Source organism: Corvus moneduloides, chromosome 5 (genome assembly GCF_009650955.1).
Source record: "Corvus moneduloides isolate bCorMon1 chromosome 5, bCorMon1.pri, whole genome shotgun sequence".
Taxonomy (NCBI): domain Eukaryota; kingdom Metazoa; phylum Chordata; class Aves; order Passeriformes; family Corvidae; genus Corvus; species Corvus moneduloides.
In genome coordinates this window covers 14257772-14366033 of record NC_045480.1, presented here as the reverse complement: position 1 = coordinate 14366033, position 108262 = coordinate 14257772, and the positions used below count along the sequence as shown (strand labels likewise).

General features: G+C 40.2%; 2 protein-coding genes across 5 annotated transcripts; both read left to right on the top strand.

Annotated features, from left to right (window-relative positions):
• Positions 1–11511: 11511 nt before the first annotated feature.
• On the top strand, positions 11512–14171 carry NKX3-2 (NK3 homeobox 2). Its single transcript, XM_032110480.1, has 2 exons — positions 11512–12078; positions 12543–14171. The coding sequence occupies exons 1-2, from the start codon at positions 11682–11684 to the stop codon at positions 13019–13021; spliced, it is 876 nt and encodes a 291-aa protein (XP_031966371.1). The 5' UTR covers positions 11512–11681; the 3' UTR covers positions 13022–14171.
• A 23864-nt stretch (positions 14172–38035) lies between these two features.
• Positions 38036–99756, top strand: RAB28 (RAB28, member RAS oncogene family). 4 transcript variants are annotated; one of them, XR_004240226.1, is made up of 8 exons: positions 38036–38290; positions 45388–45484; positions 50646–50734; positions 57968–58097; positions 90847–90950; positions 93771–93848; positions 95907–96073; positions 99081–99150. XR_004240226.1 is itself a non-coding variant. In XM_032109327.1 (8 exons), exons 1-7 carry the CDS (start codon positions 38213–38215, stop codon positions 98178–98180), a joined length of 669 nt encoding a protein of 222 aa, XP_031965218.1. In that variant the 5' UTR covers positions 38037–38212; the 3' UTR covers positions 98181–98185; positions 99081–99756. The 4 variants fall into 4 exon arrangements, 2 of the variants coding, with proteins under 2 accessions (XP_031965218.1, XP_031965219.1); XR_004240227.1 differs by lacking the exon at positions 99081–99150 and adding an exon at positions 98088–98154; XM_032109327.1 differs by lacking the exon at positions 95907–96073 and adding an exon at positions 98088–98185 and having other exon boundaries at positions 38037–38290; positions 99081–99756.
• The last annotated feature ends 8506 nt before the right edge of the window (positions 99757–108262 follow it).

Genomic DNA, 108262 nt, shown 5'->3' with positions numbered 1-108262 from the left:
TAGCCTGCTAGCTAAGGCAAGAAAGTTTGTCCCTGGGACTTTGGCTTCTTCTTCTTTTCTTCTGGACTGTTCAGCAACACCAGAACATCACCAGGAAGCCTGACACCTCGGCCCAGGGCACCCCAACTCCAGAGAGAGCAAAGCTACCTCTACAGAAAGGACTCAGGTTTTCTCTACATGAGAGGTTTTATTATTTAACATTATTCATTCTTTTTTTTTTTTTTTTTTTGGTGCCTGCATGCACCCTGCTTGTTAAATAAATAGTTTTTTTCACTTTCCTCTGAGGAATTTCTTTCTGAACCTGGTGGGGGAGGGGCTGCTGAAATCTGCCTTCTATTAGAGGATACATACATTTCAGATGTTTTCCTCTGAATTTGTCTCAAACCAGGACACACATGCACAAAGCTTTGCTGGTACAGACATGTTGTGAGCTCCATTTTTCTTGCACGAACAAAATACAGTCCAGTTACTTCTACGACCTCATGATGGATGTTCATACAGTTCTGTCGTATTTTCAGAACTGGGGAAGTTTTTCTTCTGAAAACAAAACTATGCTCAGTGTGCAAGTGATAAGTACTTAGAGTACAATTGGACATTATTTGCTGTGATGATTGTATACCACAGTGGCAATAACCCAAAATTGAACAATCCATCACGAGTGAACACAAAGACAAGGAGATGCTACCACAGTAAAGGATGTGGGGGTGTTCTGTATTGAGGCACTCTATGAGACAGGGAAGGAAAATTCTTCCATTCCTTCATGGTGGTCTCCCTTTCAAGAGAGTAATATAATGGGGACAGTAGGTACTCCACTTTTCCAAATTCTCCTAATTCTTAAGATTCTTCCACTTGATTTCTTGAGATAATGGGATTGTTCAAAGACACCAGTGAATAGTGGGAGTGCTTCACAGATCTCATTCCTTCACTCCTCTCCCTCTTTTCTCACCTTTCTCAAATTTTCTCAGCATTTATCATGTCTTTTCTTCAGGGAAAAAATGGAAAGTGACTGGCAGCTCTCTGAAAGGAGAAGGAATCAAATTACTTTTTTTTCACTCAAGGGCATCAGTCTTAAACTGTCCATCTGCATCATGTCTTCAATTCTCAGGGACCAGGGGAAAGGAATGGTCTGGAGCCAATGCAACATACCCATTGGACCAATATTTGCTCTGTGCTTGCCCAACAGCTAGAGTATTTTGTCTTGGTCTGGTTGGGATCTAGCAAGGGAGAAAATACTAAAATATAATGATGAAAAACTTCCAACCTATTCCAATAATCTGGCCAGAATCAAAAGTGAGAAGTGAAGATCCCGCTTCTGCTGAGCTCCCATTTGCCAGTAAGGGAGCCAGCCCAGCAGGGCTGATGTCGCACTCGGCTGCTTTTGGCACTTTCCCAGCCTTCTCCTTCTGTAAAATGCACACCTAGAAGGCAGGTGAATAACCTGTCTAATTGCAAAGCAAGGCCAAACTCTGGGTGCTACAGAGAGGGGCGCCCACTCTTCGCTCCCAGCGTCAGACCCTGTGCTTCTGAGCGAGTCACTCAAGAGCCTCTGGGGGCAAATCGTGCAAATCTTCTCTAGAAAAGCAGTTGCTGGGTTGCAATTTGGTTGGAAAAAACTGTTTTCCAGGCACAGAGAGTCCTACAATAGCCACTAGATGGCAACTGGTGCCTGCCAGGTAGCTCAGCAGGCACGGCGCACACAGGCAGGCACAGGCAGGATCCCTTTCCTGCGGCTGGAGCGCCCAGAGCCTGGGGCAGGTTAGGCAAGACCCTCAAGTGCTCGAGAGAGGAACAAGGAGGGCTCGCGTGCGATGGTCCTGGGGCCACCACTCCTGGGTATCCTGAGCCACCCATCCACCAGCTCCTCCTGAGCTTCCCGCTCTGCACAGCACAGGCAGGATTCACCACTTTCAGCAGAAATACCTTTCTTCAACTCCATATCCATGAGAATGCTGTGTAGCATACCATGCATAAGTCCAAACCCACCCAGAGTTTTGTTTCCAGATGCAATATTAAATTCCATATAACATGGGTCTATCTTTATAGGCGCATCAAACTTATTCAGGAACAGTGCATTTAACATTTTTTTTCTCAAGTGTAATGAGTTGGATTTGGTGGTTTAACACAAGCTATTCATTCCATTCCATTCCATTCCACTCTGCTTCCTTGCTTAGGTCCTTCTCATTTCTCTCATTTTTCAGCCCCCTCTTCCTAACACTTTTCCAGTCTAATTCCCACCATCCTCACTTCTCATCCAACCTGTCTTTCACTGCTCAATGTCCATTTGTTCCCATCCATGCACTTCAGTTCTCTCACAGGATCCCTCAGACCTCAGTTCCCCCTTACCCTTGTCCTTATCCTTTCCCTTGTCCTTTCCCTTTCCCTCATCAGTTTGTTGCATACTCTTGAATCACATATATATGTGATCTCTTCCTTTGCCCTTGTCCTCCTTTTAGTTCTTAAAAAGTCCTTTCTTCAGCTCCATTCTTCTCTCCTCTCAGTCTTTTTGCCATGACCAAGAACTTTTGTGGATGAAAAAAGTACATGGATGTACTGACATTGAACCAGGTTAGACTTTACCTAGGGGGCCTTTACCTTATTTGTACTAACCTGTGAGAGTTAATATGATGAGAGAAGTTGTGAAAATATCAAGTAAAGCAATCATAATTCCCTTTTCCTTAGCCATCCTTATTCCTCATTTCTTTCAGTCAACTCTAATGTGACTAGAGTCACCATTCACACTTCCAGGATGCAGCAAGAACTGGGACAGACTCAACATCAAAAAGCAGCTGAGCCAGCAGGTGGGAAAATAAAACCTGTTCTTCAAGGAAATTATTGAACACTCTCTGCCTCTTGGAGAAAATGCACAGGGGATTTTTCAATGTTGGCTGGGGCCCAGATGCTTGGTCATATGACAAAGGATATGTGTCTAAGTGAGCTACAGCCAGCAGCAACCCAATATATTCATAAACTGGTCTTATCATGAGTCTCAGAATCAACACATTTTGAAAAGTTTATTAAATACAAGAGTATGGCGCTGTGATGCTCACAAGTATCACTACCACATGTCCAAAGGGCTGGGGCTATTCAAACAAAACAATGCACAGATCCCTGTCATGACATTGACTTGTCTTTTCAGTTCCTCTGCTGCTAGACTTGCCTCCTCCTCACTGAAAGGATCTCACTGTTTCATTATCCAGGTGTTCTGACATTTAATATATTCTCTGTAAAAGCAGCTGTTACCTTATCCCAAAGCAGGTACCTGAGCTGCCCAGGCCTGCTTCTGAAGTCACCATGTATTAGAAAGTAGCCCCAGGAGCTGTAGTGGTGCACCTGGCTGTATGCAGTGCAAAGAGCAAGGCATTTGGGGTTGGAAGGTGGAAGTTCTTCCCTATCCTCCACAGACAGCAGGATGTCCACTCTTCCCTCCAGTACGCTGCTGCTCTTCCAGAGCTGCCGACAACTCACAGGGATTCAGGGTCAACATGCAGAGGTTTGTTACAGTTCGCTGTCGAGGTCATACTAAAATAGATAAATTAAACCCTATGTAAGAAATATTATTGTACATGAAGGTCCTTTGCCTTTGGGAGATCTTTGTCCCCTGCACAATAACTATGGGTAAAGTCAGAGATATGGATATCCATGACTGATCCATAGACATATATACCATCCATGTTTGGAATTTCTGGTCAGCCAGACCAAATCATCAACAGTACAAAGATCTTGGACTACAACAGCTTTGTTGCTTCTTTTGCAGAAGACTATACTGCAGACATCTTTTTGGAGCTATGAAGCATAACACTTCATTTTATTGAGTTATATTTCCTGATGGGGGAGCATATCTGGTGCAAAACAATCTTTGACAGAGAGGTGTTGCACAAAGTGTACGGTGTGTGAAAGAAATACAGACAAATCTGAAGTCCTCCGGAGATATGAGAGTTGAGAACAACAAAGACTGTGTTTTAATGCTTCCTACAGGCGGCAGTTTACTATGCTCCTGTACAGGGTTGAAATGCTAGGAGTACATGGATAAAAGCATGGCGTTCTTAATCAGCTCTCACAAAATACAGATGATACTATAAAGCACCAAAAGGTCACACCACAGACTACCCACCTTCCAAAGCAGGGAGAGTAGAAAGCTCTCATTTGTCCTGCCAAAAATAACCTCATTGATACTGCAGGATATCACAATTTGCCATCTTGGAAGCATTCCTTCCAGACAGCACTCCTCTACTTCTCCGTTTCACTTGCAAACATATTTCTGCATCCTTTTGTTGTGGAAAACCTGGAGAAATGAAAGGATTTTCTTAGTTTTCCAAGGAATCCATAACTGATGTTTTGTCTACCTACATTTCTGTCCAACTCACATCACAAGAGTTTTCCACTAAGTCACAGAAATCCTTTAGTACTGGTTACTTTTCCAACCATCTTGTTTACACTTGCTCATGTAAGGGGTAGGGTCCAAACTGCTTTTGTCATATTACACGTTTTTATTTGTCATCTGCCACCTTGATGCACCTAAGGCATCAACCTGTCTTAACATTTTTTTTCTGTTAGGTAAATTCCAAAACATGTCTAGAATGAATTCTAGAAATAGCTACTTCTATGACAGGAATACCCAGAGAACCCACTCAGGAGACAACCTATAATTCAGAACATCTAAAATTAGGCAAAAAAAATACTAATGAAGACAGAAATTCTGAGAGAACAGAATTGAGCATCATAAGGACAAGACAGGGTGCTTATTTGTAGTCATCCACAACTGGCACACTCAAAGTCTCTTTCCTCTAAGAAACACTCAGAAAATATGAACAATACCTGTATTGCCTGCAGACAACTTGTGTCATGTTTGGGTTTTGGTTTGTAATTTTCAGGCAGCCAGTTAAATCTGCAGGTTTACTGAACAAAACAGAGTCACTAATTTATTTGTGAAGTTTATGTAAGTATTTGTATTCTCATTGAGAAAGCCAAAAGACTTGGTGATTTAATGTAAAAGCTGTGTTCAGATGAAACATACAGTCACTGTACATACAAAATCATTGCCAGTGGAAACAACTCACACAGTGAACCTGCTAATTGCTCTAACTTCATAATCTCAACGCTGGATCCAAGCTCTCCATGCTCAAACTGCTTGGCTTGGCTGCTCCACCACAGCTTATAGGGCAAGGCCAGCACTGTGAGCTTGCAAGGCAGCTGCAGGGAAGGACTCCTGTCTCACAGCAGGCAGAGTTGGGGGCCTTTTTTCCACCAGACATGTCACAATGCTCTCACAGAGGCAGGGGTCCCTTCAAAGAACCGAGTCTCACATGGAGTGAGACTCTTGGTCTAAACTGCCTGGCTTCCTTCTCTGCTGGGCAGCACGATGGGCATTCCTGGGGACCAGACCCATCACCCAGTGCAACTGCTGGTGCTCTTACACCTCTGATTGCCCTTCAGATGCAGGAAGTCAATCACACAGGCCTGGATCCAAAACAGGACAGATACTCCACAATTCTCATCTCTGCAACACACCATGTTTGAGACACCTGAGTCAGGACAGGAGCTCCTGAGTCAGGTCTGCTCCTCAGAGCAGGATCCCAACAGCAAGAACTGCATGCAGGAGACTGCCCAAAACACACAGCGAAATGCCACATCCTATCTCCATGGTTTAGGCTTCATATTCAGTGTGAGGAGGATGTGAAACAAATGAGTCCTTGATCTCAAATTCTCAAATTCTGAAATCAATGATCTGTGTAAATTTTTAACTGATAAGTTCCAAACACTACCAGGTTCTACCTTTTGTAGGTGTCTACTCCTGATATGAATAATAAAGAGATAGAAATATTAATATAAAATTACTATTGACTTGCTATCAATAAAGAGGTGACTGTCAGACAAAGAGGTAAAATCACTTTAGAAGTGTAAGCAGTGCCAGTATCCTGAGAGGCTCACTTGATTTACCTAAGCATCAGAAGCAATAAAAATATTTAAATGTTACCCCAGTGTAGGTACTTGGTAATGATTTCATTACCAAGTTCCTCCACAATATGTGAACAGTGAGCTCAACTATTTCAAACAAAAATTAGGAAAGTTTATTACTTTCGTATAGGTGGAAGGGCAGTGGTAAAGGAAACCAGGACTTCATGTGATGTTGTATCAAATAAACATCGAATGATTAACCTGTGCTAGAGGTGTTCCTAAAAGTCTAGAGACTTGCACACAGTAAACACATCTACTGTAATATGGTGAATAGTCATTAAAATGTTCTACTAAATTATAAGGAAAAATTCAGAACAAGTAGATACACTGTATGGATGACTCACACATATGACATAAGTATTTCAACCTGTTTCTACTTTAATTTTTCTATCAGGGACTGCAAATAAAACAGATTAGAAGCTAAATATAGGGTCTACAAAAGCCTTAATTAATTACTGTAAGAAGCACCTGGCCATTTGCACATGCTAATTTGGTTTTTGTTAGTAAAACAAACTATTCTTATCCAGGTTGTATTGCTATCCTACAGGTAACTAATCAGAAAATGAGGAATATATAGCCATTTACTTCTTTAGTAGGAAACCTAGCCTAGAAAAAGCAGCATATTTCAAAAGCTGATGGTGCCTGAAGGCAACTGTGGGACAGGACTCTCAGCGTGTACAGAGCTGGTTGCCTCCTGACATTAATCATCAGAGACAACCATGCAGCTTCACTCCTTCCTGGGAGCACAACGTGGTTAGACAACCCATGTGTCTTCTCCTTTTCAAGGTCTTGCAAGGAGGAATAATTCAGGGGAAACTGCCATGCAGTGAAATGAAATGTTGGTAGGTTTATTTTCATGCTTAGTACTCTGCATGCTAAGCTTTCACTTGTTAGCGTAAAGATGAAGCAACAAGAGGGAGATTTGGTTTGGTTTTCCCAGAAACAGCATCTCTGAGCAATAAAACTGGGAGAAATTGTGTCACTGTATATATGCAACCAGCAAGATTCAAGCCTTATTTTCAGTTTGGTTGTAAACTCCTATAGGAGTGTTTTTGTTTGAGCCTCCCAGGCCTGAAGGACGTGAGCTTTTCCCCATATGAGGAATATGAGCAGAGAAGGGGATTGTAAAGCAGCTATTAAAACCTACTGAGCTAATTTGCTAAAAGGTTGTCAAGTTAGTGAGAACAAAGTTCTCATTGTCAGCATTATATTTGCACATATTCGGTTGAATTCTAAAAATCATTCCAATTTTTCTCTTAATTGTAGAAGGTATATTCTTCTCTCACTCAAGTCTGGAAGCATCTTACAGCTGACATCTCAGCAACAACACAGGGTCCTTATGTCAACTGTAAAAAGGAATTTGGAGACTGAATATTGCAGCAGTTACTTGTATGAGGTCCCTCATGAAATACATGGAGAAATCTTGACAGGAATGTGGTTTAGAGATGTACAGCTGTCACCTACTGTGTAGTTACAGCTACATTTTTTGGAAATAAATTGTTATTATTCAAGAAATAGAGTCAAAACCTGTTTAAAAGCAGATGATCTAAGATTTTCCTGCAAAACAAGTGTCCAGGACATGTTTATGTGCCTTTTCTGTGCAGCCAGAGAGCAGCGCAGCTGAGGTAAAAGCCATGAATGAAATCTTCCCCATTACCAACAAGGGATTAAAATTCCTTATAGAAGGAAGTACTGTTTGTACCACTGCCATCTTCCACCTAAGCCCCTGGAAGACCCAGCAGGAGACTCAGCAAGGATTTGCATTGCTCTGAGTATATCGGGAGGCAAATTAGTTCAGGGAGACAGCTTGTATCTAGGGAAAAAAATCACCTCTAATAAGGTATGGCAAAAGTATTACCTACCACCATGCAGGCTCTGGGAGGTGCTGCCAAGAGGGCTGCAGTGTGTGGTAGCCCCTGGCCATGAAACTGCTTGGCCTGCCTCAGAGCTGAGAAGAGCTTGGAAGGCAGAAATGGTACTGTGCTAGCTTGGCTCTGCCCCAGAACTGGCACATGGAGATTACACCACTAATTATTTTCCCATACTGGGCAAATCCTACCCTGAAGGAAAAGTTATAACGTTTCCTTTTCCCAGTGCAATGTACTCCCACTCAGGGGATCATCTGGGTCTTTTTATACAACGTTATGTATTATGTAGAAAGTGTGTGCTCCTTACAAAGACTTTTTTAAGGTTTTGCAGCCGCCTTTCTTCGTGCTTTCACATGTGATAAAAGGGCTTTCATAAGCTGCCTATGAGCAGAACACATCTTTCCCCATTTCATCACCCCACATGTCATATGCAGTGCTTCTGTGAGCGGGCTGCCTCTCACCTGGGAAGTAAAACGGCTCAGGTGGCTGAGAGAAGCCATCTCACACTGCAGCCAGGCAGGCTCCCCTCCAGCTGTCCAGTTCACGCAGTGGTTTGTCACTGGATACCGGGCACCGGGGCTGTGCCTTGGCACCCGTGTCTCCTTGCCCTGACCGCCCCAGCCCCGCTGTCACCACGGCCCCGACGGGCGCCCCGGTAAGTGCGGGGGCCGAGCGCAGCCCCGAGAGGAGCCCCGGGCCGGGCAGTGCGGCCAGGCCGCCTCTAGGTGGGGCAGCCCGGCCGCCGGCAGGGCCAGGAAGGCTCCGCCGCTGGGCAGCGGGAGGGAGAGGGGCAGCGAGCCGGGCTCCCGGGACAGGGAGCCGGGGGCCTTCGGTGGGCGCGGGGAGAGGCAGCTCTCGGCGGGGTTTGGGCTTTCCCCCGCTGCAATGTAATACAAGTCTGTGAAACGGCGGACCCCTGTGTTACGGTATCTTACGGTGTATCAAGGCTTTTGGCCGCTTCAGACGGCGAGTAATGGGAGGTGTGCAGCTCTTGTCAAGGGTGGAGGCAAGGTGGGAATCGTGCCCCCTCAGACATCCCCGTTTCAGGTGCTGTCCTGCCCCTCTACTGCCCTCACCGCTGCGTCCTCATGCCCGCTCCGAGCCTTTTTCAACGAGGAGAGTTTGCGCCCGGTTTCCCCTTCACACTCTGGGAGGGGGCCCTGTGCCCTCCGCAGGCCGCCCACTCCGGTGCTGCCCCGCGGAGCGCGGCCGGGAGCCGGCTGCCAGCCCTTCGCCCGAGCGGCCAGCGCGGTGCACAGCCGGGCCGCCGCTCTCCCCCCATCCATCCCTCCTTCCTTCCCTCCCTCCCACTGCCCGTCTCCTCGGCGGGGTTGGGGGCCGGGCGAGGCGGGACCACCCAGCTGGCCCCCGGCCGCCACGGCCCCGGCCCGCCGGCCCTGCCCGGCCTCCCTCCGCCGCTCCCCTGCGCTTTACCCCCGCTGCCGCTCGCTCTCCTCCCGGCCTCTTCCTCAGGCATTTCCTCCTCCAAACAGAGGTTTTCTGATCGGAAAGAGGGTGCAGAGATCACCCGAGAGGCGGAGGAGAGAAAAAAAAATTAGGAAAGAAAGAAAGAAAAGGAGGGTGTGTGTGTGGGTGTGTGTGTGTGTGTGTGTGTATGATACCTGAGTAACTTGGCAAAGAATTACAGCCACTGTAAACCATCTGCAGGTATTTTCAACAGTTTGGGCACGAAACTCTGTAAATCAGGGTCTTCGTGGGTTGGAAACTCCCTGTGCCAGAGCTCGGAGATCGGCTGCACCGGGGGAGAGGCTCGTCCTCCTCCCCGCCGCTCGCTGGCCCCCGCAGCCTCCCGTTTTGCCTCGCTCTCGGCGCTCTGCCGCACCTGAACAGAGCCCGACAAAAGATACTCCCTGTCCCGGAGCTCCCCGTCTCCGCCGTGCCCCGAGCCGCTTTCTGGCCGTCAACCCAAACCACGACTCCCACGACCCGCACTTCCAGCCTTCCCCCTTGGAAGAGCGGAGCCCTTCCTCTGTGCCCGCGTCTGAGGCCACGCATCTCTTCCGACATCCCAAATTTCATCTCTTGGCTGTTAAGCAGCCTTTAAAATACTCGTACAGGGCACCCTTCCTAGCCCCCCGTGTATCTTCTCGTAAGTGGATTTCTCTCAGCTTCTTTAGATGCTTCTTGTTTACCTCCAGCTCTAAAAAAATCCCCTTTGGATATTTTCTTAGTGTATCGTGACACCGAAGTCTTCGGTGGCAAAGCGATGGCTTTCCTGGGAAATACCTAGGTAAAAGGTGAGTCCAAGCAAGGTCATTAAAACGGTCTGAGTTTGTTCAGAAAGATAAATCCAGTTCTCGCTTAGTCATGCAGAGGTGCTCTCCAGCTTCGTGCTATGTATGAAAGAGAGATTATTTATTTTACTGATTTAGTTTGGGGGTAAGAATTATGATTGAAAACATTTAATTCATGCCAGAGTCGTTGATAATCAATTATCATTGCTTCGTAGTCTACTGCAAACAGACGCTCATCTCTGTGAGATCAAGTAGGGAGGTGTTAGCGGTGGCCATACGCCTGTGGAGAAGCCCGGTAACACCCTGGGAATTTAGTTCATGGAACAAAGCGGGTTTGCGGATATCTTTCTTATATGCTTTGTCTCCTTTTGTTGCCGCGTTCTCCCAGCACCAAACACCCGTGTTCGTGAAGCGCAGGCGTTTCATTTCTCATCTACCTGCTTGATACCCTTGCCGGTATTTTTATTAGCTCCGAGAACGCCAATAATATTTGAAAAATAGAAAAGCATGATGCTGGGGGGCATATTGTTGTTTTGGCAATGAGTCGCGTGTGTACAATTCACGTGCGTGTAATAGTTTCCAAAAGCTTCTTGTGTAGGGCCGTTTTCTTTTAGGCAAAGCATGGTTTAGGGAAAAGAGTTTAATCTGCGAGAAATTGCTTTCCTAATACGGGCTTTAAAAGCCCCATGGACAGAAGACCATACTTAATATGAGCCCGACCATGTTTTTAAACAAACGAAATGGTGAAAAGCACATTTTTCAAATCTGGCCGAGCCTGATTTGCGTTTACCCTGACAGCGCGAGCGGCCGGGGACTTGGGCTCTCACAGCCCCGTACCGGCGCGGCGTCTCGGCCCCCGACAGACTCCAAATAAGCGAGTTCCGAGGCTCTTCCCCAGCAGCACGCAGCGATGCACGCCAGACTGCGGCGTTGGTCCCGTCCCCGCGACTGTTCCCGTCGGGACGGGACCTTTCCCGGCGCCAGGCTGCGGCGCTCTGCTGAGGCGCGGCGAGGGGGGAAACACCCGAAACACCTCCGAACTATGATCCGACACTCTCCAGGTGGAAGCCGCCGCTTTCTGCTATGCAGAGGGACCGTCCCTTCGATGGTCTCCTCGGCCGCGGGCGCTGGGGACGGCGGGGGTGCCCCGCGGGCCGCAAGGGGTTAAGAGGCGGCGCGCCCCGGCGCGCGCCCCGCGGAGCCGCATCGCCCCGCGGCGGGAGCCAATGGGCGGGCGGGGCGCGCGGGGGCTGCCCAATGGGAAGGCGCGGGGCCGGCGCTGTCAGGCGGCCGTGAGGGATGGCAGCGCCGCCGGCAGAAAAAGCGGAGGGCGGGCGGGGGCGGGACAGAGCGGGGCGGAGGCAGCGCCCGCGCCGCCAGGGACCCGCGGCGGCGCCCGGCGCAGCGCGGTGGCCCCGGCGGCCCCGGCCCTATGGGCGGGCGGGCCGGCAGTGGCGCAGAGAGGCTGCTCCCGCTGGCGCCCGCCCTCCCGGCGGCAGAACAGGGCCCGGCACCGGCGCGGCGGCGGCCGGCGATGCGGTCGCCTAGCTGAAGGCGCGGCGCGGTCCGCTGCTCTCCCGCGGGGCTTGCCCGTCGCCGGGCCATGTCCGTCCGCGGCGGCAACGCCCTGACGCCTTTTTCCATCCAAGCCATCCTCAACAAGAAGGAGGAGCGCGCCCGCCACGCGGCGGGGCGGCCGCCGCCCCCGGGGTCGGCCGGCGGCTGGCGGCTGTGCGGCGCCGCCGAGGACCCGCCGCGCGCCTCGCCCGCCGCCCGCGCCCCGGCCCTGCGGACGCCGGCGGGCTGGGACTCGGACTCCGCGCTCAGCGAGGACCCCGAGGGCGAGCGGCGCTCCGAGGAGGAGGGCGCCGGTGGCCGCGCCCGCCCTGCGGAAGCCACGGGCGGGGGGCGGCCGGCGGCGGGGGAGGCGCAGCCACCGGAGGCGGCGGAGCGGGACGCCGCCGGCCTCAGCGACAGCGAGATGTCGGCCGCCGTCTCAGGTAGGGGCGGCCCCGATGGCGGGTTCTCCGCACCCGCGCGAGGAGGGCGGGAATGACCCGGAGGGCTGGGAACTGGAGATGATCGTGGCTTTCCGCCGGCCCCCCAGGGCGACAGTCGCTTGTGCGACAGGCTCGGTTGTGTTGGGGGGAGAAGAAAACCCAAAACGCGTCCCGCGGGGCGAGGGAGGGCGGATCGGGGAGGGCCTTTGGCCAGGCTGAGCCCGCAGCCCGCCAGAGCGCCCGTCGCTTAAAGGAGAGCGAGAAGCCCCGGCTGCGGGCGGCGGCTGTTCCGGCGACGGGGCGGGCAGCGGCTTGGCGGGCTCTCCGCTCGCCCCGTCGCTGCGGACTGGCCGCAGGGAGCGCACCTGGCCGCCTGTGCGCGGGTGCGGGCCCCTCGAGGAGCGGGGATGCCGCTGTCCCGGTTCCTGCCTGCCCTGACCGCCGTGCTCTCGCCCTGCCCGCAGATCGCAGCCCCCCGGAGGAAGAGGACGGAGCGGGCAAGTGCGGCAATCTGCTGCCGGGGGAGGAGGAGGCGGCGGCGGCTCCGAAACCGCGGAAGAAGCGCTCTCGCGCAGCCTTTTCCCACGCGCAGGTCTTCGAGCTGGAGCGGCGCTTCAACCACCAGCGCTACTTGTCGGGGCCCGAGCGGGCCGACCTGGCCGCCTCGCTGAAGCTCACCGAGACGCAGGTGAAGATCTGGTTTCAGAACCGGCGCTACAAGACCAAGCGGCGGCAGATGGCCGCCGACCTCCTGGCCGCCGCCCCCGCCGCCAAGAAGGTGGCCGTCAAGGTGCTGGTGCGCGACGACCAGAGACAATACCACCCCGGCGAGGTGCTGCGGCCGCCCTCGCTGCTCTCCCTTCAGCCATCCTACTACTACCCCTACTACTGCCTTCCCGGGTGGGCTCTGTCCACCTGCGCTGCAGCTGCCGGCACCCAGTGAGAGGCACACATACATACCCCCCCGGCACCGACACCCCCACCATACACACTGGCAGCCAGAAAACCCATCTTCCCTCTGCCACCTCCCCATCCATGAATCCATCCATTCAGCTTCTCAAGTCCAGAGCCCCAGCTGCAGCTCTCAGTGCCTCGGACAGTATTTATTATTATTATTTTATTATTATTTTTATTATTAATATTTTTGGATGGTTCCTCGCCCTCTCCTCTTTCAACGTAGGACTTCTCGGCCACCCCCACCCTGACCCTCACCCTGTCCCCACCCCGCCAGCTGAGGACTCTTGCAATTTGGCACAACTTGTTCATGGTATCCATGTTGTCAGTGTATTTGGTGTAGACTTTTTGTTTGTGTGTTTTATTTTCCTTCGGATCGGTAGAGACTCGATCTTGTGTGGAGAAAAAGAGAGAGAAAACAAAGGAGAGGAAAAAAAAGTACAATCCGCAAAACCAAATGCAGCTCAAAAGAGGAGATCAAGGACTCCCTCAGTGGATTGTAAGGAAGATTATTTTTGTCGTCTGAGTCCTTGGTCTTCCAACTTGTTGCAAACTGAGTGTGCCTTGTATGGTGCTGAATGTAAGGAACCCTCTTTCAGGTCCCCCCTGCTCTTGTTGCCCATGTTATTCCTGTACTCCATGATCCCTGGCAAAGGATAAATATGTCACAAAAGGGTGAGATATATCAAAACTCCTGACTTCTTGTTTTCCTTTTTTTCCTGAGATCTTTCCGTGTTCGGGGAGGGAGGAGTTATGGATTTTTCGCACTTTCCAGATGTATTAAAGTTGTTGTTATTATTTTTATATTCAATGTGAATATTTCTAGTCAGGCTTTTTAAGAAATCGATGTAATGGGAAACTTTAATACCATCAGTGCCTTTTACAGTTCTTCTGCAGAGCTCTCCTCCAGGGGCAGGGATTTCTGATCTGCTCAGCAATGTAATTACAGTCTCTTTCTTCCAAGGTAACTCGTTGCTTTTTTTTCCCCTTCTTTTTTCCCCCCCCTCTATTTCTCTTTTAATGGCACTGTGCACTCAACTAGATTATTTACTACAAATGAATTGTGAATGTTTGTAAGCTACCCGCTGTACTTGTTTTGTTGGTTTTTTTTTAATTTATAAACTTTAGTTTAACACTTACCTCTGCTGCTTGTGTCGTTCATGAGAGAGGACACGGATTTCCCCAGTGATATTTTTTTCCACGCAGCAGACCTCAGGCCGTGGTTCAGACCACATCCCTCCTTTTTCCGCTTGCACAGAGGCAGGTGGTGCGAATCGTGGAGTCTGTCGCAGATCTGGGCCGCCTTGCCTGGCTGTACCGTGCAGCGCCGATGCCCCTTCCCTCAATGGGAGATGGAGGGGGCCCAGGAGCTCTGGCCGGGCGCCTTAATCACTTCTTTGGTAACGCCTGTCCCGGATGGAGCGATCCCCCATCTGCCGGAGAGCCAGGATCGCTGGCTGAATTTACGGCTGCCTGTTGTGGTGAGGATGTGGTGCAGTCGGAGGAGCCACTGGGAGCTCGAACCGCTTTTCCTGGTGCAGGCTGCTGCCCCTCTACCGCGGGCCGTGACAGTTTAAAACCTTGGCGGATCCCGGGAAAAGTGTGTGGGTCGGTGAATTGTTTTCTCTCTGCTGGAGTCTGGCGGGGAGACCGGGGGCGCGGGCTCAGGATTGGGCTGCGAGAGGGGGCTTCGCAGTCCTCGACGAAACTGCCGAGGTTGTCTGTGTCCCGACACAGCCGCGATAGCCGTTTGGGGCAGCCTCCCTCCTTGGACTGAATCTCCTCCAAGCCTCTGCTGCGGGCCCGGGCCCTCGGCACGGTGCTGGCGGCTCAACCCCGTCAGCTGCGGCCCTCGGCAGCACTGCCCGAAGGGGAGGGCAGTCTGCCATGGGGTGGGCAGCTCCACCTGGGGGTCCGGGGCCGGGCAGTGGCGCTCTGTGGGACCTGACCCGGTGGTGGCTGCAGTTGTTTCTCTGCGCCGATGGAGCCCTGGCCGGACCATGCTCACAGGCGGCTGCATTGCCTGGGCGCCGCTGATTCTTCATCACCGCCGGCTTCTTTCCTTTCCCGCTGGTTTTCACACGGGCTTTCGCTGCGGCTCCCGGGCACGGAGTGGCTTGCAGGAAGCCCCTGCTTCCCCATCGCTTCCCGGCCGCTGTGCTTGCCAGCAGCTCCAAGATGCAGCCGGGCTGTTTCCCTGTCAGCCTCTCACTCCGACCCTCCCTTGCTGTCATTTCGCTGTCCCCAGGCTCGGGCACCCCGCAGGTTCGATGTCCCCGGGCTGGCACCCCCAGCAGAACTCGGCGGCAGGGAGAGGGGCGGCAGTGGCTCCCCGTGGGCTGCCCCAGCCCCAGCATGGGCTGGGGACAAGCTCTCTGTTCCCAAAGCCAACAGCTGTCATGACACCGGGGGAAATGCTTTGGGTTTGGTTTTGCTCCACTGGGTGTGTTGGCGGTCCTGTTGCCGAAAGGAGTGTTCCCTTGTAGTGGTCCCTTGGCAGATGCAGGAGGACTGACGTTTATTTGGCCCGATCCCGAAGTGCCTGTCTCTTTCTTCTTTCTTCTTCTTTTTTTTTTTTTTTTTTTTTTGTAACTATTTCCTTCCGACATTCCCAACACTTTCCTTCCTGGGAAAATGAAACTTTTGGATGGCAGAATCTGGGCTCTCGTACACTTCAGGAGGTAAAGATGTGCCACTGCTGCCTCGCAGTTTGCTTTTTTCTCTGCCTGTAGCCCCGTACAAGACATCGAGCCGCTGACTCCCGTCTCAGGTTCGATGGGACAGTTCGCACCAGCGGAGGTTTTGTCCCTGGCGGGGATGGCTTTGGCAAAGCTGGCTATGGTTCCTGTCGGGCTCTCTGTTCGAGGGAGCGGACTATTTCTAAGCCTTAATTTTTTTCCCTGTAGGTCATCGTATTGTATTATTTTGATTCGTGCTTGCTAAAGGATGTAGTGCTCTAGGGAACCTTCTGATATGAAAGGGAAGCGATGGTTATTCGAGATTCCTCAGGTTATAACACCGGGTAACGGACTCAAAGTGTCAAACTATTTTCCTTTTAATCAGGTAAAACTGATGTGCATTTTACTCGAGATAGAAGTTGCTGGAAAAGTTGATCTGAGTAAAGTTGCCCGGAATTTTAGTATTGGTGTTTAATATTGAATATTTATGCATCGACAGTGTCTTCTTTTGACGTTGACAAAATCCGACATTTGAGAAACGTCAGTATTTGATATTGGAAAAATATAATCGATAATTTAACTGGATTTTTTCCGGAATTTGAGGCATTTCTATTCCTATTTTTCTTTATAATTTTGATTTTTGAAATATAAAGCAAACTCTCTGCATCCTTTACCTTTTCTTAATGGCAAAATCCCCAGTAACAGGCGTGTAACTATACCAAGATGAAAGGAATTACTCTGTATTTTCGGCGTTTAAGTTACCAGCAAAACCTGGGCTCTAACATGTTCTCTCCATACAGCCTCAAACACACATTCAGCTCATCAGCACATACACGGCTTCAACGTAAAAATAATCTCCCTAACAATGTGTCCCAATTTCGGCCTCTCTCACAAACCCCGCATCTATACAGGGGCGTGGGAGTCATTTTCCATCTCACCATGGGCAAGCTCTAGTCCTAAAAAAAAATTCTTGCAAAGACAAGAGGGAGAGGGGGGAAATACCGCAGCTACAAGAAATTCGATTGTTGAAATGTAATGTAAATTGTGTATATCTTTGCATATGTCTCCACTGGTGCTTGTGTTTGTGTATTAAACAGTCGCACAGTCGCAGAGTCCAACTCTGCAACCGGGAGGCTGCCTATATTTAGCTACCTCCCGCTCGCTCGCAGGGTAATAAAACAGGAAACCACGTAGATTTGTCCCCCCCTGCGCACATACACACACACGCTAACATACTCAGGTAGAAATCAGCGTCATTTTCCCGGGATGAGGAGAAGCAGCAGAAGATACCGGGGCACAGGCAGCCCCCCCGGCGGTGCAGCACCTGCCCAGCCTCCCAGGGGCTCCCGGGAGCAGGGGCCAAAGGTGTCCGGAGGTTAAGGGCCTCTCCCCGGCAGGCTTTGGCAGGCTTTTTTCCGCTCCAATTCTCCTGTCAGTGCGACGGCGACGCGCCCCGAGGGCAGCCCCGTGCCGGGGCCACAGGGAATCCCGGCCGCCTTTCCAGCGGCTCTCCCGGGTCTGTAGCACCAAACCGCCGGAGCAGCCGCTCCTCTGGGAGGGCTCCTAAGACAAGGACAGGGGTGCTCCTCCGGACGGCCGGAAAGCCAGACCCCGCGGCCTCTGGAGATCCAGGGCACTGCCAAAGTGGCTTCATCTAGCAACCTGGCTTTTCCCGAGGTGATGGGAAAAATAAAGGGCAGGTCTTTTTGTCCCGGCCGCATAATCGGATACATTACTTCTCCCAACCTCTCCGAAAGCCGCAAGAAAGCGGACTGTTCCTTCGCGTTGTCCGCTGCTGCGGGAAACAACATAATTACCCGGGGAGCAAGGATAACGAGGGAGCAAATGACACGCTTCCCAACCGGGTGTCACGGCCGTCAGTGGCAGGACACTGCACCGCTCCGGGACAGCGCTCCCTCCTCCGAAGGCGAGCAGAGACGCCGGTGAGACGGCAGGTTCTGTCCGGGGCCTTCCGGCCCCTCTAGGGCTGCCGCCTGCGGGACCCCCGCCCCGCTCTGCTCCCCGGCAGCCGCATTAACCCGCACCGGGGCGGCTCCGCACCGCGGCTGGCCGGTTCCTTGTCGAGGGACCGCGGGAGAGGGTGGACTCTTACCCGCAGGTGGGGATTGTCCTTTTCCTAGAACGTTTAATATTTGTGGTGTGGGTTTTTTGTTTTGTTTTGGGTTTTGTTCGTTGTTTTTTTTAAGGGAGGGGTGGAGCGGATAGAGAGGGCGAGTTCACGCCCGGGCCGGCCCGGGAGGGGGATGTCGCGCTGCCTGGGGCAGGCCATGGACGAGGGCTGCCCTTCTCCACCCACAGCCGCAGACACCTCCCTGACTGCCTCCTAGGCAGGTCCTACGGCCCACAGAGGAAAATCATGGCAGAGGATAAGGGGTTTGGCTCCTCGGTCCGAGGCCCTTGGGGTGGCTGAAGAACAATCCCCGGCTCTTTCTCCAGGGTTTCCCCAGGCCTGTTGCCCCATTCCGGAGCCGCTAGAGGTGTTAACCATCCCAAGTGATGCTGGCGGTAGTCGGGGTGATCCTTGAAAAAAATTAGAGCGGAGAGTGGTGGCTGCAGAGCTGCAGGTTAAGCCATTCTGGGGTTCTCAGGTGCGCCTGTGGCTTCTTGCCTAAAATCTGACTCGGTAGTAAAGAGGCCACGGCTTGGGCTCCCGAAGGACACTAATGGCAGCTAGCAACACATCCATCCTCTGCTGAAACAGAAACTGAGCCAAGAAGTCTCTCCTCTCCCGCAGCAGTGGCTCGGCTCTGGGAGAGACAGAAAGGGGCGCAGAAGGCGACCCTCAGGGACTACCTTGCTGTCTCCAAAAGGGTGCAGGTAGCCACCAGAACTGGTGAAGGATGTCCTTCCCACCAGCGTAGGGATAAATCTATTAATAATAATAAAAATGTATATAGGTACTTCAAACATTTTTTTCTTTATTAGGAAAAAAAAAAAAGAAGGAAAAAAGAAAAGAAGCGTGGGAGGAAGGCCACACGCAGCCTTTTCATGCACGGCCGACTGACAAGTAAAACAATGCTTCCACACCGAACGAGAATGATAGAAAACCATAAAACGGGTGGAAAGGCAAAGACGGGTCTGATTTTCAGCTTTCCGGGCCTGAAGGGTATCAGCGTGCGAGCAGGGGCGCCGACCGCCGGGAAGAGGGGTGGCTGGGGCCGGCGCTGGGGCGAGCGCTCACGGGACAGGAGCCGCTGTCGGGGGGGCGCGGGTTACGGCGCTGTTTCCTAAATTGCTCTGTGGGGAAAGCAAATCCTGCAGGGGGTGACGGCTCTGAAAAACACCTCTGCCCGCTGCTACAGACACCTATTCTGCCTGTCGGCTCCGGCGGTCTGAGGACCCCGCTCGGCACCGCTGATCCGCTCTCCGTTAAAGTCCGACGGTGAAACCCCCGCTGTTTGTCTCCCGGGTCGGGGTAAATCACTTTGCCCACGGATCTGCGCTGCGCTTAAACTGGCCAAAGAAACGCTTTGTGTCGCAGAGGACTCGAGTGATAATTAGGGATGAAATGCGCGTGGAGAGGACTAATATTATTTTTGGCTTTTGCGGGAATAATACATATTTGCAAACTGTACGAATAAAGCTGGATAGGCTGGAAGGGGAGGGAGGGAAGCGGTTCTGCCGGCTGTCGGCAGAGCTAGGACTCGGTGGCGGAGTTTGTGCCGGGCTTCTTCGCTCAGGAGGGGAAAGCGAGGGACAGGTCGTGTTTGGGACTTTCCTTTTGGCACTCTACTGCGATACTGGGCGGCAGCAGGGGGGTGGCGGGGTGGCGCAGCCCCGAAGACCCCCCCGAGAAGCCGCGGAGACGTTTTCCTCCGTGTCGTGCGCGGATTTACCGAGGTGGCGGCATTGCCAATCTGTTCTGGACGGCGGCACTGACCACATAAGACAAATAGTCTTTACTTAGCTAATATTAGTAACAATAATAATAATAACAACAACAACAACAATAATAATAATGATTCGCGATTCTCTTTATTCAGTTAAAAATGAAAAATGGTGGCAAAGGGGGAACTTCTATGGACACACTACGTTTTCCCACCGACCAGAACAAGAAAAGAACACATGTGCTCATTTGCTAATTCTAAACCCCACTCTGCACGGGTGCAGACTGTGATTTTGTCAAGTAACTCTGAAGGTTCCTTTGATTTGTCTGAAATTTTACTAACTTTCCCGATTAAAAATAAATGTCTGGAAGAAACAGACGGGTTTCTTCGGTCTTCGGCTCTTCTTCAAAGAGCCTTTGCTTTTTGCTGCGTGGATTCGCTGCCACTGGGAAGTTGTGTTTACGTGTCCGTGTCAGGTCATGGCTCGTGGGAACACAATAACATAGTTTTACCCAAAATACCTCCAAAAGATACTGAAATAACCACTTTGTTTTTGCGAACAAATTATTTCACAAAGAAGGAACAGAAACGAAGATGCAAGAAAAAATATCTATTGCAAGCCCTCTGTACGGGGCGAACTTTAAAAGGAAAAGCCCGACATTTTTATCTTAGAAAATAATATATGCAAGATTTGCAACATGGAAGCTACTTGTAAATCGACCTCGCTTCGGGAAGAATGTCATTGTCAGTGGGTGGCAAAGCCCTCGGCCAGGCAGGCACGGCGGGGGCGAGCGGGGGAAAGCGGCTGCGGGCTGGAGAGCGCGGAGGGGCCGGGGCCGCTGCACCCCGCGGGACAGGGGAACGGATCCCCGGACATCCCCTCATGCCAAGGACAGGAGCAGCTACGGAGGATGCAGCGTGTGCCTGGCAGAAGACATATCTCAGAAGCTCTCCCCATCTTTTCTCTCCTGCACCTCCGCGAGGTGCCGGCCGGCTGCTCGGGACAACCTCCCATCGCTGCCGCATCCCGCCCGGTTCTCTGCTTCTTGCCTCCCGCTCCCTGCAAAACCTTCTTTGACCGATCGAGCGCCTGTCCCTTGTCCCCTCGCCGTGAGCAGGGCCATGTAAGCTCGCGGCAGAGCCCTCGTCACCGGCCGCTGCGGACAGCGGAGAGGGAGCGCCCGGCGGCCCGGCCCCGGCAGCGCAGCAGTCCCAGTGCCTCTCCCAGTCCCTGCCAGCGCCCCGCGGGGCTGCTGCCGGCCTCCCGCGGCCCGGCAGGGAGGGTCTTCTCAATGCCAGGCCTGTGTATTTGTAGTTTGATTTCGCACGTCAAGGATAATTTCTTCATACAACTTAATGGACGCGGCTTGACATCCATAATGATCGCTAATCATTCAAATTATTTTTGCTAGCGCCCAGACATGTTCCAGTTGTTGTGATAGATCGCGTTTCACCCATAATGACGGACAATTACCATTTCTAATTCGCCGGCTTTTGACACCTAAATCCACCCACCATATGTGCCTGAAACGAGCGGGGCCCTGATGACATTTGCAGCGAGCCCCTCTCCTCTGAGCGGGGCACCTGGGATGCCGCCCACCCCCCGGCACCCCCGGCCCTTCCCCAGGCCGCCGGAGCTCGGCTGTTCGCCATCGCAAGCCCCCGGACGGCAGCTCGGCGGCCGTGGGTGTCCGTGGGGCGGGCCGGCGGGGGCAGGAGCGAGTCCCACGCGGAGCAGCCGGGCCCTCCTCTCCCCGCCCCGGCGCCCTTCGGGGCAGCCGGGCTGTGCTCGCCCCCGAGGCGCTCATACGCCTCAGAGGAATCCCAGCTGGAAAGCGGCTTGATCCGGCATCCAGGGCCGCCCATGCGGGCTGTTCCCTTCCCGCCTCTCCTATCACCATCGCAGCCAGGAAAACCCGCGTGTATTTATGCTTCGATCCGCCACGACCCATGGCCTTGAACTGTCCTTTGTGGGAGACAGCAAAGCGTGATGGGGAGGTTCAGCTGCAAATAGGGTGCGCAGTGCATTTCCATTGCATCCATCACATTTCCTGGGGTATTTACCTCCGCAGGTCCCCTAGAAATTAGATGCACCCGATGTAAGGTCTCTCCGTGGGACCCGATGCAGCCAATGGAAGCAGAATCGGCAGTTCCGCGCCTCCGTCACAGCCCCAGCGCCGGTCGCCGGACTCGGCCCGGCCGTCGGGGCACCCACTCTCTCTGCGGTCAGATGAGCCCCTGCGCTGGGTCTCGTTTGTCAAAAAGGAAGTGAGAGGATTCACCCTGGGTGATTTCTTTGGGGTTGTTTGGTTTATTTGGTTTTTGTTTGTTTGTTTAGTTGTTTTCGTTTTTGTTTTTGTGAATAAACGAATGAAGCCGCCGTTGTTTGACTTTAATCCCCGCAGGACGGAAGCGCCACTGCAACGTCGATGGCACAACATTCGTGCCCAAGTGCTGCAAGGCAGAAACTTCACTTTTCTATAAAGAGGCAGGCATCGTCTGCTTTTAAAACCCTGAGTATTTCTGCTGCATTAACCTTCGAAGAGTCACATGAAACATTTCCTTCGTCAGGAATAACCGACAGTGGATACCCCAGTCACAGTTGGAAGGACGGGCAGACACGGACAAAGCCAGATCCTGAGCCTGTGCTACTCTCCCCCGCATTGCAATGCTCCCTGACGCAGCCCAATGAGCAGTCAGAGTGACAGAGAAGCCCAGACAGGGTCATGCAGACACGCGTGTTTCCAGTGGGACAGACGGGGCTGGTGATTACCGGGGTGAGGATCACACATCGGAGAACGTCGGGGCATTACCGGGGCCTTCTCAGTACCCTTGGTGGGATGAGTCCCCAGGCTGCTCCCCCCGAGTGCTTCTACAAAACCCACTCACGGACTCGTTTCCCCCCTGGGCACTGACACAGCGGCTCCCGGCCGCGGCGGGGCGAGAGGACGGAGGGACGAGACAGGGATGCGGGCAGGGGACACCGCCGGGCCATGGCCGCTGCTCGGTGTGGTGAGAGGGAACTGTCATCATCGGGAAAGTGCTGAATCCGGCCTGGCCGCCGCCCGGCACTGCCCCGGCCCTGCTGCACCTTCCACCACAGCAAAACGGCCCCGCAAAGGGCAAACACGCCGACCCCCGCTTTGGACAGCTGAGGAGCAGGAAATGGGTTCTCACAGCCTTTTTAACGGAGCAAGTGGAAGGATTTAGCCATCAATATACTTTAAAATAAGGACTAGAGGGATTGCCTGTCTGAGGTTTCTCGGCTCCCGGCGAGGTATTTTGATGAGGAGGTTTATTTCCAGTTAAACTTCCAAGGCACGTCTGAGGTATTTTTGTACTTTCCCCAAGAATTAAACAAAATACTTTCTCAGCCCTCGAATTCAAGGTAAAGATGATGGGAAAAAAATCACCAGCCCAGTACATACTAAAAAAGCCAGAGCGACTGCGTGTCAGCAGGTACCGCCTGACTGCCGGGAGCGGGGCTTCTCGCCCGGGCAAGGCAGGCTGGGCTGAAACGGCCCGTGCTCGGGCGGGGCCCAACACACAGCCGGGGGATCCCGTAGTTCCAAGACTGGGGGTCCGAACTGCATCATGCAAAGGAATAGACCCACATCCCTCACTGGGAGCGGGACTGGGGTTCAGGTGCTCGGTAGTACTGAGGAAGTCATGATGGACACCCCAGTAAGAATCCCTCAAATTCAGCAGAACAGTAATTGCTAATGACCTTCCCTCGCTTTGGGCATACAGGTTTGATTAAAGGGTCTTTAAAGCTTATTTTCCCCTAAAGCTTCTGCCAGGTGTCTGGAATCAGATAGCTCCATTTCAGGCAGCTTCGGTCTGGGGCTTTTGCCACGGTTTAGACCACGTTCGCACCTTCTCCACTCTGGCCTCCACATGCACGCCCTTATTGATTATAATGAGCTTCCTAAAACCAGAAAAAACACCATGGCATTCAAGAACTAGTAAATTAATTTTCCTGTATGTCTTTGACAAAGATTAGCCTCTCACTATGTGTATTGATCTAGAGACTGGTGGTATGTAAATTTGTGAAAAGAAAAAAAAAAGAGAGAGAAAAAAAAGAACCTATGTGTTCATTCTTTGCTAGATAAGGAAAGAAAAGCATTGTTCCAGCGACAGAAGGTTCCTTTTCCTTGATAACTTTGTAAGATACATATTACTTTATGTCTTAACACACCACCTTATCCAGATCTCTGAGATCTGGAGATCTCAGAGAATTGCGTGGAGCAAAACCTATTCTGCAGAGGGTACTGTATCTTTATTCCTTCTGCAGAGTATTTTCTAGGTGTTGTTGGAACAGAAAGGTCTCCTCGCTTCCTAGCAATTGTTCCACAGGGGTATTAAAGAAAGGACAAAGACCTCAGCGCTTCTTGCTTGTCCCCTCTCTCGGGACAGACCGCTGAACCATCCCACAGTCCCCTGCTGGTACGTGGCGTCTGACACTGCCATCTTGTGTTCTACAGTTCCAGCTGTTATTTACGAAACCAGTTTCAACGAAAATGTTTATTTGTGAACATAAAAGGTAGCTGAGACAGTTAAACACATTATTTCAAAGGGAGGTGCCAAGCGCCCGTTTTATTTTAAAGGCTAAATTTCAGCATTTTAGCTTCTAGCTAAAGAGCAAAGTTTAAGCATATTTGAGCCTGTCAGATCTTCATGAAGATGAGCAGGTTTCTCTGTCTCTATCATGGTACAACTCTCAGGTACTCTCAGGTCTCTTCAGTGGTGCTTTTCTTCTAGTTATGTTTACCATTCTCTAGGAAGAAAGTAGTAGAATTTATTTATCCTTTGCAGACACAAACATGAACTTTTTCTGCATATTTTTCTGCATATTTTTACTGCATATTTTCTGCCTTTGCTTCCAATGCTGTAACCTCAGACAAATCGCTGCAGATACACCATGCAGGTTTGGCTTCAATAGCTAAAACTGCATGAGAGAGAAAAGCTAAGGAAAAGCATTCAAATGAGGCAAGGAAAAGACATTTTACCCTATCTTAATAATTTGAACTGATGGGCACAGACATCTGGCCAGTGAGGACAGATGGAGGTGAACTGAAGTTGATATACCTGTTTTATATCCAGTAATAAATGTCAAAACATTTTGGGCAGCTGAAAAGAGAAGAGCAAAATGGCAACAAAATGGGAATCTCTGGAAATGCAGAAGTGCTGTCAAATGGTGCCTTTATTTTTTACTTGTTTTCTCTTACAGAGAAGGTCTAATGGCATGCTAAAGATAATGACCCAAAGTTTATTTTATGCTTCCTGACTTTTTTTTTTAAATGTTATGACCTTGATTACTTAAACATTGTTTTCTTTCTTCATTAAAATAAGTATAGATTGCAAATCACTGTAACCCTTTAAAAGTATTAAAATCATGTAAGAATGATGTCATTAGAGTAAGTGATGAAAACTTTCTGGTCAGGACTTCAAAACATGTCAAATTAATAATGAACAACTTGAGTAAGGTCTTGCAAATAATGTTAATTAAAAATGTCCATGTGCAGTCCCTTTGAGGGCATGTGAATAAATATCTAACAGTTTCTATTGGGGTCTCAGTTCATACTGAAAATGAGGAAGCCTTTATAATTCATAACTATTACAGAATCTTTATGAATGCTCTTTCTCATATTTCCCACTGCAAACCATTAGATAATCTGTTTTTATTATATAGAGCCAAAGATTTGGCTTAATATTTCTGGTTTAGAACAGACCACAGAATTGTGGGGATATTAGCCATCCCATAATTTTTAGGGGTGCCCTAAAGTCACGTACATTTATTCCTGTCTTGAGAGTTTCTTCAAATTACAATCTTTGATCCTTGTTCTTCTAAAAATGTTACCCAAGATACATATAAACCAGAAGTTTCCTACTCTGTGTTTTTTCATTAACCATCTATCTTCTCACCCACTAATGTTGTGAAGTTAAGAGTCTGCATAATTGAGTCTGTAAATTAACAAAAAAAAATCCAAACAGCCAGAGCAACCAAGCTGTAGATGGTATATTGGCCTTAATGTTCTTATATTAACACATTAAGCAAGCAGAAAGGGAGCTTTTCATTATGCCTAGGTTGTTTGAGTTTTTTTTAATGGCAACAAGATGCATTTCTTTCCCTGACCTTCCTTCAAAGTCAAGATATTTTTGGGGCCAAAGATGAACTAAGAGAGATAGGAAAAGTGTGTGATGGAAGGATTATTCTGGGTATCTGAGAAAGACTGTAAGTAGGAAGCAATGAACTGAAGAGTAATTCAAACTGGTGTTCAGTGTTCTAAACTATGAGTTATTCAGCATTTCAAACTGACAGCATGTAAATGTAAATTTTATTAACTGCAAAGCAATAAAATTTTGTAAGTTTCTGTCATTTTGAATTTTAGTGGTTCAGATTGAAGCCTCCAGCTTTTTAAATCACAACTTGTAGGAGCACAGCTCTAAAGCATCCACTACTCTTAAATGTGTGCTTTTCAAAACCTCATTATTGCCTTTGCTCACAAAATATCCTTCTCAGGATCCAGGTCTGCATGTCTCGTGTCAATGATAGGCTGACAGGCTCATGCCCTCTGTTATGTTTACATTGTATATTGTATAAAGTTTTCTGCTCTTCATTCTCACTAGGCAGAAAATAAAACAGGATTAGCAGTGATACCACCCTTCACACCAGCCAGATTTTCTCCTTTGATCTCAAAAAATTTCTTTGCATGTGCAGTGCAAGAGTCTGGCTCAAGGATCCTTGTTTTGCTCTTGAGACAGACATTCCCTGATTCAGGAAAATTAAAACATATTAATGCCTACCAGTTAAAGCTGAGATCTAGCAGGCAATATCTTGGAAAAGTTCTTGCATGACAAAGTTATATCAGTGGAGAACTTTGCTAATATTTTACTGGATAACAAAGCTCAAATAGAAGGCAGTTTTGTATAGGCAAAGGATTACAGGAACTCAGCCAAACAGCTCAGAAATTTATGAGACCAATTTTTCTTTTTTTCAGAAGATTACAACTGCCACTGAAGAACCAAAGTGAAGTGATAGAATTGCACAGCATCCAACAGGTTGTGTTTGCCAGCAGGGATCTAAAATCCAGCCACTTCACTTGATGTGCTCCAGCAGTCACAGATACATACTGTCTGTGTCTGTCTGTCTGTGGGTGTACATTGGTCCATTTAAAAGGAACACTAGCAACTCAAATATCATATTTCCTTTGACAAACATGTATTCTAGTTACAAGTAAGAATAGAAAATCACTTCAAACATTTCAAATTGTGTTGAATGGTGAGAAGGATTAGACACCATATCTAATTCTAAGTCTGAATCTCAATTCTCATAGCAGTCTAGATTTTTTTTTTATAGTATTTCTTTATGTAATAAGCTGAGTAAGCTCTCAATTAATTGAATATATTGTCAAACTGAATATTATTTTGAGTGTGTTATTAACTGGCAAGAATTTTACCTAAGTAAGGTAAAAACAACAGAAACAGATCCATTATAAGATGTTAAAAGTATATGTGTTGGAATTCTCAGGAAACAGAAAATAATACATAATCTTTCACTAGTAATAATTGCATGTTCTCAAAACCTTAATTGCAACCTTAATTTCTTCTTGGTCTACTTGAGTACAGAATTAGATATGCAAATTCTGTCACAGTTTTCGTTCAGTTTTTCCTGGTGTGCTTCTCTTAACTCTCTCTTCCTTAGTATTCTATATTTATCATGTTGCTAATACATCTCTATGGTTTGGCTCGATGTAGATCTGAGATTATCATACCACAAAGCTACTTCATCTCCATCAGAACCACCTACAGTTTTGGCATCAGTAATAGAATTGCCCTCAAGACGTAAAGTTTACTGGGAAGAAATTTATTTGGAAGTACATAAGCTAGTGTTGAGGAAAAACAGTTTGAGTGAGTCACAACTTTTGATACCACATCAGAAGAAAATTGATACAAAGTAGGGGTTTGAAAATCAGTTATCCCAGAGATGTAATTCTACTGCTCAAATTCCCCTATGGAAAATTGGGAGTTAGTTGTGATTTTAGTTTGTCATGTGCAATAAGAAAGACATACAGAAAAACCAGCAGAAATACTAGCTCTTTGTCATTCCAGCTGAGACACATTGACACTGAGAACTTTACTGTGCTAAATGATATAAATAATGCCTAAGAAAGCATGTTTATTAGAGCTACAACAGGTCAGCTAATGAATTGGACTGTGGTGCCCAGCTCCCAGCCAGGACGTCAGCTCTCCAGTTTGCTGGATGTCACAGCGGCTGAAGTAGCTGGAGGGACTTGTATCCAGATTGATTGCTCAAGTCATGGCTCAGGTCGCTGATGAAGATGAGCTCAGGTGAGGCTGTGGTGTGGGTGCACGTTCATTGCTGCCAATGGTGGTAGCAAACCATGGAGGGGGTGTGGATGGTGACATCCTGAACTGCTGCAGCTGCTGGGTCCCAAGCACAGTCAGAGCCCTCTGCCACAGCGGGTACTGACACGCATGCCTGTTGGGCACAGAAGACATTTCAAAGCTGATTAAGATGTTACATTAAACTATTCAGATGGGGATCATTTTCTGGAGAAGCACACTAGGGTGGTTAGTACTTTGCCTTTATTTGCTGACATGGCAATGAAGTGGCACATCTGATAGCTGGCTGGTTGGTTTGTGGAGGAAACACTAGGCTTCATCCTCTCGAGTACTGTATCTTATATAGACTCTAACGACAGGACATAGCTGAGTTGGAAGATACTATATGACACTTCACAGATATTTCACACATACATAATTTTGGACTGGAATAGTTGTCTGCTCAAGAAAATCAGTCTTGGGTGTCTGCAGTCACTGCAAACCTACCTCTCCCATGAAAGTTTCACAGGAAAGTGTACATCAAATAACCCCAGTATGAGCTATACACCTGACTGCATTGTTTGAATATTCACAGCAGCTAAAATCTGTAGTCAGACATGAGGATCTCACTTCCCTAGGTGATGGACACAGGTACAGCCAATAGATCATATTTGTTCCTTAAAAATTGCAAATTGCAATCTAGGGAAAAAGGAAAGCAATTTGCCACAGTCATGGGGCACAAGCAAGGAACAATGAGACAATTTTATACAATATGATAGACAACTGTACTGGATCATCAGTACCTTCCAGCTGCCAAGTACTTATAGATGAGGTTGTGCAGTGGAGAAGCAGAGGAGTAGATGCTCTACAGTGACCAGTACAATAAAGTCTAGGAGTCTAGGGAACTAATTAGCTTTGAGCACTTTGAAAGCATGGTTGGCATGTGCCCCAGTGAACACAGAACTGCGCTGTCATGACTATAATATTTGCAGTTTAATGTTGGAGATAAAAGTATATTTGGAGAGGTCAAAGTAGGAAACTCTGAGCTCTTTTCTTGCCTTTGAGGCTGACAACATATATGACTTTGAGCAGGTCATCTAGACTTGGCAAAAAGGGGATTGCAGTGGGTTTCCAATGTCAAGATTCATTCAACTCATGTGTGTGCGGCTCCTTGGATGAAGATCAATAGTGAATAGTTATTGCTGTGGAAGCTGATCATAAAAGTGTTGAAAGGGATATATTCACTATCATGGGAGGCTTGAAAAAGCATTTGCAATTAAGAATTTATTCAGAAAATTGAGTTTGTCTTCTTCTGAATTGTTCACACAGTCTTCACAGACTGATAGATTATATAATTTATAAAATTATAATTATATAATTTAATATATATTTAATATATATTAAATTATATAATTGTATTTTAATAATTGACATATTTCTGGCTTTAATTGACATATTTCCAGGGGATTTCTTTTGGCATATAGTTCAAAGTTAAAAAGAATGTTAATAAGGACCTCTAGGCAAGTGAAAAATAGGATGCATTGCAACACAGGTTTACTTCATGTGTCATATTAATGTGACAGTTGATTTGCTGAAAGATTTCTTAGACATGGGCAATTTAGACATGGCAGTGTATTGGGTTTGCATGTCCAGGTTTTGGTAGCGGGGGGTGCGGGAGGACATACAGGGGTGGCTTCTCTGACAAGCTGCCAGAATCTTCCCTCATGTCTGACAGAGCCAATACCAGCTGGCTCCAAGATGGACCTGCCACTGGCCATGGTCAAGCCAACAGCAACAGTGGCAGTGCCTCTAGGACTTAAGGAGAAGGGGGAAAAACCTGCACAAGTGCATCTGAAGAACAGAGTGAGAATATGTGAGACAAACAAACATGCAGACACCAAGGTCAGTGAAGAAGGAGGGGAAGGAGCTGCTTCAAGCACCAGAGCAGAGATTTATCCCCCTGCAGCCTGTAGTGCAGACCCTGGAGAGGCAGGTGGTCTGTTGAGGTCCATGGTGGAGCAGAGATCCACCAGCAGCCCCTAGAGGACCCCATGCTGGAGCAGGCAGATCCTCGAAGGAAGCTGTGATCCTTGGAAACCCACGGTGAAGCAGGGAAAGAGTGTGAGGGGTCCTCCCTGAGACAGTGTGTGATGAACTGACCACAGCTCCCATTGCTTATCCTCTTGCACCTCTTGGAGGAAGGAGTTAGAGAATTTATGAGTGAAGATGAGCCTGGGAAAAAAGGGAGGGATGATGGAAAGGTGTTTTAAGTTTTGGGTTTATTTCTTTTTCCTACTCTGATTTGATTGGTAATAAATAAAACTAATTTCCCCAAGTTAAGCTGGTTTTGCCCATGATGGTAGTTGGTGAGAGATTTCTCCCTGCCCGTATCTCAGTCCATGAACCTTTCATTGTATTTTCTCTCCCCTGGGCAGCTGAGGAAAGGGGTGACAGAGTGGCTTTGGTGTGCACCTGACACCCAGCCAAGGTCAACCCACCATAGGTAGATATAAACTATGTGGATTTTCATGAAGAGTAGCTACACATTAAGGCAGAAAAGTGGAAATAAGTAGATAAGGTGAAGATGGGAGACTTAGATAAAGAGAAGATTATAATGGATGTTACTGGAAGAAGTATCAGGTTGCAGGGGGTGGGCTACCTGAGCAGTAAGTTTCAGGTGCAACATCGTGTAATGCATTTCTTAATGAGCTGCCCAAAAAAAGCAGGATCAAGCTGATTAACTGGTAAGAGGATTTTGGGAAGCTACAGCAGAGACTCAAGATACTGAGCCAAGAGAACTGGATAACTGTGGCCTGAAACCCTTGATGTCATACAGCCATATAGAGTGCAAAGTCATGCACTTGGAAACTAGCAACTAAATCTTCAGGGGAAAATGAGACTTAATAGCTAAAAGTTTAAAAGGAGAATGAGATGGCTGTTAGATCTACTGGAAATGTGATTTCTGTGTGATAAAAAGCAAATGCAATTGTTGTGCACAGTAAAAAAAGCTGGGGAAAAGGAGAAGGAAAGTGGACGTTTGAGATTATTGCACTTGTCTTCCCAAATAGGCGTGCTGAGGCTCTGCCTTCCAGGAAGTATCTAAACATCTTCCTGCTGATGGGAATTAATTCCCTTTAAAAAAAAAAATTCATTTGCTTGTGTGTGTAGCTTTGTTTCACTTATTAAACTGTCATTATCTCAACCTTCATCTCTTGATTTTGTCCTTCTGATTCTCTCCTCATTCCTGCTGAGGGAGAATGAGCAAGTGACTGGGTGGGAGCTTCTCTGTCAGGTGGGGTGTTGTGGTTTCACCCCAGCTGGCAACCAAGCCCCATGCAGCTTCTTGCACACTCCACCATCAGCAGGACTGGGGAAAGAATTGTAAGAGTAAACACACAACATAGAAAAAAACCACCAGGCTCTAGAACAAACTTCCAGGAAGAGTGGTGAGGGCAAATGGCTTGCCTACTTTTGTGATGGAACTCGATGGTTTCCTTCAGGAATTCGACAACAGGACACCAGTGATTCAGGTGAGTCCTTCCAAACATGCAGTACATGCTAGAAAACAATTTTGGATTTTCCATGTTGTTATAAAAGGAAAAAGAAAAAAAAGAAAAAAGACTTTGTTTTGAACTGGTAACAGGTCAAGACTGTGAGAAAGACAGCTTTCTCCATTATTCCAACAAGCATTGAGGTTTGGAGACAAGAAACAGGAGTTCCCAGTGATCGTCTGTGTTCATGTGGGAAATTCCAAATTTGCATGACTGTCTCAGTAGAAGTTAGATGTAATTCCTTTATAAAATAATTCTTACTCTGAAGACCCCTTGTCTTTCTGTAACTGTTGTTGTTAGCCTGGCTGTTGCTGGCCTTTATACTCTGAGTTGGATAGTGTGCTTTAGTGAGAAAAAGTGTTTACCACACTGAAAACGTGATGTGGCTTTATTAGTAAATTCAGCTAGTGAAAAGACAAGAGAACTTGTTTGTCCATTCACACAACTGGAGAGTAGGTTTCCAGTGTGTGTTTTTCATGTTAGCTGTGGCTAGAATTACTGATCATGTCTTAAGTACTAGCCAGATGTCAGTGAGCTATTTCTCTTTCCCCAATACAGGCAAAAAGGTAGCGCCTTACACAAATTAAAGTTACTGCTGACATTTCTTTTCTCTCCCCTCCCAAGCACAGACAATGTAGGAGGAGATAGTTTCAGTGGGACCACATACCTTGGTCACTTTTGCCAGAGGGAGGATGCGGTCAGCTTTCTCTTAAACATTTAGCTTGGCCTCCACCGTCTCATGCTCGGTGAACCTCATTGGTTCTGTTTTACTGGGTAGTTTGTGGGGAGCAGCTGGCTAGTGGTTCTTCCCTGTTTTATTAGGGAATGTAGTTCATAAAAGTTGCGGCCTTCAGCTTAACCATATTCCTGTGTGGAAAGTCTTGTTCACTGCAGTGTCTGGGCCACAGACGTTTACATCACTGTAATCAACAGCATTTGAAACAGTTACTCCTTAAGTGACCTTAGGTTAGCAGGATGCAAGATGGAAGAATGCCCTTCCAAAAGCAAGGATTTCCAAGTTGAGTAGGAACTGGTTTTTACATGTATAAAAACAAGTCATTATTTACCATTTCTACTCAGTGGTCCGGCTAGTCAGCCACATTAATCAGAGTTTCACTCAAGGCACAGTCATCAGGCAGTGCAGAAGAAAACACTGGTAAAGACATTAGAGATGATACTGATGAAGAAGAAACAGTTTGGGTTTTATTTGCAAATCTGTAGTGCAATTAAAACCAACAGCTGCTTTCTACTCTGCTCCAGAGATGGGTGGCAAAATCAACATTATAATGGAAGTAAATATGTTTTCTTTTTAAATGCACACTCCACTTTTGTGGCAACAATTTTATTTTTCTTTTCAAGGACACTTTCCTCATTCAAACAAATGTAATGTCAATTTCCACCTTGAAGAAGAGGAGCATCTACAGATCCCAGCTACAGAGACTGGAAACAGAAAAATTGGTATGAATGAAACTCAAAAGAGAATGAGTATTGTTGTATAATCATGGGAAGAAAAAGCAGAACAAAAATTAAAAGAATGTCTTGTATTGGTAACAGAGGACACAGTTCATGTCAATCACTCTGAGAAATGTGTTGTTTCCATCAAGCGCTGTAAGGACAGCACAGATGACTCAGTAGCTAATGACCCTGCATTCCTGAAGAGGATGGCAAAAAGGTTGAAGGCTCTCACACATGCTATTCCTTTTACTCTCAGCGCAGATTCCACCTCATTCAGCTTGATTCATTCTTTTTCTCAGAGCTTGGGAGAAGCATACATCTATTTCCTACGTAGGTAATAATTTTTGGTGCTTTTGTAGATACTTGCATGAAGGGAATGCAACCTTATAGAATGTTCTAAAAAAACCCCTCCCACATTCACAGAGTTCTAGTTTGCATTTGTACAGTTTGCATTTGCAAATACGGTTGACTGTGTATGCCACAGTTGTTTAGTCAGGGCAACTTAAGAACAAGGGGGCAAAGGAACCAAAACTGGAACTGTGCTATTTCTTCTTCAAACTGAAATGAATTACCAAAAATGGTTTTCTAATTACACTGGAACAAAATGACAGGAGAAAAAAAAAACCAGAGTATTTCTGACTGCCAGCTCAAAACGTGAGCAGAAATGAAAAACAATGGCTTGCACTGAAAAAATGTAACCAGGGGTTTGTTGGGGAAAATGTGAAGGAGGCAACTAGTGACATCCAAGAGCAGCACAAAATTCACCGGTGCCAGGAATGAAAGTTCCTTTTGACCCAGATGAGGAGTGAGCTGAGTGCCTCGCTGTGTCTCCTGAGATGGAGGAAGATGTTGCACAGAAGATGTGGACTAAGAAGAGTGAATACTAAAAACTCCCACACTTGTCTCTGACCCTCAGAAATTCCCACAGATTTCCCCTTCCAGCCCTTCTTCCTCACCTACATAAAAGCTCTGACTTCCCCACCACTGCCTGTCTCCTCTCCTAAACATCTCTGGCCCCTCCTGTCACACTCTATTACTTCTGTCTCCCCAAAACTCATTCAGCAGTTGCAGTGACTCCACTTAGGGAGAGTTACCAAGCCTTTAAGTAGTCAAGCCTTTGCAACTAGAACTGAACTGAAACAACTTCAGTGATACCCTGAAGAACTAAAATAAGTAAAAACATTTATTAAACTCACTGCCCAGCTGATAAAGGTGGAAGATATAGTAATGGCATAGAGCAGCAGCAACAAACAATCTTACAGACTCTTCGAAGTCCTCAAGTTAAAGTCTGTGTAACTTAAATATAAGTCTTCTGGGTTTACTTTTCTCAGCAACCTTCCATGGACTCCTGAGAGGGGTTTTCAAATGCCCACAGCTCTACTGATCAAGAACTATTGAAATGAGGGGAATTGAAATGAAGTCACATAGCTGTTTCCTCACTTTTTTTGAAATACAGATATAGAAAACTATCTATACCATTTGTTTCACATATTAAGAAGTCGATTTAACTCAGAAGAAAATGGTCAAGTAAAGTAATAGGCCAAAACTTGACAGAGAATGAGGATGCAATTACTTTCTTGTTTGTAGCCTTAATGAAATATGGGAATTTTAAAATTGTTGTCATCTCAGTTATTATTCCTAATATTCTCAATTACCAGTGGATTAGCAGTGAATTTTCATCATGAAGAAATAATATAAAGTATATAGCAAGTATAATAAAAAACCCAAAAGAGCAACTATCAAAATACAGACAGAATGTCAAATAAAAAATACATATTTATTTAACAATATATATTTATTTTTCACTGAAAAGTGACCCAGATACTTTTCAAAGTAACTGCTCAAGAACTTTTTTCTTAGTATTTTAAAAATGCGTAAGTCTCAAATTATTTGTACACTGCCATCAATGACTCTTTTTTTACAGCAGTGTTCTGTTTATTAATTCCAGTGTTTTTCAACTGTGAAGTATCAAAAAGTTCAAGACTAGCTTCATTTCATCTGTAAAATGCTATCCATATTTAGTTAAGAAGGCAATGACAAAACTAGTTCAATTTGAAAGCCTCCCAGAGGGGATGTGTTGGTAGCAAAAATTTGTATCTCTCTACGTAAAATTACACCACACTCTTAATGCACTTGCTGAACATCGCAAGCAAGATGTGTAAAGATTTGCAGTCAGATTGTTTGCTCTGTTATGCTAGTAAAGTTAAATAATGGTAAACAACACACTTTGGTAGTATTATTGCTGAAGCATTAACTCCACCAGGCAGCTTTTTCTTGTACACTGATCTTTTGTATAATAAAAAAGGATTTTAGTACATCCCCATCATTCATAGACTTATGCAGGGAGGTTTTGGGGGGCTGAGTTGTCCATTTGCATTACTATCTCCTGGGGTAGTTTCCATTCATTTTTCTTCGTAGTCAACAGCAAGCACACGTTTATCCACACCAAGTATTCATTCTATTTCCAAAATCATGCTTTAGTATCTAAGTGCTTATTTAAATAGATCAGATAAACAGGGTCAAGACAAATCTAAGCCCATGAAGATGAAACAGCTTTTTCTATACTGCACGTTCATTTAGATGATGATGCTGATTTTTAATAAGCTTGGGTAATTTGAGAAGGAAAAACTAATATAATTTAAGAAGTAAATTAAATTTTGGGATCTGTATTAGAACACACACATTTCTTTGTCGTATTTCAAATGAAAATACACATAGTCTGGATACCTGGAGCACCTTGCTCTCTCATCATTCTGCTTTTGCACACACAGCTTCTCATCTTGTGGGTTAAATAGAACCTACTTCTCCTCAAGAGCATCAGAAAGCTTTAAATTAATATTTCGTACTTTTTTCTTAATGTGGCTGAGGCAGAATTTCAGAAATATGAGCAGTTCCACCAACATTGGTTTATCAATCAGGTGTCTGCCCTGGAGTGAGAAGTGAAGCTTTTAAATGTCTAATGCCAATTGTACAACTGTTCAGTAGGTCAGAAATCATTAAGGAAAATTTCACGTTTGTCCCTATTGCTCTTCCTTCCAAGAAATGCTGTTCAGCTGAGCCCTGATGCTGATCCTACTGAAGTGCCAAGTTAAGAGAACTTGCAGTACAATTAGGCTAAAAGATGATCTGAAGTGGAAAACAGTTAATGAATGACACGTTTAATTTGATTCAAAGTATGGAGTGACAAAGGTGTGTGTCTCGTTTTCCATTAGAATTTAAAGTACTTTATGGTGTACCACCCCCCCCCTCCTTTTTTTTTTCCCCCAGAATGTCATTGGGAAAGCATTTAGCCTCAATTGTGCAAACACATGAATACATGATTTACAAGGAACTTCTTAATCCTGCTGAGGACTGAGTAAAACAGTGCACTCATAATATTGGAAATTTCAGACATACATTTCATAAAGAAAACCTGAAAGAGACTGAAACAGGTTTGATCTCTATGCAGGCATTATACAAAGTTGTTCTAAAAATTCTTAGCTTGTTATTGAATCCAGTAAAATACGTCAATATTTTAAAGAGTTCCAGCTGCCTCTGTTCAAATTGTCATATAAATGATGACCAAAGAATTGTTGTCACTCAAACTGGAAAAATATGTCAAATAGAGGCTTGCAGAGACTTGGTACTATTGGATATCATTATTAATGACTTTTGAATAGAGTATAGATCTCAGAGTTCCAGATGTAACCAAGTTGGGATGGCTGGTATGCATTTTGGAGGACAAAATTATAAATAAAATTATATTATATTATAAAATTATATATATATAATATTATATAATATTATATGACAAATTATGGAAGTAGCCTGAAACACAGGATTCAAATCAATGGGGAAAAGCAGAAAGCACTACAGTTAAACAGAAATAAAGCTTCAACATTTATGAAATGCCAATAACAAGAGAGGATTCAGAGGATTTTTTAGTAAATCAGGATTGGTATGAGTCAGCAATGTCATACCGTCAGGAAAACAAACATCATACTGGGATATATAAACAGGAGTCTCGTATGTAAGACACATGAAGTAATACTTCCCCTCTACTCAGTATTCCCAGGGCCTCAACAGAAGTACTGTATCCAGTTTTTGGCACAGTACTGCAAGAAAGTGGAGAGAGGCCAAAGGAAAGCAACAAGAATAATCAGAAGTCTAGAAAAGACAACCCAGGGAAAGACTGACTGAAGAGGAGTTGTTTAGTCTATGGGAAAGACGACAGGCCAAAGGGACACTGGCAGTCTTCAAACACGGGGAAGGCTGATGCAAAAGAGGAGTCTATAGCCTGTTCTCCCCGGCCATGGTGCGTGATAAAGTAACAGCCTAAAATTCAGCTACCTCAGCTAGGTTTTCAGCCTACCCTGCCAAGGGCTACCTCGGTAAATTTTCTTACTGATTGCCTATATGGATAGAAAAGTTCTGAGATTGTGTAAGAAAGTGGTGGTGTCCTTAGAACTAGGATTGTTCAGTCTGCAGAAAAGAAGGCTCCAGGGTGACCTTACTGTGGCCTTTCAGTACCTAACGGGGGTATGGGAGCCAGAAAGTGACTTCATACAAGTGCATGTAGAGATAGAACAAGGGGGACTGGCTTTAAACTGAAAGAGGGGAGGGTTAGATTAGATATCAAGAACCAATTCTTCACTGTGAGGGTGGTGAGGCACTGGCACAGGCTGCCCAGAGAAGCTGTGGATGCCCCATCCTCGGCAGTATTCAAGGCCAGGGTGGATGGGGCTTTGAGCAACCTGGGATAGTGGAAGGTGTCCCTGCCCATCGCAGGAGGTTTGGAACGAGATGATCTTTAAGGACCCTCTCAACACAAACCATTCAGCGACTCTACAACGTAGTTGCCACAGCCACACCCAGCGGCTTCCCCGGGCAGTCCCACACGGGGCGGCCCCGTCCCTGCAGCGGGACACCCGGGCCCTAGCCCCGCCCCCCGTTGCTCGGTTACCGCGCCTGGCGTCACTGCGGAGCCCAAGGCACCGCGGCGTGCGGCCGCGAGCCGGGCTGAACCATCTCATCACCCTGAGGGGGCAGAAGTGGGTGTGTCCCGAAGCAGCTGCTGGACTTGTCGCTGTAGCTTCCGCCCGCAATCTACCGCTTTCCCCCCCTTCCCTCAGCGCTGTCGTTGGTTTCGCCCCGCGCGGGCCATAGCGACGGCGGGCGCGCCGAAGATGGCGGCGCTGGTTTCTCCGTCGCTGCCGGCTTCGTGAGCGCGGCGCTCGCTTTTTCCCCTGTCCTGTCCTCGCTCCTGCACCCGGCTCCTCCCGGCTGCTCTCAGCCTCTTATCCTCGCCGGGACCATAGAGATCATGTCGGACTCGGAGGAGGAGGAGAGTCCAGACCGCCAGCTCAAGCTGGTGGTGCTGGGGGACGGCACCACTGGCAAGGTCAGTGTCGGCCCCGCCGGCAGCTCCTCTCCCTCGCCGCGGTGCCCCGAGCCCTTTCCCGGCCTTCCCCTTCACGCTGCCCCTGGCTGCTGCTGAGGAAGGAGCAGCCCGCGGCGGCTTCCAGTCTGTCGCGCAGCCGCTGTCGCGATACCCGGCTGGCTGCTCCCCCTGGGCTCCAGGCCCTGCACGGGAGACGCGGGCTTCCCGCCGGTATCCGCGCCGTGCCCGGCAGCCAGACCCTCTGACGGGGCTTCCGCACCCGAGGAGGCATCGTCAACAAATAGACGTACACGACTGTAATCCAATTTTCTTGAGCCGTAAGAAAAGGAGCGGCGAATAACGTAACTCCTATGGTGCTGACGGAGTTTCCTTCTGATCCCCGTGCGCTGCTGATGGCGCGCTGGAGGCAGGAGTTCCTTGGCTGGAGTCGCTGGAATAGCCCAAAGTCGTTCTCGGTGGCTGCAGTGCCCCGGGCGCGGAGGGCTCGGGCCGGGCTGGAGCACGTGGATTCGCGGCTCCCCTCGAAAGGACGAGCAGGGAAGGTCGCTTAGAAGGGTCTGCAGGTGCCCTTCGTTTCGGATGCAGAGCTACCAACCTCCCGAGCTGGACAGAACAGTTTGCATCTAGCGGAGTTAGTATTCCAGAGTTTGAAAAGGCACTGCTGGGTCCATTTAGTTTTCGTTTGTAACTTTTATGATTTTGTTTTTTTCCCCCTATCTATAATCACCATAATGAAATCCTGTTTATAAAAGTTTATTTTTCAACAATAATCAGACAATAAAACAATCAAACAATAATCCAACAAATTTCTCTTTGTGAAAGAGAAGTTTTGAGAAGGAGAGACCAAAGAAGGCAAAAGAGGGGCTGCTTTCTTAACCATTAAAGTAGTAACTGATCTTAACTATACACTTGAACATATCTATTGTCATATGGAGCCCAAATAATTTTGTGAGATACACTTAAATTTATTGTGTGCTTGAAGTATGCAGTTTTTTTCCTCTGTCGTTTACTTCTGAAATTATAGGGAGAAGAAATTCTGCCTGACTCACAGTTCATATGAAAAGTTTAAATGAATATTTAAATGAACTGCCTTAAATTAATAGGAATAAGCTCTTAGTGAGAGTACATGTGGTTTTGCTCACTTATTCAGAGCTCTGTGAAGAAACAAAACATTTTTTTATGTTTCCAGCAATTCTAAGCCCAGTCTGAAGTGGTATTGTGTTCATCTGAGTCAGTAGATGGGCAATTCCAACCAGCTGTGTGATGAGAGCATAATAAATGCACAGAATTGACAGCTAAAGTGCTGCTTCACTGGTAGCATTTCCCAGGAGTTTTTAATTAAAACTGAAGAGTCCTTTCACTACTGCTGTTGAGCAGCTTGTGGCAAGCCCTCTCGCCAAACGTGGGCTTTCAAGCGTTCTTGAGTTTTGATGTATATTCCTGGTGGTTCCTACCTCTCTCACAGGAGCTGCCACTCACTGCATCTCCTGCTGACTCTAGGAATCTCATGCTTCCAGGGCAGGTTATTGAGCATGAACAGCAGCAATACTCTGGTGGGCTGCTTTTCCTCCTGTCCCCCCTAGATGATGCTGTAATAGAGGCTCCTTCGTGCCATCCCAATGGCCTGGCAGCACACACATGACATAACAGATTTATTGTAAGGTCTTGTAAAAACAGAGAAGCAATTGGGTCATGGAATGGGAAGATAAAATGTACCTAGTGCTATTTCAAGCACCTCAGAAGACTAAATTGTTGAGGTTCCTCTCTTTTGTTGGCTACTTGTTCTGCTTACTTGTTAAAACGTGTATGTCTATGTGTTTTCAACTCTAAATTGCCTGGCTTGCACATCTGGATTGTAGCTGGTCTTTACACACATGCATACTTAAAATCTCTTTTACTGTGCAAGGTGTTAGTTTTTCTCTTCCTCTGTCACTCTGGGATCATGAGACTGGAGGAGTGTAGAAAATGATGGGATATGTCTGGAATACTGTATCTTGTGTTTAGTATGAGGTATTCACATTTGACTTCTGTCTTTTGCCCCCTCTGAAAAAGAAAAAAAAATTGTTGTTGTGGGTCAGGTGGAAACTTGCTTTCTGTTTTCCTCATCTATTGCTTAGAAGCAATGTGACTCTGGTCCTGTGCAAGGATTAGTGGCAGCTTAAAAACAAATCAGTGTCAGTTCAAGCTAAGGGTAGTATTTGTACTTACCCTAGCAAGGAATTACTCTATCTGTGAGGCAAGGCGGGGAGGCTGTGCTTCTAGTCATTTGTTTTGAGGTGATTGAATGGATAATTGGAGACCTAGAATTTTAAGGGTAGCAATAAGCACTGCCAGAGCAAACTCAAGTAGAGAAGAGTAAAAATGGAAGAAAGCATAAGAGAAGTGAGACAGAGCAGAATCTGTAAAACTCTTAGAATAAAATAGAGATGGTAAGGTAATGGTGAACTGTGAAAAAGAAAATTGAGGGAAGCAAGACTGGTTAGTCAGAAGATAATAGAGAATGATTTTAATGAACTAGACAAACTAAGAAAATCTAAAAAGCAATCAGAAGTGGGGACAATGTGAGATGAAAATAAACAGCAATTATTAATAGCAGTTGGCTCTTTGATTTTGTGTATAGGAAGGGCACGTATAGACACAGCAGCCTTACATGTCTAAGTTTTAAATCAGCCCTCTCTTCCTGAGCCGAAATGATTTTCCATTAAAATAAACCAGCATTACTAGTATGGATTGAAAAAAAAATGTTATGATCCAAGTATTTCTACTCTTTTTGTGCACAGATTGGCTTAATACTGAAATATACAAGGATGCTGATTTGAGGTAGAATGCTATGATTTGCTACTGTTGAAAAATGTTTTGGGCCTGTGGAAGCAAATCCTGGAGCTATTCATGGGAAGGGAGGTCCTGAAAAATAGGTGTGCCGAGGTTCTGTTTATTTGCTATCTGTTGTAGCTGGGACTGAAGTGTGGTAGCAGAAACAGCCTACCTTTTCCTTCTGTTAACAATGGATGATGAAAATGAAAGAATGAATGCTCAAGCTGGTATGGGAGTTTGCAGGAGCTAAAACAGGCTGGTATAAAAAGTAGTGTCCTGCTTACTTTAGGGTTTTTTAGGATACCAGATTTTTAAGCATTGTGGCAATTCTGAATTGTCTTGTTACAGTCAGGCTCAAAAACTTCATCGATGGTGACAAAAATATTGTTGTCACTGTTGAGTCTTGCAAATGGAAAATTGAATGAAGTGTGCTGTGCTGATTGGCCCAGCTGCATCAAATAGATCTACGTCAAATGTCAAGAAGTTATGATAATTTTCTCTTTTTCAGTGAACAAAGTTGCATCAGTAGTTAGGAGTGGGATGGAAGGACATCAGCTTGGACAGCTGTGTGTTTTTATGGCAGTTAAAGCATTTCATTATTTAGCCTAGTGTTTGTTTTTATTTTGTTTGTCCTAAAATTTTTGCCACTCGGATAGGACATAACTGAGGGATGGGTGTAGCTGTGCATGGATAATGGCATTGACGTTCTAGAAGGGAGTGAGGGAAGGGATAGAGACGTGGTTTTTTGGAAAGTGGATTTTCAATTAGTGGCTGAAGTTCGTACATTGGTGCAAATTCATGGCTTCAGAACTATGTGCTTGCATCTAATTGAATTTTGGGTTTAGTTTTCTTTCTTCCAACTATGATATTACACTTTATCACTGCTTTCTCAAAACTTTATTCTGTAGGACTTTACTCAAAGAGTTGTCATTAGTGGGGTTTTCTCTACAAGTTTCTGGTTGCCCTGGTGAGTAGTCATTTTCAGAGATGGCTATCATTGCTTGTTCTGTTTGACTTTCAATTTACTTCAATTTATTGATTTTTCAGTTTATTTCATAGATATTGTTTGATTTTTTTCCTATTTACTCATTATGTAGGCCTTTAGGAACAGCATGTCAGCAGTTCATACCAAATTATTGACATTGAAAAACAGAAGTGAGAAACTGTCATGCCTTTCATGTAAGGTTGAATTCCGTCTTTGCTTCTTTCAAAAACACCTTGCCAAATATCCTATTGTAATTTGCGCTTAGAATACTGTATTTTTTTTTTTTTTTACTGCTATCTTGGTTGCTGTACGTTAGCACCCAAAGACGTTTTCTTGTCTGAAAGGAGGGGCTTTTTAACACCAGCCTTCAATAGTGTATTGATATTTAGAATAGGATGTCGACCTTCACTTTGAAGTATTTAAGGCAAGTGTATGAACCTTCCAAACTGATGGAATTTTAGCTGGAAATTCTGCCCTGCAAGCTGGTGTCCTGGTTGTCTTGGTAGAGGGGCAAAGGAACAAGGCCTTTGTGCTATCGTACTGTTCTCTGACCCCAACATTAAGGGGTGGAATTGTATGGAACGCAACCTTTCTAAAAAACAATCACTGATTACTTATTTATTTTTACAACTACAGTTCTACTGAACCATTATTTAACTTCCATTATTTCTTATATAGATTATATTCAACATATCCTCTCAGTTAAAACTGTTGAGCAAAATCTTTTATGGCAAGCATGGCAGTGAACACTTCTGGGATTTGAAGGGAGTATTTGCATTGTAAAGGTACTTGAATATGCATTGACGTAACTTCTTTGTTTATTGTTGTAAAGAAGTTTGGACTGTTGCTCTTAGCATTTTGTGGATAAATGCTTGTTTTGTGAATAAATAGAGGACCCTAGACTGGTAATCCAACACCTTCCTTGAGCTCTAACATTTATTAGGAAAAAATTTAAAAGGGAGTTAGTCAATGATTTTGTGCTATAAATTCCTTTGCATTCAAGAGCACAGTAGAGAAAAACTGTTTAAGTGGACTTTGCCATGCTGTTGATTACTTCCTGCTCTTACAGGTTGGCTGTTAATTGAATGTATATCATTTATTTTTACTAACACCTGTAGAAGTCCTCAGGGAACATTGAGTATAACGGAATGATAAACTAATATTTACTGAGCCTTTAAAACAAGAAGGGAGTGGTTACTTATTTAATGAGGATCTAAATTAGTCTGTTGAAGAATATAGAATTTGATGATATAGTCAAATGATCCTTGTACCTGTACTCTAGGCTCTAGTTACTTTTCCAAAAAGGTACATTTCAAGAAGACTGAATGGTGTATTCATGCAGCCGTCTTGTTCTCATCTACATCTTTAAGGTCATGACAGATTAAAGATAATGTCTTTGTAATCTTGACATGCTAACTGTTGGGATTAAATGAATCAGTTCTACTGACTCTTCAATACTGCAGTCTGAATCTGTATTGAATTTTATTTTGTGTGTGTTGTTAGTATTACTGTCACATAGCTGAAGCACGATTCATCCTGAGGCACGATGAATCTTCTCACGATTCATCCTCTGTGGTCTTCCCCCTTTCCACAGTGATATAAATATATAAGCATACTCATGCTATTTCTAGTTTACTTGCTTTTTTCCCCATTTGTTTATTTATTTTTAATCCTCTTGGGGCTTGAGTTCAGTGAAGTAAATGAAAATGTTGCCATAAGCTGTAACTGACTTATTGGATTGTTTCCTAAACATATCTTCTGATATCATATAATTCATTATATATATGGGAGTGATAGGAATATAAATATGATATAGAAACATGAAAACAGTAAATCTTGTTTTATTTACTTAAAAGGAAATTTAATAGTTGAATAAATGTTTGCCTATTCATACTAGAGCTTTAATGCTGGAGCTCTGGTGATCATGTTTTAATGCAAAAAAAAAGTTTGTACATTCGACATCATTAGCCTAATTTAGATCTTTGTTATAATCTTCTGTTCATAGACCTTGCCTATTCTCATATCTCAGAACTGTTGGCATTATTTTGCTCTTGCATTTTTGACTTAATGTGCTCTTAACAGCAATTTCTGATAACAGTTGGAGTAACTCATCTCTTCAGGTCTTGATGAATGGAAAACTGGCAAGAAAAAGCCCTTCTGGCCCGTTTTGAGTTTTCTCAGACAGTGTAAGGGTTTTGTTAGCCTCTTAGTATTTTTCCTTCTCTAAATAGGTAAATAAATATTTAGATTATTTTTTTCTGTAGTTAATTTGTATTTATATTTACAAATGTCATGTCAACAAGAGATTTTTAAGTGTACACTATTTTGATGTGGGTTGTATTTTATAATTTTTAATATTTAGTGTTAATTTTTTTCACAATACAAATTTCCGTATTATTTATGATTGTACCACTGTTTTCTCCTTTTCTGTTTTGTGGGCTTTTTTGTGTTCTTTCCTTTTCTACTCCCACCCACCTTTTTTTTTTTTAATTTTTGTCTTGAATGGAGACCTTAAATTGCCACAAAATTGTTACTGACAGAATATAAATGCCTTGCTTCAGTAGTTAATCTAGGTTAGTTTTGTATCTTTTTAGCAGTATATAGTAAAAGCTTATTATTATGTCAACAATGTATTGGTTTGCTTTCATAAATCCACAAAATACGATCTGAAGAAATAAGTTTTCAAAGTTCTGCTGAAAGGAATGATTCTTTAAATATGCATTCTTATATGAGTTCAGCTTTTTTTTCTGTGTGCAAGAAAGTACCCTTCCCATCGCAGAGTTCCTGTAATCCCTGATCCTGAAACTGATGTACAGAGGCAGAAATCTTGGCACAGTTAGGAGCCCCCTGCGGGATTCTGCACTGTGCAGATCTCTATTCCCTCCCAGAAAGAGGTCTGGGATCATGGTGTTCTTTACTAGGGGAGGACCCTTGTTTTGGAAATGAATGCTTTTTAAAAGTGCTAAGATCTTCAGGTACAGATAGTGCCACTTACATTTGTGTCAGTTTGAGCATACTAATGATACCTTATGAAAATCTGTGTAACATTTTGTTATAGGACTGTTACAGTATTTTTGAAATCAAAGCAAATAGGCACCTTGCTTCTTTTTGCATAAATTAGTAGCCTTTGCCACCTCCTGTTATTATGTTGAAACTGACTGGAGCACTTGTCAATCCAAGTCCATGAACACTGTTAGCATTCATTGATTTAAAAAGTGCTTAACTGTATTTCATACTTCTGGGTTAACATAAAGTTTATTGCTGTTTAAAATGACAATTTGATACTGTTCTGTTTTAGACATCCTTAGCTACACGTTTTGCTCAAGAAACATTTGGAAAACAGTACAAACAAACCATAGGACTGGACTTCTTCTTGAAAAGGATATTATTGCCAGGTAAGAGAATAAAAACTAACACTGAAAGGTTGGGTGGCAGTAAGACTTGCAGAAACAGATTTGTCAGAGTAATGTGTACTAAATAAGGTTAGTGCAGTGATTTTTATGGCAAAGTAAATTAGGTTGTTCAGAGAATATTTTGTTTGTACATTTTTGCCAGGTGACAAAGAGTTATGCATTTTCAACTTACGTCTCTAAGTAAAGCACTGAATTCAAATAAAAGGAATGCTATCTATATTGATGAATTTTATTATCCCTGCTTGAGTGCACTCACTTTCCATGTGGTTAGTGTAACACACAACAATGAAATGGAACTTTAAACATATTAATTGAAAAAGTATATGTATTTTGAAAGAAATATGTATGTTTTTAAATGAAATACACAATTCATATTTGAGTTGTGTGAGAGAAACATAATGCAGCTATGGACTCACAGTGGTCTAATATGCGAATGCTGTTTTATGCAAGGCAGCATGAAATTGCTGGTATTTAATAGACCACTAAAATTTAGGGTCCCTTGGCACTCATAAAAATACAGTTTGAGCATTCAAGATGTTTCACTTCACGACAGGAAAGAAACTATTTAGATGCCAGTTGCAGCACACTGTGTGGAAAATGCAAAGAAATAATTAAAAAAGAATAATTGCTGGTTAAGTTTGTCTCTGAACAATTGGGGTTTAAAATATGTCTTTTCACTGACTTTTGTGTGCTCATATTCTAAATATGCAAGTATATAATTAAAAACATTTACTTCTGGATTCAGAAATCAGAAGTTAGAAAAAGTATATGTAATTACTAAAAGCTGTAGTGAGATTTGATAAAGTTGATGCAGGTTCTATAGTTCTGTCTTCTCCTTGTGAAGGGTGGGGAGGGAAGCAAACCCAGAAATTAAGCATTTTATCTGTAACCTGAAGTTATTAGAAAATATATGCAGTTCTTTAACTTTTTTTAAAAATATATATTGCAAATAATTTCTTCATTATGTTTATATATTTTCTTAAGTGAAACAGAATAATCTTTTCACACTACTCCTGTATTCACTGTTATGGTTAGGCCATTTTGCTGTACTTTTTTAGTATCTGGTGAGTGATAAAGTACCAAATTCCAGTGCTTATTTCTCCATAAAATCAACAGAATAATTTTTTTATTGTCCTGCTCATACCTCTAAAAATACCAGTGTGCATAATACTTAACAGCAGTACTTGCAAGTGGAATGTGTACACAAATCATGCAGTGTGCATGCTGAGAACTTGTACTTTGCAAATTTTTTTCCAGCTGTTAAGCATACAGAAGCTACTAGTACATTGCTGGGATTCTAAATATTCTTGTTGAGTAGAAAATTTGGAAAATTATCAACTATTGCTTCATTCATTTTTGTTCATAGTTTATTTTGTGTGTGAATTTCATTCATTCATAGTTTATTTTGTAATAAAATCAGAATGCAGGTAAAAATAGCCCCAAAAAGTCTGTACATCTGTTTTCCTCAAAACAGTAGCATTAGTATTCATATTCAGGAAGAAACATTTTTCTGTAGGTTATCATTCTGGTTTTGCCTATGCCTATATATGTGTTTAGGTATATATGGCTCTCTGTTTTATAGGTAAACTGGACTAGTTGTGGGGAGTGAGAGGGAGGGAGGTAGCATTTCTAAATACTGGAATGGGAAACGTTACTTTAGTAAGTGCATTTTTCTAATTTCTTGATTATTTCTGGGTTTGCAGAGCTGCTGTGTTTACTCGAAAGGTTAATTCATACCACTGCACAGAAATTATGTGTGTATCAGTAGGAAAAAAAGACTCAATTTCACTTATTCAGTAGGAGAATTGATGAATAACTATGGTTCAGTAGTTGATTTTTTTCTTCTTCAACATAAACAAAGATTCCAGAAGTTAAAATTATGGGTTTCTAGAATTGCACAGAAGTTTACATTAGGCCACATTGAAATACATTACAACTTATAAAATAAAGTACTGTTTTTCTGGGGTTTTTTTATTTTTTAAGATAAAAGTGGCATTTGTCTCCAGTTGTTTTAGTAACTAATGCAGTTTTGCAGTGAAAATATTAAATACTTTACATTGTAAAATAGAGTTTAATACAAATCAGAAATCCTTTGATAAATTTTGAACAATGTGACTTTCAGTGTTCAACATGAAAAATTCACCTCATGCAGTTTGTTCAAAATACTTTTTTTAAAGTGCAAATCGGTTTCATCATATTTATTGATGCAGAATCTTGTATAGTCTGGATGCAACCATGGTGTAGATTTTAGTGCTTAAATAGTGTATCTGTTAGTCAGAGAGTCTGCTGATAGAGACTCTTAAGAGCCATAGTTGTATACTTTTTGGGAGGTTGTGGGTGCAGTTCAGTAAACAGGATTCTTCTGTTAAAAGGATTTTTTTAAAAGTCATTGGTGTAAAAAGTGGTCAGACTTGTGTTTTTAGTTCCATCTTGACTGTGCAGCGCTTCAAATAAGGTTAACCAGTGCACCAAGTGTCCTCCTGCAGGGTCAGTGCTGCAGCAGCCCAGTGGCTTCAGTTCATACCAGAAGCAGTCTACACACCCGCACTGGGCTGCCTCGTGTATTTCAGCTTTACACTTGTGTGCATTTTCTACAGACAAAAGAGGAGCTGGAGTTTTCTTGTTCCTTATCAGTGTATTGCATGTTATTTTGATGGGATTCTTCAGTTATTTTTATTGGTGTATTAAGACTGTTTCTAAGAACTGTCTTATTATGCTTGTTTTTTTTGTTTTGTTGTATGTTTGTATGTTCCTGTTAAATTGAAAAAATAAAAGATTTCAAACTTTGTGCAGAAAACTTTATGTGCTACTATCAGAGTTGTTAATTAAACACTTGCTAGGTAAATTGCCTGCAGTTTTTCTTTTTGTCAGAATAATCCTAACATCCTTCTTTCTCCCCCAGAATCAATCTGAGCACAAAGCAAATATTACAGAACCTAATTGAAATAAAAGGGAAAATGAAGCATTTTGCACAGGAGATGATCAGTATGAATTTCATAGTTAGTGAGGTCCTAATTAAGGAGGAGTTCACTTTAAATGAACATACCAATCTTTTTTTTCCCCCTGTTTCTTTTTTCTGTTGTTAATGAAGCAGAGTAAATAATTTGTAATAGGAGATATTTTAGTTGGACAGTCATAGTTAGACTATTTAATTTAACTTATTGCACTAAAATTTCTCATGTTATTCCATGCAATTATCCAGATACAAAGCCCAGTATGCTGTGCATACTTACTTCCTTAGGAGGAAAAATCAAGTTGAAATTTTTTAGAGCACTTGAACACAAAATTAGGCATCTGAAAATTATTTTGTTTAAAAGTGATAGTATTTATAAAGGGCTTTTTTTTTTCAGAGTAGCTGACATGAATGACATGTGACTTCCAGTAGAATACATAGGGGTAGAATACTGCAGCATGGTGAGCCTTTGAGCCTGCATGGCTTGTTTACCCACTGAGGATGTATAGTCTTTTCAGACTGTGGGTGCATTAGTTTATCCATGCCAGGTGCTTTATGGAAGACTTTCCTGCATTGTTTGCAATCATTTATGTTCTAAGCTTTTAAAATAATTAACTAATTAATACTTACTATATGTGCTATCAAAACAAATAAGCTTTTTGTTGACTATAAAAGGTTGCCTTTATTGAATTGGAGTGTTTATGATGTGTTTTCTAAGCTCTCCATGAAATCCTCTTACTATTACATAAAACTCAGTGTAGCTTAATAGTACTGTCTCACATTCATCTCTATATTTTTGAGACCAAGGTAGTAGTTTTGGAAATCTGCTCTTTTAACTAGATTAAAGCAAGGTGCATTATAAAAGTAACACCACGAGTAGCATACATTCAGCTGTATAGTTACAATTTGCTGGTTGATTTCACATTTCCATGGAGCACATTCCCTTGTGTAACCAATGCGAGCATGTTAGTTATAAATTTACAGCTCTATGGATCACGTGGTATAAAATCAGATTGTCAACTACATAAAGTGGTTGAAGTAAGAATATGTCTTTCTTAGCAACCCAAAATAATGTGTTAATTTTCACTTGATTTTCAGTTGTTGTGATGTGAAATTTGTTGCATGTTTTTACATCTAGGAGTAAAATTAATAGGCAGTTGTGATTATTTGTGAGTATGTAGAATTGGTATTAACATGTCATGTGAGTTATATGTGGATTAGAAAAAATTTTGTCAGTACTTAATCTTAGAGTTTGGTGCTCCCATGTAATCAGTACCGTTCTGAAAACGGCTCTTACCATGCAAAATGTGAGAAATCATACTTTAATATATTTATATGTATATGGTGACATACCTTTCTGTGTGTATTTTTGATCTGTGAGTTGCTGAGTTGGCTTGCAGAATATGTATGATTTGTAGGATATTAAATACTCTGTATTTTCAGTGATTTTTTTGTTAGTTTTGTTTTTAAAAACCTGCTAACAGTTGCAACATAGCTTAAAAATCATTTAGAGTAGAAAGGAAGGTCTATTCTTGGTGTAGATTCTTCGAAGATGAAATTATGTAAATCATGTCCAATTTAGCTTTGTGCTTTGAAGTGGTGAGTGGAGGAAGTAATCATGGTTTGCACCCTCAACTTAGATGTGTGTCAGTATTTCTATTTTTTTACTCTGTCAAGTGTATAATTCTGTAACTGTATACTACTGTTGGTAGTACTGTTGGTAGCATCACTACCAAAATGAAGTTACCATGAAAATTCTTCTCGCTTCTTGATTGTAAGGAAGATTTGGAGAGGGGCTGAGGAAGGGACACACGGTATGAAATAATGTGGATAAATTGGCATTCATTGTGTTACCTTTCAGTTCCAAGTACCACACTACAGAACGTTCTTTATGAAGTTTTACATGTTTTGTCAGTGGAATATGTTATGTAATTTCTAGTCAGGAGTGTTATACTTTATGCAATTCCAATTATTTTCTGTTAATATTAGATATGTTAATAACTAGCTGTAGTTTTACTGTATGTTAATAGTTTAGCTGGACACAAATGACTTTTTTCCCAAATGATACAATAATTTTTGGTTTGATATTTAATTCCTATTTCTTGTATACTTCTTAAAAGCTATTGTTGTTGAATATATGTGTGTCTAAATTTTCCAAGTTACACTATATCTGTATAATTTTTTTTCCAGGAAATTTGAATATTACTCTTCAAGTTTGGGATGTAGGGGGACAAACGATAGGAGGCAAAATGCTGGATAAATATATTTATGGAGCTCAGGTATAGTATAAATGCTGATAATTGTATCTATAGCCATGATATAAAATTAATTGAATCTTTGTTCTTAAAATTATACATACATATATATGGCTTTTAGGTGGTTGTTTAATAAATCTCAAAAATGTTGAATGTCTGTTCAATCTAAACTTAATTGATATTAATACATTAATTTTGGTGTGTAGCTAATTTTTTAGAGTTGACATAAAAAGCAAAGCAAGAGTGTGCATTTATATAACTGAGTAACTCTCGAGAACAGATGGTTGTTTCCAGGCTTTGTGTCTTGAGTTAAGAAAAGCAATCATAGTAAATAGTAAAGGCTGTTTGGATATCCACATGGTAGATAGAGTGGTTGCTTTCAGAACAGCTGCCTCCTGGGGGGAAAAGGTAGAAGGAGGAAATTAAGAACAATCCTACACCATTAAACTCATGCATGCAACTGGGGTTATAAGAGGGCAAACAAAAGGAGACAACGAGGTAGCTAAATATTTTTGCAGACTCCTATTCAGTGGAAATTAATTTTATCTTCAGGTTAACTAAGCAAGTTAAAGTGGATGGTAGGATTAAGAGCTAAGTATTATAACTGTATCTTGAGTCATTTTGAGATTTAGGAGGATGTATTATATATGCCAAACTTCTTAGCATGAGTAATCCTAAAAGGTACTCTGTTCCTTAATTTGTAGTTTGTAATGAGAACAATAGGCATAACATGTGCTATTAGATAGTGTTATACAACACAGGAATGGCTAGTGAAAGAGACTGGGATTTATTAGTTAATTGGATAAAGACAAACTTGTCAATGTAACATTTTGTCACTTTCAAAAAAATGTCTGAATGTTTTTAGCTGTTGCATCTGTTTTATAACATATTCTTGTTTTTTAAATAAAAAATGATTTGCTGACCTGTTACAGATCTACCAAGCAATAGGAGAAAGTGGCTTCCAAGACAGAGGGAATTTGATTAATCACAAATTGTTGCCATATGCCCAAAGTAAATTTAATGAAGGAAATAAAAGGCTATTAGCTTTGTCTGTATTGAATTTGGTGATAAACTTAGGAGTTTCTTACTAAAAATACCAGGTCAAAAAGTTAATACCAGTGCCCAAAGTGGGTAAACAGTTGATATCAATAACACTAAAGTTTGATTTCTTTTTTCAGTCATTCAGGACACATTAACAAAAAGCTCCTACATCCAATCTCTTTGTCTTTATCTTCCCCCAGTCCTCATTGTAACCTTAATTTTTTTTTAATGTACTAGTGATTTTTCTCTCCCAGTGTTGGCATGTATTGCCAACGTCTGTAAGAGGCTTCTTATAATCAGAATTGACTTCTAACACACTTTTCTATTCGCTTTTTAACAGTGCCTGTTAAGGACACATAAAACTGTCTTTATTTTCATCTATTCATGAAATGCCATGAATAGTTTGGAAAGGCACTGCTTTCAGCTTATTTCTATGCAGAAGCTTATTTCATGTTGAACATCTGCAGCTTTTTATAAGAAAAGGAAAGGCAAAGTAGAACAAGTTTATAAAGGAAAATCCTTTAAAACATGGATAAAATTTCCTGTGAATGGACAACAAAACAGCAAGAAAGTAATTGAGAAGAGATAGCATGGAGTTGGTGAGGGTAAACTGTACACAGCCAACTTGGTTGCTGTCTGTGGTTAGATGGTTAGCTCTGGAGAGGAGAGCAGTGGATGTCATTTATGATCACTTCAGCAGGGCCTTTGGTATAATCTCCCATAATATTGTTACAATATGTAGAGATAACAGGTGGAATGAGTGGACCATAAATTGACTGAAAATCTGAATGGACAGCTGGATTTAAAAGTCTATAGCTCAATGTCTTACTGGTACGTGATTATAAGTTTTATTTTTTAAGGGTTGGTACTGTTGTTGTGTCTTTTACTAATTTTTTAACAATGAAACAAAAAATTGTTTGTAAGTTTATGAATAGCGCCAAATTGGAGAGGAATGATCACTGTGCTGGAGGGTGGGGCTGCTACTGAGAGAGACCATGACCAGCTGAAGGAGTGGACCAACAGAAACCTTGTGAGGTTCAGGTGATGACAGATGCCAAGTCCTGCACCTGGTACAGAATAATCTTGTCCAGCTGGGAATCAGCTGGAGAGTGTGCAGTGAAGGGCCACAAAGTTGATTAATGGTCTGGAGCATCTCTCCTATGAGGAAAGGCTGAGAGAGCTGTAACTGTTCAACCTGGAGAATAGAGGGCTAATCAATATATATACATCCATGCAGGAAGGATGCAAGGAAGACTTTTTTCTGTAATGTCTATTGACAGGACCAGAGCAATGGGCACAAACTGAAACAGAGGGGATTCCTTCTGAACATCCAGAAGCACGTTTTCTACTGTGAGGGTGACTGAGAACTAGCCCAAGGTGACCAGAGGGGTTGTAGAGTCTCCATCCTCAGAGATACTTGAAAGCTGTCTGGACATGGTCACTGCTTGAACAGGAGCGTTGAACCAAATGACTTCTAGAGGTCCTTTCCAGCCTCAGTCATTCTGTGAAATGGCTTTGGAGGAAAAAGGTTTTGGATGGGTGTTTTATTGGGGTAAAAACCAGTTGAATCTGAGTTTGCAATGCACCCTTGCAACAGTAAAAGCTAATTGAATACTGAGCTGTGTTAGTAAGAATGTAGTAGTCAAATCAATGAAAGTGAATATCATGCTGTCTGATATTTTTGAGGCTACGTTTGGAGTACTGTGTTCAGTACTCCAAAATTCAGTCTGTGTTCAGTACTCCAAATTCAGTTTAGGGTTCCCCAGTGCAAGAAAGCCTTTAAAATATTGAAATAATTCGGGTGAAGGTTGCTACAAAGAAAGTGTATGTGGCTATGATGTGTAGCGCTTAGCATATGTGGTGCAGCTGGGATTTTAAACATCTGGTTTATAAAGTACACAAGCTTACAGATAAAGCAGATGATTTGGATCTGTTGCAGAAATTGTGTTCATCTGTGTATTCTTTAAATCTAAATAATTCAAACTACATGGGTGGAATTGTTTGTAACATACCTACAGTATGCATTGTGCCTTTATTCAGTATTTGCAGATGCCCATAACCTTGTTTAGATTTCTGTCTATTCAATCATTGTGAGATTCAGAAATCATAAGTGGCTGAATTCTTGTTTTTGTGCTCAGAAATCTATGTGTATGGTAGGCCTACTTCTAAAATCCTATGGCCAGCTGGAGATAGAAGTTTCGAGAATCTACAGCAATTGAAAAGATTATGGTCCACAGTTCACCTGATCTTGGTTGAAATTTGATCAGGATATCAAGAAGAGTAAGTGGAGCATCCGTCTATACTTCACTGCAAAAATTTGCCACTGGAGGTTTCCTTCTCCCTAATGAGACCTGAATCAATTCTCTAGGATAGATCTTTTTGTTGGGTTATTGCTAAGATGCCATATTTTGATTGAGATCCCCTATTTCTTGTGCCATGTTTAAAAGTAAGAATGGCAGATTTGAGCATGAGAACTTGCATAATTTGCTTGCATGGTTGCAGTTGGAGAAATTGCAATTCACTTGCTGTTGTGAAGCAGTTGCTTTCCCCCTGCCCATTTTTTCTCTGATGTTGATTATTTAGAACAATGTAATTGCTGCATCCCATCTCGGTAGCTGAATTTCAGTCATGGGGCAGAAGAACTCTGCAAGCTGTGGGGAAAAAAGAGCTCTTTGTTCTTTATAAATAAAAGGTGTTAATAATCAACACTGACTGAAAGCTCTTTAAAACTACCACATTTATCTCAGAATTGAGAGATGCTGAGAGTAATTGTGTAGTCCGTTGCCACAGCTGTACTGATAGACAGTAAATCATTCAATTATGGCAACTTAATCACATGTATCTATCTGAGTGACTATGTCCTCAGTATCAGCAAAGACAGCAGTGGTTAAGTATATGTGGACTGTAAGCTGCTTTCATTTGCAAAAAACTGTTTTCATCTGCACATTTCTGCAACAATTAAGTTGCTCTTTACTAAATTAATATTCTGTGACTAGAAAAAATACTCTAGAATTTTGGCCTGACTTATATTATTAATGAAAACTTGAAAGTTAATTTAGTTTCTTGATGCAAAAGTCAGTCATAAGAAGAGGGTAGCTGAGGATAAATAAAGAAGAAAACGTAAGTTTTTAATTATTGTTTTCTCCAGCTTCCTTTTATTGTGACAAGTCTTGACACAAACTTGACATAAACGCCTCTTAAATTTTGATTATCAGTATGAATATATTGCCTGGTTACAACATTTCCATATTAGCAGTTCAGTTTTGAAATAACACTGCTGCTGTTTGCATGGTAAATCTTTCAGAACCACTCCCATATCTTACCTGTAATTGCTGCCCCTACCCACATATTTAGTTTAAATTATCTTTAAAATCTGGCATATGCTACATCATAAATTGGCTTGTTAATAGGAGTACTGAAGACTCTACCTTCTCCAGGGAGCAGCAAATAATTTCTGCAATATTCTCAGTTTCCAGTGACCTATTTTTGAAAATGCTCTATAATTCCAAAACAAAAAGCACTCACATATGCACTAATGTAGGCAAAATGTCTCTCTCTTACTAGAGTGCAATTATGCAAGCAGGGACTATTTGCCACGTTGCTGGAGACTAGAGAATCAGTATGCTGTTCTTGGCATGTTGTCTACCATGTGTTTCAAACCTTTTTCATGGCAGGGAAATACACTACTTTTGTGTAAAAGTGCCAGTGTTAATTTTCCTCCTTAATTCCTCACACATAATAGGGAAACAACAGCTTTTATGCTATTTGGTCTGTACTCCATATACTGTAAGTTTGTGGAAAATATGATGTATTTTTTTGAAAGCAATTATGGGATTTCTCTGTTAAATAAAATAAAGGTAAAATAAATTTTAGCCATGGGGTTACAACCAGTCCTTCATTAATTATCTATGTCATAATAAGTTGCTTGTAGAGTGCTGTTGTGGTGAAAATCTAAGCAGAAAGTGTTCTTTATGACCTGGATGCCATGCTACCTTTTTTGCATCTCTATGATGTTATACCTGCCATCTTTGTTTCTTAAGTGTGGCAAATATTGAAAAGACTAAAAAAATGGTTAATGGAAGAATGTGCTTTAGAAGCAGTGTTTTAGATCACAAAGAAAGGGACGAAAAGGAAGTTAGGTCAGCTTTAGTTACAAACTTTGTTAAATGATTTCTTCCATGGTGAATCCACTGTGAATACCCTTTCATCCAAAGGGGTAGGTAGGCTACAGTTGTCTAGAGGACATGAAGCAGAGTACATTTTGATGAAGAATTAGTTAGAAAGAGTTGGCTAACCTTAAATGCTCACACTTTCTTATTTTTTTTTCATCTAACTTTGATTAGTGCTGAAGATGGTTTAGATAGTCTGCTCTTCTGCAAGCTGGTGAGAGAACTCAGCAGCTGGTGAAAGAAGCATTGCTGTGTGCTCTTTCTCATTTACAACTTTCAGCATTATGGCTGGCTTTTTTTTTTTAACCTGTACCATACCTATCCTTTAGATTGAGTTTCCTCTTTTCCACTGAGCATTTAGTAACACAAATACGACCTTGTTAGAGCAGAACTTAGATTGTGAAAGACAGTTACATATATGCCCAGACATTTGGGTAGTTATAAAAATAGGAGAAATTAACTGAGATTAACTTAGAGATGCAAGATATTAAGGAATAAATTGTACCAAAGTTGGAAGAGTGAAGTGGATGTTTAATATTAGATTTGATTGGTAAAGAAGGAAAGATAGCAAGGGAAAAGTGGGGTGTCATAATTCTTAATTTCCTTGAAGGAACTGATGAAAGCTGTTCCTCAGAAATTAATAGCAACTATGTAAGTATAAGGAAAAAAACTCAAGTTTGCCAAGGAGTTGTTAACATTGGAAGAAAAGAGATAGATTGGTATTGCTGTCATAGGAAAGTAGGAGTTGGAGGAATCTCAGTAGGATCTGTTGCCTTCCTTCAAAGCTATCCATGTGTAATGACTTCCAGCAACCTTCAAAAATTTCCAGGTTGGTAACTGTAATAGATGGTGTATTTCAGAGCTTTGCTATTCTTACAGTCTCCATAGGGATCTTTTTGTTTTTGTTTGTTTGCTTGTTTTTAGTGTGTATCCTTGCTATAATCTTCTTGCATTGAGTTAAACCTGTTGCTACATGTTGTATTGATCACAGATTCCTAAGAAAGTTCAGGGTGGAATGATGTTAGGAGGTGAGTAGTAAAACACTCTCTAAGTAGGGTCAACTGAGAAAAGGAACTAGGCTGCTCAAGGATTTATTGAGTTCCTTCTTGTAAACCTCTAAGGATGGAGACTGAGAACCTCTTTGGTCAACCTGCTTTATTTTCCTCATGGTGAAAAAGCTTTTCCTTAGATATTATTTGAATTTCTCTTATTTCAGCTTATACCCATTGAGTTTTATCCTGCCATGCACTACTGTGAAGAGCCTGGCTCATGGGTATGGGAAGGTTGCTTTTAGGTCCTCCCAGGGCTGCTTCCTCTCCATGCTGAAGAATTCGGGTTTGTTCATCTTTTCCTCATAAAACAAGTGCTCCAGCCTCTGCAGAGCAATCATCATCACTGTCTGCTTTGAGTATTTGTCACCTGTATCTTGGCCCAAAACCTCTGAAATATATGGGACTCCTTTTTTGACTTCTGACCATGTCTTTAGGTTCTCTTTTGAAAGTTTAAAGCTCACCAATATTTCTTATTTATCTTCTACAATACTGAAGGAATGGAATCCGACCTTTATCACCGAAAGATAGCAGAAACATGACAGACAGTTTGCAGAAATGTAAAATTGAACTGCCTTTTTTTTTTTTTTCCTGAACAAGGGAACAATGAAACTGCAACTAATACAAGTTAAAATAAAAGTCCTTCTCCAGTGTAATTATCTTCCTGTTAGTGTGAAATGCTATTTTGGGTTTTTCATAAAGCATATGCAGTTCGTAATATTTCTGATCTAACCAGTTGTGCTCTTCACTGTGTTGCCATTTTTTTCTACCATTGTAGTTTAGTTAACATGAATTTGGAACACATGAAATGCAGGACAAATGCTGTAATAACGTGTATACTATAGAAATTTATAATTCCTTTAACTGACCCTCAAATGATAGGCTGCCATTATTGTTAATGCTCTATTTTATGATAATAATAATTTAGATTCATGCAAATCTTACCATGTTAAATCCTTTTACAATCTGTAACATTTTAAACATGTCTTTTTATTTAGGGTATTCTCTTGGTTTATGATATTACCAATGGCCAGAGTTTTGAAAATTTGGAAGACTGGTATAATGTGGTAAAAAAAGTGAATGAAGAATCAGAAACACAGCCACTTGTGGCCTTGGTTGGAAATAAAAGTAAGTTACTCATATTTACATATTAATTGAAATACTCTGGATGTGGTTTGCTATTAAAGAAACGACATAAGGTATATATATTTAGCAAATGCAGCTAAATACTATCTTGTGTATTTTTGCAGCATACAGATGACATATTTGGGTATACTTCAGGATTCTGGCTCTGCACAGATAGGTTATGGGACTTGCTGCATCATACTTTGCCTAGCCTGCAGCCTCTCTCCCTGTGCTCTCTCCCTCTCTCCCTTGCTTGGAGAGCAGCACACAGGAGTAGAGAGCAACGTCACTCTCCCGTGTTTGAATTTGATAGGGCCCCAGGATATACCTATGGCATGCATCCGGAATGGAGAACTGGGAAGCATTCCTGGATGTAGTAAAAGGTATATTTCGTGATTCTGTGTGTTAAGAGACTGCCGGATTAACTACTGGTAAATGTTTAAAAAACTACACAATGCACTAGGCCTAATACTTAGGAGTTGCTTATCAGACTTTTTTTTATGTTACCTTGTTAACAATCCGGTTTAAACCCAGAAGAGCAAAGAAAATTAAGTCTCTGTATAAACCGGAAAGAACTTTGAAGGTTCAAAATACACTCAAAAATGAGATTAAAACCAAACGAGGTTAGATGTTGGTGCCAAAAATTTGATATATTTTATTTAATAGTAAAAGAGGCAAGGAGAAGGAAAGAGAAAAGAAAGAAACAGAAGTGTGCATGGGGGAGCGGGGGGACAGGGGTTAGGTGGAAGCACATCACCCATCCGAGGGTCCCAATGATGTCTCGTTGCTCCCCTCCATCTGCTCTGCTGGTGGTGAGAGTCCCCCGTCGCTGTGGCCACTCCGCGCCACGCCGCCACACGCCAAAGAGTACAGAGTCCAGTGGAATAATACACCTTTGGGCCAGGTGGGAACAGCTGGGTGCCTCTCCTGTCCCTTGCAACACTATGGGTCTGTTGCATCATCTCTGGTTCAGGGTCTGGGGACACCTTTGGGGGGGAGGGCTTTGATGGGCCATGTCACCCCCTCTGTCCTTCACGTGGATGTGGCTTTTTTCCCAAGTGAAGGGGCCCTCAGCTGGGCTCCTCTGCACAGCAGAGGATGGGCAGTCACTGTGCCTCTCACCAGAGGCTTTTCCGACACACACCCAAAGGCTCTCTCCCTTACCCTTTGGGTCTGTGTGAGCCTGGCAGCTGATAGCCCTGGGGCTGTGGTCTCTACTCCTGAGGTGTTAAGCCTGTGCTTTGTGAATGTCCCCAGCCCTGAGTTATTACTTTATCTTATCTTCATCAGTGAGCAGTCCATGGCCTCTCAGAGCCCCATTCAGGCTGTGGTAGTCTTTTCTGCAGCTTTTGTAATACAGTTTTGAAAGTCCTTCATGTTTAAGTCATAAATTGTAATATTTCAGTCTCTAACATACCTGTATACACATCAGGTGACTTTGTGTTGTTTTGGGGTTTTTTTACCCTCTCCTTTTTGTGATCACATCAGTATGATATAACAGTTTTCTCTGACCCCCAAAATACAAATAATCATCACCTAGTTAATTTCCTAGTTAGATGGATTCCCAGTTCCCCTGTTTCCAAGTAAATCTTATATCTTAATAGAAACATCCTTATTGGCATAACTGATGTCTTGATCCTGGCTCTCTTACCCCCTTTTCTGCTGAAGATGATAAAAGCAACATATAAAAATTTTGGAAACAAAGTGGTAGAAGTTGATTTTTTTTTTTTTCACTTTCCAAGTAATTTGTTTCCACATTACAGTGACCATGTCATGAACAAACCTGAGAAAAGGACCTTATCCAGCAAGTTAGAATTGTTTAAAATCATTTGAAAACAATGTAGAGACAACGCTTTCATTCAGAACCATTAACTGTAGTATTGCTACAGTGATGCTGTAACATTTTATGACATTAATTGGGAAAGACTAATTTCCTGTGAAGAAAACAGAGAAGGTCTTAGAGTTACAATATATATATAGCACTTCTGAAAGTATAACACAGACTGTATTGTACTCTAGCAAACCAGAGTCAATAATACAGATTCTGTTGAAATTCGAATTAAAAATATTTTTCAGTGGTTTCTATTTTGCCCCAGAATTTGACTTCCCAGCTGGAATTCTGTAAATCTTACAAAGTATTTGCAGTAAGATACACTGTAACATAGGATAAAAAATGTTCCTTTGCTGAACTGACACAATAGATGTAGAAAATGATACAGTGGTTTCCATTTTGAGGCATTTTATTTCTGTTGTTTTTCACATATACATGCCTGCAAATCTTTTATATCCAGGCATTTCCTTGGGAGCATATGGAAATAGAGTCTGGTTTCCTAGGTGAATTTTCATATAAAGGCTGACAGTGACTAGTGAAAGGGCTTTAATTTTATGAAAACAGCAGCTGAAGGAACTGTGCTTGCTGCCTTGTTTTCCTTCAGAAGCTGTGTATAAAGAAAAACAGCAAAAATATTGATTTCATGTGATGCTAAGGATGTTTGTTGCTGTTGCACATGTTGAGCATGCAGGGGATACTGTTTACAGAGGGGTTTTTTTTTTGCTTTATTTTTATTTTAGCATGATAAAAGTTAAATTTTAGAAGTGTATTGGTTTTCTAAATTCTGTAGTAGGATAAGAATACCTAAGAAGGCTTCCACCCCAATACTAAAAAATTAGTGGCCTGTGAGAGGAAACTGTAGGCAGGTTCCTGTTGTTACATAAATAGAAAACAAGGTGTTTATATAGAAGCATGGTGTTGACTCTCACGTATTATGAAAAGATAAAACTACTGGTACTAACAAATTATTGAGGAAGAATCTGTTCAACTTCTTTACTTCGTAAGTGATAAGACACTCATATACAATGCAAGAGCAATAATAGGTTAAGAGCCAGGAAAAGCCATTTGATGAATTGATGAACTTACTTGACCTCATGCATCATTCAGGAGAAATACTCCGGCGAGTGGTTTCTGTCTCAGGATTGCACTTGGTTTTTTTGAGCTTTTGCTTTTAGGAAAATATCCAGGTAAGCTCACCGAAAGACTAGAAATGTCAATATCCACAGGCAAGTTATTCTAACACTTAGCTTTCTTTCTGATAAAAGCTTTTAAAAATTGCCAAGTATGCAGTTATTTTCATTCATAGCGACTGGAAAGCTTTGGGCCAGTATTTAGATACCTTGATAAGAATTTGGAAACAGCCTCTGTTTTGAAACTTTGGGCTAAAGTTAGTTCCTTAACTTGGGCTTAGGCTGTCCTTTGTCTGTTTCCTCATACTGATACTGTCTGAAATACATGTGTGTTTCTTCCATTTTGGGGAGATATACCTGGATTCTTTCTATGAATAAAGTTATAGCTTGGAAGAAAGCAAAAATATTTTTCTACACAGTATGATATAGAAAACTGTACACTTGAATTCTATTAAAGGAAAATAATTTCCTTGGGTAATTTTATCATTGAAAGTAAATTATTTAATATATAGCAGATATGGTGCATAATTGTTTACTACTGTTAAGTCATGCAATATTATAGATAATTAATTAGTGGTTTCTAGTATCAATTTGTAGTCATTCTGTTAAATGTTAAGTTTGTGGGGATCTCTTGAGTATTCCATAAAACTTGAAGAAATTGTTCAGTGCTGATTTAAATGAATCAGTGCTTGTTTTCACTGTTCTGGTTTATTGTACATTGCAATAGATTAGCAGCATGAACACAGTAAGCTGCTGTGTCTGTTGAAAACATGATAATTAACTTCAGAGTGGTGTCAATATATTAAAATGTCCTATTATGATTGTAAGAGATTACGAGTTACTCATGAAACATTGGAAAGGTTATTTCTACTTAAAAAGCTCCAATCAGTTGCTGGTCTCTCATCCATCAGAGATTTATTTGAAAACAGTAGAGTGATATGAATTGACATCTAAATTCTGGACCTTCCCACCTCTCTTTTTTATTTTGTTTTTTCTTTTTTTTTTTTGTTTGTTTGTTTTGTTTTGGGGTTTGTTTTTTTTTTTGTTATTCAGTAGTAGCTAAAATGAAGGACTGTCATTGCCCTAATTAATTTTTATTAAATAAAAGTTAATTTATTTAAATAATTTATTAAAAATAATTGGGAGAAGAAGAGCTTCAGAGATGCAGACGTCTGTTGTAAAGCCAGTACTTTATTTAAGGTGGCTGGAATCCTCCTGGGTGCTTAGTTTCAGTTTTCATTCTTTTTTCCTTCCTGTACATTTTTTCTTTTATTTTCATAGCCTTTCCTACATGTTTGGCCAGAGAGAGTAGAAAACTGATTTGAATCAAGATCTTGCCCAGACCTGATTTCTGCACCTATGTTCAATTACCAGTTAGTTCTCTGTCTTTCCACAGGTTTTTGTCGGTGCATTTGGTGAACAACAGAAGGAATTATAAAATTTGATGTAGAACTATTTTTTCCTATTAATTATAAGTCATAAGATCTTAATAATCCTGAACTTTACAGCTGATACTGAATCTTAAACTTGACTTTCCTAGTAACTTACGTTGGGTCATTTTATTCTTATTTAAAATAAAGTATATTTGAAGTGTGCTTATTTCTGTGTTGCTAATACCACTTGAGTTGCACTGCTAATTGGGGAGTAAACCTTAGTGTTAATTTTAACTTGTTTTCAAGTTTCCATGCAATAACTTAAAACTTCTGTAGCTATGTTTCTGTCAAATACTTTGATTTGTATAGTATAAATGAAACTATAGTTATCAAGTGAATAAATTGTGTTTTGTGCACTTAGCATCTTTGCTTAAATTAGTTATTGATAAAGTGCAGTGATCACAATGGATCTTCTAGTCATTAAGTGTGAATTCGAGAGGGTTTACTGTGTTTTGTATGATTGATGTGTTTTCTTCCTTTCTACCTTCACTGTTTGATGTATTTTCTTTTGCACTAATCTATAAGCAGTCTCCTCAAGTGTCATACCAGCATTTTCAGTGGATATATTGTAAACAAAAATTAACCCAGGTTGCATGGGAGCTATACTCATTTTGATTTATAGCTACCAAGATGGTCTTAGGGCGGTGGTTATCTGTAGCTTATATAGGGGGTAGGAATTATCAGGTACCGGTGTATAGTGGCTAGATGAATTATTTCTGTTCTTAGAGATATTAACCAGATCCACTCCTCAATAAAGACTAATAACTCAGATTTTTAAACAGTCTTCATGACAGATGAGGGCACAGAAGAGAATGCATCAACAGTAATTAAGAATGTTGACCGTTTGTTCGTCTTAGCCATGATTAATTGATCTTGGAGTGCTATCTCTGAACAGGAAGTGGTATGCTGTTACATTGTGAAGTTTAAAGGTTACATTTCAGTGTACCCTTTAACTTGCCTTTACATACAACATAAAATGTTTTTGCCTATCTTATCTGAGCACAGAAAGAAACGTATTCCAGCCCAGATACAAATTAATGTTTGGTGTACAGTGTACTAATGTGAATCTGGCTGGTCATGGGACTTGCCCAGTCTGCTTTTAGACTCTGTTGCTGCATTATATACTTAGTCTCCCCAGTTGTACTCAGAAAATTTCTTCATTAATACTCACTTTGATATTCTGGCTTATTAAAATTCAGAGCTATGCATTCATTCTCTTATCCCTCCCAACCTCCCCCGGTTTTCTGTTCTTGCTTGCCGTGGGCTTGCCCTTTTTAGGGCCTTCACTTGTAATTACGACAAGTGTTGAGCATCTAATCCAAAGACCCCCGTTCTTTAGAGTCTTATGCCTGATTAAACTAAAGTTCCTGTATGCCTGACAGCAGGTCTGGTCACTTGAGCCTTACACATGCTCTTGGGATTGGAGGGTAAACTACTTATATGTAGAGACTCCCTTAAAAAGAAAACCTTGTCCTGTGGTACAGTCAATTTACCAACTCATTTGAATAAATGTAGAATGATACCCTGTTTCAAAGTATGTATAGAATGTTTGTCTCAACCAACTTGTAAGATTAATAGAAAATTGCAGTCTTATGGATTTGTTTGTTTCAATGGTCAGGTAACTTTATTAAAAATTACTTTTAACAACAAACTTTAATTAATGGAAGGGAAAACTACCGGCACAAATGATCTTTTATTCACCATAATATTGTATTTCCAACCCAGTGTCTCTATGTGCTCTGTATTACTTTAGCAGTGGGAGCAACGTAGAAACACACAATTTGAGTGAGAAAATTACCTTGCTTGTCTGAGAAAGCATCTGTCTTGCAAGATTTTGATTCTAAATCATGCTTGGCTTAACATTAATAGTGCTGGCTACCATCCGTGCTGAAGAGATCTATTTAATTATGTCTGTTAAATTGCCATGTGGACAAGTCTACTAAACTGTGATTAGTAGAGCTTGAGCCTCAAGTACTGTTCTTTAGAAAGGATCTGAGCTCACAGAACATTATACAGAACAAAAGAGGGAACATGTATTGCTCTTGTGTAGTATTTACCTTGCCATATTCTATTTGCTGTGAAGGGAAAACACCTGGCAGGAAAGATCACAAAGACCTGTGCATATGTATTCCATTCTGGCTCCGGTCTTCATGGGATTTGCTGTGCTAAATGTATCTGTTGCAAGGGGTTGCAAATCAGCCCATGTTTCGAGCCTTCTTCAGAATCCTTCACAAAATGATCTCTTAGGGGGGAAGGCAGTGAACACAGAAGCTGATAAGTAACCTGATTAAAGGCAAATTTTTAGACTTCTGGACTTTCTTACAGTGCTGCAGCCATTATTGAAGCATGTATACAGTGTAGGTTTTGATGGTGGCTCTTAAAAACCGAGTGGCCTCTGCCAGAGTACCCATAAAAAAAAAATAAAAAGACTAGAAAGGTCCTTTCTCTCATGCTGCTGAAAAGATAATTAATAATCCTTATCAAATGCCTGTCTTAAACCAGATAGCATTAGTTAGTAGTGAGCTTGCTTTTTCAATCTGGGGTTCATTACAGGGTTGAAGCTGAACAATATACATGACTTGCACACAGAATATATATTACTGTCATACCACTTGTCTAAGTTTGAGATTTTTTTAGCTAGACAGAGCTCTGATACACCTAAACAGGTGTAGTTCTATGAAAATTAATGAATTTGCATTTATTTGAACTGGGCCAGTTTAGGTATGTGCGAACTATTTGCAGAAGATATTTTCTCATTTGGGTTATACAGTGCTTTAACAAGAAAGTGAGAATAGTTGTGAGCTATTCCAACTAATAAGCAGTTCTTATGCTACACTTTTTTTATTTTAGTGACTATGAATAAACTGGTTTCTTCTTCCTACATGTAAAATCTTGAGGCTGCACTTGAGGTTTTTGTTTTATGCACTTGAGTTTTGCCTGCTATGACTAACCAAGAGCCACAACCAAGTTCAAGGACCTGGTAGACTGTTGTTAGTGTAGCTGGAGCTCAAACATCAGTGTGACAGAAGTGCCAGTAAATAATATATTCTCATTCCCTAACCGTTATGCTTAAATTCAGAAAAATCTGTAGAGGTGTCACCGAAAAATGCAAATAGAGGTAAACTGTTTAAATACAAAGGTTAGAACAGTATATGTATCATATTTTTATAATAATACACAAATGAAATGGTGAGAGATCTCTTACTGTTTCCATGGATTTTGTCTGTAGTTTATTTAGCAATGTAGACATACGTCCAATAAAAAAGATGCTGCATAAACTATAGTCCAGGCTGAATGTGCTTCTGTTTTTGGTTTAGGTAGAAATGTTTTTTCTGGCTGCGTCCTTCATACTTAGGTCTTCTTACAACAAATGGAAAGCCCTTAATTGTACCTAAGGGAATAGTTAATCTACAGTGGACATATGGTGGACAAAAGCTGAGTCTAGTAAATGAAAAAAATTATAAACAGAAAATGTGTGAATGTCTGCACAGTCTGAGAGTCATGGGAGATATTGTGCTGTTGGATTGGAGCTTATTTTAGGTTAATTTGCTATTCTTTTCTATTAGTATATTAATAGAAGTCAGTGGAGCATAATATACATAGTTTTAAATCCCAGTCAAATTCATGTCTGTTTTATTGGATTGAAAAAAATACTTGTTTTTAAAGCAGGACAGAATTTCTTTTTTTTTGCCAGTGGTCCTGCTCCTATCTTTGCCACATGACATAAATGCAGTTTTGATTTCATTAGTGGAGGGAAGCTCTCTGAAATTTTTAAAAGTTACAACTTTTGATTGGGCACAGTTAATCAGTGTTAACCCTGAGCAGCTCTTGGGCCTTATGGATTCAAGCATTATATGTGGTTGCACTGCTCCAGCAAAAGGTTAAGTATTAATGGAAAATGTTCACAGCTCTTTTACTCAAAGAAAACATGTTACTTGTAAGTTTTCTTTTGATTTTACTTTTACAGTTACGTTGAATGTCTTCATTCATTTAGCCATCCATAAAGCAAATATTGTTGCACATGCAGTGGATAATAAGTCTTTTTAGGACTACTTGTGTGGTATGTCACAGATCATTAACTGCAAGTAACCACCTGACTTGAGGGAAGTCTGGAAGCATCATTACAGTGAAGTAAGCTTTTATTTCTGTATCACTGCAGCACATTGATTTGTAGGAATGTCTCCATTAGCTACTGTGGAAATATATTCTCATATATTATTATTGAAGGAAGTTGATGAGAGAGGATAACCAAATTTCGAGTGTGAATAGGGCATTAATATTAGGATTTTGGACAAAATGGGGAAAAAGACAAGCGCTATTGTAGCATTATTTTCTATTTAAAAGCTAGATAAGTCAGTAAACTAACCTTTTTTTAAAGCTTCAGAGTTTCAGAGTCAGACTGATTAATATAGTAACAGTTGTACAGTGTTTATGTGTACTCTGCAACTTCAACTGAAATGCATGTAGTAGTTGAATATATTTAATACCCTATATGGGCAGAAAGTGTGGAAGAGAAATTTATTCCTAATCAGCAGGAAAAACTTAAACTTTTTCTATTTATTTTAGTGAACAAAAAAAAAGAAAACCAACCTCTTATTGGAAGTAAGCAGTTATTATTCCAGTTCAATTTAGAGAATAAGGGATAGTCTGTGCTAATATGGGGAATAATCATAATGGATAACCTTCATTCTCTTAGTGGTATAGTATAAATGATGTGCATGCAGATTTACGAACAAAGAAGAAGAATTATGGGAAATGCATTGTATATATATTTTTTAATTGTGTAATTGTCATGTTTATTGGAGTTTTGCAAGAGAAGTGGAAATTAATGCTACCGTTTCAAGTTTAGTCCACAGTTACAGCTCCATTCCTGAGATGTTGTGGATTTATGATGCCCATTTCAGTACAGGAACATGTGTACTCTGCTAAATGTGTGGCTTTTTTGATAGAGCTTTAAGCATATTAAACACTTACGGTTACGAGTTCTTCATTGTTCCAGTATTTGAGAAGGTATGTCTTGATGAGGTACCAGTTGTGCTGCAGTTTCGTTCTGGTATCTACTTCAGTGTGTTTTATAGATCATTTAAAAAAAAATAAAAAAAGATATTTCACTACTTCTGTGTGTGTAATATGAGACCGTGAAGGTGTTACCATGGGAGTAACTACTAAGCCAGTATGGAACAGATCACTCAGATAAGCCTGGTGGTTAAATGCAGACAGCATTGTTGTTATTGTTGTTATTGTTGTTATTTACACTCTGTGCTTCCAGCCATTGTGATTTGGAGGGTAACTTCAAAAAATGCTTGTTTTCAAGAGAGAGATCTAAGACCCTGTAGCATTAAATTCAGTTAAAAATCAATTAAGATTTACTGAAATGTGTTGGTTAAGGAGGGTGGAGTACAGTCAGGATGAATGGTAAATTAGTAATCTAATTTATTTGTTTAAAATAAGGTCTTAATAGAGGAGGGCTTTATTTTATGTACATTGCACATAGTTTCTGTTTTAAAAATGCTGAGTTCCCTATGAAATTTTCATGATACATTTTTGATTTTTTAAATCTATTTTTTTTCAGAAGTAGTGCTTAAGATAAACATTTCTGTTGTTTACATGGGTGTAAATTTAGAGCACATTTAGTGAGCTCCTCCAAGTTTACTCTGGTGTTTTCATGCTAGCCCCTAGTTTATAATATTCTTTTGGATTACCTTTTTTATCTGTATACTATGAGGGTTTTCTTGGGCTGTTAAGTATTGTCCAATACATTTACCTAATTATGTGTGGTAACAGGAATATATCATACTAGTATAATACTAGTATGTGATGGTAGAATTCATTAAAGTTTTGAAATATATGTACAGAAAGAGCAATAACATTAGCTCTTTCTGACTTTGACTGGAGAACTCAATCATACCTGGGTTATACCATTTAAAAACTGCCATCAGGACCATTGCTTTTTGTTTCAAATGCTAAACAAACAGTAATTTAAAAAAAGCTGCAGACTAAATAGTTGAATGAAACACACAGAATAGTAAAAGGTCTTGAGAAAGGCTTGCTTTGGAAAAATACAGGGATATAGTCAGTATGCATATTGAGAGTAACTTTAAATTGTTGGATTTTGCAACCAAGCTTTTTTTTTGGGGTAGATAATTTAACCTGAAGGCTGGAGAACCCAAGATTTGTACAGATAGCACACCTTTGATACTGTGGACAGAAAGAGAGACACTCAGTTCCTAAAATCTTACTTTATACATTTACAGGAGACTTTGGAAAGTAATTGCTGTAGGCATGCAGAAGGGAGTGGATAGGAGTTGTTGGTCATGCTGTTAAGTTGAACTGTTTCAAAAATATTTTTATGTTCTGCTTATGACACAGAAAATGGTGGCATTTTGGAGTCTACTTCTCAATCCCCCTTCGAAAGCATTATGGAAAATCTTGACATATTTTGTTGTGAAGGTGCCACTGCGATGGCTCAAGGGATGAGCATTTTTTATGCTTCTCTTCCTTCTTCATTCTCCTACAAGCTTTGCTCCTGATGCTATGGGTAGAAAGGCTGGTTTTGTTTTATTTTTCCTGTTATATCTTCCATGTTGTAGGTCTGCCTTCCCCTTAGGTATGATAGGACTTCATGGGAGTAATGCACCATGGATACTGTCCAACTGGCAAATATAAACTTAGGGGAAAATAACAGTGTAAGACAAGCAAAAAACCCCTTCTCACGAGGCACCATACTGATCTTTTTGAATCAAACTGTTTTGTTCTCTTGGTTGGAATTTTTTTTAGGGAGTTAGTTTTATATGGAAAAAGGAATCTTTTTGAGCAGAAAAAGTAATTTTCAGTGCAATAAAAAAGCCCTAGTAGTTCTGACTGATGATTCTGAACTAGTTCAGCTGTAGAGAATTTCCAGAGTTTTTGAGTTTAATTCATTGTTTAATTCTAAGTATACTGTAGTGGTAGTTTATTTTAATAACATTACTCTGTGTACTTGCAGATGCTGGAGAAGAGAAGCCTAGTCTGCTTGTATTGTAATTCTGTGAGGTTGAAAATGGTTCAGTGTTAAGAGTACTGACAGTTCTTTCCCAGTAATATTCAGTAAACACTGCTTTAAAGAAAATTCCTAGAAAGCACTATATAAAGCAGTTCCAAAATATTTTATTTCTTATATTGTCTCAAGCTGCACAGTAGAAGTAAAGGAAACAATATAATGAAAGAATAAAGAGCAGTCATTGTAGAGATCTCTATTGCCAGCTAATATACCTCCTAATTAATAATTTTGCAGTTTTCTTGGGCTGGCTTTTTAAAGTACATGTGTTAAGATGACCTGCTCTGTAACTTACTCTGTAAGTTTTGCAGTTTTATTTTGGGAATGGTGTATACAAAAGTTTATTAGAGAATGGTTGCTAGTGCAGTTGCATGTTTCAGTGGTTGATCACTAGGGCAATAATGCTGGTTTCTGAGCACAGCCAGTACTTTTTCCAGCTGCTTTATAGTGATATCTTGAAGCTTAAAATGTAATCTATATGGGTAAGCCACAAAAGCCACTATATATTAAAGCAGACTCTGACAGTAAATCAAAATTGAACAGCTGGCAACACTACTAAAGTCATAAACTTATTTATTAAAAAAACTAAACAGAAGAATTATATTAAAAAGAGAGGAATATGTTCTACAGACCAGTGGATATAGCTTAAAACCTGGAAAGTGCTGCAGATTAAGGGCCCAATTTATGAACATCTGTTCTGGCAGTTTCTCTGAGATTCTCATGTTCTTTACAATAAAAGTGTGAAACATGTTTTTCCCCCCATACTAATCATGCTTTTCTGCAGTTCATAAAACTTGCATTGAGCCTTATGCAACTGGGCCTGTCTGCTTTACACACTTGCAGAGTAATTACTATTCATGAAAGAGCACTATAGCAACGTCACAATCCCACTGTATACACTTATCCTCACTTGTTCCAAGCAGTCTCATTGCCTTCAAAAGCACTGAAACAAGACTTCAGTTTCCTTCATATTTTCAAGCTTAGAGCATGGCAATGAACTAATAATGGAAGCAGGACACTAGAAAGCAAACTGCTCAGAAAAATATCTTGTATATTGTTTCTCTAAAATTGAAACATACTTACAGATCCACTGTTTTGGTCTTTCACCGTCACCAAAACACTGTTAACTCCCCTTATCTCTTAATTTTGAAGTAAATGATCGTAGAAAGATTATTTTAATTGTGATGTTTACATGGAGTAGTACCCTACTCTTTTGTCATATTGACAGCTTTAAGATTTGATCAGCTTTGAGAAGGAACTGAAGAATCATAAATTTAAAACTGAGTGTCTAGTTCCATTGTCAGTGGTACTGTTTGGCCTTTAATGTCAGTATGACCAAGATTTGTTTCAGAGATTTTAGCCATAAGCCTTGTTTTATAATTAGGCTTGATCTGCACAGCTCAGGTCATAATATTTTGTTCTCTGCCTCTTACTTCATGTCCAGTAATTCAGACTGAACTAGAACAGATCATTTTGAAAGGCCATCAATTTTTCTGAAAAGCAGTACTGACTGCTAACATCCTAAGCTCTGCTGCCATTGGTAAGCAAAGTCAGGTTCTTGACAAAGTCTGTGATTAGGAAACCACCGTGTAGAAAGAACACTGGGAAAACATGCAGTAAAACCACTTTCCTTGTCCTTAACAGATTATATTGCTTTATTGATGGAAATGGTTACTTCTCATTTGAATGCTTTATTTTCATTTGAATTTGATTACTTTCACTCTGTTATGCCTTATTTATTAGGTTGCAAGACCTAAAAAAAAGCTTTTGTAGTTGTTTAACCTGAGGGGGAACATTTCCAGCTAAGAATTCTCAGGACAGGAAAATTTCTGTGTACCTTTGGGAGCTACCTTCTCGTAAGTTTAGGCTCATACTAACTGACAGTAGGGAAAAGAAAGGATTTCTGGTAACCTTTGGACAAAGAAATCTCTTGTAGTAGCAAGGCATTTTCTGTTTCTATGCCAGCCATTTTGGAGCATTTTATAGCATGGATGCATCTCTGTCCTACTGGTAGTGTGTATCCATTTCTGAAGTTACTTGGCCAATTTTTTCTCCAGCTCACTTGTGGAATATTAAGCAACTGTATATTTCAGCAAAATGTATATTGGTCACTGATAGTTCCTTCTGTCTTTTCATTGAGTGATACTCTTATGGTTAGTTTATGTATATTTGTAGTGCTGAGGACAGTACTATTAGGAACTAAATCAAAAAGTGACTTATAATCTTCATCATTATGGAATTTAAGTTTCCTTTCTGCTCTAATACAAAACGTGAATTTTTTCACTCTGAATCATTTTATCTGCAAGTGGTATATGGTATATTAATATCAGTTCTTAAAGCATTAGGGTTTTTTTTGTAGAAGGGTCAGAAACATTTATGCTATATTTGCTATATCATTGTGTTTACCTGTGGTGAGTTTTTATTTTCTACTTTTGATTTCTTAAAGTGCACAAGTGTAATTTATGTGCACCTGCATAAAATGTTTCACCTGTGACTGGGGTTTCATTTGTTCAACTTGATTTGTGCCTTGGATTTAGCAAGGAGCTAACACAACAGAAATCAAGGCTTTGTATCATCAAAGACAATATCCCAGAGGATATTGTCCCAGAGGAAACCCAGGAAGGGATCCAGGTTGCAATATTTTTTATTAGACCTAACTAGAATGTTCTGGATTTCTGGTTTTGATTAGCTCAGATTTTCATATTTATAGTGACCCTCTTGTATGTGGGTGGACAAGGGAGGCAAACAAATGACTGCATCACTGTAATTTTCCATCTGCCTCTCTCTCTTAGGCTCTGCTGTCCAGGCTGGATTACTTGTCTCTCTTCTTCCACTTTTTCATCTTCTTCATACTCTTTACACCTAGTCCCTGGTGCTTGGTGCAAAGGGAATGAATGCTCTTAGTGTTGTTGGCTTTGTTTTCATCCATAGATGACCTGGAAGTGTTGCTTCATCAGCCCAATATAGACACCAAGGTTTTTTTTGTTTGTTTTTGTTTTTTTTTTCTTTTTCTTTTCTTTTTCTTTTTTAATGGTTATGTTTTGAGAAGTGTAGCTTACTTTGCATACTTTTTCACTGTATTAGACATCTTATAGAAGTTCTTTGAATAAACTTGATGGATGAACTACTAAATTCTTTTGGTTTAGGTAGTAGCTCTATTAGTGTACTGAAGAAGATTGCTTTTGGAGCTGTTACCATCTACAGAGTACATAATCCATGTGAATTAATGTGGCATTTCCTTCATAATCCTATGAATTTTCTGCCTTAGAACTCCTTTTATGTTTTTTTTTAAGAGCTTTAGTAGAATAGACCTTTAATATGTGTCGATATCCAGAATTGTTATGTTTTCATAGTGTGCTTTTGTGCTTAACATGTACAAATAGAAATAAACTGTGGCGTTTTTATTCTTTCTGTGGGTTTTTTGTTTGAATTTAGTAACTAGTGCTGTTTATTAAGTAATTAGGCCAAGAAGGCAGAATTTTTATGAGTATACTGGTGCTTAGAAATGGAGACTACTGTCTGGTGACACTTTCAAATGTGGTTAAACCGTTGCCTAGTTGACTGGTAGTTGCTTTAGTACTTTAAAAAGTGCCCCAGGAATGCCTGCTTTCATGTTTCAGTCTCTCAGTACCATTGCAAATGTGACTCCAAATGTTTAATTCTTCCAAGAAACATCTAAATGCAGGGGAAGTTCAATTCTTTTGATAACCAAACCAATAAATATATGGCAATATTAGTGAGCTAGTTCTGACTTGAGTGTCTTGAGTTTCTGAGTTTCTAAATTAATTTGGGAATAACATTGGAACCTGTGAACCCACTTCATTCTGGAATTAATTTTAGGATTGGTCTGAGGGAAAAGCATAGTAGACATCACAATTCTATTATATTTGCAAAATACAATTTATTTTAATTTTGGAAAATGTTTCTGAAGAAACATGGAGTTAACTTCTCTTCAGCTAATAAAATCATTTGAGTGTGGTGTGCACTTAGTGTTGGGAAACTTACTTTGTGTGTTTACTCTACCTCACTTCTTGTTCTGGAATTCTTTTCCCTAGCATCAGCACAGCTGCATCATCCATTTCCACAGTCCTTTTAACCTCCACTTTTAATTAAAAAAAAATTAAATCAGATGCTGTTTAAAGCTTCCCATTTAGTTTTGGGAAAATAAAAGTTCACATCTAGCTTAGACGTGTGTGAACAGCTGTTAAAAGCCACAAGCAAAACGATACTTATAAAAGTGGTGGGGGGAATTTTAAGAGCAAGCTGCCAGTTTGACTGTACTTTTCAATAGCTCTTCACTTTCAGCCAAATGGTTTTAACAATTATTTTCTTTGAAAAAAACCCTTTTTTATAGAACCAGCAGCCCAAGCAGTTAGGCCAGTGGTAATAGGAGGCAAGTTGCCATTTCTCTTTAACTTTTTATGAAATTTTTCTTTGAATCTGAGGAAATTGCTCATTAGAGAGGTTGGAGGGGCTGATGTCCACCCGTGCCCACCCACCATGTAAGTACATCTGTCCCCATTTGATTCTAATGACGGATCTTGTTCGTTGAAATTCCCAAGTTCCAAGACCAAGTGTAGAAGGATAATACTTCCCTTGTGCCGTATTTTGCAGGCATTATAGTCCTGCTCATGATTTAAGTATTTTGAGGTAATCATAGGATTTCTCTTTTTCAGTTGGGGTTACTAAATCTGATTAATCAGTTGGACAGAAACAGGCAGAGAATTTATCAGATGTAGACTATTCCTTGTTCAATCCACCTTCTGAAAGAGAAAAAAATAAAAAGTAATTCCCTCAAGAAAATTTTGTCTTTATTGATGTTGTGGTGGTGGGGCTAGAATATAAAATTCTCTGTGACCTAATAACCATGTAGACATATCTCTGGAATTTGTTTGAACAATTTTCTTTGATCCTCTCCTGGCTGGTCTCTTCCATAAGCGAGACATGGTCACTGCAAAGCCTTCCCAGATGTCTGGTGGTACTTGGAGCAGGTGTGACTTGTCCCACCAAGAGGTTACTTTGTGGTAGGGACACACTGAGTTCACTTAGCTCAAGCTTATTGTGTCAGTGCCTATCCAGAGCATGCATCTGGATGTGGATTTGTCTTCAGACGGTTTGGGAGCATGTCAGGTAGGTGGCTGTAGGCTTTGATTGTTTTGTGTGGCAGCAGAGATGCTATTGAAGTGTTCTCCAAGCTGCGATTTTTTCTTTTTTTTAATTGAGGTTGTTGGGGTTGTTGACTTTTAATCTTAGCAGATTACAGGCTGTCATAACTGGTGCCGTCACTGGTCTTGGTATTTGTTGCTTTGTTACACTTCCAGCTGCTGTGTTGGGGTTTCCACACTTGTGGAAACACCTTCAGTATCACTTTTGCTCCCAATGGTGTGGCCTGTGGTGTGCAGCCAAATGTTTCATGTTCAAAGGTTTGGTGTGGCTTTCATTTAACACATCTGTCTTTGCAATTTTTTTTTTCTTTTTGCAACTTTGCAAGTTGCCCTTGTTTCCTTTTCATAGGCAGCTGGTGAAGATGAGTTGGGTTGCAGTGTAAATTTGTTTAAAGTTACTTGGCCATTGTTCTCCTTATATGTCTGAGTATGTTGTGACTTCATATTATTAGAAAGCAAGAACCCAAAAAGCTTTCTTATCACTTCCAGTTTCTTGGATGTCCCATTTTTATGTTGTTTAGTTTGAATTCCCTACAAATTTCCTACTATCATTTCTGAAATGAAAAGAAGAAACAAGCAGGACAAGCAAAATGCCAAGTGAGTGATTTCCTTCTAACACAGTGTGTATCCCTGGTGCCAAACTGCAAAGCTCTGATAAGACTGGGATTAGAATTTTGAGTATGAATCTCAGAATGATCCTCAAGAATTGGGGAAGATTTAGATGATCCCATTTTACACAGGAAAGCAATTATGACAAGAGGAATGAAAAAGCTTTTATATGAGGAGTTACAAAATAGATTGAGTTCCTTTGCAGTCAGAAAAAAACAAACAGGTGTATAAAACCGTGAAGAAAGGGTAGAGAAAAATTATATGGCATCTTTTCAATACAAACCCGAGGAAATCTCATGCCTTTTTATTAAGCAGCAAGCTTAAAATAAACAGATTAAATTACTTTTTCACATTGTGAACAACTAAATTGTGGAAGTCCTATTCATTGATTGTAGAAGTCAGAAGTGCACATGGCTTCAGAAAGGAACTGCAGAAACTTGTGAAGGGCTGGCCCACCAGTGTCTATAAAACATTTCAGCTGTGTTCCTGGCAACCTGGAGCTGGAGTGTCAGGCTGAGGAACTCAGGCTGCCTCAAAGTGGGGTGTGTATGAAGGAGTGATCACTGTAGTTGTATTGTTATTTTCCTGCCTCAGTACCTGCTGCTGAATGCTCTTTAAGGGAAGTTGCTGGCATGGGCTATACCAGACATTCAACTACTGGATTAAATGAAAATCGTAAATTCACAATCTTGAGCTGTTACAACTCCTTCTCCCCAACTCCAAGCTCCAAAACCCCCTCTAGAACAGTGAACAAAACACCTCCAAACGTCCTTGCAATTTTGACTTCAGTGCCTTAGGTTGTGTAGCTGTATTTGTGTGTATTACTTTGTAGCAGGTTTGTTGGAACAGTGCAGGTGAGAGAATGTGTTCTGTACTCTGGTGGTTGCTCCACAGTCTCATTTATTTTTCAATACAATTGTCTTTGGATAAAGAAATTAAGAAGTCTGGGGGACGAGGAGAAGTACTGAGTATCTCAGTAGTCCCTGGTGATTAATTTTAGGCCCTCAAGGTATTTCTTCAAAGTATCTGCTCTTAACCAGTTCAGCTGTGTGAATCTCACAGACTCTTCTGAAAACCCTATTTCTTGCCTAGACTATGTTAAAGAAATTTGTGATACTGAAAAGCTCTAGAAATCTAGTGTGTTGTTTAATATATTTTTATTAATATGTTTTAAATGGAATTGATGTTGACATAAATTTGTCAAAGAGTAGTCAGTGATGGCCTAAACAAATGTTTAACCATTAACTAAAGTTTCTTTACTATCCTAATTCAGAAAACTTCACCCATGGCAGTTGTGCCTGCAGAAACTCTTAATGTATATTAGAAGAGGAGGAGTGTTCTAAGTCACAAAGAAATTAGATCATCATCAGGGCTGTGCTAAAATTTTAGTAGATGATGCCTTGGGGTTATTTACAAGGGACTTGTTAACTTCTTGATGCATATTCTCCCTTTCTTTTTCAAACCTAGCAAAGGAAGTGCTGCTGATCCTTGAGGACTCCAAATGATAAAAAGTAGAGTGAGTTTGTTTCACTGTTTGAGGATGTGACTGACCAAACAGTCTGGGAAAATATGCTTTCAGCAACTAAGTTCTGCTTAAAGTCAGATGTAGCTGATTTCTCTAATTTCAACAAAAATGGAATGAAACAGAAACTCTTAAAATCACCTTTGGTTTTAGGAAGTTTTAGAAAAAAAGTGTTAAAAAGTTTACAAAAAGAAGTTGCAGCTGAATCCTAACTTACTTGCTTAATATTTTCAAATCAAAATGAATACTGACAAAAACTTACGAGGGTGCATACATGTGTTGAAGTTTAGCTGTTCTCAGTGATGTATTTCTCACAACACAGCCTGGTCTGGTTTTGTGACTGACTTCACCCACTTTCTCTTTTGTCATCTGCAGTCATGGTAGCACTGCACGGTGTGAGTTCTATTCACTGATCCAGCCTCAAATGAACAGAACGAAGAGGAGTTCATTTTTCAATGAACATGTGGATTCCTTTTCTTTTGCAGTGGTACTATCACATGAGAACCTTTGGAAATGTTCAGCCAGTAGTCCAGGAAAAGCCATATCCATCTATTTGATTTGCAATTCCAGTAGCTTAAGCTGCTAAAGAAACTATCATTTTCGTAACTGATTTCCGGCCTGCCTCTTCTGCTGAACCATTACTTTCTTGATGAAAGTCTTTTTGGTGTGAGGTTGGTTTGGTTAATTTTTTTTTTCTGTTTGTGTGTGAGAGAGAAACAGAGGTAATTGCATTGCTTTGCATAGGCAGACAGCTGATTTGCTCTGAAAAGAGTATGGGTCCTGATTTGTAACAAACTGCGTAAAAGTACTTCTCTTATTCCCTTGGTTCCTTTATGCATGTTACCACTTTAAATCTTGGACAAGGTTGTTGATGATTTTTGTTTAGTCCCTTATGGCTAGCCTGATGACTTGGTTCCTTCTGCTCATCTGAGACTGGTTAATACAGTAAAGTTGCAATATTAGTATAATGCATCTTAGTGTGTCCACTATTTGATGTTTTAAATTTGTTTCGGAAAAAGCTTTTGTAGCTTTTCCTCAATATCTGAGTCAATAATAGCTTTCTGTTAATCTAATGAAGTTCTGTTCACATCATGATAGAAATTTATGTCAGTGAGAAATGAGCTGTATGCTCACTCTACTTGGAGGCAAGGACAGTGGGTTTTTTTGCCTGGATGACTAGATTGTGATAATGAAATATGTGAGTTGGCAAATGTGTAAGAGGTTTGTACAGCTCCACTTCTACTGTCTGCTCTGAAGTCATATTGTTAAGTATAAATAGTTTGAATTCAGTTCTTTGTAGTCTTTGAAATGCTGTGGTTCAGTTTAAGAATTAGCTGATAAATTTACTGTCATTGATCTGAATGTGCTTGGGTTTAATTTCTCCTTTTGTACTTAATTGAAGTATGTTATATTTATTTACTAGCCAGCCTTACTTTTCTTTTCTTATAAAAAGTCATTTAATATAAGGTTAAATTGCAGTATTAATTTTTTAACTGCCATTTGAAATCAGTTTGGCTTGGTAATAATTAGTTACAAAAGCTTCCAAATGGAAGAAAAACTGGGCTGCTGTTAACAGGATTTGATGCACATGGAACAGTTAAGCAGTAATAAATTGCCTAGTAACTGAATAATTTCACTCAGATATGTGCCAATCTTGTCTCTACATTGAAAAATTTTGGAAGAAGAACTGATATTAGAAATTGCTTAATGCTGGAGGTTTATTGTAGTAACAGTAATACTAACTTGGCCTGATCTTTGAACATTTAAGGCTTGCTTTTATATCCCAGTGAATGATTTCATGTTCATTTATAATTTTTGTTGTGGGCGAGTTCCCAGAGGGGTATGTAGGAGAAGCACTAAGCGTCTCCAACTCCTTATTACATCTGCTGGAAGCACAAAGGAATCAGGCATGGAAGGGCCCCGGAGTTGACCTGGGCTGGCTCTGGTAGGAGCTAGTAATTCAGAGTATTGGATAAAGCATCACCCTGGAGAGGGTAGCCAAACGTAGCTGTTGGCCTGAAGTCAACAGAAGCATACCTGTGGAAACTGTGTAGATGGATGCAGCAGTAGCCATCAAGAATGCTGGCATGGGTCCTCTGAGAAATTGTTATTTATTAGGTAAATGTTTTTTATAGGAATAAGTTTGGTATTAATAGTTCATTTCCATGGCTTCATGAAATATATTACTCTTAGATATGTTCTATGCATTATTTGGAAAAGACTGTTTTAGGAACGGTTAGGTAAGGATAAGGCTTTTTGCTTGATGTTTTAATATGTCCAGATTTACTATTTTTTGGAAGAAACTACTTGTACAACTGTATGTAGTCTGGAAGGGACTGTATAATGTTTGAATTATAGGCAGAACTGGAAATGGGTTCCAAGATTTTGTAGGGGTTTGGTGGGGAGAGGGCAGATGGAATTAGTTTTGATTTCTGTCTATAGCTACAGACTGCATAATATCTTAATAAGTAGATACCTGCCTTTAATATGAAAAGGTTAGCTTTTCATATGCAGCAATGAGACTGAATTTGTTAACCTGCCAGCCCTTTTCAATGCTGATAAGGAATTCAGCCCTTGCAAGCTCAAGGAGGCTGCAGGTCCACAATCAGTTGGCTTTGGGGTGAAGCATGTTTGCAGTTTGAATTTACCACTGCTGCTCCATGGAAATCGGATCTGAGACTTGATCTGGGTTAAACAGATCGGTCAAAAAGAAAAGGCTATTTTTAACGTGGATCAGCTCACTGAGCTTCGTAAGTTCACGCGAGTTGCATGGCCTCCAAAGTAGGTGAGGAGGGAGTAGTTACACTGTGGTGTGAAGGTGGGAATGAAGAGCCAGGAGTGGGACAGGTGAGATTTTGCAAACTTTGGTGCTGGCATCAGTAAGTCTTGAAACTTGTTGCAGTGGGGATCCACCCCAACAGAAACTGTGACCAGAAAGTCTTGCTTTGACTGCAGGAAGAGACAGATGTGAGTGACTGAAGGCAGGATGCAAGAAATGTTGTATGAGTTTTCATAAAGATCCCAAGACCTTGAGTTTATGAAGTTACAGTGAGCTTTATATTTTATGCCTGTCAATCCAGTAAATCGTGAATTTTAGAATGGTATCATTTAGTAGTCCCCTTAGTATTTAACTGGTGATGATTATACCTTGTCCTGGTATTGATAAATTCAGTGATGATGTAGTAGATACATGAAAATTAGAGAAAATATTTGAAAGAGATGAAGAAAAGCTGATCCACCCATGGCTTGTGGATATATTGGACTAGCACCATCTTCTGAATGTTTAGTACATTGCAACTTTATGTCTTCAATAATGTACTAAAGAACACTTAAAATAATACTCATTCAACTTGGAATTTCAGAAATTGCGTTACTGTATTTTTTTTTTTACACTCTGTTGACCTTATGGAATTGTTAAATTCAACCAAAACAAAGGATATCTCTAGCTGGATTAGTGGGAAAATAGGCTTTTTGTTTTTTACACGTCTTTCACCTCGGTCCTAAAACTTACCTTTAATGATAAAAGGAGGAAATTTATTTTTGAAAAAAGCTATTGAGCCCAGCAATTTGTCACTAGTAGCACAGGTAAATCAATTTAAGCATTTCTTTAAACTTCCAGTAATCCTGATAAAAATAGTTTCATGTTGAATCAGAGAAGAGTTTCTTTTTTTTCTGTCAGCAAGTCAGAAGCAAGCTATTGCTGTATAATTTATAATTTCATTAAACATACCCTTGTCTAATGCCAGTGTTTTAGTGTGCCTGTGGGGACTGGAATTAATCTTCAGGGTGCTGGGCACTGGCGATTATGGTTTGTGTGAACACAGCTTATTGTGCTATGCTATGCTTTCTCAGCATCATTCAGTAAACATTTTCAACTGTGTTCCTGTCCTATGCTGGTCACTGTGCATGCCCAGTGATTTTTATAATTGAATTAATATAGCAAGAAAAGTCCAGCTGGAGTGTGTTCTCCTGTCCTAGGCTTTTTCTCATTTCTCCTTGTCTCTAGGAAATAGCTACTCATAAAGATGTTTGAGACTAAATTAACACCTTTAACTTAACTTAACTTAAATTTCTCATTGGCACAAAGATTAGGAAGCCTGAACACAAGTGTAAAAGAAGATGAAAGATGATTTAGTGCACAAAGCAGTAAATTGATGGTTCAGTGAAAGTCCCTGTGATCTTAGCAAGGCATTAAATTGATCTTTTCATATGTGTTTCATTTTCCGTTTGTAAAAACAAGAATGGTATTTGCCTAATTTACTGGGAAGCAAATTAGTCAGCAAATGATCTATTACTAATTGCAAAGGGCTTGTAAATTGGCACTGGGGCCATGTAAGAATCTGACTGACTGGATAAAAAGCAACAGTGAACAAACTGTCTTCTCTCCAGGAGGAGCTTGTAACCTTAGGATATATTTTTCTGTGGAAAGTAAAAACTAATTAACCAAAGGTTGCAAATTAGAGAACATTAAAGTCTTGTGAGATGATACTTTTGAGAGAGTAGCATTAATTTGCTGAAGCCAGGTTGTTCATTCTCCATACCAGAATTCACAAAAGTGTTTCATGTTCTTTCATTCACAGCCCCACTTGGTTTGTTGCGCTTACCCTAAGGAGGTGTTTCTGTAGGTCTGTACGCTGCAATAAACAGAGATACGTGGTACATTCATCTGTACAGAGGTCTGTGCATGACATCTAAACTCTTTGTGCCTAGATTAATGCCTTCTGAGTTCACTGTCTGCTGCCTTGATAGATCTTCAGTGTACTTAGCCACTAGAGTTGCAGGGTGGGGAGAGGAAAATCAACAATGCCTTTCATCCACATCTCTTGCTTTCTGTGGTCTTATGATAACCTTTTTTAAAAAAAAAAAAAGGAGTAGTTCCAGTTATGTTTTAATCCTAAAATAATATTCAAGGTGACTCAAATTTGTATTAGTTTAATAATATAATCTTTTCTGAATACTTGTTTCCGAGAATGTCACCATTAGGGGTAGGGATAAGTGGTACAGGTACCTAACAGAAGGGATCAGATTCCAGCTGTCAGTGTAGTCTTAGTCTTTTCAGTCAAATGAGAAATGGTTGCAAGAATTTCTGCCAAGAATTTATTAAAAATGAAAATGGGAAATGTCTAGCTGAGAAAAAAATTATTCTTAGTTTCTCTTTAACTGTCTCTTCAAGCTGTATAAGCCAGTCATCTGTCATCCTAGTTTTGAAAAGGAACTTGGGTTTATTGATTTACCTTCGTAAGAAATTTTACTTTTGTATGAAAAGATGCCTGCTGTTGTATTTGCAAAACTTAACATCATTTTAAAAATGACCTGCCATCTACCAGACATTAAAAATGCTTGTTATTAAGCAAGAATCATGTCACACTGTGTCCTCTGCACTTGATGTGCTGAGATGGAGGCATTTGCTTCTGGCTGCTCTTCTTGTTTTCTGTTGAAACCTACTTTAAATCTTGCAAGTGTTAACCTCATTAACCTAAGATGCACAAGAACCACTGTGTTTTAGAGCTTTAGCAAAAATGCTGTAATTGTTTATTGTTTAACAGTATTTGAAAGTCTCATTCAATATGGGATATTTTTATAAAATACTTTCATAAATGCCAATCAGTGAACCTGTCATGGTAAACACATTCTTTTTATTATTTCCCATATTAGAACAAACTGTCAGCCTCATCAATTTGATTTTAATGTGTGAAATATTCTTATTCCAAGAAGCTCAGATTTTGTCTTTGTATGTCATTTTTTGGACAAGAAAGAGGATTCCACATAAGGTTTGTACAAATAAGTGGAGGCTTATATGAGAGGTGTGCATAAAACCAGGTAAACCTCATTCAAAGACATGATGTCTTTTTGTTTTTAAACAGAGGCCTAGGAATTTTCACCTTTCTTTTCCCATATTAGGCATACATTTTCATGTCTTGTATCTGTAGGAATTTGTCTTTTGGAAGGCGCTCAGATCATAGATTTGTCATTTAGAAAGCTATATTTTTCATTATTGTAATTGAGAAGCATATTTGCTGATATTTCTAATTTTTTTGGAGGAGGAAGTGTTACAGTGTTTTGTGTAAATTACAAGGGGTTTTAAGCTATCTTTTTTTTTTTTTTTTTCTTTCTGAAACCAGTAATTTCCTGTTGTATCTGGAAATGTTAAGTGTAGTTTTTTAAGTATTAAAGTGCAGCACCAGCTATTATTCTGCCTTAGCAAGTCTTTTAATACAACATTTGATTTGTTACTATGTCCTCATAGGAAAGCACCAGCAGTAGAGTGTACATGACAGTGAAAAAGTAAACACATGCTTGCAATCAAATTAATGTATTTCATCTGTCTTCAGTTAATAACAATCTGTCATGCTATCTATCTGAGAAGCGGCATAAACAGTTTATTTTGTGTTTGGAATAACTTCCTGGAGGTAGTTAATGTGACACATAGTTTGTCTGACATGAGTATAACCAGATCAACACTCTAGATGTTTTCTTGATAACCTAAAAAAATTACTGAGAAAATCTGTACTGGAACTATATTTATATTTCGTTTTGAGCTTCCTTAAATCAGAGTAGGGGCATGGTTTTCAGGACTTCCATGAAAGAGTTTTCTTTTCTTGGCAGTTATACAATTTTAGTGTGAGAAAAAGATTGAAAGTATTAACAGAAAATTAACTATGAAAACCTGCAGTTTGCACTCTTGACATTTGGGATTGAATATGCGAGAATGTGTGCTGTAGTAATTTAGAAGTACCAAATCAAAACAGATTTTCAAAAAGCTAGCTGATGCACACTCTGGTAGCGCTGCAGACCTGGTACAATTTATTGGCAAATTAATTTATTGTTATTTCTGTATAAATCTGGTTATATTGGATAATAATAACTGGATATTAGGTGTTTTTTTTTTTTATTTACACAGAAAGAACCTTTGTGTCTGGATAGAAAATGAAAGTGCAGTTGCTTGAAGTTCTAAGTAACCTATTGAAATACTCTTTAAAATCTAAGACATAATTAAATAGCTCCATCTTTTAATGGAAAAGCAGTAGGTTGCTGGTAAGCTGTGCAATAAAAAACTAGGGAAGGTTTTTTTTTTGGTTGCCCTTTTTTTTAATTTCACTTTTTTCTTGATGGTAGAATTAGGATTAAAAGCAGGTAATATTGCTTATGGCAGAAGAGGGCTTGAAAGGGGGTTCCTTCTGGCCAGAGCAGTGGGGTATGCTAAGCTATTCTCTGTTGACATGCTATGGAACAGAAGTCTGATAAACTGGGAAGTAAATAATGTTGCCTAGAATGTTGCTCGATGTTCAGCTTGATTTATGGTTTATTTTTTAGAATAGTGGATATTTGGTACCTCTTGGAAAAATCCCTCTTTTAATTCCCTTTTTCATACATGTTTGCTTATGCATGGAGGAAGCAGAACTGTCACGTTCTGGAATTAAACTGACTGTACTTTTTGAGCAGCATGTACTGCATGAAGATAATGCTGTTTAACAGTATTGTCCTCAGTCTACTATGTTTTCAGGTGCTCAAGCTAGCTTTGTTCTTAAGAAATCAGTCAGAAATTATACCAAAAATAGGATGAAAAAGACATTGTCATATACAGACCCCTTTTTTTATGACCCTGGAGTATTTTCAGAAGAGAAAATGTGTACATAATTTTAAGCACATGTAAATCAAATTAATAAATTATTAAAGCATTTTACTTGTCATGTCTGTGTGGGCTAATCGTGATAGCTCATTATTTAAACATTATGTAATTGTATACCTTGTGTGCACAGCTGCAAATACTTTGCAGAAAGATTTGTATTTCATTTTTCACAGCATACTATAAAAGAATATATTTTTGTGTGGTACCGTAGATTAATAAAGATGTTTACTCATAACTTTAAAACTACCCTAAATTATATTGAAATATGAAATAGCTATAATATGTAAGATAACTAAAAAACTAGAGAGTTGTAACTTCATTTATGTGTTACTACTAGTTTTAATGGAAAATACTGTTGTCAATTAAAAAGAAGTTCATTTTAAAGAGAACTGCCCCTTTGCAGTGGAATCCTTTGCAGTTTTTACAATTCAAGGTCTGGAAGCGGAAGATGGTCAGATTTGGGTGGAGAGGCATTCCTTTACTGAAACTCTGAACTATCTCTTTCATGTTTCTTTCCCTACACGTGGTTTAGAAAGTGGATAAGTTATCACTGGTATAATCACTGAAAACAGCTTACAGTTTGCAAACGTAATCTCACGATCCAGGAGAAAGGCCAACAAATTATTAAACAGTCGGACTTGTTTCACATGCATTATACTCAGTTGTCCATACTATCCTCAGCAAGTACTGTCACTAGTTTCTCAGCTGCTTGGAAGTAGCTGTACAAGTTACCTGCTTGTGTTTCTTCCAGAATTACCTGAAAGATTCATGCAAAATGGATGTTTTCCTACTTAAAAAACCCCTGTAGTTTTCCACGGAGCTCTTCTCCAGTGATGTTATGAAAGAAGAGACTGGCAGTCCTATCTCCTTTTCCTGTGGGAAAGGGAGATAAATAAAATGAGTAGCAGCCTTTACATTCTGCACAAATGATGTTCTGTTGTCTTTTTAGAGTATATGCAGTTACTTGCTTATATGGTTTTAAAACCAGGATATTTGTCATTCTTCTGACTGATGATATATATTTTAAAGTACTTCCTGGCTTTGTGTTTGTACCAACTGTATTGGGTAAACTGTTACATGTATTTTATTATTGCCTTAATTTTAAGACAATACAGTTCTGGGATTTGATATCACACTTTATTCCTCGCAGCAAACTCGGGTGAGCTAATTATATTGGTCCTAGCTCCTGGATTTCAGAGAAGCAGGTGAGTTAAAGTAGTGTTTAATGGTGTAGTGGAATGGAAATGACCGTCTGTGCATGGTGGTGCTGTGTGGCTCATTGCAGGCCATTTTTTAACTTATGGAATGATGCAAATATCTAAATAGTGGAAGAGAAACAATTTTGACATTAACTTATTTACCATTAGTGGTTTCAGAGTCTCAAGTCAAAAGCAGCAGAACTATTCAATCAAGATGGAATTGCTGTTGAATGTCTGGGTGTGGGTAGATGGTAAAGCACCCAGTTGTGTTTCATCTGGTACTTTTTAAGGTTTTTCTATTCCCTTGCTACAGTGCAATAAACTAAAATTTCAGTGACTTACTCTCAATTTCTCAAGTAAATTCATATAGAGTTTTGACTTTGAAGAACAATTTATGCTGTCTCAAGTGTTTCCTCACAACTTTTTAATCATAGGATAGATAGCTAGCCTTACAGGATTTAAAACTATGGTTTCCTTTTCCGTTTTGATTTAGCATTGTCCATGAGATTTTCACTGCAAGTAATTGATGTATAATAGCAATTTGAAGGGTACTTAGTGAAAATTCTTTTATAAATCACCTGAAGATGTAACCTAATCTAATCTCTCTGGTTATAACTTAAAATTACTATTTTGTCCTTCTCTTTTTTGAAATGTCACTTGCTCTCCACAGAGATGGCCATGGTGGTGTTTATGTCTTTTCCCTTACCTAAGTTCTGCAGTGTTGTTGTTCTTACCTGTTTTTTTCTTTTTTGCTGTGCTGGTTTTGGCTGGGAGAGAGTTGGTTTTCTTCCAAGAAGTCTTCAGGATAGCTTCAGGAATGCCTTAGAGGGAGTATCCTTGGGATTTCTGTGGGAGTTTGATACTTCTCTCCTAGATTCTGTTTTCTCTTTTCACCTTACTAGATCTCTGTTTAGTCTCACCTATAAATCAAAATGGAACTCCCTGGAATTCATGAGAAGCAAGCATACTTCTTAGTAAGTCTTACCTACTTTTGCTACAGCAGTTGATCTATGCTGGCTCAATCTTTGAGGGGAGATTTTCACTTGGATCTGTTTGCCTTGCTGAGGGTTATGTCTGAATTCCTGAAGTTTCTAATCTGTTTTTTTTGTGTTGGTGTCTTTATGGGATACTTGTACATACCGATGTATATCAACCTGTTAGTTATGGAACAGCAGTTTATCTTGCTATGTGTAATTGAAATGGTTCTTCATAGTAGACAATCTTAAAGATGAATGTTTAGTCTTATTTTAGAGAATCAACAAGATGGGCTCTTGAGAGGATAAGCAAGATGACAATAATTTTTGGAGACTATCTGGCAGCCATGTATTTTTTGTAGTTGTTGCTCGAGGCTTTTAGTGTGTATTTCAGGCATAAAAATGAGCAAAACCGCAAACAGCCTATATTGTGAATGCCTTTTCTTTGAAATGGACTTTGAATATACTTTGGAAGCTGATGAGCCTCCTTTTTCTGTCCTCATCAGGCTAGCCAGGGGAGCAATACTATGACCTATATCTCTCTTTCTTTCCCCCATTGCTCCTGATGTTCCTCTGCTTCTCCTGATACAAGTTTTCATATACTTATATTTAAGTGTTCAATTTAATGCAAGTATGGTCATTCCATTCTAGCCAAGGAATTAGCAATGTACTCTTTTGACATTTTAACTATTGCTTTGGTAATTTATACTTTTAACTGCCCTTTCTGCCTGTTGAACCCATTTTTAAGATGTATAGAATTTTTGAAATGATACATCAAAGAAATACCCTCATGGCCTTCTCCAAAGTTTACACATCTTGGGCTTGCTTTAGCTTTTCATGATCCAAAAACATACTTTAATGTAGATAGGAGAGTTTGTATTCAGGCCCTTGACCAAAAGTACTGGTTTGTAACATTTGTGTGCTGTAGAGAGTCACTGTTTGCAAATAGTTAAATTTCTTTCTACTTTTCTAACTTGTGTCCTATGTCCTTTTGTCTCCTTTATACATCCCACTGTGAATCTCTAGCCATCAGCTTATATTCTACTTGGTAAAAATGAAGCTATTAATTTTGCCCTGCTGTTACCCTCTCTCTCATTCCCTAAAGATGAGGAGGATGACTGTACCATCTGGCACGTAAACGTCACTTTGGGCCTTTCTCTAAATGTTTGTGTTTGATGTGTTGCCAAATTTTCGGATTCCTTCTTTGAGACCTTTGTTAGATATGGCATATCATAGCCATTGACACAGTTAAAATGTTCTCATTTTGTATCTTAATTTCAGTAATTCCTTTTTCTTGGCCATTGCTATGTTATCTAGTCGTTTAGAATATTCTTCAAGATCATTTTCCTGGTTTATAAAATCAAACTGTATTTATGTATCTTATTCACTTTCTTTCTATCCAAAACTTATTTGTCTTTGCCATTAAACTTTTCATGGCTTAAGTGCATTCTTGTATCATCCTTCATCCCAAGATACCTATTCCTGCTGTTAATTGGCTCATCGTATGAGTCCACATTGGCCAGCTGTTAGTTTTCTTTCTATAAAGTCCCTGCATTCCTTATAAACATCTTTTTTAGAAAATCCTTTTTCTCCTCCAAAGCTCTCCTTAAAGTCTTTTTGCTGTGATGTCTAAATAAAAGCTGGGCAAGACTTATCTCCCGGTGTGCTAAGAATTCTGCCTGTTGAGCTGACCAATGTCAGATGTTAAAGAAAAAGGACTGGAGGGTAACTATTCACTGTCTTTAGCTGATCTTCAGTAACTCTGTGATTATGCCCTTGGCCTGTGGGCAATGCAAAGGAATTGGACTTAGGATCATTGCCCTTCATTGAATTCAGACTGCAGTTTTGGGTAGTTAAATATTTATTAACACTTGAAACTCTTTTCTTGTACTAAAACCATGCCCTTTTTCACCAAGAGCTAATGTAACATGAATTAACCTGGCATTTTCTGTGGGCTTTGAATGTGTACATGGACAGTCACCTGGCAGTTCCCTGGCATGACAGTGACTGTACGGTTCAGAGCAGACAGCCTGACATTCAGGAGGTGGAAAGTGACTTGTGACCAGGGAAAAGGGCTGAGAAGTACACAAAGTTTGAAAACATAATTACACCTTGATTTTTTACTTTCAGTCTGTTTGTTTCTATGATCTCATGTGCTTTAATTTCTCCTCTGTAGTAAAGTATGTACTCCACTAACTGTGTGTTATTATTGATGTTTCTTCATAGAAAATAAGAGGCATTTGAGGATATGGTTTCCAATATGTCAGTGGCATTTTCTTCCTGGAAATTAATCAATTTTAGCCTGTTATTTTCTTTGTACACTCTCTATTCTTTCCTTCCTGGGAAAGAGAGTTTGAGAGAGATTGTAACTAGTGAATGTGCCTTTATGTATTTATGTAAACATGTCATGGTATTTTAAAGGAATATAGTGTACATACTGTCTATCTATTTATCTATTTGTATCATAACTGTGTGTAGGTTTTTGGAGTTCAGGTACAGTCAGAGAAATACGAGTGAAATCTGGAGGTGGGGTTAAAGTTCCTGTAAAAGGTCATGAAATGAAAATAAAAAAAAAATGTTTTTATTTTTCCCCAAAGAGTAATCTCACTGTTCTGTTTTCCAAGCTGCACTTAAAGCTAATATGTGAAGCATAAAAATAATAGTTAATAATGAAATGTTTTAGGCAGTATGCTGTATTTTATTCTTAAAGACATTTCAAAAGAGTCTATCTTTTATCTTGGCATTTTTCAGAGAAAAAAATTAAATGCATGAGTTTTTAGCAAAATTTTTATTGACTTCAGGCTTTATTTTATTAAATGTATTTGTTATTCCATTTTTTAATGAAACTTTATTATATAGTGGACATTTAGTATTATGGGAAATCTGTGCTAGAAACGTTAGTGTTAATAGCTTAGTATTTTAGTCCTTCACAAATTAATGCTTGTGGTAACTGGATGATTTTAGGCCTGTTCTTACAAACAAGGCCTTACTGATGTGCAAGGAACAGTAATATGTGTCAAAACCTCCACATTAACCAAGGTAAGCAGTATAAATGGGGTGTAGGAATCCCCTGTTAGACTAAAAATCTCCAAGAGAAAATCTCCAGAGCCTACAAATTAAAGACCTCCAATATCATTTAAAAATAAAGCCTTTTATGTAGTAGTAGAGCATTTTTTCAGCTGATAATCAAATGACACTATTATGCAGGCTTACTAGATTTGCAAATTTACAAGTTTTTACAAGTCAGTTGGGTCCCTTCCTCAGGAAATCAGTTGAAGTTTTTTTTCCTGTATTGACTCAAAGAGCCTGGTTGTCCTTAAATCCTTCTGAATATATTTGCCTTATAATTTGACTGCATTGAGTCAACACCCTTATAGGAACCGTAATGCAATAAAAAAAAGAGAAACTGTTCAATATAGTTTCCAATTACCTTAGGATCAAATTGGAGAGACTGGAATGTACACAATAAAACCTGCACAAGACTTGAGTTCTGTGAGATTTTGGAAGCAACCACTGCTTTGCAACATAAAATACCATTTGAAAGCTTTACTCTGCTTCCAGTGGTTGTAAAGTGATAAAAATGAAAATATGTGTGTGTCTTGAAATGTGCATTTTTCTTTTAAAAATTTTCTGAACCACACCTTTGTGGAATTGAAAGCCTCATATGTAAGTAACTAAGCATCACTGCTCTTACTCGGTTTTTTATTATAGTGAATGTTTTTGCTTTGCCATGTTCTGCAGTAAAATTCTTTATAACTTATTTACATTTTTACTTAAGAAAAATATGTGAATTTAGATGTGCTTGGTGAATTTATTTTGTAAAAGTCTTCAGGTTACACTGGAATCCCCAATATGCATCTTGCTTGCAAACAGAATATGGAATATTAGTTCTGTCTTGTTTTTGTATGTAGCTAGCAGTAGAGTTATTACAAACTCTATTTGAGTGTATCCAGAAATAAATTTGTGCTTTGAGATACGAATTTGTTGCATGGGACCATAAAATTTTAATTGTGGTTTCATTTTAGTTTTGCAAATAAAATTAGTCTGAGGTAATTCATTGCTTTTATTTTAGCAAATGATTATAGAGAGCAAGAAACTTGCATTTGTATACCGCTATAAAGGAAAGTATTACATCTGATGTGTTTTCGATGAATAATTTCTAAGCTGGGTAAAAAAAATGGGCTCTAGTGTAATAATTTTTCATTTCTTCAACTTATTTTTAGTTGACTTGGAGCACATGCGCACAGTGAAAGCTGACAAGCACCAGCGATTTTGTCAGGAAAACAATTTCAGTAGCCATTTTGTGTCAGCCAAGACAGGAGATTCTGTAAGTAAGAAAAAAACCAAACTTGTAGATGTCTGTTTTTTTTTTCAAGATGCAGCAGTTTTGTTATACTTCACATAACAAACCATTGAGAACTCGGAGTGCTGCAGGCCCCTTTTTTGCCTCCCTTAGTTGCATGAAAAGTAGATCTTTGTATGAGTGCATATTATTGTTATTAAATTACAGTGGTTTCTCATCTGATTTTCAGTTTGAGGTACAGATTTTAATGGAAATGGTGTGGCTTATACATCAGCATGAGAACTGAGACCAGCTAAATCTCTGTTTGCTGTCAGCCTGTAGTTAAATATTTATTTCTTCATTCCAGGTGGAGTCCCATCTATAGACCATCAATATAGAAATTTCCAACAATTGGTAAATAATGTGACAAGACCCTGTTGCAATAAAAGTTTTTAATATGAGTCCTGAGCCATGAGAGACATTGCCTCTGCAGGTCCATTGAAATTTGAACATTCTGGCATTTGTAGCAGATGCTTTGCAGAGTGCATTTTTGAACAGTCTTTTGACTCTGAGCTAACTGGGTTATTTGTTTTAGTTGGAAGTGTATGAAAGAAAAGGTTCTTTTTAGTTGACACTACCAGTCAAATTAAATCATATTGTATTGTTTTGCTGGATTTCTGTCACATGCCTAATGAGTTTGTCATTGCCATAAAAGTCTTGTATCTGTCTCCTTAATATTATTGTTGACATGAAAGTTTATTTTTATGTTATTGAACAGCAAGACCTTGTTCAAGTACAGGGAAGTATAGTCCACAAAAGGAATCACTTGTTAAGGTCTTTGATTAAAATTGTGCAGTGAACTGCCTAATTTTGTAAGGTAATAGTTTTTTTCTGTAAAATCTAACAATACTGCTGTTACAAATGCGGTGAGTCCTGATTCTCTTTATAGTTTGTGTTAAATCCCTGGCATATTTTTTTGTTTAAAGTGTGAAAATACAGGCTTTTTATGTTAGAAACAGAAGAAAAAAATCATAATACTGCAGTTAATAAAATGTGCATCTGATAAAATGTATTCTTTTCTCAAGGAGACCACCAAAATCAGTTCATTTCATAATTGATACATTTATCATTGCTAATTATGACAGAATCTTTATTGCAGCTTTTAAATTAAGTCATTAATTACATCAGCGTTCCACTATATATACTGATTTTACTTTTCATAGCTAACTGTTTAAAAACAAAATTAAATCTGAACATACCTAGAAAACATTAACCGGAAATCTTTGCCTAAATATCTACTAAAAAAAGAAGTACTTTCAGTAGTTCATTTTGAATTTCAGTATAAATTTGAATTAGCCCTTTCACTGTTGCTGCACACTCATCTTTCAAAATCTTCATGTACTTTGGTAGTTGTGCAGGAAAGATGGAGTGTTTATCCTAGACAGTGATTTAAGAAGAGGGCATCCGTTGCAACTGTGAATATAGACTACAGGATTCTTACTCAGTTAAATGATTTGTTTTGTTTACATCAGATCTTTTCAACAGACTTGTTTGCAGAAGATGATTTTGTGTACATAGAAAATTCTGAAAGTCTCCTCGGGAGAAAAATTTTCATGGAAGATTTTTATAACTAACTGTGTTACTGTCCATCAGATCACATAACTGAAGCATTGCACTTGTGCTTGATGTTTTTTGCACAGAGTGTCCTCAGGGCAGGTGATGTAGCTCAGAGCACCTGAGAGCTTGGTGTAGGTTAAACTAGGTTTCTGGGCCTCAGAATCTCTGTTGAGTAAGTCCTTTCTTGTTGTGTAGATGTTGGTAGAACAGACCAGTACTAGACCAAGGAATTGAGAGAAAGAGCAATTGTTTTGGAAACTACCGCACTTTGTTGGTTGAGCCACTAATTTATTTCTGCTTTCCATCTCAGGTGGAAGAAGAGATTGTGTAAATAGTATTTTTCTGAATTTTCACTGAAAATGACTGAGAGCATGTACATAGATCTTGTTTTTTGGGGGTGGCAGCTACATGATGAAAACCAATGTTTGTTAGTAATTTAGACTGTGAGTGAACTCAGACAAACCGCCCTGCAGATAAAATACAACATGTAGCCTGGCAATACAGTGTTCAGCAGCAGTGCACACTTAAATCTGCTCCTCTTGAACATCTGTCATGTTCTTTAATCACATTTAAAATGCAGTTTTACCTAAACAGTAAGGTAAGTGGATTGTCTTGAGATAAATTAAAGGAATTATTTAAGACAGCACTGCCACCCAGTATTATGTGTAAAACCATGTCCGAAGTCTAACTGCCAGGCTGCTGCTGCAGGCTGTACAACATCTTGCTTGTTCCTAGATACTTCTATTCAGGATATGTTTTGTAAGATTCTTCAGAACTCTTTCATATTGCTATTTTTTGAACATGTGTAGCAGAGATTTTGGTGATGTCGATGCACAGTTCTGTTGTTCTCAGTTTTGGAAACCTACATCTCTTACTTCACAATACACTGATAATATATTTTTGTGCTAAACATTAGTGAATACCCATATTTATATTTTATAGCACCAAGAGTAGTATTTGAGAGGTGCGTTGTGTAAAAGCTTGTTTAAACTTAGGTCTCTGGAGGCAGAGTAGAAGTGTTGCTTAACAATCCAGCATACTGTTCATTCCTTGTACCATTGTTGAGTTATTTTCCCAAAATTTTAAACAAAATTGAAAGTACCAGATGAGGTTATTTTAAGATCTGTTTTGCACAGGTCATAATCTTGTATATCATTGTTTACAGTTCAAGAATGGTTTGATATATTTGAAAGAACCTCAAGGACGTCTGTTTTTAATCATTTAAATGCAATTTTTTTTTTTCCATAGGTCTTCCTATGTTTTCAGAGAATTGCTGCTGACATACTCGGCATCAAATTAAACAAAGCAGAATTGGAACAATCACAGGTGATTTTCCACAAATACATGGGTGTTTTTAGTATTTTATTTAGTATTAAAAGTTATCTTGTTGCAGATTTATAATTTTTCTTTAAATCAATGTTCATTTATTTTTCTGAAGATAATTATTTAATTTCACAACAGCTTTTTAAAAATATAATAATTTCTTATTTATCCATCATGATCAACTCTCTGAAACAAGAAAAAACATGTTCAAAAATGAAGAAAAACTTTAGTTCTAAGGATGTTTGTTTAAAAATAGCGCTTAAAATGAGTTTAAAAATTAAATATGTATGCATATACAGGTAGCAAGGAAGATATTAATGATAATATATGCATGGGTTTAAACTGAAAAATTTTTCTACAACCCAGTTTTCAGAAACCTCAGAAAAAGAAGATTATACTACTGAGGCAACCCTGTGTAATGACATTTGAGATTACAATTATTTAAATTTACTTAGTGAACCCAAATGTTGCTATTCTAGAGGTGTAATATCCTGGAACTGCTTTTCCCTACCAGTGTTGAACAAGTACCCCAAAATAAGTCAATGAGTTTATTTAAAATAAATGGTAAAACATTTCTTATGTACAGCTTGGTCTCCTGCTTTTTGAAATATACAATAAATATGTAATTTCTGAAAGTGCTTTGCCACAGCAGTGTTTGCAATCTGTGTTGAAGTGGTTAACTAGAAAACTGTATTGCAAACAGTAAAACTGTAAAATATACTTACAGAGCATACTTAACAAGCAGAGTAGTTTCAAAAAGCTGTAATTTACAGGCAGAGAAATACTAAGTGTGTCTTTTCAATGTTCTTTTACTACTAAGGTACCATCCATCTATTACTCTGAGCTTTGTGATTATTTGCATATAAATAATTGAGCACATAGAGTTCTTGAATTTTCCTTTGGTTGTTTAGCTAGCACTGGAATATCAGTCCTAGACCTCTCTATGCTGTGAGTGGTGTTCCATACCTCAGGTGTAAGACTGTAGAAAGGTGTGCAAATACCTTAAATTTAAAAGAGACTGATAATAGGTTTATATGGGAAATTGTATCATTCTAAGGAGAGTGTCTGTTTTTAGGTTGTTACTTTAGAGTAGGAACCTCCACATAGCCCCAACTCAAGAATACATAACTTTCTGTGTCTAAATAATATCAGGTTTAAGTAGGCTTCCTTAAAATTTTTAGGCATTGAGTACTCTAGCTATTGGGCTATAAAATTAGATTGGTGGATAGATGGATGCTGGATAAATGCTATAAATAATCCAGTAAAAACAATAATGTGACTCATCCCTAAAGTATACAAGTGTTGACTTGGATTTAATCTTTAAATAAGGAGTAAAAGCCACTGTAGTTTTTACAAATATGCACTACTTACACACTGCATGATATATTTGAGTTTTCCATATTTTGTGTAATGTGAGATTTCCTCATTTTGAAAACAGCGAAGGTTGTTGCTTGAATCTGTTTGTCAGAGAACATCAGATATGTTCATTCCATCTAGCTGGTAACAAAGTATAAGATTAAATACTGAACTTGTGTAAGATGCCAACAGTCAAATGCTATACGTGTGTTTTTTTTATTGTCTAGTATTGAGAATATGCTTTAAAATTATTTCTAGCACTCGATTTTATGCCTGAAGATCTTATCTTTTGTGTTTAGAGTCAGTTATAATTGTCACAGTCTAGGAAGATCTTAGCAGTGACTCATAGGTGGATAGAAATAAGTAATAGGAATCCCAAACACATTATTTTAACTTGTGTGAATTTGTGGCGTTTGGCTCATGACTTTTAAACTTTGATGACTGGCAGAACTGCAGAAGCTCTTGTGGAAAGTATTTGAGGTTCTCAGCTGCCTTCAAATTAGCAGCACAACTTCTGTTAATTAACTGCAAGAACAAGCCTTAGAAATTGAATTATATTTACTCTGCATTGTTTTAGAAAACAGCTGCAGCAGTTTAAGATATTAATGCAGCCCAAGCTATTTGCTACTGCCCTTTTGTTGGAATGTGTTGCTCTCGCGTCAGAATCAGAAAATGGAAGGTGATCATGTGCTTTGGCCACATCAGGGTGAAGTTGAGCAGCTTAATTTAAACTGCTGCTGAAAGTTGTTTTAAAGAGAAGCTGCCAGACTTTGTGCTGAAGTGGATGAGGTGCAAGTACACGTTACATTCCACCAGCTCTCCTTTGGCAGCAGTGATCTCCAGCAGAGGAATAGGACAGACATTTGGGGGTGGTAAGTTTTTAAACTATCTCAGCTAGAGCGACTAAACCTTGTCTGTTCACACGCTGAGATGACTGTTAATCAAACCTTTATTTGGACAAAACTGTGGTGAAACAAAGAACTAGATTACTCTTCATGCGTGACTGGAAAGTAGAGCATGTTTTTTGAAATGGAACAGTTCCAAAATCAAAAAATTGCCGATTCTGACTTAATTTTAGTCCTCAAAATACTCTCCCTTTTAAATTGCAAGGGTCTGATGAAATTTGAGGAAATAGCTCCTTTACTAATCAAATGTTTTTCTTTCTGTATTTTTTACTTTCAACCGTAGTGTAAAAACTGCATGGGGTACAGCTTTGTTCCTTGGCACTGGCAAGAGCTAGCATTTTTGTAAGTGATGTGTAGTTTTGTCTCTAACTAAACGCCAGTTCAGCAGACCAGTGTGTGTGCGCCAGCTTTGTACAATAAAATGTTTGGCAGATAAGTCAGATCTTGAATACAGAACACCTGGACCAAGAAAGGTTATTTCTCATTATTGACAGTGACTTGAACCATGGCAATGATAACACTTGACATAGAATCTGATGCAGAGGCCCAAGTTTTTAATTACCATGAACTTAATAAAAGAAATGTTGCAATGATATTTTTTTACTCCTATTTGGATGAAATTCCATTAGAAAATGGAAGTAATTTATGATCGTCAGTTTTTTGCTACAGTGTACCTAAGCATAGGTCACTAACCTGCCTGTGTTTACAGGATGGGATTTAGACCAATGTTTGAGAAACAATTAATTGCTTACTGATTGCAAGACTTTTTTTTTTTTTTTTTGTCCCTTAGCTCTAGTCAAAAGATTGGTATGAAGAAACTAGGTCCTGTGAGGTCAGATAACGCTGTTCAATGCTAAAACTCCTACTACTGCCCTACATGGAATTTGGCAACCTTTCTCTTGATAACATCAGGCCAGGAGTCCAGTGAATCATGAGTGTTGTCCACTAGATAAGATAATATGAATGTGATCCATTAAACTCAAGAAGAGTACTTCAGCAGCTAATAAATCCAGGTCCTTTACCAGCCTATTCAATTATCGTTGCTTGCTTGACATACAGGTTTTATTTACAGAGGTAATCTTTTAACATATTCTGTTTATATATTCCTAATCCAGTTTATATATTGTTTCCTTTAAAATGATAGAATTTAATTCTTTATTAATTCTTTTTAACCTTGAAAATGTATTGTAGGAAAGTTGAAGTATTTAAGAAAAAAATATTAAACTGGTTTAGGGTATCTTTCATAGCAGACTTACCTCCTCTGCTGCTTCTTTGCTGAAATTGTTCCATGAGTTTTACTTCCTTTGCATGAACCTTCTATCAACCTTTTATTAATAATGAGAACCCTGTATCCCTTACCTATATTAATAATGAGAAAACTTTTTAACAGTCTTGTTTGTTTGTCTTTAGGGGAAAAATGAGAACCTTTTATTTTTAAATGAAGCAAAGAAAAATCAAAACTTGCAGCATTTTGATGTGAGGTTGTTAATTTGGTCACTGCTTTTGGATTATATATTTAGGTATAGTGTGATAGTTATGTAATGGGAAAGATGCATGCGTACAGCTAATGCATTTGTTACAGGCTGATAATGTAGTATTTAATATTTAAGTATCTTTGACTTAAAGGAGGAATAGGCCATTGTCATCTTTTCTTCCACTGAATTCCCTGCCTTTTTATTCTGTCCCTTCTCTAGCTTTAATACACTTTTGCTGATTGCATGTATGAGCCTTTCACTTTGGTGCTTTGAAAGGGCATGTCCTGGAAGAAGCTCGAGAAGCAGCCCTGGTGCTGCTTTCAGCCAGACGTGTTGCTCTTGTATCAGCCTAAGGCCTGAAAATGCACTTTCATTTTGCTTCTGCATAATCTTGTGTTATCCATTCATTCTTTTCAACTGATTAATCTCTCCATTGTTTTCCTTCTCTTTTCTTTTTACATTCTTCTCCTTGCCCTCTATCCATCATGTTGATACATGGTTAACAGCATGTTGTCAGGGCAGAACTAGTGAAATATCCTGAAGAAGATAACCAGCATCACACTTCCAACTGCCAGAGCAAAGTCTGCTCAATGCAGTAGTTCAGGTATTGATGGAAAACTCGGTTTGTTTCTTTTTTATAAGCTGCGTTGCTTTTACATGAAGTAACAACTGTTAAAGTAAGTTCTATTGAAAGATTGTGTTTTGTATATGTAAGCACTTGCAATACTCAACATGTTATTTTGGAACTCTGTGTACAATTAATTATATAGTGTTTCTAATAATCAGATAGTTGGTAGAAACTTTGAAATGCTTCATGTATTCAGTGCTGTACATTCAAAATATTACAAAGCTGTCTCAGATGGAAATGGATGCAAAATTGTACATTTTCGTCTCCTCATGTAGGAGAGAACATCAGTCTTATCAAATGTTTTGTAAATAGAACGGGTAATATCTGTTAGATCTGTATTGGAGAATAAATATAGTATGCTTTTTATGTTAATGTAATCTTTAGCCAGTATGCCTATCAAAGCTTTTTAAAAATATGGCTGTATTTAAAATTTGCTTTGAATTCTGTCCATGTTTTCTGATGAAATGCTTGTAGTAAAGACAAAAAGGCAAACTTAGGTACAATTTCCAGTTACAATTTAGGCAGCTATTCTTAAAGAATGAATGGCACAACTTTTGCAAATAAATTTTGCTTTATTACTCTCATACAGAACAATTTTCATGGAAGTAGAACTGTGTTCACTGCTTTAGCAAGAAAGTCTTATTCCTTTTGTAGTGTTGTGAAAACTACCAAGGCACTTGTTTCTCCTTAGTATGAATAAACTGAAAATTACAATCAGAATTAGCGCCTGATAAAGCTTCCTGTAAGGTAGTGGAAAAAAACCTGGCTTGTTTGTTGTCTTTCCCTTCATATTTCAGTAAAAATCTGTTGAATGCTTTGCCAGCATGAAGGTTGTATTTTTTGATTGTTACTGTGTTTTCTTTTATGACAGAGGGTGGTGAAGGCAGATATTGTCAACTACAGTCAGGAGCCTGTGACAAGAAGCGTTAATCCTCCCAGAAGCTCAATGTGTGCGGTTCAATGACCACGCTGCTCTTCTCTGGTTTGATACCTGTGCAGTCCTCCTGCCTTGACACAGGCTCGGGGATTACCAGGAACTTTAACAGGGACCACCGCAACAATGCAATTAGAGGTTTCGGAAACATGTTGCACCCTTGTCCATTAAGAAGCAGCAGGCAGTTGTCTGACTGGCTGAAATTCAAATATGTGTGAGACCACACATTTGAAAAATTAAGGTCTATATTCTTTTAAATTATATTTAAATAAAACTGTATAACTGTGTTTATGTTTTCTCCTGTCTATTTGACTGATACCAGAACAAAAATGGATGAGGAAGCCCTGCATTCAAAATGCTTTTAAAGACATCATCATGGAAGTGTATTTTGCCAAAGCATTTTAAATTTTTTTTTCTCCAGTTATTTGAACTAACACTCAGAAAAATGTTACTTGGAAAAGCTGTTGCTGGAATAATTTTAAACATATAATATATTTTATCTAGGGATAATTTTGAAAGTGTTCCATTAATATATATAGTTAGCACAAAATGTATAAATTGTATCCAGTGAGAAACAGTGCTTGAAATAAAGCTGTTATTATAAAATACCTTTTCTGATGTCTCAAGTTGTCTCCATGGATGCTCTGAAAAATGCTAGTGGTTTTGTGTATTTTTATTACCACATCAGCATTACTTCTTGCAGTAAAAGATAGGCTTATATATCTTTATGAATATGGATGAATCTCAGTCAGCAGTTTGGTCTGTAAATGATGAGTGATATATTCAACATGCATTAGAAACTGTTGATAGATCAATTTGCATCAGTCACTTTAAATAACTAACAGAATGACTTTTGGCCTGGTACTCTTCTTTCTAGTTGAGAGTAAATGACAAAAATCAGTCTGCTCTGTGAACTTCACACTTCTTCCCTGTTCCTTTTCTAGCTGTGCACACAGTTCTCTGCTGGCACATTTGAAACAGAAAGGTAAGGAGAGAAAAAAAATTAAGCTGTCTCAATTCCAAACTAGAAATCTTTTCATGTTTAAACTCCAGAATGTGCTTTCTTATCACCATGAGGAAGCATTTGGAGATTCAGAAAGTAATGAGGCTCTGAGGGAAGCTTGTATATCACAAGTGAAAATCATGAGGTTCTTCAAGTGAATGTTACTATTAAACTGTTCAAGCAAGTGCTTACTAGTTGGAGCAATTAAACAATTAGTAATTTAATAAAGTAGCTAAACTATTTTAACTATATTAAAAAAAGATTGCAGATGGCAAAAAGTCCTATTTGTTAGCTTAACACATATAATTCTGTGATATGACTTAGTGTGTAATGTTTAGCATTCAGGTATGGGAAATTCTAAGAAAGAAGCCTAGATATTGAGAAGATTATTCTACACTAACATAGGTGTGATTCGCAGTAAATTACTTATTCTAGAGTTACAGTCTGTATTCTTGCTCCTTCCCATGGAGTTTGTGTCCCGCTTGCTTTAGTGTATAGTTAAGTGCAGCTGTAAGGGGAACTCTCTTCCACTAGCACCAGATGAGAACTTCTCTTTGAAGAGTTTTTCTAAAGTAGTTACTCAGTTCACAAGTTTATGGCCTCCAAGGCAGGTGGGAAGTTTTTTTAAACCCTTAGATTTCTTGGTGTGTTTGCGGCCTGAACTCTGATGGTATGTTCAAATATTAACAAGAACTTCCCCCTCTGAGGAGCTGAGCACAATGATATGCAGAGCCCATTGCTACCTTGAATAATAAAAAATTTTTGCTTTTACATTTTGGGTATCCTATAGTATGAAAGATGTTATATGTGTCCCAGTCCGAGCTGTTTTACAGATGGATTTTGTGTGTTGGTCTCATCACAATTTTTATTCTTGGTGCCTATTTTCCTAGCTGTCTTTGACTTGTACATCCTTTTGTATTGTATTCCTATTGATCTTTCACCAACTGCTGTGTTAAAGGCCTACCTCCTCTGAAGATATTGTTGTTTATGTTTCCAAGCTGCCCTCATTCTTCCTAATGTACGTCTGTATTATTTACGCTAACTGGGAATCTCCTCTCTTCTGTGCCCTCAGCCCCTCCTTTTGCTGCCCCTCTTAACCTCCTCAGCTTTTTGTATTGTATACTGACTTCCACTCTCTCTGCTTTTCCCTACCCTTCCTGCCCCATTGAGATCCATTACCTGTCCACCTTTTAATCTTTACAAATGAGCTTTGCTCTTTTTGCTCAGCCTTGGGGACCCCACCTTGAGCCTTCTGATTCCAGCTGCAGTCTAAATCCTTGGCTGTGGTAGCTGCCTTTGAAGTGCTGCAGCAGCTGTGATTGAAGATTGAGCAGTGCTGTTGCTGGTGCTATGGCACAAGTTCCTCAGGCAGAGCAGAAAGGTCAGAGATGATTCTGGGGGATTAAGCAGCATGGAGAGAGGGAGTAGACAGTGTTCTGCAGGGAAGGCAAGGTGACTGGATGGATAGACACAAATCTAGTTAGAGAGGTGTGTAAGGGAAGGCAAGCGAGCCACTGCTTTGGGTCCGGTTGCCTTCTGTAAGTAACATCCTACCACTACTGATTCACGTGATTCATGTATAGTAGAGTTGAATTGTGCCATATTAATGCACTTAAAATTTTTTCCAAGGTGAGAACTCGTTGAAGGCAATTCAGCAAACAGTAATGAAGTAAAAAATGCAGTGCTCTCCAAAAGTGAGGCGACATATGCTTAATGTCCACTGACATAGGGAGTGGGCTGGGACAAGTGAAGCATGTTTTTTCCTGAAGCTGAGGCCCGATGAAGGGAAGAAACATGTTCAGGCCCTGATCTTACACAGATGCACACTGGTGAAGTGATCTGCCTGCTCAGAGCTGTTGCAAGTAATCATTTCAGTAACAGCTCTGCAGTTAAAGATTGTTGCTAAGTTCAGCTCCTCGCTAAGGTCAGTCTCTGTGATGTGGTGAACACCAGTAGTTACATTGTGTCTGGCTGCGTGGTAGAATATCAGTGCTTTTAAAACACGGATCTGAAGCATTATTAGACTCATGCAGCTTCTTGTCTTTGTGGTTCTAAAGTTTGGTGGAGTCAAATTGAATCTGTTTCACAAACAACAGCGTGAAGGTATTTTCCCTTACAACCAGATGCTGTCAGTGCCAGAACATGTGATGAGTTCATGATCTCCCTGAATACGTTGTTCTTTTGACAGTTCATAAAAGCACATGAAGCTGCTTTTTAACCAAAATAACTTTTTTTTTAAATGTTTTAGACACATACAAGATCACTAGGAAATTATGTGAAATGTGCTATTTTGAGGAATTTGAAAATTGTCAGTGCTATCTATCTGCATCATTAGGCATCTGAAAATTCCCTTTTCTTTAAATTGCTGCTTGATTTTCACTGGAAGAAAAGGCCTTATGAATCAGGCAGCTTCTTCTAAATGCAGAGCAAATTTACTTGTCAGCAGGTGCACCTGGTAATGAGCCTGATAGGCAAAATTTAATAATAATTTTGTAAAGAAAAATATCATTGTAATATTTGGAGGTGGTTATTCTGCTTTTTTGTGAGAATGGCAATTTAGATAAATTGCAATTGTATCTTTCCTTTTTACAGTTATTTTATGTCAGGAATATGATTGCTTTTCCACAAAAGTTTATAATCTTTGTTTCATGATGTTCTTGACATTTTTACAAAGTCATACTAGAGAGTACTGTTTAGAAGGTAAACATTGGTATATCTAACTTGGACTGTACTGTGATGTTAATGTTTTGACAGAAGATTAAAGCACTGTTCTGTAACATAAATAAGTTTATAATAATGGGAAATTTTCTGCAGGGGAATTTTTCCTATTTAGAATACTTGCATGCATTTCTGATGTAGCTTAACAGTTTGTAAGAGGGGCCTAATAGATGTATTTAAAGCAGCATTGACTTCTATAGAAGTTATATTTACAAAGCTGGCACGATTAACTACTTTTCTTTCTGGAATTTGCACATTATTTCCCAGGCAAAGATGTTACTCTACAATGCTGTATTCTTTTCTTTCTCAGTTCAAATACTACTGCTTAACATATAATCTGATTTCTTTAGGCTGCCTTTATTTAAAACCAACTCATAACCACTTAAAATGTCAAAATAGCTGAATGTTTCTGAAAAGAAAAAGCCAAAATATATCCATGTTTGCGTAGGGGTAATGGTGTACATATGAGATTAAAACTCCAGTCCAGATAATTATCCGTAGGAAGCAAATTTATACTCTGATTTCAGATGCTATGAATAGAATGTGATTAGAATTTTATGTGCTGCAGTTTTATTTGCAAAATACACAGGTCCTATATAAAACCTCTTTTTATAAAGTACTCTCTAGAAGCCTTGGGGATCCCTGTTTAACTTGCAAATGCCGAAGTTTGATCTTCCCCAAATAGAAGATAGTGAAGCTCCTGAGTTCCATGAACTGATTTCTATTTTCAGCTTCCCATAGAGAGCTGACTGTTCAGCCAATTTAAACTCTTTTTTTTTTTTTTTTTTTTTTTTTTTCTACTCCACTTCATCTTCATTCATTTTGGCACCATTTTGAACTGGAAGACTTCCAGTTAGTTAATTGGCCATTTGCCTTGTTTTATGTGGGGTGATGTCAAGTGCTGAAATAACCGATTGACTGAAAGCAATCTTGTTTCAAAGGCTGGTCGGAACCAAACCTCAGAAGGTACCAATTTCAGGTTTGTTTTGTATTTAACTGCTACACAGCAGTCCTTCTCCTAGTGGATGAACCTCGGAGAAGAATATAGATTTGAAGTCAAGAACTTGTGTTTGCTCAGATACCACATTTAGAGCACTGAATTCTGGAGGAAGTAGTAATCCAGATCTTTTTTTAATATCACTTTCAAGACTTCCTCTACTTCTACTCTGTAGTGTCATACTAGCAATCAATGTTTTTAAAAAAATATTACTTCAAGTCCCCATTTTAAAAACAAAATGTGGTAAATATACTTTGGTTCAGGAAAGTTTTTCTTTTAAGGATGAGTGGAAAAAACTGCTTATGTTGTATGAAATATCACTGGCATAGTTGAAGATACTTAATACACATTAATAATCATATTTGCTTGTTATTATCTGCTAAATATCCTGTATTCTGCTTTCTACTTTTCTTACTTATTCTTTAGAATGATAATGATTATAAATAGAAAATAAAACACCAAAGCAGTTTTAATTAATTAATGCCTCAGAAAACGTCCTGCAAACTGCTTCAGGCGAACATTTTTTCTTTGCTAGCTAAACTCCATTTCTGTCCTTTCCTGGGCTGATCCATACCAGGTAGCTTGGAGGATCATGACCTACTAATCCTTTTTGATTTCTGGTGAGCTTTTAAAAACAAAGTAGACCAAGAAACATCAAAGGGGGATTTAAAAGACACACACTGTGCCCTGAAAAGTAAATGTTGCTTTGGAAAGCATTCTCTCCTTTAAAAAAGAAGTGAATGCTGTGGTTCAATATTATTCACCAAAAGCACTTAAGCATATGCTCAAAATTAAGCATGTATTTAAGTTCCCTTGAAGTCTATGCTGTTTAAGTAGACACTTGAAGCTGAATACATTCTGTCATACTTTGCTGACACAGAAATTCTGGCTCCATTGAAATAAATGCCTTTGAGGCTAAAGTTCTTTCGGGAATTTCTGTGTTGTTTCTTAAATTTTCTACCCATTGTGAAGGGTATAAACTAAAGCCACTCCCAAGTTAAAAAGAAAAAAAAATGGAAAAATGTTTCTCATACAGTCAGTTGTTTTTCTGGTATTTTCTCTAGCATGAATAGTATGGAAATTGAAAAAATAAAAGTTGAAATGTGGTTTAGTTTTGTGAGCAGAACATTTACTTGACATTGGGCAAGTTGCTGTTTTTGGAACAAATGCTCCTCAGATCCATAATGAATCAGAAACAAAAGAATCTGGAGGTGCTTGACAAGTCTCATTGCAAACTGAATTCCGACTGATAGTGCAGGAAAACATATCAAGTTCCCATTTGTAGTGTCTGAATTGCAGATCTGACATGGAGGATAAACAAGAGCTGGTACTTCTTAGATTTGGGGAGGTATTTGATCACCATCTTGGAAAAAATGAAGTGTGATTTCTGGATATATTCCAGTATTTGTCAAAGAACGGTGAGGCAATGTTTAACTGCATAATGGAAACTGGAGAGAAATTTTGACATCCCACTCATCAATCCAATTGCTTTTTTATCTCTCCACTGTCTTGGAAAGAGAGCAAAGTGTAAACCAACATTTGGCACAAATGGGCTGTCTGTGCCGTTTAGGAGCAATTTGCATGTAATTGGTAACAATTATACAGACAACCCATTTATAACAGGGAGTGAGCTCACAACCTAGCATAAACTACAAGAAAACTAATCATATCCCCCAGGAATCACACACTGATGTGAGAAAGGAAATGGAATTTTTTCAATTGAACCTCTTTACGGGTTGTATCACCCTGAAATTCAAGGGTGCAAATAAGCCTGTAGTCAACGTTCTCAAAAGTGCAACTGGTGTTTGTACCAATTAAGCTTGAATATAATCAGAAGTCTTAAAGAGGGTGCTCTCTTTTGCGTTTTCCCTGTGGTAATCTTCCTAACTAAATGGCCAGCCTTTGAAAGTTCAGAGTTTAACACTGTTTCCATATGCTCAGCTGCTGAACTGATGAGGTGGCTTCCCAGTGTCCTCTGTCAAGGGCACCTGGTGCCAGCCAGGTCCTCAGCAGAAGAGACTGAGGTGGCAGGTAGTGGTGATACTGAAGTGCAGCTGAGCAGGCTTGGAGAAGCTTCAGCCAGATATTGCAATTGAGGAAGTGTGAGTTAATTGACTGAGATACAATTAGTTTGATTTGTGCATGTCAGCAGCAGTTGAATGTCTTCCTCTGTCTTTTGGATAAAACACCAACTGACTTTTTAATTATTGTTACTGTTTTTTTCAGATGGGTGGAAACATACTGTAGTTGTTCTAGTTGTGACAACAGGTTGGATGTTTCTGTGTCCTGCGGTGGGCAGTCTTTTCCTCTTTGGTTGAGAAGCTTGTTGCAGTACAGGCTCACTAACCATACTGATTCAGGTTGGACACTGTTTCTGATGCAGCTTTGAGAAAGTTCGAATCCAGATCCTTGTGCAGGCACTTCATTAGCCAACTTTCTGAGGAGCATTTGGTATGGTGCTCCAGTATCCATTTAAAGGAGATGCTATAAGCAGCTATGATAATTCTGGTCTTTGTGATTATTTCTCTGCTCTTAACCCCCAGCATGGCAGAAGTGCTGGGTGATGAAAACTGGTGAATAGGTGAATTGGTTTTTTTGCCTGTTTATAGGATCTTGTTTGTCTAATTGACACCTAGTCACCAAGAAATTCAAATGACAATTTCTTTGAATTCATTTGGAACTCGATATGGCAGACCAGCATTTTCAATGGAAATTGGCAGAATCTTTGGCTCTGAGTTGGGGGAGCTGCAAATGCTCCCTGTGTTTGTACAAACCACTTAAGCTGTCTATGTCCTGGAACTCTTTGCAGGCAGACCACAGTGCTCCATCCTGCGGGGCTGCCGTGGACATTTGTGGGAGTGTCCTGTGCTTGTGTACTGTGGTGAAGTGGTAGCTTTGACTGGTTCCTTGTTTAGACATGGGAGACATCAAGCAATATTTTCTAGGATTCTTGTCAATGCTTTCATTGTGCAAGTGTACAGTCTGGTGGTGTCCCTCATGTAGCTAAATATTTGGGATGGACCTGGACAAGGTGTATTTCAGGTAACCAATAGGCTCAAGTTTATAAAAGTTATCCCAGCAAGGTTAGTTGACTGTTTACATCATGCAAGCCATACACATTAAAAGATGTTGTCTATTTCTGCTCAGAAGACACAGCTGGCAGCTGAAGGCTAATGCAAGTGATCACTGAGGTATTCTGGCAAAGCCTGAAGATAGATGAATTAAGGCCTGAGTATGCTTTAATCATATTAGTGAGTCTTGGGATTCTTTTAAATTAATGAAAAAAAAATTAGTCTTTTTTTCTGGTCTGTTGCTTTCCCTGATTATTTTTGTAAAAACCAAAAAATTACCAAAACCACTTCTTAAAAATATTTTCTTTAACTGTTCCACTCATTGGAGCAGTGGTTTCTGTTGTGCCCTTCACATTGGCAGCCATCCTCAGCTTCAATTGTTCTGGGCTATTTCTTCTATCCCTGTGTATTTTAGCCCGCAGGACGTTGTGTTACTCACACACACAGTTACATCTGTGTGTATATAAATATATGCGAGCCTCCATACATTTGTGCACATAATGAGTGTCTTGGTAGCTGGTGCTAGCAAAGTTTTAGATGTTGGGTTCTCTCCTCACCTCTCTGTATTTACTGTTTGAAGCCAAATGTTTCAGTACTGCTAGAAGTATATATTAGATTATGTGGCTAAAACTTGCAAACACCTGCAATAATTAATGGTAGATATTAGATATATCTGTGTCTAAGCTACGTTGACTACATCAACACAGCAAATAAAGCAGGTCCAAGGAGCCTTGCAGAGCACTGGAATGTTGCTTGCTGTGGAGCAGAAATGACATGACCAGAACTCACCACCTACTTTTATTTACATGGTGCAATAATGTTACAGTGGGGATACTGCAACATGCGTATCAATCAACGAGGCCGGTGGAAAAGAAATATCTATGGACCGATTCTTGATGGATGTTTCAGAGATGTTTATTTCTCCAGCCGCATGGCCGGGGCTCTGCTCAGGAACTGAGGCAATCACAGGACCCGAGGGTCCTTCTGCCCGCGCAGGGAACACAGAACAACCAATGGGAACGAGGCTGACCAGGAGCAGGGAAACCCCGTGTCTCTCCCCAGGGCCCCTCTCCCAGGGCTACATGGCAGGGGGAGGGCCCCAACACAATAAGAGCTGCAGTTGGAAGTAGGGCAATGGGAAGATGGCTGCAGAATGGGAATGCAAACCAACTCTCATTGTCATTTTCACCAAAGCACTTGGATGTTCTCAGTAGTATCAGGCTACGGTATTTCAAATCCTCCCTCCACTGTCACTAAGGCAGCACAATTATTTATATGTTATAATCTGGATTGAGAAAATGATCTAGCTTAAAAATATGGAAGAGGAGCT

Coding starts and splice junctions, on each gene's coding strand:
- NKX3-2 (XM_032110480.1), top strand. CDS start 11,682: ATGTCCGTCCGCGGCGGCAACGCCCTGACGCCTTTTTCCATCCAAGCC. Junction 12,079..12,542: donor GATGTCGGCCGCCGTCTCAG/GTAGGGGCGGCC, acceptor CCCTGCCCGCAG/ATCGCAGCCCCCCGGAGGAA.
- RAB28 (XM_032109328.1), top strand. CDS start 38,213: ATGTCGGACTCGGAGGAGGAGGAGAGTCCAGACCGCCAGCTCAAGCTG. Junction 38,291..45,387: donor GGGACGGCACCACTGGCAAG/GTCAGTGTCGGC, acceptor GTTCTGTTTTAG/ACATCCTTAGCTACACGTTT. Junction 93,849..99,080: donor CAGAATTGGAACAATCACAG/GTGATTTTCCAC, acceptor CTTTTATGACAG/AGGGTGGTGAAGGCAGATAT.